The sequence below is a fragment of the Pocillopora damicornis genome, chromosome 8, assembly GCF_964200805.1.
Source record: "Pocillopora damicornis chromosome 8, jaPocDami1.2, whole genome shotgun sequence".
Lineage (NCBI taxonomy): Eukaryota > Metazoa > Cnidaria > Anthozoa > Scleractinia > Pocilloporidae > Pocillopora > Pocillopora damicornis.
Window position 1 is genome coordinate 2,355,442 of NC_142677.1, and position 139,502 is coordinate 2,494,943.

General features: G+C 38.1%; 14 protein-coding genes, 1 non-coding gene and 1 pseudogene across 33 annotated transcripts; 5 read left to right on the forward strand and 11 right to left on the reverse strand.

The window, feature by feature from the left end:
• Positions 1–1,704: 1,704 nt before the first annotated feature.
• Positions 1,705–6,823, reverse strand: LOC149040927 (uncharacterized; annotated as a pseudogene). Its single transcript, XR_016179050.1, has 5 exons — positions 6,649–6,823; positions 5,823–6,073; positions 5,379–5,493; positions 4,809–5,066; positions 1,705–2,906 (listed from the first exon to the last, which is right to left on the reverse strand). The product of XR_016179050.1 is annotated as an uncharacterized LOC149040927 (transcript).
• A 1,498-nt stretch (positions 6,824–8,321) lies between these two features.
• On the reverse strand, positions 8,322–13,007 carry LOC113680460 (uncharacterized). Its single transcript, XM_089179985.1, has 4 exons — positions 12,823–13,007; positions 11,964–12,214; positions 11,522–11,636; positions 8,322–10,111 (listed from the first exon to the last, which is right to left on the reverse strand). Exons 1-4 carry the CDS (start codon positions 12,884–12,886, stop codon positions 8,967–8,969), a joined length of 1,575 nt encoding a protein of 524 aa, XP_089036111.1. The 5' UTR covers positions 12,887–13,007; the 3' UTR covers positions 8,322–8,966.
• A 2,080-nt stretch (positions 13,008–15,087) lies between these two features.
• On the forward strand, positions 15,088–18,820 carry LOC113680530 (uncharacterized). The gene is made up of 2 exons (XM_027197559.2): positions 15,088–15,565; positions 17,227–18,820. Exon 2 carries the CDS (start codon positions 17,245–17,247, stop codon positions 18,178–18,180), a length of 936 nt encoding a protein of 311 aa, XP_027053360.2. The 5' UTR covers positions 15,088–15,565; positions 17,227–17,244; the 3' UTR covers positions 18,181–18,820.
• A 1,077-nt stretch (positions 18,821–19,897) lies between these two features.
• LOC149040928 (uncharacterized) lies at positions 19,898–20,895 on the reverse strand. The gene is made up of 2 exons (XM_089214666.1): positions 20,831–20,895; positions 19,898–20,480 (listed from the first exon to the last, which is right to left on the reverse strand). The coding sequence occupies exons 1-2, from the start codon at positions 20,893–20,895 to the stop codon at positions 20,036–20,038; spliced, it is 510 nt and encodes a 169-aa protein (XP_089070792.1). The 3' UTR covers positions 19,898–20,035.
• A 599-nt stretch (positions 20,896–21,494) lies between these two features.
• Positions 21,495–33,224, reverse strand: LOC113680519 (DNA ligase 3). The gene is made up of 26 exons (XM_027197550.2): positions 32,684–33,224; positions 31,990–32,283; positions 31,787–31,893; positions 30,817–30,861; positions 30,490–30,576; positions 30,312–30,391; positions 30,096–30,173; positions 27,886–28,057; positions 27,451–27,540; positions 27,183–27,248; positions 27,010–27,078; positions 26,839–26,901; positions 26,592–26,671; positions 26,288–26,375; positions 25,988–26,065; positions 25,550–25,585; positions 24,949–25,179; positions 24,596–24,670; positions 24,331–24,477; positions 24,208–24,238; positions 23,793–23,992; positions 23,402–23,479; positions 23,127–23,165; positions 22,698–22,783; positions 22,391–22,457; positions 21,495–21,897 (listed from the first exon to the last, which is right to left on the reverse strand). Exons 1-26 carry the CDS (start codon positions 33,066–33,068, stop codon positions 21,793–21,795), a joined length of 2,877 nt encoding a protein of 958 aa, XP_027053351.2. The 5' UTR covers positions 33,069–33,224; the 3' UTR covers positions 21,495–21,792.
• On the forward strand, positions 33,166–40,566 carry LOC113680505 (integrin-linked kinase-associated serine/threonine phosphatase 2C). The gene is made up of 12 exons (XM_027197536.2): positions 33,166–33,313; positions 33,396–33,533; positions 33,874–33,997; positions 35,329–35,435; positions 35,553–35,646; positions 36,220–36,307; positions 37,112–37,186; positions 37,785–37,828; positions 38,160–38,279; positions 38,443–38,524; positions 39,099–39,144; positions 39,304–40,566. Exons 1-12 carry the CDS (start codon positions 33,223–33,225, stop codon positions 39,435–39,437), a joined length of 1,143 nt encoding a protein of 380 aa, XP_027053337.2. The 5' UTR covers positions 33,166–33,222; the 3' UTR covers positions 39,438–40,566.
• LOC113680504 (uncharacterized) lies at positions 39,718–50,744 on the reverse strand. The gene is made up of 17 exons (XM_027197535.2): positions 50,588–50,744; positions 50,151–50,271; positions 49,473–49,536; positions 48,889–49,015; positions 47,386–47,529; positions 46,491–46,548; positions 46,152–46,250; positions 45,805–46,043; positions 45,146–45,318; positions 43,781–43,944; positions 43,023–43,115; positions 42,674–42,745; positions 42,176–42,238; positions 41,661–41,777; positions 41,131–41,234; positions 40,906–40,983; positions 39,718–40,279 (listed from the first exon to the last, which is right to left on the reverse strand). The coding sequence occupies exons 1-17, from the start codon at positions 50,632–50,634 to the stop codon at positions 40,147–40,149; spliced, it is 1,896 nt and encodes a 631-aa protein (XP_027053336.2). The 5' UTR covers positions 50,635–50,744; the 3' UTR covers positions 39,718–40,146.
• Positions 50,745–51,603: 859 nt separating this feature from the next.
• Positions 51,604–54,538, forward strand: LOC113680550 (uncharacterized). The gene is made up of 4 exons (XM_027197586.2): positions 51,604–51,722; positions 52,315–52,523; positions 52,665–52,953; positions 53,602–54,538. Exons 2-4 carry the CDS (start codon positions 52,327–52,329, stop codon positions 54,307–54,309), a joined length of 1,194 nt encoding a protein of 397 aa, XP_027053387.2. The 5' UTR covers positions 51,604–51,722; positions 52,315–52,326; the 3' UTR covers positions 54,310–54,538.
• Positions 54,311–57,489, reverse strand: LOC113680548 (uncharacterized). The gene is made up of 4 exons (XM_027197585.2): positions 57,368–57,489; positions 56,674–56,900; positions 55,958–56,222; positions 54,311–55,573 (listed from the first exon to the last, which is right to left on the reverse strand). Exons 2-4 carry the CDS (start codon positions 56,880–56,882, stop codon positions 55,181–55,183), a joined length of 867 nt encoding a protein of 288 aa, XP_027053386.2. The 5' UTR covers positions 56,883–56,900; positions 57,368–57,489; the 3' UTR covers positions 54,311–55,180.
• Positions 57,490–59,243: 1,754 nt separating this feature from the next.
• On the reverse strand, positions 59,244–66,090 carry LOC113680532 (uncharacterized). Of its 2 annotated transcripts, none has more exons than XM_089214605.1 (4): positions 66,024–66,090; positions 61,219–61,419; positions 60,599–60,872; positions 59,244–60,151 (listed from the first exon to the last, which is right to left on the reverse strand). In XM_089214605.1, exons 1-4 carry the CDS (start codon positions 66,077–66,079, stop codon positions 59,759–59,761), a joined length of 924 nt encoding a protein of 307 aa, XP_089070731.1. In that variant the 5' UTR covers positions 66,080–66,090; the 3' UTR covers positions 59,244–59,758. The 2 variants fall into 2 exon arrangements, with proteins under 2 accessions (XP_089070731.1, XP_027053368.2); XM_027197567.2 differs by lacking the exon at positions 66,024–66,090 and adding an exon at positions 62,758–62,867.
• A 9,778-nt stretch (positions 66,091–75,868) lies between these two features.
• LOC113680556 (uncharacterized) lies at positions 75,869–87,788 on the forward strand. Of its 2 annotated transcripts, none has more exons than XM_027197593.2 (6): positions 75,869–76,141; positions 85,494–85,636; positions 85,774–85,847; positions 86,107–86,250; positions 86,612–86,806; positions 86,943–87,788. In XM_027197593.2, exons 1-6 carry the CDS (start codon positions 76,080–76,082, stop codon positions 87,162–87,164), a joined length of 840 nt encoding a protein of 279 aa, XP_027053394.2. In that variant the 5' UTR covers positions 75,869–76,079; the 3' UTR covers positions 87,165–87,788. The 2 variants fall into 2 exon arrangements, with proteins under 2 accessions (XP_027053394.2, XP_027053395.2); XM_027197594.2 differs by lacking the exon at positions 75,869–76,141 and adding an exon at positions 80,453–80,581.
• Positions 87,789–89,642: 1,854 nt separating this feature from the next.
• On the forward strand, positions 89,643–89,777 carry LOC113680570 (U8 small nucleolar RNA). The gene has a single exon (XR_003447088.2). It is a non-coding gene; the product is annotated as a U8 small nucleolar RNA (small nucleolar RNA).
• Positions 89,778–90,271: 494 nt separating this feature from the next.
• LOC113680538 (uncharacterized) lies at positions 90,272–94,707 on the reverse strand. The gene is made up of 8 exons (XM_027197573.2): positions 94,444–94,707; positions 94,220–94,346; positions 93,646–93,739; positions 93,057–93,226; positions 92,542–92,684; positions 92,379–92,424; positions 91,525–91,676; positions 90,272–90,938 (listed from the first exon to the last, which is right to left on the reverse strand). The coding sequence occupies exons 1-8, from the start codon at positions 94,467–94,469 to the stop codon at positions 90,833–90,835; spliced, it is 864 nt and encodes a 287-aa protein (XP_027053374.2). The 5' UTR covers positions 94,470–94,707; the 3' UTR covers positions 90,272–90,832.
• A 2,693-nt stretch (positions 94,708–97,400) lies between these two features.
• Positions 97,401–108,772, reverse strand: LOC113680500 (cellular tumor antigen p53). Of its 6 annotated transcripts, none has more exons than XM_027197531.2 (13): positions 108,643–108,772; positions 106,680–106,803; positions 106,113–106,174; positions 105,428–105,474; positions 104,837–105,140; positions 103,945–104,061; positions 103,500–103,610; positions 102,578–102,683; positions 101,861–102,159; positions 101,412–101,518; positions 100,136–100,236; positions 99,926–100,046; positions 97,401–97,640 (listed from the first exon to the last, which is right to left on the reverse strand). In XM_027197531.2, exons 2-13 carry the CDS (start codon positions 106,799–106,801, stop codon positions 97,467–97,469), a joined length of 1,671 nt encoding a protein of 556 aa, XP_027053332.2. In that variant the 5' UTR covers positions 106,802–106,803; positions 108,643–108,772; the 3' UTR covers positions 97,401–97,466. The 6 variants fall into 6 exon arrangements, with proteins under 6 accessions (XP_027053332.2, XP_027053331.2, XP_089036115.1 ...); XM_027197530.2 differs by having other exon boundaries at positions 101,828–102,159; XM_089179989.1 differs by having other exon boundaries at positions 108,647–108,757.
• Positions 108,773–111,085: 2,313 nt separating this feature from the next.
• On the reverse strand, positions 111,086–127,376 carry LOC113680531 (E3 ubiquitin-protein ligase MARCHF2). Of its 11 annotated transcripts, XM_089179994.1 has the most exons (5): positions 127,242–127,376; positions 126,291–126,456; positions 121,165–121,274; positions 116,356–116,866; positions 111,086–112,807 (listed from the first exon to the last, which is right to left on the reverse strand). In XM_089179994.1, exons 4-5 carry the CDS (start codon positions 116,824–116,826, stop codon positions 112,484–112,486), a joined length of 795 nt encoding a protein of 264 aa, XP_089036120.1. In that variant the 5' UTR covers positions 116,827–116,866; positions 121,165–121,274; positions 126,291–126,456; positions 127,242–127,376; the 3' UTR covers positions 111,086–112,483. The 11 variants fall into 11 exon arrangements, with proteins under 11 accessions (XP_089036120.1, XP_027053363.2, XP_089036121.1 ...); XM_027197562.2 differs by lacking the exon at positions 121,165–121,274 and having other exon boundaries at positions 127,242–127,373; XM_089179995.1 differs by lacking the exon at positions 121,165–121,274 and having other exon boundaries at positions 126,291–126,421; positions 127,242–127,319.
• Positions 127,377–127,934: 558 nt separating this feature from the next.
• On the reverse strand, positions 127,935–138,132 carry LOC113680513 (von Willebrand factor A domain-containing protein 5B1). The gene is made up of 6 exons (XM_027197545.2): positions 136,553–138,132; positions 133,291–133,405; positions 131,162–132,498; positions 130,849–131,027; positions 130,135–130,764; positions 127,935–128,257 (listed from the first exon to the last, which is right to left on the reverse strand). Exons 1-6 carry the CDS (start codon positions 137,791–137,793, stop codon positions 128,205–128,207), a joined length of 3,555 nt encoding a protein of 1,184 aa, XP_027053346.2. The 5' UTR covers positions 137,794–138,132; the 3' UTR covers positions 127,935–128,204.
• Between the last annotated feature and the right edge of the window lie 1,370 nt (positions 138,133–139,502).

The window sequence follows — 139,502 nt, forward strand, 5'->3', positions numbered from 1 at the left end:
GAAAGAATTTGCATATCGATTTACATAGATTTTTCTATTTCTCGAAACTGCAGACCGTTTTCCCTCTTGGTCGTTATGGAGATGTTATCTCTAATAATCTCTGCAATTGTAATTGTTTCCCTTTTTTATTTCGAGAAAATACTTGTAAGTTGTGTTGCTTCGCACATAGCAGGTGTCACATTGGTTACAATTTGAATACGGGAAGTAACTTTAACTTCAGTTCCTCTGCAGTCAAGTGCTATGTGAGGGTTTCCGTTTATAAACGTTATATAGTTTCTTAAGGTAACAGAAGAAAATTATATGTCCAATTTAAAAGGAATTTTTTTCTGGAAAAGAAAAGGATTTTAAGTATAATGAAAGTTGCGCAACTGAGGCTTCAACAAGACTGGAAATGATTAATTACGTCAAACTGTTTGCAAAGAGAAGCTGATTATCATATTTTGCGTGTTTCAGGCCTTAATTGCTATTAATGAGCAGAATTCCAATGAACTTTGGTGCTTATCAAATGCATTGGGTGCTGATATTTTCATCACGCCGGAGTTACCTTTGAGGAAAAAGCTAGACACTTGACTCTAAAGGAATCAAATTTGGTTATCTGTTCCTCTCAACGGGGCTTTAGTGCCTGTGGTCAGCCTTATTAAGATACAAGATAAAGATAAATACACCCTCCCTACTCTGAAAAGGAGAAAATACGAAGTATGTGTTGATGCCTCCATTACAAACAGGTAGACTATCTTTTGGGTGATTCTAAATTATGTAATATGGTGTTCCTGCTTAAGAAAGTCAACAAGTTTGTCCTGTTGAAGTACAATATTGGTCAGTTCACATATAATAATATTGGTGACGAAATGAAGTTAAATATTTTATTTAAACCACACGTATCCGCGCAGTGCCTCTTTAATAATTATAATAATTATCACACATCATAGAATAAGATGACAGGTTTATTATTGGTCGTCATTGTCTGCAGGTTCACCTTCATTTCGGCGATGCATCGTCATCGTTACCAGAATGCTTTACATCTATTGGAGCTTTATAGCGATCACAACACAACAGCCTTCAAACGTTTTTTCATGACTGAATTGCGTCGAGTTTGGCATTCTTAAATGACCAAAAAAACTTTTCTTGAATTTTTTGTTTTTGTTCCGAGTAATTTTCTCTAAAATAATAAAAAGCTTTGAAAAAAAGAGTTGTTGAACATGATTATAATTCAGCTGTCTATAAAAATGCTTCGTGTGGCAAATATATGAAGATACGTAAAGTTTACAATATCGGTCTGGCGGTGGTGATTTCTTTCGCAACATGATCAGTCCGTGTGGTTGTTCCCCCGATAATTTTGTCGTTTGAAAACTTTCATGTCGTGTGAAAGCCACACAATTGACAGGCGCTACATTGACTTATAAATGAGTGATGTATTGTTTTTATTTTTAAAAATGCGTTCCTCAAAAAAATCAATTAATTAAAAGCAAAGAAAGAGCTAAGCACGACGTTAACATATTTACAAAAAAAAGCTTATGAGTTTGGACCCTAAAGGCCGATTTGTGATTTTTGACTATAATGGCCGATTTGTGATTTTGGAGACTGGTGGCCGATCTGTGATTTTGGACCCTAGTGGCCGATCTGTGATTTTGGACACTAGTGGCCGATTTGTGATATCACGTTCCAGGTTACAAGAGAAACAAGCTAATTGTATATGTGTTTAATACATACTGACTCCATCGCTGAATAAAGTTTCCCGATGTACAGCTTAATTATTGAGGGAATCATTTAATGCGGGGGACACTAGATTAGAGAGCTCTTCTATTGAGTGTCGCGTAACCAAAAATCAAATGAATCAATAATCAAACAGAAAAAAAGTGTAAAACATAATGAGAAAAATAATGAGTACTGTGTATAACCAAGCAAAAAACCTCAAGCGCAGAATTATGTCAAGCGACCCAGTAGAGATTGGTTATAGTTTTACATATGATTTGTTGGTCCGAGTTTTCATGTTTACAATTTTGTATGCACCTAGGTCAGGCCATAGCACTCTAGTTTTCCTAAGGTGTGGTATCTTTCTTCCTTGAGATTTGCATCTCCCGTGTCACCAAATCTTAGCTGTTTGACGGGAAGGTGGGACTTGATGGTAAGGAAACCGCTGTCTTCCCGCCACTTTTCATCATTTTTATCACAGTTACACTTCAGTGATTCGTCACCGGCGCACGATCCAGTTAAACCACATGCGCAGCCATCAGTTTTTAAGTTTGCTCCCCCCCAGTATGTCATGTTCTGGCCGTCACGTGAAACCCACCATGAAAATCCACCTAATCTGGCGTGGAAACACTCGTATTTGATGAACTGTTGACAGTTACCAGAGGCTTCCGTCAGAGCTTTTAATTGAGACATGTTGGCAGATCTGTAATGAACATCAAGGGAATATTCACCATGCCCATTGTATCCTATCACCTGCGTTCTATTTTCACTGTTGTGACTGACGACTGTCACTCCAACGCCTCCTTTGTCAGTCATGTTACAGTAAACAGGAAATGGATCCTCGCCAAGGACACCGTCAGGATCGATAAGGTAATCACCACTGACGTCGCTGATGTTTGCCTTCAGTTTGGAGCATGTTTCAGGGTATTTGACATGAACAGTGACACTTGTTTGAATTGAGCTGAATGCATCGGTCGCATTGCAAGTGTAGGTACCAGAATGAGATATGTTAGCAGATAAAATTATCAAAGCATTCAAGGAGTCAACAGCTGCCCCTGAAGGTAAGGAAAAAGTTTCATTATACGTCTATAGGATGGTTGGCTTCAGGTCGCTTGAAGCAGAGCAACGCAGAATGACAGCTTTATAAGCCATCAATGTCACATTCGATGGAGGCTTGATGACAAATTTGAGAGCTGAATAGACACGAAGGAGAACTGACGATGATTTGGTATTGCAGGGGTTTGTCGCAGTACACACGTAAGAGCCGTTGTCTTGTGTAGTGACATTCAGTATGGTGATGTTTCCTTCTCGAACAAAGGTCCTCGCGCTGGAAGGAATCCCATCAGACCTTTTCCATATGATCCTGTCTGGTTTAGGATTAGCTGTCACGTTACACATTATAATAACGTTCCTACCCTCCAAAATGATATTAAGGCATGGGAGTAACGTAAAAAGTCTCGTTAAAGCATCGATTATGGCCACATCTCGTTCTATAAGAGAGTTAATAAAAAACGCCATCTCAAGGTAAAAATGATTTAACAGTAAACTCCAGTTACCAATCGACTCATTTAAAGACTATCCTCGTCAACAGGTCTGGCGTAAACATGAGGTTGCAAGAGGTCCTTCTTGGGAATTCACTTTTTATCCCATCAAAGAAAGTCATGTTTGCAGGTTCCTTAGCTCCTTCCTCTCTCCCTTCTTATTAATTTAAGTTGATTCCTCAGCAATGAACTGCGCATCCTGTATTGGGCATAAATATCATGTAATCAGGAGAATAAGCGCGCGCATTCTGAGAACGTGTTATTGTCCTTAAACGAGCACGATGGGTAACCTATATTTTTTATCGAATAACTTTGGTATACAAGTTATCCCATTAAAAATTGGAGAAATTAAAAAAAATTCATCAAAAGGAAAAAAATATAGTTAAAACAATGCACTAAGCCCGTTACTCAATGATGCAATCATGACCTTGAAAACAACGACTCGAGGTACGTTTTGAGTCGATCTTGTTTAAAACTGGATGTTTTTCCTCAGGCTATATGTCAAACTTTTCCATGCGCTCGAGAGACTTTATACCTATCAAGTTTTTTTTCTTTGGTGTTACTTTAAAACCCTTGCTTTTAGCCACCACGAAATGTACCGTGAACCGATGAAATACCGCGCGTGACCAGTGCTAGCATAAATCGGGTATGTTCTTCCTGTCGTATCTCTTAAACGAGCACGGTGACCTATCTTTTCCATGTACTTTTTGAAGCAGACAATGGCAGGGAGTATTTAAAAAGAAATTTTTAAAAAAAGTCGTAATAACACTTTTTCTGAGGAATCACCTTAAAGTTTGCATAATCTCTAATCCTAAAGGAATAATGCTAAGAAAAGAGCGCTGCATGAGTCATGTCAATGACAACGACAATGTTCACATAAAGCTCGACTAGCAAAGTACTTCCGGACATTGTAACATGCATGCGTATACACAAGAGATGGGGGGGGGGGGAGGGGAGGGGAGAGAGCGAAGAGGGCTTCTGGTCTAAGCCATGTCTGACTAATTAGTGAAAATTAGGTTTAGATACTAGTGACAGTTACATAGATAAAGCAAAGGATAGCAAAATTTTCAGACACACTAAACATAAGGAATCATTTTTTCCTGTACAAACCTTCATGAAATAAAAGCAGTTGTAACAAAATAATTTTATGTGCTGCTAAACGACAGTTACGTTTCGCTAAATCCCGATTGAATGTTACGTAATTGTTTACGTGCACTTGTCACCCTTGTTTTTCCTTACGTATATGTCATTTTGCTCTCGGAAAATGACCAAAAATGAAAGACATCCGTACTCCTTCAGTGAGCATTGATCGCCTATGATTAAGATTGATTATTGGAGAACAACGATGAGATTTGTTCTTTTAATACCAAACTGCCCCATGCAAAAGAAATTACGCTAGGAAACTTCAATGCTTTCCACCCCAAGCTAAACATAACTTAACTGATATCAAGATATCAGGTCAATGCCCTGATTTTTCCTGTCTGCCCGCTCATGATCTTTAATTGTACGCCAATAATAGTAAAATCGATCAACTCAACATACCTTCGGTGCAGAGTTTGAGAGCTGAATAGACACGAAGGTGAACTGACGATGATTTGGTACCCCAGGGGTTTGTGGCAGTACACACGTAGGAGCCGTCGTCTTGAAAAGTGATATTGAGTATGGTCAGATTTCCTTCACTAACAATGGTCCTCGCGCTGGAGAGAATTCCATCAGACCTTGTCCATATGATCCTGTCTGGTTTAGGATTAGCTGTTACGTTACACATTATAGTAACGTTCCTACCCTCCACAGTTTCAATTATGTCGGGAACAACTTGCACCAAAGGCGGTCCTAGAACACCAAAATGATATTAAGCCATGGGAATAACGTAAATAGTCTCATTAAAGTGTCGATCAAGACCATTGTTTACTTTCTTCAAGATCTGATGATAACCGCCGTTCTGAGGCGACGACTTTTATGCAGTCAGCTCCATTTTACGTCAGACCTATTACCAGTCGATCATTATGGGCAAGAGGCCAAGAGAGGTCCTCTGCAGGAATTTCTTGCCATTTAAACCTCGTACATAACCATGTGGCAAAGCTGTCTCCCTCAAACCTCCATTGTCCTCCTGATGCCTTAAAATTTCTTATTTACTCAACATACCTTCAGTGCAGTTTTCTCCCAGTAGTCCATTTGCGCAAACACAACGATAACCCTTCCTGGTGAAGCCAGTTTGGCATCGCTTTGTTGATGGACAAAGCATACTGGAACAGCGGTTCTGCGAAGATATAAAAATATTTATATAATCTATCGTTCCGGTACCCAGATTCCTCCCTTCTTCCAGCTAATCCATTCATACTGATGCACCCATTTATTTATTAATACATTTCAAGATGCACGTATTCATCTATCAGTTCATAGATGTGCGAATGCAGCAAAAAATACAGGAAAAAAAAGTTTGAACGTATGGTTTCCTTCACCAGACAACATGACAGGTGAAAAAAAATTACCATATTTCTTTCATTTTGTTTTGTTTTGGTTTTCTCTGTTCGTGCATTTAAAATATATGACCGTTTTATCGACAAAAACTTAACGGATTCAACTCACCTTAAATGATTTATAAACAGTCCCTTCTCTGTATCTTAGATCCTGTTGATTATTTGCGTGATCTGAATCACTCAATTCGCACAAAAGTTTTCCATTCTGTTGCGGTTTTAGATTGTAGGAAACACAGTCAGCTTCCATGAAGCAGTTCACTTCACATGCGCTGGCTGTCTCAATCTCCACCGTTTTGAAAACGTGTTTCTCGAGGATGAAGTCCTGCTTTGCGGGGTTCATCTCTACTTTCCGACAGTTTTCTAAACATTAAGCAAATTGAAACTTTAGTTTATGTATCTAGAAGAGCAACCTATTCCTAAAATGAACCAGTTTATGGAACTTTCTTTTTTTTTCTATAATAATCGAGACTGAAAAAATTAATTTCCATAAAGTTTTTACCGTTACTTTCGTCTTGATATTGTGATAATGGATGAACACCTGTTTTAACAATTCATCAATTCAGAAAGACACTATGTTCTTTGCGATTTTGATCAATGATCTTTAATCCCGCAAAATCGCAGAGGTTACCCAATTGAAGCCAGCACTAACGTGAGTGAGTATTTAAAATAAAGTGTTTGAAAGAAAAGAGAAGAAAGGTTTTGAAAATTTCATGTGATAAAATGTACGCCCAAGAATATGCAAGCGATCTTCGCGGTAACGAGTACTACTTCCCATGCAGGCCTGAATTATTTTAAGGTCCTATTTTTCACGACTACTTAAGTAGTTTTCATAACTGCGAAGATCGCTTCCATATTCCTTTCTTTATCCGCAGTTTGCATACATGATTTTCATATATTTATTGTCAAAAGTTACACCAGTTAGCTTTAAAACTCACCTTGCTCTTCACCGTTGCAAATACCAACCAGGAAAAAAAATAGTAAGAATCCTGACGATCTCATCGCTAACTTGTCTGTTTTCTTTGTTACTTTACGAGCGAGATGGCGAATGAAAGAGTAACGTCTACTTTCCGTTTAGAATACGGCTGCTTACCTCAGTGTGTGTTTTGCGACAAATAGCTAAGTTTAAATTTTTAATGGAACAGTATTGGAGAAACAAAAGAGGATGACAGAGCGGCTTTATTAAATTTAATACTCCACAAACGGTGAGGCCGGATGAAAGAATTTGCATATCGATTTACATAGATTTTTCTATTTCTCGAAACTGCAGACCGTTTTCCCTCTTGGTCGTTATGGTGATATTATCTTTATTAATCTCTGCAATTGAAATTGTTTCCCTTTTTTTATTTCGAGAAAAAATACTTGTAAGTTGTGTTGCTTCGCACATAGCAGGTGTCACATTGGTTACAATTTGAATACAGTAAGTAACTTTAAGTTCCTCTGCAGTCAAGTGCTAGGTGAGGGTTTCCGTTTATAAACGTTATATAGTTTCTTAAGGTAAGAGAAGGAAATTATCTGTCCAATTTAAAAGCAATTTTTTCTGGAAAAGAAAAGGATTTTAAGTATAATGAAAGTTGCGTAACCGAGGCATCAACAAGACCAGAAATGATTAATTGCGTCAAACTGTTTGCAAAGAGAAGCTAATTATCATATTTTGCATGTTTCAGGCCTTAATTGCTATTTATGAGCAGAATTTCAATAAACTTTGATGCTTATCAAATGCATTGGGTGTTGATATTTTCATCACGCCGGAGTTACCTGACACTTGACTCTAAGGGAATCAAATTTGGTTACCTGTTCCTCTCAACGAGGCTTTATGCTTGTGGTCAGCCTTATTAAGATACAAGATAAAAATAAATACACCCCCCCTACTCTGAAAAGGAGAAAATACGAAGTATGTGTTGATGCCTCCATTAAAAACAGGTAGACCATCTTTTGGGTGATTCTAAATTATGTAATATGGTGTTCCTGCTTAAGAAAGTCAACAAGTTTGTCCTGTTGAAGTACAATATTGGTCAGTTCACATAAAATAATATTGGTGACGAAATGAGGTTAAATATTTTATTTAAACCACACGTATTCGCATAGCGCCTCTTTAATAATTATAATAATTATCACAGATCGTAGATTAAGATGACAGGTTTATTATTGGTCGTCATTGTCTGCAGGTTCACCTTCATTTCGGCGATGCATCGTCATCGTTACCAGAATGCTTTACATCTATTGGAGCTTTATAGCGATCACAACACAACAGCCTTCAAACGTTTTTTCATGACTGAATTGCGACGAGTTTGGCATTCTTAAATGACCAAAAAAACTTTTCTTGAATTTTTTGTTTTTGTTCCTAGTAATTTTCTCTAAAATAATAAAAAGCTTTAAAAAAAAAAAAAAGTGTTGTTGAACATGATTATAATTCAGCTGTCTATAAAAATGCTTCGTGTGGCAAATATATGAAGATACGTAAAGTTTACAATATCAGTCTAGCGGTGGTGATTTCTTTCGCAACATGATCAGTCCGTGTGGTTGTTCCCCCGATAATTTTGTCGTTTGAAAACTTTCATGTCGTGTGAAAGCCACACAATTGACAGGCGCTACATTGACTTATAAATGAGTGATGTATTGTTTTTATTTTTAAAAATACGTTCCTCAAAAAAATTAATTAATTAAAAGCAAAGAAAGAGCTAAGCACGACGTTAACATATTTACAAAAAAAAGCTTATGATTTTGGACCCTAGAGGCCGATTCGTGATTTTTGACAATAATGGCTGATTTGTGATTTTGGACCCTGCTGGCCGATTTTGATTTTGACCCATTTGTGATTTTGGACCCTAGAGGCTGATTTGTGATTTTGGACACTAGTGGCCGATCTGTGATTTTGGACCCTAGTGGCCGATCTGTGATTTTGGACCCTAGTGGCCGATTGTGATATCACGTTCCAGGTTAAAATAGAAACAAGCTAACTGTATATGTGTTTAATAACATACTGACTCTATTGCTGAATTAAGTTTCTCGATGTACAGCTTAATTATTAAGGGAATCATTTAATGCGGGATGTACAGCTTAATTATTAAGGGAATCATTTAATGCGGGATGTACAGCTTAATTATTAAGGGAATCATTTAATGCGGGGGACACCAGACTAGAGAGCTCTTTTAATGAGTGTCGCGTAACCAAAAATTAAATGAAGTAGAGATTGATTATAGTCTTACATATGATTTGTTGGTCCGAGTTTTCATGTTTACAATTTTGTATGCACCTAGGTCATGCCATAGCACTCTAGTTTTCCTAAGGTGTGGTATCCTTCTTCATTGAGATCTGCATCTCCCGTGTCACCAAACCTTAGCTGTTTGACGGGAAGGTGGGACTTATTGGTAAGAAATCCTCTGTCTTCCCGCCAATTCTTATCATTTTTATCACAGTTACACTTCAGTGATTCGTCATCGGCGCACGATCCAGTTAAACCACATGCGCAGCCATCAGTTTTTAAGTTTGCTCCCCCCCAGTATGTCATTTTCTGGCCGTCACGTGAAACCCACCATGAAAATCCACCTAATCTGGCGTGGAAACACTCGTATTTGATGAACTGTTGACAGTTACCAGAGGCTTCCGTCAGAGCTTTTAATTGAGACATGTTGGCAGATCTGTAATGAACATCAAGGGAATATTCACCATGCCCATTGTATCCTATCACCTGCGTTCTATTTTCACTGTTGTGACTGACGACTGTCACTCCAACGCCTCCTTTGTCAGTCATGTTACAGTAAACAGGAAATGGATCCTCGCCAAGGTCACCGTCAGGATCGATAAGGTAATCACCACTGACGTCGCTGATGTTTGCCTTCAGTTTGGAGCATGTTTCAGGGTATTTGACATGAACAGTGACACTTGTTTGAATTGAGCTGAATGCATTAGTCGCATTGCAAGTGTAGGTACCAGAATGAGATATATCAGCAGATAAAATCATCAAAGCATTCGAGGAGTCAACAGCCGCCCCTGAAGGTAAGGAAAAAGTTTCATTATACGTCCATAGGATGGTTGGCTTCAGGTCGCTTGAAGCAGAGCAACGCAGAATGACAGCTTCATACGCTATCAATGTGACATTCGACGGAGGCTTGATGACAAATTTGAGAGCTGAATAGACACGAAGGAGAACTGACGATGATTTGGTACCCCTGGGGTTTGTCGCAGTACATACGTAGGAGCCGTTGTGTTTTGTAGTGATATTCAGTATGGTGAGATTTCCTTCACTAACAATAGTCCTCGCGCTGAAAAGAATCCCATAAGACCTTTTCCATATGATCCTGTCTGGTTTAGGATTAGCTGTCACGTTGCACATTACAGTAACATTCCTACCCTCCACAGTTTCAATAATGTCGGGAACAACTCGCACCAAAGGCGGTCCTAGAATACCAAAATGATATTAGTCCATAGGAATAACGTAAATAATCACATTAAAGCATCGATTATGGCCACATCTCATCTTATAAGAGAGTTGATAAAAAACGCCACCCTAAGGTAGAAATAATTAAACAGTAAACTCCAGTTGCCAATCGACTTATTTAAAGACTATCTTCATCAACAGGTCTGGCGTAAACATGAGGTTGCAAAGGGTCCGCCTCGTGAATTTATCCCATCAAAGAAACTTTTGCAGGTTCCCCAGCTCCCTCCCTCCCTCCCTTCTAATTGATTTAAGGTGATTCCTCAGTATTGAACTGCGCATCCTGTACTGAACATAAATATCACGTAATCGGGAGAATATTATCCCATTTAAATTGGAAAAATTTTAAAAAATTCATAAAAAGGAAAAAATATAGCTTAAACCATGCACTAAGCCCGTTACTCGATGATGCAAATCATGACCATGAAAAAAACTGACTCAAGGAACGTTTTTTGTCGATGTTGTTTAAAACTGCGTGTTTTTCTCCTCAGACTATATGTCAAACTTTTCCATGCGCTCGAGAGACTCTCTTCCTATCAAGCCTTTTTTTTCAAGTTTTACTTTAAAAATAACCTTGCTTTTAGGCAGTACGAAATGTACCTTGAACCAATGAAATGCCGTGCATGACCAGTGCTAGCATAAATCGGGTATGTTTTTCCTATCGTGTCTCTAAACAGGCAGGGTGACCTATCTTTTCCATGTAGTTCTTGAAACAGACAATGGTAAGGAGTATTTAAAAAGAAATTTTAAAAAAAATTGCGTTGACTTTTTTTTTGAGGAATCACCTTAAATTTTGCACACGCAAAAAAAAACGCTGCATGAGTCATGTCAATGAGAAAGTTCACACAAAGCTCGACCAGTAAAGTACTTCCGGACATTGTGACATGCATGCACAAGAGATCATGGGGGGGGGGGGGGGGGCGAAGAAGGCTTCTGGTCAAAGCCACGTAATACTAATTAGTGAAAATTAGGTTTAGATAATAATGACAGTAACATAAATAAAGCAAAGGATAGCAAAATTTTCAGCCACACCAAGCATTAAGAATCATTTTTTCTTGTACAAACCTTCAAAAAATAAAAGAAGTTGTAACAAAATAACTTTATGTGCTGCTAAACGAGAGACGCATTTCACTAAATTCCTAGCGAATGTTACGTAATTTTTTATTATTTATTTTACGTCAGACCTATAACCAGTCGATCACTATGGGGAAGAGACCAAGAGAGGTCCTCTGTAAGAATTACTAGTCCATCCCAGCAATTTAAGACCACAAAAGCCATTTAAGACCTCATACATGATCATGCGGTAAAGCTGTCTCCCTCACACCTCCATTGTCCTCCTGGTACCTTAAAAAGTTCTTCGTTCCTCGACATACCTTCAGTACAGTTTTCTCCCAGTAGTCCATTTGCGCAAACACAACGATAACCCTTCCGAGTGAAGCCAGTTTGGCATCGCTTTGTTGATGGACAAAGCATACTGGAACAGCGGTTCTGCGAAGATATAAAATTATTAATAGAATCTATCGCGCTGGTACCCAGTTTCCCCCCTTCTTCCAGCCAATTCATCCCTACCGATACACTCATTTCTTTATTGATTAATTTCAAGTGCACGCATACATCCATCAATTCAGACATGTGTGAATGCATGATTGCATTTACGCATTCATGCGTTCATGTATCCATCCATCCTTTGAGCGTATGGTTTCCTTCCCCAGACAACATGGAAAATGAAAAGAATTTCAAATCTTTCTTTTATTTTGTTTTGTTTTGGTTTTCTCTTTTTATGCATTCAAAATATATGAGAATAATTAAACTCACCTTAAATGATTTGTAAACAGTCCCTTCTTTGTATCTTAGATCCTGCTGATTGTTTGCGTGATCCGAATCACTCAATTCACACAAAATTGTTCCATTCTGTTGCGGTTTTAGATTGTAGGAAACACAGTCAGCTTCCATGAAGCAGTTCACTTCACATGCGCTGGCTGTCTCAATTTCCATCCTTTTGAAAACGTGGTTCTCGAGGACAAAGTCCTGCTGTGCGGGGTTCATCTCTACTTGCCGGCAGTTTTCTAAAAATTAAGCAAAGTGAAATAAGTTTATATATCTAGAAGAGCAACCTCTTCCTAGCCGAACCTGTTTCTAGCAAGCACGCTTCAAAATCGTTCGTTTTATGAAACTTTCTTCTTATCTAAGAATAATTGAGACTTAAAAAATTAATTTCCATAAAGTTTAACCATCACTTTCGTCTTGATATTATGATAATGGATGAACACTTGTTCAGAAAAAAATCGTTGTAGCAATGCAACAAGGTGAACGATAGAAACTATGTTCTTAGCGATTTTGATAGATGGTTTTTAATCTAGCCAAATTAAATCGCAGAAGTTACCCTATTGAAGCCAGTACTAACGTGAGTGGGTATTAAAAATAAATTGTTAAAGTGTTTGAAAAATTGATTTAACGAAATTTATGCCAATGAATATGGAAGTGATCTACACGGTTACACGGACTACTTCCCGTACAGGTCTGAATTTTTTTCAGGCCTTATTTTTCACAATTACCTAAGAAGTTTTCATTACTACGAAGATCGCTTTCATACTCATTTTTTTATCCACAGTTCACATAAATGATGTTCACATATTTACAGTCATAAGTTACGCCACGTGGCTTTAATACTCACCTTTCTCTTTACCGCTGCCAATAGCAACCAGAATTGAAAAGAGTAACAATCCTGACCATTTCATCGCTAACTTGTCTGTTTTCTTTGTTTCTTTACGACCGAGATGGCTGATGAAAGAGTGACATCAACTTTCCGTTTAGAATACGGCTGTTTACCCCAGTGTGTTTTGCGACAAAATATTAAAGTTTAAATTTTTAATGGAGCAGTATTGGACAAACAGAAGGGGATGACACGGCGGTTATATTAAATTTGATACTGCAAAAACGTTAAAGCCGGATGAAAGAATTTACATATCGATTTACAGATTTTTTTCTATTTCTCGAAACTACAGACCGTTTTCCTGGTGGTCATTGTAGTGATGTTATCTTTATTAACCTCTGCAGATGAAATTGTTTCCCTCAATTTTTTTTTAAGTTAAAAAAAAAACTATTAAGTGGTATTGGCTCTGAGTGCTTAGCGGGTTTCACATTGGTTGCAATTTGAAAACAAGAAGCACCTTCAACTTCAAGTGTTATGTGAGGATTTCCGTTTGCAAAAGTTATACAGGTTCTAAAGATTAGAGAAGAAAATTATGTACCTCCACTTTTCAGGATTTTTTTTTTTGGAAAGGAAAGGATTTAAGTTCAGAGGAAGTTGCGCAACTGAGGTATCAATAACACTGGAAAGAATTAATTACGTCAAACCGTTTGCAAAGAGAAGCTGATTATCATATTTTACGTGCTTCAGACCTTAATTGATATTTTTGATCTAAAATTCAATGAACGTTGGTGCTTAATAAATGCATAGCGTGTTGATATTTTCATCAAGTATACGCTACCTCTGAATTAAAAGGAAAACTAAACTCGTTGGAAACTAAACTCTAAGGAAATTAAATTTGGTTACCGGTTTCTGTTAACAGGGCTCCAGCACCTGTACTTGGACTAATTAAGACTAATTAGGACAAGACAAATAGATACAAGATAAAGATAAACAAACCCTCCCTACGATGAAAAGGAGAAAATACGAAGATATGTGTTGATACCCCTATTACAAACAGGTAATGTCGTATTCCTGCTTAAGAAAGTCAAGACGTCTGTCTTGTTGAAGTACAATATTGGAATTTCTCAGTTAAAGTTTACTTGTAATTATGTTGGTGACGAGATTAGGTAGAATATTTTATTTTAAACCGCACGCATCCATGCAGCGCCTCTTTAATGATTATAATAGATCGTATAACTCGCTGACAGGTTGATTACTGGTCGTCATTGTCTGTAGGTTCTCTTTCATTTCGGCGATGCATCGTCATCGTTAACAGAATGCTTCACATCTGTTGGAGCTTGTGTTACAGCGATCGAAGAAAAAACATTGCGCAACAGCTATCTAACCATTTTCATGAGAAACTGCGAGTTTGGCATTCTAGACCGACAAAAAAATTTGTTTAATTTTTATTTTTGTTTCTGGTAGTTTTCTTTAAAACAGTAAAATACTGAAAAAAAAAGTTCTCGAACATGGTTATAATTCTGTTGTCTACAAAAATGTTTCTGTGCCAAATACATAAAGATTCGTATATTTTACGATATCGGTCTAGCGACGGTGATTTCTTTCGCAACATGAACAGTCCTTGTGGTTGTTTCCCCGCTATTTTCGTCGCTGGAAAACTTTCATGTAGTGTTTGAGCCAAAAAATTGGCAGGCACTATGTTGACTTTCAAATGAGTGATGTATTGAAATGCGTTTCCCATTGAAAAAAAAAAAGTAAAAAAAAACTGTAATTTGAACTCTAGAGGCTGATTTGTGATTTTGGACTCTTGTAGCCGATTTGTGATTTTGGACCTGGTGGCCGATTTGTGATTTTGGACCCTAGTGGCCCATGTGCGATTTTGGACTCTAGCAGCCGATTTGTGATTTTGGACCCTGGTTCCTTTTTTTTAAAGTGGCGTATATTTCAACTTGGCCACCATTGACCTCTTTTCTCAATTTTGACGCTAGTAGCTAATTTGTAATTTCGGACACTAGAACCCGATTTTTGATAAAGGATCTTAGTGTCCAACTGTTGATTTTGGAGCTTAGGGTCCGCTTTTATTTTATCTTAAAAAAAAAAAAAAAAAAGGAAGAGGGAAATGTCCTTGATACCTGTCAGCCACATAATAACAACAGTGGACACGGATAGCTTCATAAAGGGATAGAGGGAAGACCCAAACATCTTGAGGACGAAATTGATGTGAAAATATTTGATAGCTCCCATTTTCTTTTACCAGTACAGTTTTACTTTATGTTGTATCCTAAGCAACCGTTTTTCCACTTACCGTGGATGGGAGGGAGGAGGGTTGATGTCACACAACGCCGCTTGCCAATGGAAGACTGGAGTCAAAAAAGGAATAGCAGGTGAGTGCGTTACGTGACATGCCACGACAACCGACAACAAAGGCTTTATGAAGCTCGTACAGTGCATGCAGGAAATATTCCATTATCATTTCGCTGCTCTTTATTAAGATATTTGACCACGCTGCCGGTGGCGATTTTTCATGTTGGGAAGAGATTATTTTGCCCGTACGTGAAATGTCAGTCTAATCGCTCGGAGCTGAAACATGAGACCTGACTCGGCAATGTCAAAAATACATTGAGTTTCAGCTGAACAAGGAAGCCGAGATCTAGTTACCGAAATGGGGAATATAAATTGCCTTGCGAAATGCTATTATTTCAGTTACCAGAAAAGCAATCACACGAGCCAGTTGGAACACATTTTGGCGCTTTAATTTGATAAGGTAAGTTTGGAGAGAATTATTTATGGAAGTCTGCTTGCGATGGCAAATTAGGATCGTACAAGTATATTGCTTTTATCGACCCTTTTTCGGAAAGAGATTTCAATAGGTGCATTTTGAAACCTTTTTCAAGGTCCGTGCGCTAAGATCAGGTAAAAATTTAAGGCCAATAGTTTTCTGTCCTCACCATACCAATTAATTACAATTAATGAAATTGCTTGAATTGTGAAAGAAGAATTTACATTCATTTATTTCAAATTGAAGCCCGATGCTCTTTTTCGTTGGACTACCTTTGTGACAACAACAGCAACTAAAACAACAAAAAAATTAAATCATAGGCGAAAAATGATTGAAAAATGTTTAGTGCAGTAGTCAGCATAGGTAGAAATTCCCTCGGCAATGTCAGTCCCAGGTGGAGAAACTTGTAGTTTGCTTTGAATATGTTTTTAGCGATCGCTCGACAAATGTAACTGAGATAAAGGAATGCTTGAATTCTAGGAAGTGAGTTTTATTAGGATAAGTGCCACTTCCTTATCGCAGGGAAAATACATGAGTTGCCTTTTTGCTGAAGCGGAACTTAGAAGCTCATCGAATTGTCTGTAAATTAATCTCCGTGATCTCAAAATCTTTCATTATGTCACGCTCTGTATACGTAATGATCATTCGAACTATCGTCTGTTTGATGCATTCTCACAACTTTTCTGACATGAGAAATTTACAATTTTATTTCGGACATAAGCTGTTATATAGCACTGTGAGCAATGAAACTCCGCTGTACGTCCGTTCATCCAGTCTTTAGAGTGATGGACAAACACCAATGGTACAAACATTCATGTCACATTTATGCAGCACGTACACTTATCATGCTATTGAAAACGTCACCCAACATCGTTCTTGTATCGTCCATCACTATTCAAGCGTCACATAGCATGGTTAGAATGAATGGGGATTAGACCATGTTCAGACAGGCGATAGTGCATTGGATTAAACCAGTGACGAAATTTTATTCAGTTGTTAAAGAACAGAAAAATGTGTAGGATACTGGTAAGCTCTTATTAGAAAATTTCTACGCCGAATGATCAAATTATTGTCAAGGCGGCCCTGTTATGCGACCACTTGGGTCAGAAGAATTATGCCGGAAAATTAAAGCATTATACCTTTGAGCATCACCCTGAAAATACTTCATTACACCAAAAAATATGGTGAAATTTAATCATTCAAAATAATAGCTTTTAAGAGCTCCTCAACCTCAAACCCCCTCCCCTCCCCACCCCCACCCCCATTTCTATTCCTATCACTAACAGGTAAAACTTGCTAAGAAAATAAAGGGTCTTATCGAAGTTCAGAACACAATATCTTATTGGCTTAAATTCTTAAAACGCAAGCCAGCAAAGCAGGCTCACTATTGACAGCTCTTACGCAAGAGGACTATCTCTTGTTAAACTGTAAAATCAAGGGGATTTTAAAGAAGTTTTGTCATTATAGCATCATTATCCTCGATGCCTTAATTATAGCATTATACTCAGAATTATAGTGGCATGATTTAGCTGACCTAGCGACCAAACCGTGTTTTATTATGGCTATCAACCGAATTGTTAAAATCATTTCCTTCAGGTGGAAAACGTGACCACTTGCTGTTTCTCTCTAAAATATTTTCTTTTCAGTTCGGTGTTGACATCAGCATGAAATATTTTGTCCTGTTCCTGGTCGTGATCCACCAAATGAAAAATGCTGAGGCCCTCAAAAAAGGTTGTGATGAGACAGAGAACTTAACATCGCGTGCTAACGGAGTCTCTGGCCTGATGCGCGTCGAGGAACAGACTAAACGCTTTATCCGTGTATCGCAGTTGGCTGTCGATGACGTGATACGCGGCATCACCGGGATAGATAAGAACCCTGCGTGGTGCAAGGTATTGGCCGTATTTCCAGTGGCACATGGTCAGACACAGACTACGTATGACGGGTTCACTGCAGGTCAGATGGTCGTAGAGCGTACAGTCCACCCGTATGGCGCATATGGAACGTTACGTACAGGTTCTGTGTTCACACTAGCGACAGAGTGTGATGCTGTGGTAAACTCAGCCGGAAAAACGTTCACGCCCTTAAGTACAGCATTCTGTCCATTCCAGTTGAGTTGGAAACAGTATCTTCAGTTGATCAGTTCGATACGCCGCCTAATCGGCCTCACTGGAAATTTCTGGTTTAACCTGAATGTGTACCACGACAACGAGACAGCACCTGTACCGCACTGGGTCGACCGGCTTCCTCAGCTATGCCAGGAGCTCCTGCAATGCTCGCGACAGGACCTTTCGCAGTGCTTAAAACTTCGGAAGGTTATGGTAGAATTTGCGCAGACGTACCTTAGCAAGGAATACGCTGAGGTCGTGGAAAAAGCTCTTACGAAGATTTACGGCGATACAGAGCAAAATGACGAGGCTGAGAGCACAACAGTGGAACATTTTTCACAAGGAAGTAGGCGCGTGTTTCTGATGATGGTTGTAGGTGCCACTGTGCTGCTTGTAGCACTGATACTAGTTGTAGCTGTGTTCATTGATTTCTACCGCCAAAGAAAGGTCAGAAGGGTAACTCGTTATTCTCCGGTGAAGGTTCAGCTTTAAGATAGGATATAAGAGTGGGCCGAAAACAATTTAATAATACCACATATTCCAGAGACGCTGATTTTTGATAAATTATTCAGACACTAAAAATCTTCTTGAAATAGATACTCTAAACAGTCCACGATTCTCTGAAGATTTATCTCGTTTATTACATTTTGGCCGAATTTAACTTTCAGTATTTAGTATATTTGATCGCGAAAATTGAATTAATATTTCGCGGGCAAATTATTAGTTAGCTTAATCTAGTCGTAATGTCAGTTGCACTACTTTTTGATAACTTACAAAAGACGAATTTCATTTTTGTCATCAAGCAACGGCCGCGAAGGAGTCTGTCTCCTAATAGGCTGTAACAGTCAGTTGAGTCTGGCCGAAATAATGAGAGGATCTGGGAACAATCGTGCACAAGATGATTTTACTGAGCTGAGATTCCTCATTTAACCACAAAACTATGCCTTACTTTTCAACTTTCGTGGTATCTATAATAGTGATACTGATAATTTCAAAATGTCTGTAAGCGTTAGGCTTGTTTGGTGTAAATTTCTACTAAGAAACTATTGCATAAAGTTTCATTATGTTCAGCCCGTTTGATCAAAATGAAGCCTACAGTGACAAAATAAAACTTACAGTTTTCGGAAGCTAACATCGTTTAGTTTTGTAATTAATGATGTTTAACAGTTTGACATTTCGCGGTTTTGAGTTATTTGTTTGCACACAGCTCGTTTCACAACAATTAATTGTGCTAAAATCGTATATGAACAAATAAATCACGGTCTTGACCGAAAATCAAAAGTCAGTTAAGAGACAGAAGAATGATTATAATCGTCCAAACATATACATAAGTTTCCTCCGTCATACTTTAGCTCTTTAGGTCATTCAGAATTCTACAAAATAAATAAACAAGTTACACAGACACTGTTACCTCCACTCCCAACATATATTGCGCGACAAAGATTGCCTTCATTTAAAATTCTGAACAAGTTCTTGGCTGGAAAGTTTTCCATACTTTTCCAAAACATCCAAGAACGAACAGGTAGTCCGCAAACACTTCATCTTCCACCATCAACAATACTCTATTTTTCCAAACATTTAATTAGATAACAAAACATGTTTTCGCGCCAGAAAGTTATGCCCAATTGCGCCTTAAAAAAAACAAGCTAACTGGTCGTTGTTCTCCAAGAAATTGTTCAATATTGCGAAGACCCTGCGCTTTTAGTTAAGTACTACGCCAGTCTTTGTCAGTCTTAAATATTATTCTTCGAAACGCATGCGCAGCTTTGGTCTGGAAAAGGGAAATTTCTGTTTGAGTGAGCCCTAACATACGCAAAAAGCTCAAACATGCCGTTTTTCGTTCCAATATCATTTAGATTAGCATGAAAACTTTGAGGTTAATACGTCGTTGTCGGTATATATGAGACTTGGCTGCGAGAGGTACGTGCCCCTGTGGTTTTTAGGCGGGAAATGTCTGCTGGGATGCTAACCGGAGAAACAGGAAAAAACAAACATGACTTTGTTTGTTCCAAAATGATGAAGATAACTGTAAAGACTTTACGATTTCAGCCAAGCGATCAGTCGGCTCGTTGAATTTCGGTCAGGAAACGTAAGAGCAACTTGGGTCTTGAAACAGGAAACTTGCACTCATACATACATTCTCTTAAACTTTTTTTTTTCTTTTACAATTAGTTTCGTTTGTTTTGCTTTCCTCTTTGCCGCGCGCCCTGTGCGATCGATGCGACTGGAGGTATTTTTGATAGCTTGAATTCAGAAACTGCAAAATAAATAACGAACCTCTTATCCACTACGTCTAACATATGGGAGAACGGATTTTTCTCGGATTCGTCAAAACACGAGCAACTCGCTAAATAATATGTACTTGGATATCCCATGCGGGGATATGGCTGGTAATCTTGGGTTCCGGCTTGGTTACTGCCACCTTCTTCATCTTTCGTCTGCGGTACATCAAGATCGCGGCCACGATGATCACAAATGCCACCATGGCGCCGCCCACGGCAACAAGTAATTCTCCTTTTTTTTCTGGACGGGCCACCTCTGTAATGATTCCACTTTGCTCCTTGTTTACATTACCACTCATGTTGGGAAAAACGCGTTTAACCATCTCCAAGTATTCTTTGTTAAGATATTCGTGCACGAACCGCTTCATGATGATCTCAAACTCTTGGCACTGGTCCTCAAGAGCACATCGCAGAAAACCGCGGCATATTGCAGGTAGCTGCCTTCCCCAGTACAGCACTATGGCGCTGTCATTGTTGTGGTAGGCGCTCAGGTCAAACCAGAAGACGTTTCTTGCGCGTAGTAGATGTTTCGAAAGTATCGTCAAACACGAGTAAATGAATGTTTACAAATAAAATGTGCTTCTGATCAAATAAATGTAGCTTCTCCATGACTGAATCGAGTTGGCCGACAATCAATCAAGAGCATGATCTTCGTATCTTAGCCATAACTCTTTCCGGGTTAGAAATCAGGTTTTTGTGAAACTATTTTGTTAACGATTAGTTGATACGAAAATAGAGCCCCCACGCCATCTGAAAGCTCTTGAAATTAAACATGCAAACACTAGACATGACCACACGTTCAGAAGGTTTTGGCGGGACCAGTTTGACAGTGATTCGTTGTTACCAAATGAAAGTCTTACAAATCCGGATTCTTTTGAAAATTCAGAAGCCAAACAACGCAGTTTATGCCCACAAGCGAACCCATGAAACTGCCTTTACCTTTCAGAGTCTACTTCAGCTCAGTCGTACAACGCCTCACACTTTTTAACCAGGCAGGAAGTGAATGACGACAAATAAAAAAAGGAAGGGGTTTTTATAAGCTCAATTCTAAAGCCCAGGTTCTACTCATGCGTGGAAGATGATAACCTCCTGGGCACGAGATATCCGTTGTAATGTCCAATCAAACTGTGTTCTTGACTGTCGATCCGTGAACAATAATTCCACCTATTGCTAATCTCTTTCTGGATTTCAGTGCTCGTGGTTTGTCGTCATTGCGATTTTTCGATGTTGTTTAAACAATAGACGCTTCGAAAATTCGCCTAAATTCAGCTAGTGTAACACCCCTACCGAGATATGAGGAATTTCCGCCGAAAACATCCGAAAAGTCATTCAATTCGCTTAAATCATCTTGGTGCAGTTTCGTACTTTAAACGAGGAATATTCATTTAGGCAGTGAGATTATTTTAAGTTTTGTGATCTATAACTCATCTTGAATACATGTAACTGATAAATCGCTGCATTGCTGAACTAGAAACAAGTACGAAAACAAGACTTTATAAAACTTTGTACACATGGCTCGTTTCATTCTCTGTTTAGCTGACAATTTATTGAAACAGGGATCAATGAAATGGCAAATATGATAACCTTAGTAAACAGCCATCCCGCTACCCATACTTGACGACTGTCACCAAACAGTCCTACGCAATGTGCCTTTTGTGCATTTACATAACGACCTAAAAACTCCTTGCATTACGTAGCATTTTGTGATAAAGTATTTACACTTTGACATTCGAGATGAGGAGACCATTGAATAACACACATAGGCCTTGTGGTTGCACAGCACGTTGTATAAATACACATTTCACTTTCAATATCTTACAATTTAGAGTGCAAATTTATTTTCAGGCACAAGGTGTCCCTTCTTGATGCATTTCCAAATCCAGGATGGTGAAACCAGTTTGACTGGTCGATCCATCGTATGAACACCCTGAAGAACAAACCATAAAAAGAAACCACAGTAAGTCCAACAGCGTCCTATTTTCAATTCCATCTTAAATTTTCACCATCTGCTTTCTAATTCTATACGCTAATTGCTCTGGAGTTACAACTGGAGTTATAGAAAAAAATTTCTTCATGCTGCTGAACATCTCGGTTGATAGTGTCTGTGCCATTTAAGATGTGAGTACCAATGCTGAGAATGAAATTCATATTGGTTTGTTTTTGAGACAAAAACATTGTGCGACAAATACTGGATGAGGCATGGAAATAAGCTGAGATCATGACAAGAATAATCGTCCGTTTCACCTTAGGGGAGAGGGTACGGCTACACGTAGGCTATTCTTACGTGAAGTGTAAAGTAAGAAATTGGAATATTATCGTGAAGTGTTCAGTGTGAAATTTCAATTTTAACGTAAAGGGATACAGTGACATACGAGTATTTGCATGTATTGAATAGTGTGAATTTTGGAAAGCACACTCACCTTAGTGTTGCTCACAATATGGCTTGCAGTCGTCTTTTCGAACTCACCGACTACATCTCCGTCGTAACTACAATGTATCACTTAATTAAGGGGATTCAACCATATACAACAAAATCACGAAAATATCTAACAGCGTAATCAGGAAATGAGCTAACTTAGCTCATAGGTAATGCTATTAGCTTTAGAACGCCACGGAAGAAACCGAATGTCCTAGCTTGACTTGGCTTTGTTTATTTGATTGTTTGAACGTATAATTGAAGATTGTGGTTGCTTGACATTGTCACACTTCGAAGGCATTAAAGGATACGCAATGATGTATCTTCTGAGTTTCACAGAATCTTCAAGATCGTTTGCGAGAAATATGGTCAGCCCTTGAAAGATGTCTTTCAGAGTCTAGAAACATAAAACTACAAATCAGGAAAAATTAACAACAAAAAAACTGCAAAATGAAAGAAAAAAGAGAACCAGTGTCAGAAGAACTATTTCTTGTGTGGCGATGAAGGGGATAAGTCTGACAATAAATGAAGCATGAAATAAGGCTACTCAACTTTACTAAACAACACAATCGTCTCTTTCCGCAGAAAAAAAAATTGTCGATTTTCATCCAAGTTGGACTTTCGTCTGAAGGAGTGAAGAATTTACTAAGTTGGGGGACCCTTGGTCATTGATCCCGACTTCTGACGATCGCTCTGGCAAAACATTAGGAGCAAAAAAAGCGAAAAATTGTTCAAGGTACCTTATTCTTGCTTGGACTTGATTCATCGCCATTGCCATTCTGCACAACAGAAAAGGGTTAACAGCACATGAGAGAAATATCAGCGATAAAAAAAGTTCCCTTTGAACTGCCTTGGATCTCTCAGCAAAGAACTTCTCTCCCTTTTTGTTTTTTCTTGAATACTTACTCAGTGACCTTGAGGAGGTGGAAGATATCATCAGGTTTTCACACTCATCCTCAAAAACGAAGGTGTGGTTCAACGAAGAATTTCTACGCAAAATGTTTTGTTTACAAACCTGCGGATGGCTGAATTTCTGCAAATGATCTTCACTCTTCTGATAACATTTCGATCCGTACTTGCAGGCTGACTTGGCCTAAGGAGGATACGAAAAAGGTCCTTATTAGGAATCGCAACCCAAACCATCAAATTCAAAAGTGAAGAATTTGCAAATTCCACCACAAAATTGCTACGAACATCATCAATTTTTCATTCTCTTACATGACCTGAAGTCTCTACGGTGATGAAAAAGTTATAGTAAGGTCTCTAAATGGCTAAGAGTTGTGCGCAAAAATTTCAAAACGGAAACACAACCAAACAAAAATGTTGTAAGTCCTTCTTCAAAGTTAAGTCCTAAGAGTGAAACTTTCTGAATCGCGTCTTGACGATAGACACATGCGCACACTAACCCGTTTACTAGGAGAACTATTTTCTTGATAGTCAGGTGCTTTTCTCTTCCTTGTTATTTTTTCAGTCTCGTTTGATTCCTTGGAAGGGCTTTCGTTTTTAATCTCCTTGTCCTTAGATGGAGGATCGCGATCATCGTCAGTTGCATCATCATCATCATCAGCATTATCATCATCGTCATTGTCCACAAGGTCAGCCACATCTGTAAAAGATAGGTAAAAATTATCACTGTGTGAGCGAGTAACGATGTCTTTCTTTTCCCTAAAAAATAACTTACACCAACAACAACCATACAGAGATGACATATAAACAAACAAAGAAATAAACGCAAACTTCTTTATTCCAAAATTGAAATACACCTCAGAAGAGACACTGTCTTTAAAATAACTGCTTAGGGACCACTATTTTATTACTTACTGGTTGAAGCTCTCGAGTTCTTGAACAAAACCTGCGGGAGACAATGACTCCAAGTGAGACCTTGAAATCAAAAGGCAACTACAAAAACACAAAGATCGAACAAACAAACAAATCTTTAGATACCTTCAGATGAGGTAGATCGTTTGCAGTTTGCCAATCCTTGTCGTCTCTGATCCGTGTAACTCGTGGAAATCTGATCGATATACCATCAGCAGTGTGCGTCGTTGATTTGCTGAATTCTGCCCCCGTTATCTCCCACACTGGGGATTTCTGAAGAAAACAGACACATCAATTGTGTGCTTAATTCGTCGAGTAAATGAGGTGAGAATGGCATTATATATAACTATAGCAAAAATCATTCATACGCGGTTAAAGAATAAAACTTTACCTTTGGATCTTCGACGACAAAGTCAGGAACTAAAGTTCGGTGTATGTTCAACCATAGAGGAACTTTAGAAGGGTCCTGCATCAAATCACATCACCTTATTAATTCACATAACTGTTTAAGATTTCCGTAACTGCTAATATCAAAACAAATAAAGAAAAAACAAGATCAAAAACAAAAACCAAAAAAAGAAAAAAAATGAAAATACTTAACAAGCAAAAAAAAACGGGAAGAGAGTGAACACTTAAAGATTTCGACCATAATCTTTTGTATAAGGGATCTCGGCATAGTCCTAATGTTTTGGTACCCTATAAGTTTAAGCATTACTGAGGTATCTGTTGTTCCACGTCACGAACCTTGCTGATTTTCTTCATTTTCAGTTCCCTATTAAGCCGCTCTAAGGTTTTATCATCATGACCATTGCCACACCTAGCCACAGTACACCATTGCTTTGTGGCTGGATCCCAGACTCCCATAAGAAAGATCGACATCAATCCACCTTTGTTGCCTGTTCCATAGTAGGCCCCTAGTACAACCAGGTCAGCAGTATCTGCCATGGCACCTTCCTCGAGATAATCCCTTTTCATCTTGTAAACAAACATCAGACGGAAAAAAAATTAGTCACGACCTTAAGTCTAATACGTTTCCGTCAGGCCCTTTCACTCAGTAAATAAGTACAATTTCTGCAAAATGAAGCAACCAGGAGTATTACAATTCCTTCTGGGCGAGATGCTAGTGCATAGAAAGTTACCGCCCGCTTCGCTACTCACAGTGAAGCTTCGCTATTAGCTTTCCATTTTGGTAAGAACTGCTATGAAGAAACACGACTTTGTAGCCTAGCTGATAAGTAATTCTCTTTAGGTATGAAAAAAACTAATACTATTGTAAAAGAAAATATATCTTGCAAGAACCGCAGCTACAACAAATTTTAAATCTGGGTCTTTTGGCCTCATTTACCTTGAGCCAATGCCTTTTTCCTGGTTCATAAATACCCTGAAAAAAGGAAGACAAACATATGGTTGAATGTTTGGCGATCAAATGTTAGATCTTTAGCTTCCAGAGGCGCATGAAAAAGATTAATGTTACTTTCTATGGAAGACTACGTTTTAGAGGCAGCTATCTGCATAAAAGAAACAGGAGGAAATGTATTTCTGAAATATTTGCGCAATTCATAGTCACCTCATCTCGTGTCCAACTTCGCTTAGCTCGCATTTACGCGACGTGTATTTTAGCGCGTACTTTTGCTCGACATATTCTTTATAGCATAGAGCGGTCATTTTAACGGGGCGCGTAATTTGACACGGACTGTATTAGCTTCAAGCGCTCTGATGAACTCCAATTTATTACACAAATCAAACTTCATAATTATAATAACCAATAGCATTGCCGCCTTACATTGATATCCTTCAGTACTAGTCCCTCGAGGCCTTCTTTGATGGCACGCGTCATCAACTTTGAGAGTTCTTTTTCTGTCTAAAAAGGGTGACATTGCAGTTCAAGTCTCATAGAAAAGTTTACCTGATCAGCAACAGTATGTACTCATCTTGTACTTGAATCAAGACAGAATTCATATTGCTAAAACGGCAACGAGTAAGCTGAAAATCTTATACCTTCTTATATGTTGTAGATTAATATTTGAAAGTGTATAAACATCTACATGCACGTGCACAAGGAAACTATTTATAATAACATTACCTTTAGGAAATTCATTTCTGATAACATTATTTTGTTTGGGATGACCGTGACATTTTGTTCCAAGACTTTCCGTCTTTCTGTCATGCTCCTTAAAAACATGGAGTGTGTCAGGGAACAGTAATGTTAGTAAACCAAAACCAGAACAAACAAAAATAAAACAATAAAGCAAACATAAAAACAAGGGAAAGGAAAGAAAACAATAAGCTGTCAAATGAACTTCAAGCTACATGTACAAATTGCTCTGTGAAAGATACATTGTCGTTACAAGACACACGTGGTTCCATTAAGTGACTACAGAACTTACTTTTTCATCATGTTCTCATCATTAAACTGCAGGCAATCAAAGATAAACAAACAAACACTGGCATCTTTGAAAGCCGATTTCTGCAAACACAAATACAAGAGAGAGAAGGCATTTTAATAATTTCTCACAGCGGCATTTTCTTGTATCACCAAACTCATCTATAAACTGTGATTATCCATTTCATTATACCGTAGTATTAATTAATAAACGAGGAATGTACTAACACAAACACTTAGTCTGCAATTACCTTGTGAATGCCTAGAGTTCCAAAAGGGAGAGGTTTGCTTGTTTTGTTGTCAACAAGTAACACCTTAAAAGAGAAAAAAATTGAAAAAATGATCAGAGACTTATGTCAATAACTACAAGGAAAAACACAAATCTGAGGAAAAAATTAACCCAAAATGTAAGAACAAAGTACCTCACTATCCAATATGAGACTGTTGCCATGAGGACAAGCTTTTGGAAGATGATCTTTTATGGGTGCTACCTAGTGTGATAAAGACAAAAAAGTAATGATGCTGCATGTTACGTGCATGTCAAAAAAGCAAAACATAGTTGTACCACAAGACAGTGAAGCTCTAAACAGCTTACCTTATGTGCAAGGACAGGTTTGAGGCTGCGGCTGAAAAACTGAAACTCATTACCACTCTTGTGAACCTTAAAAAGTAAATGTAAATATAAATTAATTGTCAGTATTAATTGTAAAGCAACCACAGGTTACTAGAGCATTTTTAATCTTTAGCATGATAACTTTCTTTGTTCTTTCAACCTTTTTGACTAAAAATTTGTCGAGAACATTAAGAGAGATTCATTCTTTGTCACTTCTGGGAGTTAAAGTATTAAATGCAAAGCAGATTACTTGGACTCTCTCTCCATCATATTTAATCTCCGCATACATTCCCTTGGGACATTTCTTCAATGCCTGTGAAAAACTCTTACAAGCTTCTGCCTGTGAAATACAAAAATTAAAATAAGTACCTGGTCACTAAGCCTATGAGTACTCCCTTGTTGTAAGATGCACATTTCTCCCCTGGAGGGAGGATTTGAGACAAGTCCGGGAGAGGTTTGCCTGGGGAAGTGCAAGACCCCTTACAAACCTCTTAGGAGATTGCATTGCTCAAAACATAGTACTTAAGCATGGGCAAAGAAACACCTGTGCTGATAATGAGGGAGTCACTTCAACTCAGATATATGTACACTCTCTGTACAGTAGGTACTCACGCAAAGGAAACAATTCAAAACAGTATTCATTTGACGTAAACAGTGTAAGTAACAAAGTAAACAAACATCATACCAGCATAGGTTTGACAGGTGTCATCAAAGAAGCTTTAATACTCAGTTTTTTACTCATTCCTGGCAAAACACCTGCATTTGATTCCTTTTTCTGCAGGCATCGCTGTACAACATCTGTGAGGTTGTTTGATGCCTGAAACGCCTCATATGCATTTGGGTCGATTGCATCTAAGCTATGTGCAAAGAACAAATAAAGTTCCACATCATAAGCACATAATTTTCCTCATGCTATCAGAAAAAAAAAAAACCTCATTAACTTTTTTACTGCCAGATGTGATTACCATGTAATTTCTCATTATAATATCCATACATTATCCAGCAAACAGGAAACAAGAATGCTAAAATGTATCAGGTCATGTAGCAGTTGTTAGCTTGATCTAACACCAAATTTTCATGATTCATTTACAAGCAGCTAGAGGGGACAATTACCAATCAGATTTTGGGAGTGAAAAGGCTACAAGTGCCACCACAGTGAACAATCTACTCATTCTCTCTCAGCTGGGTAAGTGGGTAAGCACTAAGTGGGTAAGCACTAAATGAAATCTACTACTTTTAACATCCTAAAACATAAACATCTTGAGGTGCATAGAAAATAAGCTGAGTTTACACACTGAAAATATAAATTGGTAAGTTGCAGGTAAATAATTTCACTTTCCCTCTTTATCCAGCATTCCCAATGCTGGATAAAGCCAACTAAACTAAAAAACTCCCAACTAAAACGTGACCAGTAATGGCAGATGGTTTAGCCATTTAACCCTTGGGGAAATTAGCATGTCTTTTCCCACCAAGGTATCACTAGGCTCATAGCAATAAAGGAAATGATCTGAAACTTCAAAGCCTCTTGGATTTAAATATTATTGTAAGTACAGGTTATGAAGAATATCACTTGCTGATGTTAGGGTGTTAAGGGTGATCAAAATAGTATATATATATATATATATATATATATATCATGCTATGAAAAACAAAACATTTTAAAATCAAGGTTTAATAATTTCCTTCACATATTATGATATTGGTGTACATCTTCAAGAAACACACAGTTTAGCAATGTGTCATTTGTGTTATCATAATGGTAACACACCACTAATGATTGCATATTAAATACGCCAACATTAGTGGTGTGCACCTTCAAGACACACACAGTTTAGCAATGCATGATTTGTGTTATCTTAATGGTACACTGATGAACCACACTACTAATGCTTGCACGCTCAATAAGCCAAGCCTTGTCACTGTGCATTTTTAAGACACACACAAGTTTATATGATGCAAAACATGATTTGTGTTATCTTAATGGAGACACACCACTAATGCTTGCATATTAAATACGCCAAGCCCTATTGGTGTGCATCTTCAAGACACACACAGTTAAGCAATACCAATATAAAAAGATCACAATAATTGGAACCCTGTGGATGGCAGAGTGCACAGCAATCTTACAATCATTATTGGTGTGCACCTTTAAGACCCACACAGTTTGGCAATACATAGTTTGTACTATCTCAGTGGTAACACACCATTAACGCTCTTATATTAAATACACCAAGATTTAGTGTGCAACCTTTAGGACACACACAGTTCGTCAATACATATGCAGAGAGACCGCAATAATTGGTTTCTTTTGGATGACGCAGCAGACACCCTTTTAGGGGCATCTTGCCCCATTGCAGGGTCTCTCCAATTGGGCTGAGTATTTACATTCACAATGTATGTTGCGACAATTTATGAGGCCCTGTCCACACTGGCCAAATTTGACATTGAACATCATCATAATGTGAATTGTTCACACTAGTCCCAACTGAAGACAGAAGTTTTAGAAAATAATGAAGTTGTTGTTTTTGATCATTTTTAGGCAGGATATCATGACCCAAGGATGTTATTGGTGGAACAGTCAAAATGAACCCTCTAACTCCTAAGAGTGATCAACATCTCATTTCTACTTGCAGTATCACAGCTTAATCACACATTAAGGTGATGAGAACAAAAGTTTTGATCACCAGTAAAAGACCCCCTTGATTGCCACACAAATTCTCCTGGTCAGTACCATAGTAAATGTATGGAAAACAGTATGAAGAATATATGTATGTATACAGATGCTGGGGTGTAAAGAGTCTATTATTCTTGAACAAACATGTTATACAGATTTACAATAAGTTTTTTTCAGTTGAAAAATTTGGTTCTGGAAAACATGTTTTAATTAATTCTTACACATGTTTTGCTCCTGTGTTCATTCGCAGGTCATGCTTGATAAGACGAATGATGAACTTCAAGTCATTTGCAGAGCATCTAAAGACAAAAATAAAAAGAATTTACATTTGTATATGTCAAAGACTAGAGATGCATCAGTTAAAAAAAAATTAGGTTATTTTAACAAGATGTCAAAATCAATTGAGCAAAATATCAAAAATTAAGGTGGCACTGTACCTTCTTGTCATCTTAGTGAGTTCCCTCTGTTGATCATCTTCCTTTGTCAGAGTTTTCAATTTGTCAAGAAACGCATCAACCTTGTATCAAAAGAACTAGTTAATTTTTAACAATTCAATTTCGCTTATGAGATTTAATGAAAAGGTACCTACATGTGTTACCTAGCAAAGTAACTTACCTCTTGTAATGAAATCAAACTCTTCTTTAGAGGTTTTAGCAGTGAGCTGCTCTGGAAAAATGTGCTCAAAGTCTCTGATACATCACCCTGTGGAAGTGAAATAGGGTTTAATAAGATAAGTCTTATCTTTGAAAAAGAAAAACATCTTCACATTCTGTTGAAGTAACCCAAGTCTTCTGAAAAACTCTCCTATCAGAGGAATTAACACTAGCCCAGGTTCTAGGCACAGCAAAGCTTGAAAGAATAGATATGCTATTCTTTAAATATTATTTGAACAAAACAAGACAATTGGTGAAGTCAGTTTCCTTACTCAAAATATTACTGTACCTGTTCTAAGTCTGTTATCATGTCATCTTGGCTACATCCAAAAATCTAAAAAAAGTTCAAAGAGGCATAATAACTATTAATCATTACAATGCATTTAAAAATATTTTACATCTATCAGAGATCTCTTGGTGTGACAAAACCTGGGATTCAATATAACATACATAATCAAGCAATTGTAAAAAATGGACAACTTTAGTCTTGTACTTATAGGGGTTATACTAGGTACAGAATCATACAGCTGTTTCAAGAAAGGTTGTCAGAAACAAAAAGACAACAGTACATGCAACAAATTCTCAAAAGGTAACCTGGGTATCCAGTAATCAATGAATTTTGACAAGTCATATAAACAAATAAATTAATCAAACCCACTATGCCTTATTATCCTCTCTGATTTCCTTGAAATCCTGAGGTCAAAGAACAATGATCTGAAAATTACCAACAATACCTTTTGGAGTTGATGCATGCACTTTTAAGCTTTATTTAACACAACCTTTCTTAAAACAGCTGTATACAAGACAGGACATGAAATTAACTTTTTTTCTGATAGCCACTTGGCTCCTAATTCAAAAGAAGTTGGTCACCATTTTCAAAGACGAAAAAAACCTTTTTTATGCTTCAGCGTTGCAGATAAAGATCTTTTACGTGCTGCAAAGTGGACACTAGGATGGATGATATACAACGTTCAAGCTCACCTAACTCCAAGATGGTGTCTAGTTATCAATCGAGATGCATGTGCTGCATTTTGGAAACAACTTAACGAGAAATTTTACCACAGATTTATCTTTGCAACTCTTTTTAATTCACTATATCTCTTGGTAAGGTTACAATGAAACATTCTAGTTGCCAATTTGGTGACTAATTTTCAGGATTTGGTCACCAAAGTGAAAAATTTAGTCACATTGGCGCCTGTATCAGGTGCAATTTCATGCCCCGCAAGATTGTTCATGAACTGCAATATTGTCACAGCTACCTGACTGTATAATTTAACGAGTTGTTTGCTTTGCAAGTTGTACACTCTCTTGTTGACTGCAGGCAGTAGTGTTTTCACCCACAGTGTCAAGTCTCCTGTAAATCCATCTGGGGGAAAATAAAGCTGATCTTAGCAAACACAAAAGCAGTAAACAACAGTTTACTACAAGTAGCTGTTTCTTGTAATAACTGAATCTGATGTACCTCCAGAGCTCCCCTTTGCAAAGAATTCAGACAAGATCTTGCTCTTGTTATTATAGCTTGGTTCTTCAGCCAGGTTTATGCAGATTCTCCGGAATTCGCGAAAACTGTTGTCTTTACTGTGTTCATCAGTGTCCCCCTTGAGAGGTGATGAGCTGTGACTTTCACTGCCAGAGCTTGAAGACTTTTTACCACCTGCTGGACCAACCTTTGATGGAGTTGAGGGTTTTAGTTTTCCATATGGAAGAGTTGACTGTACAGCTTTCTTTTTAGGTGAAGACATTTTGGTAGCTAGATCTTTAAAAAAAATGAGACCATATTAAGGAGAATTATTTCAAACATTAGCCAAGCAGAAATATGCTCTCATTCGTGCCCACCATTAACCCTTTACTTGCTAACATTAATATGCATATTCTTCATACTGTTCTCTACACATTTCCTGAGGTGCTGACTAAGGAGAATTTGTCTATAATCACAAGCTTCTTTAATATTAGTTGATGATCATTTTCTTTATTCTCATAACCTTAATGTTAGACTCAGTGATGCTACTGTAAGGAGAATTACTGTCACTTTTAGGGACTAGGCTTAATTAAGGTGGCATAAAAGTGTACCCAAGAAATTGTAACTATTACAGTAACTAAAGCGTTTGGATCCACGTTGAAACGGGATTGAAACCCTCTTAGAAGACATTACAAACCTTTAATGAGGCTTAAAATTTTCGCCTGATCATCATCCTTGAGGTTCTCAAATCCGCCCAAATCATCAGTGCTGTCAATTTTCTTCGTTGTGGCACGGGCCCGGGACAGAGTATCGAAAATGCAAGGAACGTGGTACCATTGTTTCATCATCCCACCGTCCTCGCCGAATGGATTCGAAACCAGCTTTCCTATTCGAGTCACACTCTTCTCTATCTGTTGCTTGCAAGTTTTGCATTTAGCTCTTCCCTGTGCAGCATACTCCACCAAAAATGGCTTGTCTTCCGCGCCGTCCGCCATGATGTTCAGAGCTAAGACAATCCGTCGATGGTACAAGGTTGAGTTTTCCTTGACAAGCTGTATGCTACGTCTTGAAATCCCAAACATTTAAAATGAGTGGTAAAGGCATAATCATGACTTATTTATCGTTACTAAAGTTTGCTGACTTGCAAAACAAGAAGGCAAGTTCGTACTTGCATCTTTAATTCCTCCACATGTAACCCACAGACTCGCCCCCTTCTCCATCAATATTTTCTCTTATATGAAGGGAAAGCTCATTCTCTTGATCACCGCTGGTAATTGGCTTTGGCGATTCAAAATGGACGACTTATTTGGCGATCTCCCTCCACCTTGTAATACTTAGAAAACTTTTCTGCTTGTCTTGATTTGTATTTATTTGTGTAATAGAGTGTGGAATTTTTTATTTTATTTCAGCAAGGGGAAATAACGAGTCGAGCTCAGCTGGAAATTTGTATGATGACCTTCCTTCATCGGAGAAAATTGAAGACAAGAAAAGGAAACTCGAAGCTATGGAAGAAGATGCTTGTACCCCAGCGAAAATACCACTAAAACGTGAGCTTTTTGTGATAAGAACTGAGACGGTGTTACTTTAAGAGTAGAACACATGACTTTTACCGTACACGCCCTCTCGTGTCCTCCATTTAAGTCGATGATAATGAAAATGACAAAATTACACAATGTGCCACTATAAAACTATGCAATTCCCTCCAACTGTATTTAACTTTTCGATACGACTGATATAGGTCTTAAAACCATTTGATGTTTAAAAGCCTCCTCGCTTTAATGACACAAGTAGTTACATGCAACTGATGAAAGACACACTTCGAATTCTTTGTGATGCAACTATTGGAGACAATAAACTCAAACAAGTTTCTGCATCTTTCTTTATTAGAATCTAAATACAAGCTAAGGGGCTTTGTTGCTGAGAGGAAAGGAGAAAGAAATGACATGCAAGATGCTCATGTTATTTACAATGATTTCCTGGAAGAGTTCGATGCTGACAAACCTCTTGGATTGTAAGTCTAAACAAGCAGGGTTTCTTTCAGATAAGTCATGGCAAGAGAAAACTGTAAAATTACAGGACAACTCTCTCCCCCCTTCAAAATGTGACCATAGAACTCTGCTTATTAGCCAATGGGGGAGGCCCCAATATAAGGGCTGCAAGAAGTGTGTTTCTCTACCTGTGGGAAGATTTGAGATGAGTTGGGAAGGAGTGTGTGGGAGGTCTGCTACTAAAAGTTGTTCTCAATGCTAGACCACTGGCAGAATTTTCGTTGACTTGCATAGCTCAATACCTCATAACTTTCTGTGGGCAAAGAAATATCCTTTTTTCAGAAGCACTACTAATATAATTATCTATCTATAGCTATCAAAGTTACTAGCAACAGAGGTTAACTGAATAAAATCTTGGTTATAAGAGATTCTGCCTCTTATCTAATGAATTCTGAAATTGTGATTCTTGTCATAAGATCTGCAATTAAATATTCTTTCCAGAAGAACCTTCTACTACTTTGCCTGCCAGAAAGAATCCTCGTTCTTAAGAAAAAGAATTTCAGATTCTTGTGGCAAGTTTCTGGATTTACGATTCTGTTCATAAGATTTCTGATTAAATATTCTTTCCAGAAGAACTCTCTGCTTCATTACCTACTGAAAAGAATTCTCATTCTTGAGAAAAGAATTCCCAACTCTTGCAGCAAGAGTTTCTAAAATTGCAACTCTATCCATGAGATTTGCAATTAAACATTCTTTCCAAAGAACTCTCTACTTTGTTACCTGCTGAAAAGAATTCTTGTTCTTGAGAAAAGAATTCCAGTTCTTGGGGCAAGAGTTTCTGAAATAGAGATTCTTCTCAGATGTAATGCATTCTTACCACAAGAATTCTCTTCTATAGTCAATCTTGTTTCAAGAACCTCGATTCTCCTTGAAAGAATCACCATTAAAATGATTATTCTGATAAGAATTTTAGTTCTTAAGAGGAGAATATGCTATTTGGGGAATTTAGAGTGAATGAGGATCCAATCCTACTAACAAGTGGCCAGTATGGAGAATATGCATACTGATGTAAGGTTGCAAAGGCCTAACCTGCAGAACAGGCACAATTTTGGGTGAGCAAGTGCCCAGTATTTTGTTGGTGAAATTTCTAGCTGCCATCCTTGAATTTTACAATGGAGGAGGGCTGGAGAGAGGCAAAAAAATGTAAGAAGGGGGTGAGTGACAGTCAAAAGGAAGGAGAGGGGAGGGAATGAAGCAAGGTAACTGACCCTAATGAGACAGTGGCACTGCAGGCTAACAAAGGGTCAAACAAGCTTGAGTTAATGTTTCTTTATTGTTTGTCTCGTACTTGTAGCTCTCGAATGTGTTACTATGGAGTGTTTGATGGACATGCTGGCCCCAAAGCTGCTCAGTTTGCAGCTGAATACCTGCACAAGAACATTGTGCTCAAGTTTCCAAAAGGTTGATGGTAAATTGATGGCAAACTTTAGTTTACTCATCGACTTACTGTTAGTAATTTTTGACTTCCTGTGAGTTTTACGTTGACTTCCTCTTTGATACTTTTCTTTCCATGTACAGGAGAAGCTGCTAACAAAGACAAAGAGATAAAAAGATGTGTAACAGATGCATATAAAAAGACTGATGAAGAGTTTCTGCTAGAAGCATCGAAGGCGTAAGTCTCTAGTTATCACTGGTAATTGCAGTTGATTTCTCAGTGATGCGGAAGTCAACACTCAGTTTTGATAAAAAAAAATTAAAGGGTGCAGTCTGTACAAAAGCGTAGCTGCTCATTCAGCCAGAGCTCATTTCAGTTTCTGTGGCGTGAAACTATTCAGATTATTGCTACTCCTCCCCTCAACTCCTGGATGAGATGCTAGTCCATGGGAGGTTAAACCCAGCATTTTGTCTGAGTTCTAGAACAGTTCACAAGTATCATTTATACTCCTGGGCCCAGTTGTTTGAAGATGAAATTTTAACTTGGGTTTCTATATTCCTCTGTTCAAAATCCTTTTTGGGGTGATTTTCTGTAATAATCATATTCCAGACAAAAAGAATTCAACTGAATTTTCTCTTAAAGTGTTCAGATCTGAAATCAGATTTCACACTAACCCTGGGTTATCTTGACCCAGCTTTGTACAATGCTACACTGGATGAAGTAAGGCACTGTGAGTCAGGGTAAAACATGTTGCCCTAATTTCTCCATACTTAAAAATGATTAACAAGGTTCACTTTTAACATTGCATAGGTCACCAGTTTGGAAAGATGGATCAACTGCTGTCACTGCCCTTGTTATGGATGATGTTTTGTATGTCGCAAACCTTGGTGATAGTAGGGTACTGTTGAATTATCACTTACATTTACCTTTGATTTATTTTTAAATAAATGATCAGCTGAATTATACCTGCATTTTGATTGGCTATTACTTTTTGTATGTTTTATTGGAGGAAAGATGCATTGTGAAATAAAATAAAGAAAGTTATGCTTTTTTATCATATAATACAATACTTTATTTCAAAATAACAAGTACTTTTTACAACAAGCCCTGTTAATGAGAAAAAGGAAATCCAGAGGTTAACCCTATATTAAGGGTCTCCAAAAAAAGTAAAAATATATTAAAAAAAAAAAATGAATAAAAAGTTTACATCATAAAAAAGCACATTAATAAAAATATATGAGAATCGCAAAAATGTCATAGAAAAGTATAGAATGTTCATTTAATAAATATTCATGTGATTCTTCAATCTTAGTTTAAACTTGTTGATGTTTGGACTATCATGGCAATTTATTACGTTACATGGAAGATTGTTCCAAAACAAATAGGTTCCATGTCACTGTGTGTCCATACAGTTATAGATCACAGAAGACATCAAAAATGTGGTAAGAGAATCAGTCACACACTCAGTTGTACCTCCTGTGCCACTTTTTTGTTCTTACCACATTTTGACCTCATCTGTGATCTATTACTGGACACAGACACATGGCAACATGGAATCTATTTGTTGAATTTACCACTTTTTCTGAAGAATTTTTTTTAAGGTGGCTATGATGAAAGTGGTCAATGCATTCAACAATTTCTGTTAGGATTCTTAAAGTAAATGACTAACAACAAAGTATGAATGTTTGCTCGTGACTTACAGGCACTTCTTTGTCGTTGTGGTGAAAATGGAGAGACATCAGTGGTTTCTCTTTCCAAGGATCATTCTCCATCTCAGGTAAGGGTTATGTTCATGTACACGTACTTTTTGACTGAGCTTGGTCGGGTTGGACGGGGAAATATTTGGCTCGAGGTCCTGATGTACGGACCAAGCGCTACGCGGTTTGATCTTCACGGCTGAGAGAAAAATATTTTCTTATCCGACCAAACTCAGTCAATAGGCATTTTATCATGTGACCGCTTCGAAAAATTTTGTTTCAACCTAATAAAAACGCGATAGAAGGGCGCATGCGGGACAACCACTAAAAAGATTTTACAAAAAGTAACTTTTCCATTGTTTTTTCGAGTCAGAACAAGAAAATCACCATTCATTAAAACACTTTTCCTTTTTTTTTTTTTTTTTTTTGCTATTTTCGTTTTTCCTTGGAGTTTTTACAACAAAGCTGTGTTCGTGCAGGGCTGCACAGCTCTTTCTGGACCGGTTCTCGTCAACCCGTGCGGCCTTGCGCATGTCAGCTTTTGGTATGGTTTTCCATGGGACTACGCGCGCGGTGCCGTACGGGTCTTTTGATAAATATGCTGAATGATGACAAAACCACTTATTTTTATCACCAACAAAAACTTTAGTTGATCACTTGAATGTTATTTTTTTGCAGTATGAGGAAAGGATGAGGATTCAAAAGGCTGGAGGAACTGTCAGGTAGAAAGGAAAAGTGGCCTCGTTCATAAAAATGATAAACGACTTAAGGAAAATAAAAAGAATAGGAAAAAGTCAGAGTTGGGTATCTTCACTGATGATCCTGAAGGAAGGTAACTTCGGCATAAGTTATCGAAACCTTAGTTATTCTCACCGACCGCAGTTTTATTTATTTATTTATTTTTCGAAGGGGTACTCTCACATAGACAATCTGCTAACGAGATCGTCAATATCTTCTTTGTCAAATTGTCAAAAAAGAAGACGGCCCGGCAACGGGAAGAAACCAGTAAAAACGAACTTTGTTTTTACCAGACTATGTTCTAATATTTTTCAGAGAAGGTCGAGTTCTTGGCGTCTTAGAAGTGTCGCGTTCAATCGGAGATGGTAGATTTAAGAGATGTGGAGTCAGCTGTATCCCGGACGTCATGAGGTGCACTCTAACAGACAACGACAGGTATGTTTCTGGTCAGAGCAGGGCCTGGAGACGAATTTATAATTGCCCAGTGATCCTCGCCTAAATCAAAACCTTGGCGAGAGTTGTTACCCTATGTTTATTTCTCTGTGAAGTTTCAAGTTTACTGAAGCAGATTTTGTGATCATTACATTTTTACCCGTAGATATTTACTTCTAGCTTGCGATGGTCTATGGAAGGGATTTTCAGTAGATTCTGCCTTAAAGTTCATTAACAACATTTTGGAGGTAAGTTGTACTGTTAAGGTAGTCCTCGAGTTGTTTTAAACCCTGATCATACGATTGGACACCAAAGCTTATTTCAAAATGTTTCTTAAATCACCGACTAAAGTTACTTTTAATCGTTCAGGTATATGTGATATAGAAACATGTGGAAAGTGCGAGGACCTCGCTGTTTTGCATAAATGAAATCGTGACGATTACCGCCAAATTGTACCGCATATGCCCTTTTTTCACTTATAATCTTAGCTTAAATGCTGCATGATTTCTCTGGTGTAAAGTTTATCCGAGGCCGGCGCTTATTGGAAAGTAATACGGGATTTCATTGGTTCTGTTTTGCAGCGCTCAATTGTTGGTATAGAAAACTGACGCCATCTTTCCAAGCAATCGGTTGCAAAACTGAAACCTCTCTCCTCACTCTCACTCTCGTTTTCCCACGCTTGCAGCTGATGACGTGTGGCTTTTTTGTAATTTAGCAGTTTGTTCTGATTGGACTTTAGGGTGATTTTTGGGTTTTTATGACAAAGTTGAAAAAGTTCTCTCGCTAAAATGATTTCTTTGCTCACCTTTTTTATTTCCACAGACAGAAAATAGCGAAGAAACTTCCCAAAAGACCGAGAACAACACAGGTGTGTAATTTATCCGTTGCGTACCATTCGTTTACTTTTTAATTTGGCAACACTGCCAAGCTCGTTCCCTAATGTCTCTCAAGAGCGAAAACAAGAGAGAGCCTGGCTACAAGTAAGGCATAGTGAAAGTTGTAATGGCCCACCCTGAAACTTTTGCAGGTCTGGAAGATGTACAACTCGACCCAGTTTCCGCGCGCTTCCAGGACGCGTGTAACAAAATTGCTAGTGAAGCCATCAGGAATGGAAGTTCTGATAACGTCACCGTGATGCTGGTATCAATTACAAAGCAGTAGAGAGTTTTGCCATCTGCCTCCCCACCTCCTTCGTCGTAGGATCTGTATTTCGCCAATGAGAGTTACCTTTATCAAGATAAATTGGCAATTAGCAGCATGCCATGATAGCACGAAACTGTCAATATTTGCGTGGTATGTGTTGTGCAAGTAAGAAGTCAGAAGTCCATTTTACTTTATACATAACGTATGGAGATTTTCCATGAATATCAAGTAGAACGACTTGTAACTATGATCAAAACAAACTGGAAAACTGATGGAAAGTCAAGAGGCTCCTTGGTTGTACATTCTGGACTGACGAGTAACTTTATTTCCAACTTGGAAATCTACACTTTACATCTGTAAGCTACATGTAATGTGTCTGTAAATAGATAGTTCAAAGTTGAATCCAAATTCCAATGTACTCTGCCCGTAGATTATTTTGCATTGTTTCGTTCGCCTTCCATTGTCCGTCTGCAAAATTCTCTTTTATTTTACTAAAGACCTAGCGACTTTATAACAGACCAATTACAAGGCGGTTCGAGTTCTCAGAAATCTTCACTTGCAACTGACGTCACGTTTCCTGGAAACCTTTTTGAACGCTTCAAACCGCAGGTCATTAAGTATTATGGTGTGCTGGCGCTACGATAGGAAACACAACGTGATCATAACAGAAAGGAAAAAATAACTTGAATGCTTTCCTGCCCTCGCTCTTCTTCGCCGCTGTCTAATTTTATTTCATGGCCAGTGCTCTCAACCTGTTGATGGCAGCGGCGATCTCGTGAAGTCTGGGACGAGAAAAGCAGCCAAGAGGAAGTCTGGGACTGAGTACGTCTAGACCTTTGGTGTTAAAGTCTTGCTCCACCCTTAACAAGAAAGATTCAGATAGAAACAAGTTTTATAGTTATATAAGTTGAGAACAAGAAAGAGAGAGGGACTTATTTCCTAACATAATTTGAATAAATTGCGGTGTTTTAAAATTACCATTTACAATTAGCTGTAACTGCACACGTGTCACATTACAATCAATATTCCTTTTTTTAACTGTCAGCTGCTGACACGTCACTCGCCTTTCGCCCCACTTAGTCTGGTTCAATGCAAAGCGTTCACCATTCTCATTAATTAATAAAGACGACGTTTTTTTGTCAGTAAAGCCCTTTGGTGTTTGTATAATAAAGGAAATAAAGATCAATATCAGTATCCGGGCAACTGCCCACCTACCCCTCCCCAACCTGTTGTTGGGTTAGGGGAGGGGTAGGTGGGCAGTTGCCCAGATACTGATATTGATCCGAAAATAATATATGATTGCCTGTAGATAAGGAATTTCTCTTCTAGTGTTCGACTAGATATTTTATGAGTGATGGCGCAGAAACACGAGAGGAGGAGTTCTATATCTACGCGCGCCCACCTATTATTCACTACAGAAAGAAGATTTGCACGAAAGACGTTGGTAAATTTTCTTAAAATATGTATCATACCATGGTGTACTTACCTTTGCAACACTTTCAGAAGCGATGTCTTTCCGTCCATATAATTATTCCTTGCGTACAGAATAGTATCTCCTATAGCCCTTGATCAGACAGTGGGAAAAAAGAAAGTAAATCTACGCTTAAATGGTTTATTATCTACCTACATTTAATAATCTTACATGAAAGTAAAGAAAAGCATCACGTCTACAGAAGCCTGGTTCAACGGAAGCGAGAAGAAGAGGTTATACCTCGTTTGACTGAACTCTCCCAGCTGCTCAATAAACGAGAGATCGATTTCTTCGTTACCAAACTGAACCTGGAAACCAAACTGTGTCTTTCCCCTCACTTTGACCTGAAAGTCAAACGATTACAACAATTCCCTTAAAAAAAAGCAAGGATGGGCAGAGAAAAGAATAACAGCTTAAGCTACTTTTCTTACCCGTTGATACCAGGAAGCCAATATGAACTATTAATTCAGGGTTGGTACACATAATAAAAAAAAAAAACCTCAAGACTGATTTAAAACCACTAAATCCATTTTTCAGCCTCAAGATTAGGACTCGCACTACAAGCCCAGAGCATGATAGCGGTTGTATTAGGTGTGACCCGACAGAGAAAAAAAAAATTCAAAAAAATAGGAAGACTTTCGCTAATAAACTCGCGGGAATTCTGCTTCATTGAAAATTCTCCTCTCAGTAATTCAACACTTCTTTTAAAAAATCCACAACTATACGAACTAAGATATTGTTAACATCAGATACATTAATTTTAACCAAACCTTCTCTCTGTCTCCGATTGTAGCGTCAAAACTTTCAGCTATGGGAATCCGAGGCGCAGGCATAACAAACGGACTGCGAGACTGAGGACTGATCTCCTTATGCTCCATAGCAATGGCCTAAACAACGGCAAGGAACAACAATGGGAAAGAGTTTTGTTAGTTGAAACATCATGTACCTGGTAAAATACGGGAAAAAGTAGAAAGGGCGGGAAAACAATCCGCAACAGGAAAACAGCGCGGGAAAATGTGACATTCGCGAAAAGGCGCGGGAAAGTGACTTCAGAGAAAAAGCGCGGAAAAACGTGACCTTGGTGAAAAGTGCGGCAAAAGGTGACTGCTACGCTTCCATAAGTGCACACATATCGGGCTTGTCTCTTCCAACGTTTCCTGCAGGTTTTTAGAACAGATTCGATGTTTCCCTCGCACTTAAACTTGTTGCATTCCTCGCTCTCACGTTCACCTCAGATTGTTTTGTTCAGCTCTTTCTTCTATCAACATCGAATCTGCGCACTAACCTTTGCTTGATCTGTGACGTCACGCGAAGAGTAACAGTCCATCATGATCACGTGATCAGCAACCTTTGAGACAAAAGGGATACAAAGAAAGAGAAACAGAGAGCTCATATTTTGCTTAGAGTTAAATCAGTGTTAAGCGAGATTCAAAGAAGTACCCCTGTCATATGAGGTTTGTCAAGCCAAGAAATTTGGTCTTTGTATTGTTATGTTCATTTGAAGTATCGAAGTTGTAAACTAAGACAATGGAAAATCGTAGGACCTTGCTCCTTCACTGAATAAGGTACTTTTTAATTGAGTGTTGAATAACCAAAACAAAAGAAATCAAAGAACAGAAGTTTACATTATGTTATCTTTAGCCAACGACATGTTAAGTTCATTTTATTTTTGCATCTGATTGGTTGAGAAGATAGTGTGAACAAAAATTAGGGAAAATCAAAGTAATTTCCGGGTCGCTTTCGACCCCTAGTTGAAAATCATTCTATCATAAATACTGTTTACCTGAAAATAATCTCCTGAGCCTCCTATAACGAGGATCGACGAGACCCCAAAGTCGTCGAACAAGCTACGAACCTGAGAGCACAAACAAGATCATAGAGGTGTTAAACGTTAAAGTTTTAGATGTAATTTTCACACAATTAAGTTATTAAATGCGTTCTCCTTGAAACAAGCTTGTATCTCCTAGTCCCAATCTCCTTGGCTTGCATACAGACGTCAAGTATGCCATTCTTCTTTGTCTTCGCTGTCATCAAAAATCAACGTGAGCCCTGTTGGTTCTTGAACATCACTTCTTGCCCTTTATCCCCGCGCGTACGTTCGCGTTTCCACTTAACAAAAATCAAGAACTCACCTTCGATATAAAAGGAGTGATTGGTTCCTTTTCAGCAGCAACCAGCTTCTGCATGCGGGCATCTCGAATCATAAAATTCGTTGCGCTTGTATCCTGAGTAAGGAGAAGCGGAAGTTCAGATTGCATTTCATCTAATTGTCGAAAAACCAAAACCCAAGTAATCACAAAGGCGTTGAGTTGAAAATTTTGCAAGTTGTCAGATTCAGAACAAAATGTTCTGTTGCACAATACTTCAAGGACATATCAACATTTAAAAATTAACTTTAGCGGGTCAAAAAATTGTCCGAAAACGGCAAAGCCCTCCTGAAATCAGAAGTTTTCATTTTCCCGCCATAAATTGAATCGCGTTTGGGAATCGTAATATTGTTCACTTGAAAGCCCTATTTTTTTTTTTCCCTTTTAAGGCATAAGTGTCCACTTCTTTCCAAATCCAGTATCCTTCCGCAAATGTTCTCTTTGTTTTAAGCAACTTAAGGTCTATCTGAATCGATATGAAACGGAAAAACCATCTTGAAAGTCTCCAAACTCGCAGCCACACCAGACGGGAACTTTACTGTCAATCATTTCTTTGCTGACGTCAAAGGCGTGCACAATAAAACTATGAGGCACGCTCGCGCAGTTGAACTTTATTACACAAATGTTGCTATCTTTGTTTTATAATCACCTTGCGGTGGACTTAAGATTTTATCGATAACTTTTACCCTACAACCCGCTAATGCAACCAACTACTCGTGAATATTAACTATCAAAATAATCACCTCATCAATTAGCAAGCACTTGCTCCCAGTTTCCAAAGCCTCGACAATATTTGCAGCTTGTGTAGTCGAGCCGCTGCCGTCCTGGGTACAAAACTTGCTCGTGTCTCGACCAAAAGGTAAGTTGTTTATGAATGGCCGTATGTCTACTTTCTCTATACTTCTACCTAAACGCAGTAAACATAAAAGTGAAAACGTTCATAGATTCACAGTACAGTGTCCTAAAAAATAAGGCAAAGAGCTAACAACCAGAGGTGCGCACACGTTCTGTGCGCCGAACGAGCAAAGAGATTACGAAAGATGGAGCGAACGAGCGCACAAGCGTACGGGCGAGCCAGGGAACAGTGCTTGAGTACACAAGCAAGCGAGCGCACGAGCAGGCGAGCGCACGAGCAGGCGAGCGCACGAGCAGGCGAGCGCACGAGCAGGCGAGCGCACGAGCAGGCGAGCGCACGAGCAGGCGAGCGCACGAGCAGGCGAGCGCACGAGCAGGCGAGCGCACGAGCAGGCGAGCGCACGAGCAGGCGAGCGCACGAGCAGGCGAGCGCACGAGCAGGCGAGCGCACGAGCAGGCGAGCGCACGAGCAGGCGAGCGCACGAGCAGGCGAGCGCACGAGCAGGCGAGCGCACGAGCAGGCGAGCGCACGAGCAGGCGAGCGCACGAGCAGGCGAGCGCACGAGCAGGCGAGCGCACGAGCAGGCGAGCGCACGAGCAGGCGAGCGCACGAGCAGGCGAGCGCACGAGCAGGCGAGCGCACGAGCAGGCGAGCGCACGAGCAGGCGAGCGCACGAGCAGGCGAGCGCACGAGCAGGCGAGCGCACGAGCAGGCGAGCGCACGAGCAGGCGAGCGCACGAGCAGGCGAGCGCACGAGCAGGCGAGCGCACGAGCAGGCGAGCGCACGAGCAGGCGAGCGCACGAGCAGGCGAGCGCACGAGCAGGCGAGCGCACGAGCAGGCGAGCGCACGAGCAGGCGAGCGCACGAGCAGGCGAGCGCACGAGCAGGCGAGCGCACGAGCAGGCGAGCGCACGAGCAGGCGAGCGCACGAGCAGGCGAGCGCACGAGCAGGCGAGCGCACGAGCAGGCGAGCGCACGAGCTGGCGAGCGCACGAGCTGGCGAGCGCACGAGCTGGCGAGCGCACGAGCTGGCGAGTGCACGAGCAGGCAAACAAGGAAGCAAACAAGGAAGAGAACGAGAAAAGGGATGAACAAATGAGCAAACGAGTGTTAGAATGAACAAGCGAGCCCGTGACGTAACGAACACACAAACCAACGGGTAAATATAAAGCATGATATGCGAAACATTTTCGCAGCAAGGAGGCACAATGACAAGGATTAAAACACTTTATAAAAAAAATCACTTCTTACCATCCTCAGCCCGTATTGAAACCGCTGTCGGATCGGTGCAGACAAACTCCCGTCCGTCCCCAGGGATGTGGTTATACACTCCAAACTGGATGGCATTTAGCAGCGTGGACTTGCCGTGAAAACCACCGCCCACAATAAGAGATACCCCTTTAGGAATACCCATGCCTGTCACCCTAACAAATGAAGAATTACATCTTATTTTTTTTTCCTCACTCCGCTTAGTGATGACGGTGATGGCTTTTAAGGCTAACGGTTAATATTTTCGCCAATTAACGGCTAACAGTTAATATTTCCACTTTCGTCACAAAAATTTTTTTTACGGTTAACTTTGTTAACGACTGAGTTGAAATTTTTCAATCCTTTTAACACCTAACGGCTAAACTTTTTGGTCATTTTACGGGCTGACGGTTAATTGAGACCTTCTGTGATAGATCCAGAGAAAAATCGCTTATTTAAGCAATCTTAGTCAATCATGTTGTTATTGTTGTTTTTTTGTTGGTTTCATGTGATTTTTTTCCTTTCCCCTGATGCCTGTTGTGATTACTTTTGTTTTATGACATTCAGTCGAGATGCGCCCAACAGGAATTTCTCTTTTCAGAGACTCCAATTATCGTGCAGAGCTCCTTCAACATACAGCGCATCACGAAATTTGTTCTTACTTTCCAGCGTGTGGCATATTAAACTCCACTCTCAAACTGTCCGGACTTTTGAACAAAGTGACACCAGACCTTTCCATTGGCCTGTCATCTGCTCCACTTGCACGCGGTAGAACAGCTTCATCTCTGACAAATGCCACAAGGTTGGCTGCAGAGAGCTGGGAGCGAATGTACTCCTGATCTTCAACACACTCCACATGTTTCTTAAGCGCTGCTTGATCCTGACTTTTGTATGGAAGAGCCTGGAAAAAAAAAGTAACACACGAGGAAGATAACATGAAGACAAGCTTGACCAGACATCATTCTGGGAAACATTAGTTTCAGAGGTTTGCGAAATTCTCAAGTTTCACCTTATTAATAATTTGCGGAAGGTTCTCGGTGAGAATTCTCTTGCAGGCATGTCCTTCGATGGTTCGGCCTCTTGCTGGAAGGGATACTGTGAACCTCAACTAAAAAAAAAATGATATGGTTATTGAGCTTGATACTTTCTCTTCGGTCGTTTCGCCAACACGTCAGTACGCTAACCACCATTTCGTCGACGTGTATAAAGTCATTTTCGTTTTAGATTAATTCCCTGCAGTCTTGTTTTTTTTAGTTCTTCGAGAGCTCATATCAGTCAAACCTTTCAAATAGTTGAGATGTCTAGAAGGTAAAGTTCTGATAAAAATTTTACAGGCAAATGTATGTACCTCAACAGTTTCAGGTGTCACAATACAAGAAGTCCTCTCAAGAACATGTTGACATGGTCTGCAAAAAACCAAAACTAAATTAAACTTTAAAAAAATATGAGAAACAATACTGAACAACATTTGGTGACAAGCAAATAACTTCCTTTTTTCTCTAAACCTTTTCAGACCCCTTCTAGTGACTAGAACCTAATTTCTCCTTACAATATAACCCATAAATCGCACATTTAGGTCATGAAATTAGAGGAAATGATCACCAACAATAAAAGTTCTTAATTGTCAAATAAATTCTCCTTGTCAGCATCTTAGGAAATGTATAAGAAACAGTATGGAGAATATGTATGCTGATGTTATGATAGATAAATAATGGCTGATGTCACTTCATTCATACATTTCAGGGTGGTTTTAAGGTTAGTCCAGAGCAATTCAGACAGTTCTCAATTGAATATAGTTCCTTCACATTTTTTCTTTAGACAAGAGAGAAAGTAGAAGATATAAAAACTCCCTAAATTGCAGTGAAATGACTTCAAAACCTCACATTGAACATTTGAACCTTAAGAGTGACCAGCATTTAATTTCTCCTCACAATAATAGTGCTGAATCATTCATTAACATCCTGAGAATCAAGGAAATGATCACCAACCTAAGAAGCTTCGATTGTTAAACATATTCTCCTTATGAGTATCAAAGGGAATGTACAGAGAAGAGTGAGGAGAATATTGATTCTGATTTTAGGGTGTAGTGGGTCAAAACCAACCAATTTCAGAGCAAATAATAGCTGAGAGAAAAACTTTAAAAATGATAAACAAGGTAATCTATGATCGTGAGTTAGCTTCACAGTATTTTACACATCCCAGCCCAATAGAATAAAATATCCCAGAATGGTACAGTTACATACGTTTCAATATTCATGCTCCCTCCTTTCTTTCCATGCCATCCTTCGCCACCACCACTCAGCTGTCTATCATGGCCTTCAAACCGCACAAGATTGGAAAATATTCTTGTCAGGTAGTCACCTGTTGCTATTTGCTGAAGACGAGTGCTGTGAAAATAAACAAATATTATTTTCAGTTTTGTAAATCAGAGACCAAGAGTTAAATCTTCAGCTCTATCTTTTGGTTGCCAAAAACACAAAAACATCTGATTTGTAACATCTTTACCCATCTGCATAATTTGAAAACAAAGTTTTAAAAACATTTCTTTGCTTAACCCTTAAACTCCTAATGGAGACTAGCATCTAATTTCTCTTTAGGGAATCACTGCTGAATCAATCAATAGAATAATAAAAATGATTGCAAACTTGAAAAGCTCTTGATTTTTAGTCCTTCACATCCTAATATCAGTATGCATATTCTCCATACTGTTCTCTATACATTTCCTTAGGTCCTGACAAGGAGAATTTGTTTAACAATCTAGAGCTTCTTCCATAGGTAATCATTGCAGTGTTCTCTCTTATTTTAAGCATGACTGGTAAATTAAATTTTCAAACCAGTAAAGCATCCTTTTACCAGACAGTTGAATTTTCAAGAATTCCAAGCAATTTTAAACGATGATAAGAGGTACTACAGGCAGTAAATGTTACCAGTTACTGCCTGAAAAGGAGAACACTGCGTTGTTTTTATTCTTATGACTTTAATGTTTGATTCAGGGATGATATTGTAAGGAGAATTTAGATACTTATCATTCTTAGGGATCAAAGGGTTGGTGAAATTCTCCTATAAGAAATGTATAGAGTGCAGTTTGGAGAATATAAAATGTTTTCCTTCTTTTGAATGATCACCAGTTGAATGTCTAAAGAGAGCAACCACAAAAAATGGCAAATGTATTGTTTCCTGGGCACTGGTCTACATGAAGAACAACACAGACAAGACTAGATTGCTTACTGGTGAATGGGTCTTAAATTCTGGTAATCAAGAATCAATTTTTCTATCAAATCCTGTTATGATAGGACCTGATTATCTGTAATTCAAGGTACGGCTTAATTGACCAGGGGTGTACTCTTAGGGAGGAGCTAAAATACCAGATCTTGGTCAGGTTGTTCAAAGCTGGGTTAAGATAACCCACGGTTAGTGTGAGATCTGATTTCAGATCTGAAAGCTTTAAAAGAAAATTCAGTCAAATTTCTTTCATCTAGAATATAACTATTTAAAGAACATAGCAATAAAGAACACAGAAAATTATCCCAAAAAGGCTTTTGAATAAAGGAATAAAGAAACCCAGATTAAAATTGAACCTTGGGCTAGAGCTAATCGGCCTTCAAACAACTGGGCCCTTATGTTAAGCCATATGCATTATTTTATTGGTTGTTTTGAAACTAAAACCTTTGCTCATCTGTATCTACCACACAAATGAAACAAATCCCACACAAATGTTTTGGTTATTTCAAGATGCAAAGCATTACCTGCTGGTAAATGCTGGGTATCCTGCAACATCTTGATCCATGACAACTCTGAACAGTGATGCAGGAGCAAAAGGGTCACTCTGTATTTTGTCAGCATAAAGTTTAAAGTTTGGAAAAATCCAGCATCCTAAAGTACAACAGAAATAACAAAAAAGCAATGAAAATAACAATCCTGAAGCATTGCCACTGTTACAAGCTTCTGTATTTAAACCAAGTTAATAAATTGATCATTAATGCAAGCTACAAATCCCTAAAAAGAGGGAATTGAAATTACAGGGTTTTACTGTAACAGAATAATTTACCTTCTCAATAAAATAATATAAATATCAATTCTCTGCACTGCTTACCATACATCCTCAACTAAACATTTTTTTTCCTGCTTAAGAATCTTCATATAAAATCTATTCATTTTGAAGTCACAAGGAAAATGAGCAGAACAAATTCGAAAGCTGATGGTTTGAATGTTAGCTCTTTGTCAAGGTGCAGGGCTAACTCTCTGACATACAGCTGACAAGCTTACACTCGCCTGTAATGCCAGGGATAGGATAGTTGCACGAACATATGATCAAACAAGAGAACTTTACCTGATATATCATGGTAAGCTTTGTAGCTTTTCCCCTCTAAGTCTGCCAGAGTATGAGCCAGATCCTATCCAAGAATACATGACAAATAAATCACTTTACATTCATTCTACCAAAAGAGAGCATTTTGACTTGGAAACACACAAAGTGAGTAATTTTACAAAAAATTCAATTTAACCCTTTGACTACTAGGAGTGACTTGAGCATATCAATATCCATCCTTAATCAAACATGAAGGTCACAAGGATAAGGGAAATGATCACCAACTAAAAAAGCTCTTGATTGCTAAACAAGTTCTCCTTTCCGGCATCTCAAGAAAAGTATAAAGGACAGTATGGAGAATATGCATACTGCTGTTAGATAGATAATGTGCTATCCATTGAGTAATGGTTCATAAAATTTCCACATATTTTACAGCCTCAGGTTCTGTAGTGTCTTTTTTTCTCAGACTTTTTTTTTCATCGCAAATTTTCATTTTTCTATACTTACAACTGATGCTTTGAACATAATTCACTGTTCAGTCTCTCTGCTGAATGGCTTTTCCCAAGAAAGCACTTTAACTCAGATTAAAACAAGACATTTGATGTCAGAGCCTTGTTGTTTAATATGTTTCTAGAGAGAATACGGAGACTCAGACTGCCCAAAAATGAAATGATCACTCCCCACAATTTTTATTCCTACCTCCCAGTTTCTTGAGCCTCCATAGCTGGACCCCCTGCCATCGTTTGAGGCAGAATCTGGTCTTTGCTGACCGTAACTGTTTGGGTTTTGATAATTACCTCTCCATCCACCTCTAGATCCCCTAAAAATATATGACCAAAAAAAATTCAGTCTGGATCGATGACGTATATCTTGATCTTTGAAAACAGAACAGGGAGATAACATTCATTTCGAAATATAAACAGAGCAAACACACAGTTAAATCTCACAACTTAACATGTCGATAAAAAAGTGACTTTTTACCCTTAGTAATGCACACGTGTAAATCTACAATTGATTATCAACCAACTCATTAACATATTTCATGTTCCTTTATCGCATTTCTACACTTTGATCGAATTCTCCTTGTGTCATATTTCCTCATCAATAGCATTTCAATACAAATCAAAGTCCCTTACCGTCTTCCTCCATATCGATTCTTGTAGTAAGCTCCTCGATTCGACATTTTACGACAGGCGGGCTTAGGTTGTGACGATGGCTTCTTTGGGACACTGGTGACTAATAATGAGTCCGCTGACTAGAGAAGAGCATAGCCATATGGGCTCGTGTTTTGTCCAGAATGTTTTCTGTGTGTTTTTAGAGACACGATTTTTCAGTCTGTGCAAATGTTTGGTTGATCCAGTGGTGAATTGGTTTTTAGAAAGTTGCAAAATTTTTTTTTCTTTTATTATTATTATTTCCCTGCAATTTGATTGGTTTCTTTAAATAAGCAATTGGTTGTTGCATTTCAGTAAAGCTATCGCAATGGCTGGGAAAAATATGCGATTTAGAGCAAAAAAAAAAAGGGTGAGATTTGTGAATTAATTGCACCAATGAGATCCAATCAGATTACAGGGATCACCCGTAATGATTCCAACGTGGATGTAATATATATTGTAGATAGATGTTCGACTAGGTAGCTGTATAATCTGTTTAACCTGACTCGTTGGTCTGATTTAATCTGACTCATGGTCTAGACCATAATATACAAAGCTAACCCAGTGACGCGCGTGTAGGGCAAAACCAAATATTCACAGAAATTTCAATTTCATGGGACAATTTCTTTATTTTCACGTTTCTACTTCCCGTCCCTGAATAAATTTCTGTGACGTGCTTCAACTCACGCTTAGAAATAAACTTTTATATGCGCCAAGTTCAATTAAGCAATGTTGATCACGGGATCTGTCATAACTGACTAATCAGACTGTCCTGACTGATCAGACAGTATTCAGTCAATTCTAAAAATGAGAAACCATTCTCAGGCTAGGTCTGATAGTCTAGATACAACAGTCACGAATTCTGGGGGGTTTTTTAGATGGCTCTGATCATCCTAGCTTATTCTTCCTTACCTGGTGCAGCCCTAACTCCACCCATCTCGACTGGTAACTGTCACTTTGGTAGAAACCATTACTCAAACTCACCATTCATTCCCGGTATTCATTTTTCATTTAAGTCTATTAGGTAAGAGTTTTCGTCGTTCTCCAACCACAAAATTTTTAAGGTTTAAATAGGTAAGAAACAAATAAGGGAAAAAAGACTGCTGTAAGTCTCCAGGTATGTGGTTTAAAACACTTTATCAGCCCAAAGGGAAATCAACCAACTACCGTTTACAAAACCGGTGTCTTACACGACTCAGTTGGTGAGCTTATTTCTTGATTGACAAAAAGCTTTGGCGTTAAAACTTTTTTCATATTGGACTCGAAATCATTATAGTAGAGTGTAAAAGTGATGCTCTAGCGAATCTCAGAATAAACTTCCGAAATCTGCATGGTTAATTTTGAAAATTTAAGTTTCATGCAAAGTCACGTTTTGTGCGACAAAATATTACTTGACAGGCTGGGCCTAGCCAAAAAGACGGCAAGGGTTGGTTTTATTTTGGAAAGAAAATGTTTCTTTAGTGAATTTTAGACAGCTTGATATCTGCTTGTAGCACGATCAACATTGTTTAAGAACATAGGCCAAATCAATCATCCGAAAAATGACAATAAAAACTTAAATTGTTTTGAAGACCTTAATAATTAACATGTCAACAGGAATTGCTATCCATAAAATCTCTTCATAAATTCTCCTCCATTATTTGCTGATCCAGTGCTGCAGGTCCTCCGAATCCCTTATTTATTTTTATTTATTTCTCTTTTTCGGACAGACCTGAAGCACTATGAGAGTAGTTATGCTTCTGATGTTTCAACTCTCCATTTTCTGTTTCCCATCATCCCTCGCGGAGGAATACAAGTTCTGTGATGCCAAACCACTTGGCAAATACTGCTTGGCTGACTACACAGGATGGCGGGAGTGTTTGATTGATGCTTTGGATGAGCCCGCTGAAGAGCTACATCATTGTCCAGCTGGCTCCAAGTAATGTTTGCTCTCTCTTGCTACTGTAACTGCCATCGATAGGCAGACATATTGAGAGAAGAGTCCCACTTCTTCTTCTCGTCCAATAAGTATAAATAAGGTTAAAACTGCTTATTCTATTTGAAAAATTCTGTTTTAAAGATGTGTATGCAATGGCAAGCGGGAACGAGGCTCCTGTGTGACGCATGCGCGAAACCCATGCGTCCGTTCTGCGTACGAACGCGTTCGGCCTGAGTTTCCCCAGTCGTACTTTGGCGTAATATTTGTAACAGACGCGTTCTGTGACAAGGATGGCTGCGAAGGACGCATTGTAGTGAGTGAAAAATACCGAGACAACAAGAAAGGTGGCAGATCACGTGAAGATCTCGTGATGGGGCTGACACAGCACATGACAGTGATAATTGTGCGCGAAGGGGACGGGTGGTCTCAGGTGAATAATACATTGTAGTCTTCAGACTCCGAGGAATACGGATTCAAAAAATTAAGTATCCATTTCGGCCCACTGGGTATGGATAATGGTGTGCTCTGGGGAGAAGATTGACCCAAAATGTTATTCTCGTCACCAGGGTCTCTCTCACCTTCATAGAAGCAGAAAACTAAACATTCTGAAAAAGTACTTTAGAAACAATTCAACTACAAAAACAAACAAAGTACAAAAAAAGCGAACAAAAACGAAGGAACAGCTCGATAGTCAAATTTTTTAGTCGATTCTGAGAGTTTTTGTGAAGCTCTGCAGAGACATGAGCAGTGTTAAGGCCAAGAAGGGGAAACACCTTTTAGTTCCAACTTATTAAACATTAGTTCTTGATCCTTAAACTTCCACGAGTGATCAAGATAGAATTTCTCCTTAAAATATGACAAGTGATGAGAATAAAGAAAAATATCAACAAGGAGAATTTTAGTTGATCCAATACCAAATTCTCAGTAGCTAACATCATAAGAATTAATAATAATTAATTGACTAATTAATCTTGGGAGTGAAAGGGTTAAACATTCTCGTCCACAATTAGTAACATCTTTTACAATGCCATCCTCATAAGTAGCAATTCCTCTAATTTTTTGCTTGTTCTCTACCTAGTACGCCATAGACTTGAGGGAGGGCACACCTTTGTGTAACAAAACCATGCTTCCGGAATTCCGAGGCCTCATGAAGGTTCCTGACAATTTCCAATACAACGGCACAGTAGAAATCCTGGGCGTCGAATGTGAAGACTGGATTTACGAAGCCAACAGTCAGGGAAACTTTAGTGCCGTGAAGGATAAAGCCAAAAACGTTGGATTCAGCCAAACAGTTCGCAACAAAATTCTCACTCGCCTCACAGATAATTTAGAGACGAATACTCTTGGTGGTGGAGGTCAAATTGTTGAAGTGCATCACATCTATGTGGCTAAAATCAATGGTACTAATGTACCCCTGAAGGTAGAATTCGCCATTGCTATTCCTAAACAAAAAATTTTCACTCACTATAAGGAATTCATGGTCGCCTATTACCCAAATAAGTCCATCAGCATCAGCAGCGAGTCTCGGATGTTTGATCTCCCGGATGTATGCACGAGTAAGGATGAGGGGGAGGGTGGGGCGATTGATGACGTACCACTGGATATTCAAACTGTCAAACGCCATCATCGAAAGGAGGGAATGAATGCTGGAGACGATGAGTTTCCAACAATGAAGCGATTTGTAATGCCTTCGGTCACGCACGAAATGGGTGACGCCTCCGACATTTTGGAGCACTATAGAGTGGCAGATCAAGTAATGCATGCAATACAGAAAAAAAGAAAATGAGTGTTTTAACTTTCAACTTTTAATGCTCAACAATCAAACTTTCTCGGAAATTGAAAACAAACCGCCTGATACTCCATATCGTCCAGCAAAAGATTACTTTTGGCTCAAAGCTTTGAAATTCAGGTATTTTGTGTAATAAATGATAAATGAATGACTTACGATCAGTATCAATGTTGTTGTCTAATTAAAAAGCAAAGACACAATTAAAGCAAGCCAATTTTCGCAGATATTGAAATCGTTATTTTATGCATGTCCGACTTGGTTCAAATGATCTCTAAACATTATGAAGCCGTATCAATTTTTAAGATTAATGATTTTCTTCCTTAAAGATGTTTGTTATGCCAATCAACCGATAAAAACAGAAACTATTAAATTTACTCATCGTAACAGAGTCAAGATGCATCTGCGTCGTTAACTGATCGCGTCAAAATATTACTTTTCTAACTTTCTGCCAGAAACTACCGTCAAACATGAAAATTTTACGTGTTCATCTGATTTTGGCGAGTTTTCGGGGTTGTTTTCAATCCGTAATGTAAGCTCCCGACGAAAACAAACCAACCAAAAGCGCAATTTATATGCCTGAAAAATTTTCTTGAGCTTTCGTCAAATATTATAATGCCCTTGTACGAAGTCAACTGACGGTTTCGAGCTTGGATTCAAACGGAAGATCCACTGAGACAAAACTCAGCAGGTTAGCAACAATGCAATTTGAAAATGTTTAGTTCCTTTCCCTTTCAAAGTGTTCTGTTACTTGAAACAGAATTGAAACTCGCCAATATTTCATTCCCGTAAACGAAAGACAGACAAAAGAACGCAAATCTACAAACAGAACACTCCCGCAAAAATTTCATGTTTAACGGTAGATTTCAGTTTATACCACAGCTATTGATGGACGATTCAAACAAAAAGTGGGAAGTTCAAAAGAGTCTTCATCGACACCTATCGCGAAGGAAGTTACATTTAGCACCATATGGGAACTTGTTTTTCCCAAAGGCCCCGAATTGTAAGTAGACTCTATCATGACTGGCGCAATCGAGGCTTTGTCGAGATCGCTCGCTGCATTCGTTTGGTTCGTTATGTAATAAGCTTGAAAGGATGTTGGCTGCCCTGGATTGTGGCCCCCAGTCTTCCATATCCACTTATCACAGAGTAGGTAGCCAACTTTGACTGTGCCGTTGAAACTGAAGAAGGGAGGGACTTGCGATACAGGAAAAGTTTTTATTTCCTGCGTTACGCACTGCTCCTTATCCCATCCAAACTCAGTCTGTGAATAATATAGCGATATATAAGACAATGTGATGGAGACAATGGGTATATCTCTTTCTGATGCATCATTGTGAATCCGTCGGTACTCATGCCCAGCGGAAGAAGATGTGACACCACCCAACCCCCCCCCCCCCACCCCATAAAAAAATGTAAAAATTGCTCAAATATGCTCGAGTAAAATTCGAAGTGGAAGAAGGTCTTTTAAGTTACCCGACATATATAATATAATAAGCCCTTTCCAAAATGGAGTGGCGCTGGAAAGCCGCACGGGCATCAATTATTTAGAAGCCATGATGCTGATGGAGTATAAAAAAAAGCTCCACTCCCAACGTTCCTTGTGACCCGTGAAGCTTTCTCTGAGTGAGAACAAAGACCTTCTTACCTGATTAAAACCACCGCCAGGTCTTGGTAAAACGAACGTAGACGACCAGTATATTGATCCATAATCGTCTCTCTTTTTAAGATCAGTCAGAGACTGCAATTCCCTCCCAGAACTGTAAGTGGTCTTGCATCCCATGGGCGAGCACACTGTTAGTTTGGAGTTGTAGTACATGGTGAATTTATCAGGAGTCGGCGGTGGAGGTATGAAAGTCTGGCAAGGATCTTCGATGTAGTCTGGACATGGAGGGCCATCAAAACAAACACATCTAATCGAAAAAAAATTCATGACAATAATGATGAACTTCAATACAAATAACATCAACTAAAAAATTAAAAATACTTTTTCATAACGAGCGCGGGACAAAAATCTGATTTTCTCGCCTTTGGAAATGAAGACAAACCAAAAACTGAGCGAGTTAAAATATTTTGAACCATTCACTTTGGTAATGTCCCCCCCCCCCCCCCCCGATGCTCTGTAGTATTCTTCTGCTCTCCTTATTGGCGGGCAATTTTTTACGGTTCCCCCTTTATATTTTGTTGACGACGACTGTTGCCCCTCCCCACCTCAATTCCCCCCCGATAACCATGTGACCCTCCCCCAAAAATCCTCTGAACCCCTACCTCCCCACCCCCCCCCCCCACCCCGCGTTAGATAAACGACGACCGGTCCTTCATGATCCTTGACATTTCGACTCGGTAAATCAGAAGGTGACACACCTTGTGTTTGGAGGACATGTAGTGATTTTGTCCACCATCTGGCCAGTCTTTCGGTCAACATAACAGTTATGCCAGCCTGTGAGATCCGGGAGACAATAATTTCCTGGGGGACCCTCATCACAAAACTCGTCTGGTCCATCAGCCACTTTCGCAAAGGAACAATGGTACACGAAGTACACGAACAAAGTTACGAACAACTGCAGTTTCATTTTGAAGAAAGCGATTCTCTAAGAGACAATGAAATAAGGTATTTAAATAAAGAAACTTTAAGTTAATACACATAAAAATAGAATAAAGCATGAAACAGAGCAGTTTCGTGTCTTGTATTCATTCAAATCACTCAATTCGAAGAACGGATCGAGAGTGCTGCATGACAATGTGACGTTATGAAATGCGTAGTCATATTTCGCGAATAAGTAATGAATTGACGACCAATTAATGCGAGAGACCTACATTCGGGCATTTTCATTGAAAAACGGCAACATTGAGGTCTGAATCGCTCTCCTGAAAAGGGACAAGCGACCTTCACTTCCGCAACATAAGTCAATATGCATGGTCAAAGATTGCAAGTTTGTTTCGTGGAAAATTAGCTTGTGAAGTACTCTCTTTTCGAAACCATGACAGCTAGTTGCAAACAGGACACCTCTTAGCGGAAGGAAATCGATTCTATCCAAAAAAACATTAATTTGCTCACCTCAGAACGATCTTCACTTCGATGATTCCAATGTCGTGAATGTTCAAGCTGTGCAATATCACTTTCGAAACGCCCACCAATCAGCTGATCTTTGTTGCGAATCACATTTCATTGCGAAATTATTTGTTCAATAATCAAGTCACACAATCGCTGGGTTAGGTTAACGCTAGGTGCTCCCTCTTATTCTTCCTAGTTGATTTTGGAAATTGTCGAATCACGACAGTTTACACGAATCTTTCCTCAATCTTTCAGTAATTAATTTACGGTGGTTTAACTGTCATGCAATCTTTCGAAAGCTAAAGAAAGAAAACACCCTTCAGCGGCGACGACGAACTTTCAATCGAGCAAAAAGTGCGTGACACTACTGTTATTCTGAGGCATTACAAAGTGCGGATTACCTGATACAAACAAAGAAATAAAAGCAGGAAACAAGCTCTTGATAATTCAACAAGGAGAAAGCTATCAACTACAAATCTGATTTAATAAAGGTTATATTGGAGGAAAACATAACTTGAACGAGATGACTTAAGTCCAAAACTAGGAGTTTCGAAAGTCTGTCGTAAGCATCCAAAATCAAATTAAAACCTCTCCTGAGTGTTTGATATTTCTGTCGTTATTGCTCATGATATAAATTCTTTCCGTCAGGAAACAGAATAATTTAGATAATTTGTTGTAAAACATTTCCAAATTTTCTTAACACTTACCACCATGATGGTTTCGGTTTTGAACGTTTGAATAGCACACTGCTTCTGATTAAAGCGCTTTTCGGTGTAGAGGAAAATTTCTGCTGATCACCTGTTATACGTATTCCTTATTTGTTGTTGTTGGACTTTGCGACGAGATTAACATCAAAGACCCTCTAGTTTATCCCACGAATTCAATTTATTAAGTTATTATACGAAAAATCCTTGGTTCCCATAATAAATTTTTTTTGTATGGTTAACTCAGCGACTGGGCCATATAAAGCGAGTCCAAAATAGAATAAAAAAGTGATAGTAGCTAGTATTGTTCGGGAATCTTCCTACTGTTACAAAACCTTTGTTTTGCTTGTAACAGTAAGCTGCTTTGGCAGCCAGAAAATCACCGACAAGTTCTTAGACAATCAAGACGAATTTGACACTCTTTAGTATGACCTTGTAGTAATTCACAGATCCTTTGCTATCAGTGATCAGAATCAAGCTTTGCATGGAAACAGTACTAGAGATGGTCTTTTTTCTGTTCACTCCTTCTAATTAGACTTAACTTATACTACTTTTCGTCAATGCCATCCTCACTCACAGTTTATAAAAATTGTTCGCAAGAGGCTGACAATTTCAGGGAACAATCTATCTTCTTGTGGGACATCTTGAGGTTTTCGTAAAAAAAAAGAAAACAATTGACGGGTCACGAAAATTTCAGGAGGCAAAACATGCCTTACACTGATGCATAAATTCGTGAACACGCTCGCCTTTCTATAAATTCACATGTCGATCTTGGTCTTAATTATGCGTCGCGAATAAACTCTTGGCCACCCTAGTGAGAGCCTACTCGAGTGTCCCGCGAAATTTTACTTTTAAAGAGGTAATATCTGAACAGACCTTCTTTTTCCTCAGATTTTAACCTCTTTATTCACTTGAAGGCTTCCACCATTGAGTGTACAACAGAAAGGGGGAAAAAATATTTGAAAAACCGAGAAAGAGGGGGGAGGAAAAAGACAAAATTTGAACATGGGGGAGGGGATGCCAAATTCATACTTGTGTGTCGTATAAGGCCTAAGCACAAGACTACGGAAAGGCGGCGCATGACATATCTACCCTTTTCACTGAGCGGGTTTAAAATTCGTTCTACTTCTCGCAAAAGCTCACATGCGGGCGAACCTTAACAAGTAGAGGAAAAATTTAAAAACCTCAAGCTGAAATTTTATTGTCAAAGTGAGAAGCAAATTAACCTCTATTTACTTCAAAAAACTCAAGATAGTATAATTTTGTATTATGTGATAAATTTTGTTAGCGACTTTTTATCAAAGAAGATTTGTGTTTTTAAATCTTCGTCAAAAGTCAATAGGGAATCCCTCAATAATTCTTACAGTCTACATCATGAACAGATCTCTTGTTTTTACCTGCTAATAACTATCGAATCTCTTTTGCCAAAAGTCTTCACAGACACGAGCGTGCAAAAAAGTAGAGCACTTTTCAAGTAAGTGTCGAAAAAAAAAAACTCAAAGCAAGAACATGAGCCAATAAAAAAAAAACCGTTTGCTTTTCAGTTTGGATCTGATTCGATGCGAAGGAGCACGGGATTTTTAAACCAATCACCGAATGGAATATAACAAATAAAATGCAATTTCAAATTAGTTTCAACACTCAATTGATAAATGCCCTGTCAGCACTTCTGTCTATGTGTCTCTTGATCTTAAACCTCGGTTTTGTAGAAAGCCGCGACCCCCTGAGCGCAGAACGTAGGCATCGTCAGCTGGCTTGGATCCAAGAAATCCGTGAAAAACGAGTAGTACATGGTATCAGTGTATTCAGTGTTATTGCTGCTGGGAGTCGGTCGTGATATGGACTGGTACATATACGGCTTGTATCGACCATCAGGGAGGCTCTCCAGGAACCATCTCTCTAAGGAAACCATCTCGGTCTTACTGCGGCCCCCAGACTCCCAGGAACACATTTTCAATGTAGCGTTGTACTTTTCAATGAACTTCTCCGACAGATCACAGGTGAAATAATATGGAACTCCAAAGCGCGGGAAAATGGAGCGGGTTTTAAGGATGCAGCTCTTCTTAAACCAAGCTGTGTCGAACTAAAATATGTAAAATGATCAGGAAAAAAATATTGACAGTGTTGGGAGTTCTTAGATTGCAGGGAGGGGAAAAGGGTGCATTCGCAGAATGAAACTTATCAGAAACATACTCCTTGAACGCGTTCACTTCGTTGCTATTTCTAACAATAAGTGACTTTTGGGTGACATTTATCCCCTCTCTGAACTTTTCTTGGTGCCTTAGAGGAAGTATAGCTGTGATCATGTGTGTAAAAAAAAAAACATGACAATCTCGCGCATGAAGAAGCTACCACCTGCGCTTGAAAAAGAAAGCTTGTCCACCAAAGACCAGATTGTGTCATCCGGTGCAAATTAGTGGGCGCTTCGTTCATTGGATAAAAGCACGGGCTTAAAAAAACTCCATATTAATTGCCAAAGTTAAAGAGTACAGGCTTTCCTAGATTCGAATTTAACAACCAGAGTGTGTACCTGGATATAGTCGTCGTTTTCAATGTATTGGAAAGGAAAAATAAACCGCGTGGTCCAGCTTATTCCAATTTCATCTATTCGCTGCTCTCCAGCGGTGGCGTTCTGCAGCATTTCGCCGATGTTCGTCACAGTAGTACAGGCTTTGTTCTTACAATTTGTGACTGTTGTGGTGTAAAACGTGGAAAACACCTTTGGCAGGGGAGGGGGAAGTTGATATATTGCGCAAGGATCTGTTATGTTCGATGAACAGCTTGGACCGTAGAAACACTGACACCTAGATGGAATCACACAATAAAATAATTGTGAGTTATTTGTGTAAAAAAAATGGTTTTTAGTCGACATGACGCGGCGTTCCGATTCGGCCAAAAGACTTATAAGATACCTCTCAGAACTTTAACTCTTTACACCCTACAGTCAGTATGTACATTCTCCATACTGTTCTCTATACGTTTACTAAGGTGCCGATAAGGAGAATTTGTTAAGCAATCAACAGCTTCTTTAGTTGGTGATCATTTTCTTCAATGTGTGATTGACGAGTGATATTGAAGGCGGGAAAAATCACCCTTAAGGGTCAAAGGGTTACTCCCCCCCCCCCCCCCCTACATCTGAAATCTCCTCACCTTTTGTTGGGTGGACAATTGTGTTTCGTCTCTGTCATCTTTTGGGTCTTAGCATCAATTTTGCAATCATACCAGCCGGTAAGGTCCTTGTAACAGTAGCGTCCCGGGGGGCCCTGGTCGCAGAAGTTCCCAGACGAGAAGTCCACTACGAGAAGCAATAGCAGATGAACGGCCACGATTACGAGCTTCAGGGACATTTTTCTAAAGGAGTAATTTATAGAATAATGAAGTAAATTTTACGAAATATCTGTGTCAATGTTTGGTTGAAAAACTGAAAAGTGTTTGAATATATAGAGCAGCTCTAAAACAATTTAGCGCAACAACTAATGAGCGAACGAGCGGACGAAAGGCGAACTAAAATATTTTATTTCATGTAGTTGCGAATTCGCCATTTTATCAGTCATTTCTCGGGTTATGTTAAGTGAGTTTTCCTTAACACAACACTCCTATGTATCAAAATGCCTTGGCTTTTTGCTCAAAGGAAGATGATGGATAGGGCAATAAATTAAATTGTTTACTTTGAGTCTATAGTTGAGATGAAATGACAGCGCTATCGTTGCTAATGGAGAGACTAATGTAACTTTGTTTATTTGTTTGCGATAACTGTTTATTTTTCTATAAAAGCAAGGTAGACAAACAGTTCCGAAACTTTTCGCTTAACTAATTGAGGAATTTCTCTTTATACGAGTTCCGTCCGACGAAAATCTCAAGGGCTTTCTTAAGTCTTTCCTTGGTACACCAGAAACCTCCTCATCGAGAGACGAGTTTATCTTCATTACGAAAACAACGTAGTTACGATTCTTAGGAAAGGTGACATGAAAAAGCTTGTAAACGGATTAAAGATTAATTTCGTTATGGATTACAGGCAATGGTAAGGTTTACTAGTTGAGTTGAACAAGGAAAAAACTGATTGGGAGAACTATAGTATGTTTCAAAAGTGATGTTTACGGAGAACCATATGAACATTTTGTCACAATTGAATTCCTACGTGCTACGCCCACAAAAAAAATAAGCAACGAAAAAGAGCAAGTAGTAAATTGTTGAAGATTCCAGGTAAATCCAATCGTAGCGACAAAAGAAGTTATTTCCAATTGCGAACTCTTCCGATCGCTCGAGAGAGCATCATGAAAGAATGTGACATTACCCCCTGTGGAGGACGTTCCACCCCGACTTCATGTTTAATTTGCAGCTATAGCTCACACATGGTTTGCATCGCGTTCAGTGCGTACAAAGCTTTTTGATCGCTCAAAAAGAACACATTTAAAGATTTGAATCGGTAAAAACAGTTTCTCCGTGAGGTTACTATAAGTAACAATTTACAGGCATTTTCTTTATCAAAGGCGATGGACTATCACCAATTTGCTGAAGTCCAGTCCTTGGTTCAGTAAATACATAAGGTTTTAATTTGAAGAACGAGAATTAGTTGTTCGATATATGTCAAGTCGAACTCTGCCAAAATCATACTCTAACTAATTAATTTTTAAGGAAAGATAAAACTATTAAAGGAACCAAGAAATTAATATAAAGTGGATCACTTACATTTGCTTTGTCTCCTCTTCTAGTGCAATTTTACAAGAGTTGCGTTTGATTCCTGGTACAAAGGGAACACCTTTTTATACCGACAGCTAGGCCATAGAGTGGCTAATAATAGATCTAACATTAAAACCCATGGGAAAATTACGGAACCGTTTGTTTGAAATATTCAACTGATTATAGGCACAAAGAAAAATACACTTAGGCCCCTGATCAAAGAGATATTATTGGGAAAGCGACGATGAATGCAAACTGGCTTTCGAGATAGTTTGACAGAAACAGGAAATTTTTGCCAAAAACGGTTTAATTCAATGAATGACACCCTTTCCTAGTTGAAATAAGAAGGAAATATTATGGTTATGTTTGATAGAATAAAGCTAAACTTCGTCTTTTACATGAAACATTGTCAGCTAAAGCTGAGCGCAGATCGGCGCAAGATTATAACTTAGCTTTGATGCTCAAACAGCTTTGTGCAAATAAGTTCACAGTTTACCTACCAAAGAACTGATGACATCTCCACTACTAAATATGCTGGGTTTTATTCAAAGTCAATTATTCAGTCTTTTAAAAAGTTCTGGCAGAGTTTTCATCTAAACGACTACAAAGTGGCCAGTACTAACATTGCCAAACATGGAAATCCAAACGACTTTCAAAGACAATCGTGGATTCGTTCATAGCGCACAATTTTGTCACATTGTTAAAAAAATTCTGTCAACTCTCGGCATATTTTAATAAGTTTTTGTACTTGAACGATACGTAATGCAAAATGAATGTCTCCCTCTTTATTGCTCTCAAACACTCGTCCAAGGTCGTTTGTTTGACAGTTTTTATTTGTATCATGCAATACCGTTTTCAATTTACACCCGAAATGATTAATCACATTAGTTAGAAAAACAGTTCCACTAATCAGAAAACAAACTGAAATTAATTGATTCGACCTCCCGGATGAAAGAAAACTATTCACTAAATGACCGGTAAGATTCCTCCAGAAACCAGACCCTAAAACTTCTGAACAAATAAAGCGCTAATTGTCTAAAATAGGCTAAATGAATTAACCCCATTTACAGGCGGAAGACTTACGAAATCTTTCGTTAATTAAGCTTGGTCTGGGGTGAAAAAGAAGAAGTTACATATTGGACTTTTACGAACCGTTTCCGTCTGATGCACTCGTTTTTAATTTTGGGGCTAAGGTCGAAAGTTTTCTCTTTTTGCGATTTGAGCCTGAAAACGTTCTAAACTTATTCTTAAAGTTGTGTGGTATAGTATTTCAATAAATCATTTTGGACGTTACCAGTGTATCAATAGAGACCTTAAGCAGTCAGGACGGTAACGCCAAGGAAGACTTCGATTAAAAAATTGATTTCTGCCTTTAATTAGAATTTAAAAAATGGCTGTATGCGTTTACCGTCTCCTACGGCGCCACACCTCAACTTCAGCATAACGTATAAAAGAAGTCTTGAGTTCCAAATGGAAATTAAAATAATTTGCCGTCGCGGTTTCGGTTCGCAGACGACACAAATTGTGGTGATTTCACGTTGTTGTTTTGAATAGGATGGCTAAGAAATGTACAAAGTTTTAAAACGCACGTGCTGAGCTATTGTTCTGCCAATAAGATCTCATGTTTTTCCATGTCCTCGTTGCCGTCGCTGTCGTGGTTTGCTTAAGGTCCCTAATGCAACAAGAAAACCGCATTGCTAATGTTGAAAATATCTCTAGGTATTTCAGTTTATTGTCCTGCAAGACCATAGTTTTACATTTCTTTTACTTTGATTTTTACTTCTCACAAAAAAAGAGGGTGAGTCACTTATTCCGCTTTTAGTTGCCTCATTTAAATTCCATCCTCATAATTGAGTGAATTTCCGATGTTATTATCAATGGCACGTGTTTTGAGACTAATGAATTTAGTGTTGAGACTTCTGACTTCGTTTCAGACACTGTAATATTCACAAATGAGGGCAAAGTCGTTGCATGTGTCCATACCATTATGCTAGAATAATGCAGACCACCCGCATGTGGAAAAACTTTCCGGCTATGAAAGATCCTTGTGAATTTTATGGATCTGACTGGGACTACAACTAGTTAGGGTGAGGGGGAGGGTTGGAGTTCTAGGAAGGGGCATGTCGCGCCTTGTCCATATCCTGACCCTAGTTCAGACCAAACCAGGCCATTTTCTATACGCGGTTTCAGAGCTTTTATACAAAGTGCATACCCCATAAAAATACTCATGCATTCAGTTATAGTCTCGCTGGATTTGCCATTCAGAACGAAAACCGAAAAAAAACTTTGTAACCATACTCTTTGGGATGGCACCTACTCTAAGAAATAGCTTATGCAGGTGAGTATCATCCCGACCCCTCCCCCTCACCGCCCAAACCCTTTTTCACTAAGATATGTACGCTCACGGAAAAGGTTTGTAAATGGAAGTTCCTTGAAACGATCTTTATTATCAACGGTGTCATTTCAGACTCTCTTAATTACAAGCAGAAGTTCCCTGCTCAGTCGTTTTGCTCAATTTTTTAACAAAATAGCCAAGGACATTCCTTTCGTGACGTGTTATGTTTGTGCGAAGGCGTCTCCAGTAAAGCTTTACACTACCTGTTCCGGTTTTGGACCATTTGCAGTTGGTTTATTTGTAAGAGTTTCTCATTTCAAAGTGCGTCAGTTCCGGTCACAAGCATTGTGCACGCAGACATTGGTTATTCAATAACTCGTTAGCAGGCCCCCTTTGCTTACGTTCCTTGCCCGCGAGTAAGTTTGAGGCGAGTGAGGAATGGGTCGGCCAGTGATCTGGCAAACGTCTCATGCAAAATCCCTTGTTGAAGTTGAGTTTTCGAAGGTTTAGGGGCTAACGCACGAAATGTCAGATTGAGAAACCCTCTGCTGTGGCAAAATTATATTATCCACTCAGTTGATACAACCAAATTATCCTGTATAACCCCCCACTGACGCAACATGCACCACAGTGTCACAAGAAAATTACCCCATCCTAGTTATTCAATGGTTAACAACTGCAGTCAAAAAATGGTGCGCAACTTGGCCAATTAGGACTCGCATCTGAACCGGAAGCCTTTTTACAACTTGTAAACTCCCGATATACGGGAGCAAGGCACCGAGATACGTTTGACTTACTACTCACCACTGAGTGTTTACCCTTAACTATAAAAATTGAGTTTACGCAATTTGTGGGAGTAACTTTCAAGGTGAAGCGTCAGTCAAATTCAAGCGTTTCCTAGGGACATCAATAAAAGTTATCTAAAAATGTATTGACTTACCTTTTACCGATCCTGAGAAATTGTTCCTGCTTTGAATTCAAAGTGAAGCAATGCATACCACTGTTATCGGTGTGAAAAAACCGGAAAACGAACTTGTCTCATGTTTCACGGTCGGGGTTATTCATTAACTCTCGTGTTTTTTAGCCTACGTGTAGCAGTACCCTCCCCTTACGTTACTCCTTGGGGGGAGGGTGCAGCTACTCATAAGCGACGTGTTATGTTCTCAAAAATGAATAACGAACAAGAAATGTTAAAATTAAAGTGAAGCAAAACTGACCTACTCTGATGCGCATAAGGGTCCAATTTGATTGGTATTAAAATGCCGAGAAGTCATTTTCCAGACTGTTAAGGTGAAGGGACAAAGGCACTCTACTGGACAAGGTTACCCACAACTCTACGTACAGCATATAGAATTAAAAAATTGCGCAGCATCTCCTTAACAGAAGGATTAGAAAAATTATTTATTTCATTTCTTTGCGAGAACGAATGAAGTCTCATAACAGCTGCTGATTAAAAATGTCACACAACGCCTCTCCGCGTGACCAGAGGTGTTGCACGGATGACTTTGAAAAAATCGATCCTGATACAATGCAAACTTTCTAGTGATCAAGAAATATTACGCAAAGGTGTGAAAACTTTCTAGAGGGACGTGGTTTTCTGACAGTGCGCGTCAAAAGGGCTCTAATTTTCACCTTTTTTTCATCATAATAATTACTATCACGAAACTCGTTAATTACTTCCACAAAGCTTTCGGTAACAGGAAGGAAGCTTTCATTTAGTAGTCGAGCGCGTCGACTGCTTTGTCATTCAATTTCAATAAGGAACTTCGATATCACTTTCCTCTCTCCTCTCCGAAGTTTGTATTTGTATGTTGTTCCATTCGAGCTCAGACGCGAGGGAAATATTGAATACAACATGAAATACATGTAAAGCTGGAATAGTAGAGATTGGGTTTTCGCGCACGCATTTGATGTCAACTTTTTCGAGGAAATTTCTCACCGTTTTACGGGAAAAACGTATCGAACTCTGTCCAAGTACTTACCTCAGTTTTAAAATTGTCAAGATCTTTCGAGGCAACTGAGAACAACTTAACATTAATGTAGTTTGAGAGGATCGTAAACAATAGAGGAATTCGTTCTGTATTCGCATGTTTTTCATCAAATAGGCAGCTGGTCCGATCAACGATTTCTTTCAAGTCAGCGTAACAAAAAGGCTGCTATTGTAAATTGCTTGACCTGTGAGATGCTTCCTACATCAGCTTAAGATAACGATTGTCTCCGTTAGCTGTAGTTTTAGAGCTTTAATCTGACATTTTCGCTCTCAAACTAAATAATTTGATATCAGGAAGGTGATTTGAAAGGTTGCTAAATGGGTCGTGCAGCTGTTCGAGTTCACTGCTTTTGCCTGGAAAATCGTTTCAACAAGCCTTGTTGTAATTAAAATGACATATGGTAATTTCTTTCGTTACATTTGAAAGGAACGTCATTGAAAAAATAGTGTCCCCAAATAAAAAGATCGTACCTACAAATACGAACATACGAAGAAAAACGAACTTTCAAGGTCTTTTCGATAAGGGACCTTTCATAATACAATCTTATCGTAGGTGACTAAACTATTTTTCAACAATAAACATTGCGGAAAATTGCTCGGTAAGAGGTGGCACGTATTTACTACCAATAAAACTCTCTCATTTTTCCTCTAAACCAAGAAATACTAGAAGAGTTACAACACCAGAAACAGTGCAATAAAAAGCAAGGCAATGATCTCATTACGGTCGACCTCAGACTTAGATAGATATTTTGTTTATTCTCTATAAACTTGCTTTTATTCTATCTATCATCTGTCACAAAATACAAACACTAAAATTCACCTCTCTGAAAGATTTCAATTATTAGTTACTGCAGCTTTTGAGCGACCCGAATCGTATCAATCTTTAAGTTAATCATTCGAAAAAAGGTTTCCAAGACTCTTGTCACCAGAATCAACCGATGCTCGCCCAATAGTCACTTTGGGGTGGAGATTGACGACACTCTCGAATTTGGACTAATGCAAAAGACTCAAGACATTCATAATTTTTCGATGTCAGTTTGTATTGTTCGATCGGACTAGTTAGTGCTGTGCGTGGAACGTTAGATCTCTTAGGGCCATATAAAACTGGTTTGATTTTTAAACCAACCCCTTAAAGGAAAACAGCCCATTCGCAGACGTCAGCTGATTGAAAGCTTTGGTAACCCGAGAACTGAAGAAAATGACGGTGGATTCGTTAAACACAACGGCGAACGAAACACAATCAGCGAACTGCATCATCTTGAGCAGCTTCACACCAAGAAACCTTGGAATAACCCTTGCTTACAGCCTACTCCTTGTCACTTCGTTTAGTGGAAATATCCTAATTGTAAGAGTTATCCACAAGATGAAAACCATGCGAACAACAATTAACTTCTTTATTGTCAATATGGCCATGTCAGATCTACTGTTCCCAGTTTTTGTGTTTCCGTTGCTTCTCACAGAGATTTATACCAGCGGCTTCGGTCCACTAGGAAGAACCATTTGCCTGGTGCTCTTTCAGTTACTGTACATTTCCAGTTGGGTATCTATTCAAAGCCTTATTTTGATCGCTCTGGATCGATTTGTGGCTGTGGTTTTTCCTCTACACTCCCCGATCATCAATTCAAAACTGTGTCCATTTGTCATCCTGACGACGTGGATAGTTGCGACTGCTTCTTCATTTCCAATGTTGGTCTTTTATAACTCCATGGAATTCAGCGAGAAACTGACCTGCGAGCGTATATGGTTTAAAAGATATTTTAGAGAAAAATATTACTCTCATGTTATGCCTTTGAATGTAGTCTTCAAGACAATTCCTTTCGTGGTATTAATTATTCTATACTCTGTCATTGTTTTCAAGCTGAAAATCCACACAATTCCGGGCGAACGATCGATTAACGCTGAAGAAAAACGTTTACAAAGAAACAGAAAAGTTCTCAAGATGGCCATCGCTATCTTACTGGGATTTGCCATATGTTGGATGCCTTGGAGTATCATAGGCTTTTTAGGTGTCTCTTTAGGAAACAGTGAAGTTTGTATCATTCCGCCATTTGCGCTTGTTGCTGTCTTTCTGAATTTTGCCAATTGTGCTGTTAATCCTTGCATATGTTTTACGTTTTGTAGAAATTTTCGTCAAGCTCTGAAGGGCCTCCTTCATCAAAATGCTCCATGGCAGGTGTAAATCGCATCTTGTCTGTATAATTGTTTGCATTGATGCTACCTCAGACCATGGGTGCCAACGGGCAAGCCAAAGAACCTATGTTTGCTGCTCTCTTCACCTCGTTTTATTTACTAGGAATTCTTTGACCGTAGTCATTATCAGAAAATGAATGCCGCATAAAGATTACTGACTCTTAACTGGGCAAATCCGTCTTCCTATTTTTTTGATTCCCAATGATCTTTCAAAGAGATGAATGCAGTTGACTTCATTGTCATGATGTAGCTTGTTGATCGCAACCTCAAAGAAGGTCATCGAAAAAATATAATTTAGCTAAAAAAGAGATGGATTCTGTCGCTCTGTTTTTTCATACTTGACCGTGAGCCTGAATTAGAGAAATTGGCGAAGGTAAAAAATCTGCAATGACAGCAACTTTTCTCCTCTAATCATACAGTGCATTATGAATTTGATAGGCTCCTGTAACTCGGATTGTAATTGCGGTTTCGTTTAATGCACAAAAAGGCCATGAACAAAATAAATGGATATTTTTCTCTCCACCCCCAAAACCGCAGACCGCTAGCAACGCAGGCTATTCTTTACCTCCTCCATCTCTGTACAATTTAGCGAAACACAGGGATAGGACTGCCTGCAAATATGGTATAAACATTTTTATATGAAACAGTATCATTCGATCGTAAGGAAGGAAACTGCAAATCATTTTAAGCACAATGCCTTTCTCCACGCTGACCATTCTCTACTCTGTAATACGTTTGAAGCTCAAACTCCAAAAGACGCTGGGAGAACGATTGATGAACACTGAGGTTCAACGCGTAAAAAGGCAGAAAAAAATTTTGGAAATGGCCATCGCCATTGTATTAGGATTTGCAGTTTGCTGGCTACCCCTCAAAATTCTGGGCTGTTTCGGTAAAGATCTCGGTTCAGAGCAGTTTGTAGTATTCCAGTCCTCACTCATATAACCATCTTTCTACTTTTGGAAATTGTGCCATTAATCCCTGTGTCTGTTTTTACATTCCGTGAAAATTTTCGTCAAGGTCTGGAAAATATTCTTAAACGAGGTCAGGTTGGAATACAGTCGTTATAATGTTGCAGCAATTTTGCCTGAGAAGAAAACAGTATGCGTAAATAATAAAAATATCTGATACCAGCAAAGCGCATTTTTTTAAAGGGCTGAGTAATCCATCTTCTTTTTGAAATCTCATAGAGCGAGACGACATCGGGGGCCATAAAATGGAAAAAAAATAAAAATAACGTGTCTAATATTTAATTATCTTGACCGAGAAAGTTTAATCAGCACAAGATTTGTAAATTTCAAGGATTCTCGGTCAAGATAATTAAATATTAGACACGTTATTTTTATTCTTTTTCCATTTTATAAGGTCTAAAGAATTGCAAAATAAAACACGTCACAAAACTTGTCATTGTGCGTGTGTTTTAATTCGCTAAGAACGTGTTTTCGTAGTTTTCTGGCAGCCAAAAAGGCCTGGTAATCTTTTTTGCTTGAAACATTAGGAAAATTTCCACAAAATACGAATTTCAATTAATCACTTATTTGTTTCAATTTGCGAGTCACTGAGAAGCGCCAGTCAGAACACGTAGCATTCGCCCTATCTTGCTTACGTTATCCATATGATAAACATTTTTGGAGCCGAGAATTTCTCACATAATAGTCTAATTTTTTGATTTCATGGTATAAATTAAAGCTCTTTGATATTAATTTTGACGCAAAATCCAACACAAGTAAACAAATTATAGAAACAGATTTATGTGGTGATCATAAGCACTTTGATCAGAAGCAGTGTGCTGATCAAAATTCATCTGAAACAACAGAACCGAATTCGGCATGGTGGCAAGTTAAGTGTTCAGAAAGTTTGGGAATATTTGACATCAAGCTTAATTACATGCTACTGTCAGAAATCATGAAAACCAATTACGACATATATAAACACTCAGGAGCGATTTTAATTTAATTTTGGGTGCAACTAACAGCCTGCTGAATCTTCTTAGTTTGACTGAAGTTAGCTCGTTTGATGTGTCATTATTATTATTATTATTATTATTATTATTATTATTATTATTATTATTATTATTATTATTATCACTATTATTATTATCATATTATTAATTTATTTTAGAACATTGTTCGTCGTCATCGGCAGACACTACTTAAAAAATAGATTTATAAAATAAAAAAAAGTCATGTTCAGATACAGCACAGGTTTAACGCAGATAATTCAGTCGTTTCTAAGAAAATAATGGGGAGTTTAAGAAAACCACTAAGGCAACGGCAATGAGAACGTCATTAAATAACACGTTTTCAAAGCAGAACAATGGCTGTGTACGTGCGTTATAGATCTTTGTAAATTTCTTTGCGTCCTCGGCAAAACAACAACGTAACATGACGAAACTTTGCGTTGTCTAGAGAACGTGAACGACGACGGCTAATTTTTTAACGCTGTGTTCCATATTTAATTTCGAGATAGTTTTGACAGTAAGAAACACACCAATTGACTTTAGAGTATTGAAAGATTCGTCGGTAAAACATTAACGTTGTCCTCGGTGTTGCCATATTCGTTTTTATCTCCCGAATATCCTCCATTTTGCAAACTTCCAACCCCTTTCTAATATCCCTCTTTGATATAACCTGACAGACACCTCCGCTGTTCTAAAGAAACAAATAATATGAGCTAACGTCAGGTATATCACTTAGTAAAAGCTAGGAGATCAAAGCTGTCTTAAGCAAGCGAATGCAGACTGAATGTCTGGTGAAATCTTCAACGAAGCTATGAATAGAACTCCACCATCAAACTGCACCAACCGAAGAGACCACACAGCAGAAATGTTAGCTTTCTGTAGGATTCTAGTCGTTTCGCTGACTGGGAATGTCTTAATCAGAATGATTGTCTTCGAGACGAAGGCATGGTGAACGGCAACCAATTGTTTGATTGTAAACATGTCGGTGTCCAACCTGTTGTACCCAATTTTTGTTTCCATCACTTCTTGCAGTGATACGCGCCGGTGGCTTCGGTCAACGGGGACAGAACATCTGCATGGTCCTTCTTCTATTACGGTTCGTCTCCACTTTTGTTTCCATCAAGAGCCTTGTTTAATTTGACAGCTGTTGATCGATTTGTTGCTGTGGTTTTTCCTCTCCATTCCCCGTTCTTCAGTTCTAATATGTGTGTAGTGGTTATCTTCTTCATCTAGATAATGGCAACAGTCTCGTCCTTCCCAATATTATTGCCCACCTTCGACACCGTGAAATTCAGTGAGAAGCAAAACAATATTGATTCTCTCCTTAGGCACCTGCAAATAGTTACCATTACAATTCCTTTAAGATTTTGAGCATTCTTTATTTTGGCAGACTTTTTGAAGTCAAACTCCAAAAGATTCATGACAAACGATCACTTAACACTGTAAGGCAACCCAAAAGAAACTCTCCATTGTTGGACAAATTCTCCTTGTCACCACCTTAGGAAATGTACAGAGAACAGTACAGAGAATATGATTATTGATGTTAGGGGGTAAATGGTTAAAGTAATTCAGTAACCATCTTGTATTGTCCATCGTTTTTTGCGAATTACATTAAGATTCACCTCCATCTTGACTTTGATCGTTTTTATTACTCTGTGATCATTTTTTGGCCACGGGCACACGGGATTGCATTTGTGACTGCATGAAAATGTTTGCCTTCAATTGCTATAATATGCCCAGTAAATATATATATATATATATATAGCCCACACCAATCAATAAAACATACAATAGGAAAGAGGGGGTTTTTTACGTTCGCTGAGAGAGGCTCGCCATTTCCCAAATAGTAAACTCCCTACGGGAAGATATAGAATAAGGTATTCAAAAAAGAGGAATGACTTCTGTAAAACGAAGTCTTCATATTCTAGCTTCCACTGAAATTGCTTTGTTTTTTTCTCCAACCAAACATGACCGCCATTAGTGTTCAAAATCAGATTTCGTTGTAGTATTTCAAATCGGACAGAACTGTCCGAATATCAGACACTAGTGTCAAAAATCGGACACTTCCACCAAATATAGAATAGTAATGTCCGAAATCAAACAATAGCGCTTAAAATGGGACACTGGTGTCTCAAAGCAGACACTATCGTCGAAGTTCAAACACGAGAACCTAAAGTATAAAAACAGCGTCCGAAATCAAACAATAACTGATGTTAACCTGACGGGCAGTAGTGCCAGATTTGGACACTGGAGATTCAAATCGGACACTATCGTCTAAAATCGAACACTAGTATTTGAAATTGGACGCTTGTGTTTATAACCGGACGCTTGTGTCCAAAGTCGAACAATTGTACCTAAAATCGGATACTTGGGTCCAAAATCAAATACTTCTGTCCAAAATCGGACACTATTGTCCAAAATTGGTTCGCAGAGTCTAAAATCGGACAATGGTGTCAAAAAATGCTGATACTGTTGATCCACTTCAAGAAGCTCAAATCTGTGTTTTTCTCGACTAACGAAACCATATTTCATATTCATATTTCTGCCATTGCATAACTTTGAGCAAATCTTAGAACAGATTTTTTCACACGAAAACATTATCCATTTTCAGGAAATTTTGTATTGATAGTATCAAAGATTCTAAACATATCTAGTATCTATTTATGAACACGATTTCCATGTTGTACGGTAAGATTTTCTATATTTTAGAGTGAAAAAATTCATAATTCGATTACTTTCCAGCGAAAATAAAATTGATATTTCCACGATAAGCGGATTTTAAACAATTTATGACAACCTCAAGTTGTGGCTGCGCCTGAAGTGCTGATAACAATTTTTTTTCTTCCTTGCTTTTTATATCAATAATAAGCCGATTTACGGAAAACAAATTGATGTTCGACCATTGTGTAGGGCAGTGTCCAAGCCCTCGTCAGAAAATCATGTTTGTTACTTTGGTTAATTTGCAACTCTGCACTCTTGTCAGAGAAGACAAAAATAACGTCAGTCTGACGAATCTCAATTTTTTTTACAAGAAATTTATAGGAAACTCAAATAGTGCACTTTATTCCTGCCAGCTTAATTTGCTACTTATCTTTTCCTATTCCAAAATATTTTTGCCTCGAGGCGTTGAAACTATCAAAAGTAAAGTGATAATTACCATAATCTTAGCGCTGTTCTCAAACTGCAGTAAATGTTTCCGGCTAATCCAGTGAAAAGCATATCTTTTCATTGTCGCCTCAAATACGCAATTATTGGACAATGGTGCATGATAGTGTCGTCAACCTTTGTTTGCATTTTGCGCACTCTTTGCATTCAATTGACGTTCGCTCTAACGGAGGGCCAAAGCTCGAAAACTTCGGTTATAGAAACTCTCTACGGCGGCTAACTTACATTATCAACTCTATTAACAATGCCAAATAAGCCTGATGTTCGGATGGTTTTGTATGGAGCTCATTTGATATTTTTCTCTGTGTTTAACTATTTTCGAGACTGTGCTGGAAAATAACCATATGTGTTTATGTCGCAAATATACATAACATCAGTAAATATCATTACGCAAATCATATTTCTTGTACGTTATCAGTCTACTTTCGTCTAAATGTAGTTCGTTTCACAAATCATGGAAAATTTACAAATCCTGCCGCGATTACATGATTTCTGAAGAGGGAAGTGACAGATTCTCTTGAGTTTGATCGTAGGAGAGATCATTCTCGAAAGACGAGCTTTTTCATATTTTTTTTCTGTATGGTTTTCCATTACGAATTGCAACCATAGACCATATTTACATAAAAAAAATATCAGTTTGAAAGAAGAGGACATGCGTACAAAAATACCGAGATAAATTTACTTGTCATAAATTTTAATTCAAATTTGTACTGCTTTCATGTGTTTTTGTATATATGATGCATCTTTATGAAAGAGGATTCGGTAACCTAGAGTTCTCGTCAATATTCTAAGCTTAAAAATTTATTTAAAATATTCCCTTATAACGATTAGTTCAAAAAATCACAGTAACTGAACGGAATGTATTCAGAATTGGTTCTTTGTCTGCCAGATTGGTTCAATGTGATTATTTCACTCGACAACACTGAACAATCATTTTGTCATGAGAAACTTGAATATTTAAGTATGCCAAAAAATTTTTGAAATATTTAGAGGCTACTGGACAATTAAGAGATTTTTTTCAAGCAATGCTTTTTAACCTCTCCATCTGTAGAATTTTTTTACAGCAGCAAACTTTTATAACAGAAGATAAGCCATGATTACTAAAATGCACAAAATGGTTTTCTGTACTTTAGATCGACTGCAAATATTAAAGATTCATAGAACACAGAAATAACTATTTAAAACCCAGCTTGAATTCTTGATTTTATCATTCTGACGATTGCCGAAGGTGAATTCATATTGTTTGGCATGTTATTAAGATTTTAGACTCAGACAGCGCTCTAAGATTAAAATTCATTTTCGCTACAAGACGCCGATTTTGCGTGACCCAGTTGAGAACTATTGGTAATTAGTAAAACCCCATGTGAATCATTATAGCATTTTAAGTGTCCGTGAAAGCTTATCGTTTGTCGATCTATGATGGAAAAGCCACAATTTCGGCTTTTTAGAATCTATTGAATCATCAAGGGAGTCGTGATATGTAAATTATCACGCCTCACGGGGATACTTATAAATAGATATTATTTACCAGAAGTTCAAGAATAAGTGGGATTGATTTGAGGACTTACACAACGTATAGGCTATCTCAAAGGCTGGACGACAGACTACGTTGATGTTGATGAACGATCGTGAGGGAAAATGATAAATCTTATGCTTTCGGCAAACTGATCTCAGTTCTCTGCTCGATTAATAAGATGGATTACAGTCCCAGAAGAGCATTGTGTCCGAATCAAACACAGCTATTTCCCTGTATCGGGTAAGAAATTCAATTTAGCTGTCATCTTAGCGTCTAATTTTAATTTTCTTTCGTAACTGTTTTTCACTGGAATAGAACGTTGTTCTAAGTGTTGTATCAATTTTTAAAATTTCAACATCTAAAGGCTGGAGAAAGAGGACTCTTCCAGCGCAATCAGTCTCGTATCTTGGCCAGTTCATATTTTTTGCGATAGAAAAATAGTTTTACTTTGAGGTAGACTACGCCTCAAGTATCTGCCAAAAACATCGAAAACATCTGGCGAAATGAATCTCAGCCGACATTGTAACTTTTCTGTTATATTCATCAAAATGTTATAGTATTTCTCCGGTCACTAAGATAAAACAAGTGAACTGCAAATAACCAAGAATTTTCGAAATCATAACAACCGGATTCTCGTATTTCTGGTGATTAACAGAAACGTGATTGCAAATCTTTTAAGTAATTGATTCATTTCTTTACAATTAGTTTTATTTGAGCCTATTTCTCAACGGATGATGCAAACTAATTAATTGCTGTATCCTCCACATTCTGACAAGGCTTAAGATTGCTTTTGCATTCAATGCCAAGCTTGAGATTTTCATTTTCAGCTCATCGATGCAGTTAGGTATGCGCGTGATTAAAAACACAATACATTTACATCATAAGGGTTTTTTTGTTTTGTTCGAGGCGACTCCGTGACTCGACGTTTATCGATATGTGACTCGACTGTTTTATTAAAACATATTCCTGATCACAGAAACGAAGACATAATAACGGTTGTCGAAACGCAGATTATGTCAAAACTGTTGAAAAAGGCTTCCCTCTTACAGTTGTTTATTAATCGCGTTTTATCTTCTCTTGTTTTCATTTTTATTTTGTACACTTCATTTATTTACTTATCAGTTTAATTATCTTTTTATTCATCCTTTTCTTTATCTATTTTTAAGGAGTAGTTGATGGTTGAAAAGAAAAAAATAATAATAGGCCTTACTACATATTTCAGCCGGGATCGTCAAAATATTTTTTCCGAAAATTTTCAAAAAATGTTTAGGATTTTCTCACTTGAAGGTTGATCTGTTGGAAAGATGCTTAAGACCCAGGCAAATAGTTAATTATTAAGACTGATATCACAGAAAACTCTCACGCGTGACTTGTTCGAAAAGCCATGAATATCTCTAAATATCCTCAGATCTTATATATGTCGTGATATTTTCTAACTTTAAGGGGAACCCTCGTTAGAGTATGCAAAAAAAAATTCGGATTGTTGTAGAAAGGACAGATGAACATCGTACCTCATTGAGCATCTGCAGTGTCTCCGATTGGCTGGAACTTTCCCGCCAAAATCATTTCTAAGTAAAAGTTCAGAAGTTGACACTTAGGGACCGATGGGTAATTGTCGCCTGGTTAAGGGGGGGGGGGGGGTTGAGGAGGGCGAGGGGAAAAGGTTAGAGGATTTTGGTTGCGTCACGATGAAATGAATCTGTTCCATCATTTATCGATAAAAAGGAATTGATATACACCGACCATATACCCATGAATTCTTTTCCTTGAGAATTCTACTGCTATCCATAAGTGTTATCTAAAACAATCCGTCTAACGAGCGATTTTTAATTAGTCAGATTAAAGACTTTTCATTTATTTTTAATCAAGTTTCGGAAGTAATCTTGCAATCCATTGGCTTTCCCTTGGTTAGCTCTATGATTGTTGCAAAGCTCGTGCCTATGTCTCAACCAATCAGACGCAAACGTGAAAACAATTACTAAGGGCTCCCTCCTATTTTCCCGCGCTTTTGCGACTTGGCTAATTTTTACTACGGGTTTTCATCGCTGTAAAAGCCCTCATATTAGCATTACGTACCAGTTTCTCTCGGATCATATGATTCAGCTGAAATTAATGACTATGCCCGGCTTCGTGGGGTCTAGTCCGAAAAAAAAAAGAGCGTATTCCCAGAGATTCTTACGTACTACAGCCGAATAAACGGACTGAGGGCTCCTTTCCAAAACCTTCTATGGACGGATAATATAACTTCTTCCACTGATAAATGCAGAGGGATGAACAGGAAAAATATAAGCCGTTAGAAAAGTTTTATCAATGTTTCTGTCTTCTCCGGCACTTCCAAAGGTTGACGTCACTCAGTGAAGCCGAAACTTAGATGATTCAAAACTATTGACAAGAATGGACCCTTCATTGACAAGAAAAATTTATTTTGAAATCTGCAAAATCATTGTTATCTAGCCATGTGAGAAATTTTTGTTTTGAAACTTACTCCTTCACCAAGTAACGTTAGGTATCACAAATTTATATCGTGTTCTTGAGTGAAATCACCTCGGGCCAGCTTTTGCCTATATCCCACGTAAAATGGTCAATCTTAAAAAAATATTGTTCAATTAATCAAAGCGGTATCTTATTGAAAAGTTTTTAAGAGCAAATTAACGGGAACATGCTCTCAAGTTGTAATGTAAGCTTGCTAATTTTTGCAAAAAAACTGCAGTTTGGCTCTTAAAATTAAAAGTCAGTGTAGGCTCTTTAAGTGTTCAGCTTAAAATTATAAACCAAAACGAAATAAAAACAATACAACACAAACGAACTAAATTAGAAAAGATGAGAAAACCGATATGTCTTAATTAATTTCTAGTCGAATTTCGTGGTATTAAAAGGTAGTCACCGCTTTAGGACAAAGGACACCAAACAGTTGAGTGGTTAAAACTGCTACAGGAGGGAAATTAAGTCCTTTACCTGATTTTCGTCATAACATTCGTTTTAAAGATCTTTTTCTTCTATCAACTTGCTTCGGTAGCTGTCTTTCACCTTTACGTGGAAGTGACTAGTAAAGTTATGACCTTTCTATTCGTAGAAGTTTGGCACAAGAACCATGACATTGAGTTATTCATAACATCTGTCTTTGGTCCTAAAAAATCTAGAAAGCATCTCAACTAATCTACAGAATATAGGTAATCATTTTTGATGTTTCGTGCGCTCAACGGGTTGATGGCAGAAAAATTATTCATGAAAGCCTTGAATGTTTTGCGAAAACAAGGAAAGTTTAATATGTTTTTCTTCATTTTCAATATCTAATCTAAGGAAGTCTGTTATTGTAATCAATTAATTTACTAATGTAAAGGAAATTTTTTTTTTATTTTCAGTAAAGAACAATTGAGATCCTCGTTAATATCCCCAAAGAATGGATAGGATAATTTTTCTGCAAATCTCAAAATGATAGCTAGTTACTACATTTGCTTGAAATACAGTGTTTCCATATTGGGAATAGATTTTTTGCTTTTTTTTTCGATCCTAATTGGGCTGGCTTGTGAAATGTGTAGGGAAGAAGATCACATTTTTGTCATTTACGGGTGAATACGGTTCTCCAGATAAACCTGAGAAGTTTGATTCTTGGTCGAAATGTTGCGTAACATCGGAATAAAATTAATGCACCATAGCTTTGGCAGACAAAGCTGATTAATTCCATGAAATTTGAATATCGTCACAGATCATAAGGCAATGATTGTAATGTTTACAGATAAAATCATCATTCCTTTTTTTATCGGCATGCTCATCGTACGCGTTTTAACGGTAAACATACACATCTGAGCAAAGCCGCCTCGCGAAAGGATTCCTTGTATGAGTGAAGTTGAATAATTTATTTCATAATTCGAGCCACGAGCAGGATTCCATCTAAGCTTACGCTAGTGAGGAACAAGTGAGCGCCATTTCGGCGTCTGTGATAAAAGAATCGATTTAGAATGCCATTTTAAGTTAACGAAATGCATCAGAAAGAGTATTTCAGTGGGCAAACTTTTGATATATTCGTGCTTCGGGTCCGATTTCTACTCACGTCGAGTTCATTCTTGTTTTTTCATGTGTACCACTAAAAAACGGAAAAGACTTCAGTCATATCATTCTTTAGTGACCTTATATGGTCAACTAAACTGAGGGAAGAAGACTTTGATCACCAGCGGTGTAAAAACAACGGGGTTTAACGCAAACAATGTTAATATTCATCCATCCCTACTGCACATTTTGACAAGTATTGTATACATTTTGGCTTTTATGTTTTTCTCATTACTCTTCCGGTTATAAATTTAGCGAAGCAAAAGTACGAAAATCCATGTAAAATGCACGGACATGAATTAAAGTGGCACTGCATGCTCCAATACATAACTGAGGAAAAATATAGAACAGAATTAAGACAAAAATTGAAATATTTGTTGAAGCAGACATTTCCGTCTTAGGTGTTTGCCAAATGCAAAATAAGTGAAGAACAAAGCCATGAGCCTTACGCGCTAAATTTAGCACTGGATTGACGTCAGAGAATCGTCAAAATATTATTCATTGGACAGGTTTAAATTGAGCTGCCAAAGAATACAGCTCAAATGAAACTACCTCTTCTGGTAAACGGAGGTACAGTATTGTCCTCTCCAGTTAAAATAGAAAGAAGATGGTTCTTCGCTTCAGGTCGCTCGGGTAAGATTTCTAAAATTCAAAATTGCTCTTTACTTTAATTTTCATGCACTTACGTAACACGATGAGCCACTGGAAACGTTTATGACAACCGAAGCTTTGCAAAAAAAAAAAACATCCTCGTGTTTAGAATTTGATTTGCCTTAGAAATATTAAGATCTACTCGCAAGGCGATTACTATACTGCTTTGTTTACCTCAAAGAACAAAAATCTTCGATGATATATTTTGTAGATTTTGAAGAGATTTTGAGATCGTTATATTGAAAACCGCTAAGAGCATTCAAGTCCATAGCTCGTGAATTTCAGAGAAATTGAAAAGTCGCTCCAGATTTAACAGACACTAAAAGTTATGGAATAAAAATTGAAAAAGGTACACGGATGAATTCGTAAATAGTAAAATTTTGCCGTAAATAATGGAAAATCTATGTAAAGAGATCGTCATTCATTAAAGCTGAAATCGAGTCACGTTCATCGAAATGTTGACTGCCATCTCATTTCAGCGAAAAATAGATTTTTTTTCCTCATTTCGTTGAAAGTCCCCATTCAGTTGTTTTCGAAATTGGTGTTTTTCATTTTTTTTTCCTGCGCAAGTATTAATTCCACTGAAATTCTGAATCGCACACGGAAATATAACCTTCTTAATCTACTAACTGGCAAAACTGAACGAAGCAGACCAGCTTGATGTAAGCGGGTGACATATTTTCTGAAAATGTCTTTTAAAATCGTAAAACGTCAAAATATCAAGTCTGTAAGCCCGCGTACAAGTGCGTCAATGTTCCTACGCGTTTTTATGAAATAATAAATTGCAATATGTATTTCAAGGAAGTAACTTTGTAAATTAAAAAAAAAATGTTGTGTGACTAAACTATCGACAGGAATGCATTTTAATAAACAAGGAATTTAAATTATTTGTTCGGAATAGTTTTTACGCATTAAATCGTGCTCAGAAACATCAACCAAAATGAACATCTACGCTTAAGCGATGTTTGTGAGATTGCAAATCGATCGAAATTTTGCGGGAAAATTTCTTAATGAAAAACACATCGATTACAAGAAGGTGTTGTCTTCATTTGCCGTTTTTACGCTACTGTGACGTCATTCGGTTCGATATTATTCATTGTATTTTAGCTACGTGCAAACTGATCGTGTATTTAACGCTATTTATCAATATAATCAATAATGCCTTGGTTTACGGTTGATATTTAGACAAAGCGTAAGTAGTTGCCGACAGTGTGTTTAGATATTAGGATGAAAGCTTTTTTCCGTAGGACTGTTTAAATGACCTGACAGGTTTGTGCTTCCTTACAATATCCTGTGATATTTATCAACAATTCTGCGCAATTCAAACCGGAAAATTTCACCGGAAGAGTTTTGGGTCCGTTTCAGCGCCTTTTATTTGCTCTTAAGACTGAGGAAGCGAGGTGCCACTCTATGATCGTTAAATTGATCTGATTCCAAGTTCGAACAGCACGTATGTTTTATATTTATCTTAAAATCTCGAATTTTTCGTTTCTGCTAATAAAAAATTTTATAGAAGGGTTTGCTTGACATAAATTTGCGTTGAAGCAAGGCGCTTAAATTAGCCATCACCTCGCGATCATTAGGAAGGACATGTCAAAAGAAAAACTTATTTTTAATTTCGAGACGTTTTTGGAAGAATCTCGATCTATTTTTCGTGTTGAAGTAAATGTCCGCTTATCATTTAGAGTTTACTTTCCTCGGATAATTCAACAAATGCATCCGCCTTGGAGATATATGTTAAATCGAATTGATGAAAAATTTATTTATTAACGAGACAACATTTCAATGTTCACGTAAATTAACGGCGAAACGCCGAGAGCAGCGCGTCATTTCTTTAATTCGTAAAAAATTGACTCTACATAATCAAATTTCTTGTGGTGTTCCACTGATGATTTTATCATTCCGTTAATAGCCCAGGAACACATTGAACATAATTCATTAATGTTTTCTAACGCACAAACGCGTACAAAAAAACATTACCCTCTCTCATTTAAACCGCATTACAGCAATTTTGTCGCTTATCTCAGGCAAGCTGATATGACTCGGATTTCCATTCATATCGTTGTGAAATCCTTAGATGGCGAATTCCGCAAATCTCGATCTTTCCGTAATCTTGAACTTGCGAGATCTCTATGTTTTATGAACGTGCCTCAGTTAATGACATAGTGCAAATGGCACCCTGTTCATCTCGAGTACCTGAAATATCCAAGACTCCGTTATTGGCCGACACAAAATTCAAATCCCTTTCGAGCTTCTAGAAATCGTACACCTGTTATTTGGTACTTAACCAATATCAACGAGAGGGAAATCTTGTGTGAATGAGCCTTTGTGACGAATTTGTAAGCATCCACAAAGTTTTCATCTTATTGTTCTTGGCTACTTGGTTGCATTGTATTAAATCACATTACTGATTCAGTCATGTCCACAAAAAACGTACTTCTATCATTTATTTTAAGGTGGTACGATACAAAAAAAACGCAATTTTTGTTGAAAATGAGTCCATTTTTTTCTCATTTGATTTCACCTCTAAAGGCTTTTGTTTAATCGTCCCAAATGTCTTTTTGCGAATAATTTGTAATAAAATAGTAATAAAATGCAATTTCTAAGGCACTGTTGTTCCGTTGCCATGGAAACGTATTTTTAAATGCGTCCTTTTAGGGCCTAAAAGTGCGATTTCCACCCAGGCCAAAGCAAACTGATTGCATCTTGAGTAATCTATTGGGAGACTGGGGCCCAACAATGACTTTCAGCCTCGTTTTGATATGTTTCGGTGAACGGCCGTTATTATCAATCATTTAGTTAGGAATTTTCGCAAGTGAGAGAGCTTCAATCATCAAAATGGCGAAATTTTTGTCTCAGAGACGTAAGAAGCGTAAATTTTATGGAAATCGCTTTACAAATAGTTCAAGAATTAACGAAGAAGAGTCGATTGCTGTCGAAAGCACTTCGAGTGGGATACGTGAATCCACAGATGGCATTTCACATGATCAAAGCGAAGCGAAGGAATCTTCGGCTTCGTATCGAAAGCTTCAATCAACTATATCAAAGGTCTGTTGAGCTGCACAATCTCAGGTACACTGAATTTTATGGGGATGGGGACAGCAAGAGTTTTTCCAGGATAAAGAATATTTATCAAGATGCTGGAATTTTAGTGGAAAAGAAAGAATGCATCAGTCACGTGCAGAAGAGGGTTGGAACTGCACTTCGCAAATTAAAGCGTGACAATCCAGGCCTTGGAGGCAAAGGGAAACTCACAGACAATCAAATCGATAAACTGCAGAACTATTATGGCATTGCCATAAGGTCCAATGTTGGAAATTTGGCTGGAATGAAGAAAGCTATCCATGCTAGCCTCATGCATTGTGCCTCAAGTGAGGCATGCCCACTTCATGACCACTGCCCAACAGGTAATGCAAGTTGGTGCAAGTATCAAAAGGACAAAGCCAACCATAAAAATCTCTTTAAGCATGGACCTGGCCTTTCTTTACCTGTTATTGCCAAGCTAAAGCCTGAATATATTCGACTTAGTGAGAACAACTTGCTGCAGAAGTGCTTACATGGCAAGATGCTTACATGGCAAAGGATTCCAAAAGAAATTTATGTTGGAAGAGAGACATTGGAATTAGGACTTTATGATGCTGTTTCTTATTTTAATATTGGTTCAATTAGTATAATTAAGCTTTTCCAAGCCCTTGGTATTCCTCCTGGAAAATATACCAAGGATGGGTTTCAGACTCCAAGACCAGCTTAGAGTTAATATTGCACAACATAAAAGCAAAGCTACTACCAAGAAGCGATACAAAGTGATTAGGGACCTTAAAAAACGAAAAGATGATCATAATAAGCAAACTGAAGGTGTCAGCTATGGCCTTGGTCAGTTTTGAACAGTTTAATTCATGGAAACTGTGTTTAAGTCTTGAAAAAATCAGTTTAGAAACTTTAAACCAGTTTTCTCTCAATTTTGAATTTTGTGAAACTACCGACACTCTAACAAAGATAACTTTCCAGGGTTTTATTCAATTCTTCTCATTTTTGGAGTGAGAGATCTCTGTATATTTTTGCATGCAATGAACTAGAAACATGTACTTAGGTGCATCTTTTGTTGTTAAATGACCAAAATGAGATTGCTTATCTTATCAATTCCTGAAAGTTGTTGTGTTTTCTTTAATATTTTCCATTCTATATGACTGAGAGGTGTTTTGGTAGTTCATTGCATGCAGGTGCATGTGAAGATCATTGTCTAAAAATTTTGTGAATTTTTAATCTAATGTTTAAGAGATATGACTGTTCTTGTTCAGGTGCCTACTGGGAGGCATCATTTGCTAATTCTCAGCAGCAATAATAAAATATCAAGTCAAAAACTGCAAAAATATAGTTGTCTCCATGTGTCATCTCAGGTGACATAGATAACTTTTTGTAAAACAACATATGAAAAAATGTTGATTTTTTGAGGGTTGTACCACCTTAAGAGAAGAAGGGAAATCTTGTTCATCAACCACTTAAAGGAATTTATAATTTAGAGTCGGTAGAGATCTGGGATTTCGTTAGTTCTACTTCACTCCCCGATTAGTCCAGAGAAAACGCGTGCCACCCTTTCGACCAATCAGGCTTAACCTAAAGACGATCGCCACTTGTACACTCACGTTTTTCCGCCCTTATGGCAAGTCACATGTATTTTTTTTGGATTCTCATCTGTTCCCAGCGATACTTCTTTTTTTCAACAACCCATCAATCTTTGGCTTTGGTTTCACAACATTTCTCTTTCTCCATTTATGTGAGATTAATTTTTGTTCAAAATTATAAAGTTAAAATATTGATATCCCGGGAGAGCGCCCTGTAAAGGTACGACTTTTAAGACTTTAATTCAATCTATTTTCCTCCATTTTATTCAAAGATTTCCAAGCTGGTCGTTTGAAGACTGGGCCCAGTTTGAGCTTGATACTTTGGAAGACATTTTCAAGAGATCAGACTGGCAAGAGAGAGCCCTGAAACCTGCTCTATCCTCCATTCTCGCCCCAGCCCTCTGCGCTGTTTACGGTAAGCATGTAATGGGGAGATAAGCAGGGAATAGAGACTAGGAATCAGTTCTTTATAAACGATTATTTAAAGTATCGTATTCATTGAGTATATCATCAAATAGAATTTTTTTTGCAACACTTTATTTGTTCTTTCAGCGACATATGGGGATAACGAAATCTCGAATCTCGATGATGACCGAGTCGTTTGGGATCGACAATACACACTTAAGGTTGGTTAAGTCAGTTCTCGTAAACTGTTGAATAATCACCAAATCAAAAGAATCATAGATAAAAAAATAAAAAATAAAAAACAAAAAAAGAGGAGAACTATGAGGGAACGAGAATGTATCGATTATTTATTGATTTGTCACTAAGCCCTATTAGAGGTCGTGGAACCAGCATGCAATCATGCATTCTTCCTAAATTGAAGCAGATCGATAAGACATGACTCGACTATAAAATGATTTACCACGATCTTTTTTTCCACAGGATTTATCCAGCATTAAAGTTAAGATACAGAGAGCGGATAGTCCCAGCTCCCCGAGCGATAGCTTTTTCTTTCCAATTACGGATGACCGCGAGAGGTCTCGGTCACTGGAATTACTCTACCCGCCGATTGCAAACATAGTTGAGGTAAAGCACACACTAGCGACGTAGCTTTCATAATTGGTCTAGATCAATCGAGTTAAACTCACAAAAATGTAAGGCAGAGACATTGGGAAGATTACCAATCATGTTTTTAGGTAAGAAATCAAGATATGAAAGAGTTCCCTTTCCTTGAAATGGCTTTGAAGTGACATGGTAGGAGACACGTTACCATGTAACGCGCGTGCAAAAAAAAAACACGCATGTAAGAGCGCTTTTCCTTTTGGGAAAATCAAATGACCTTTTCAAGCAGAGGGCTTCGAGCTTTATTGAAAAAAAAAAAAGAGAGAAAAACTGACTCGAATAGCAAGCCATGAACTTATCTGTTCCTTTTGTCTTCTCTTGGTAGACCAAAGAAAAACTGCATCCTCCCTGTGATTCCGGAAGGTCCTCGCCAATATTTGTTTCTGGGTACGAAGCAGAACGACAAAGAAACGACATCAAGCAGTTCGGACGAGAAGTGGCGTCTAAGCTTGCTGAGAGAAGAGCTGAATACGCGAAACGAAGAGCGAGTCAGATTCATGAAGAAAGGGAAATAATCGAGGTAATACTCTCTCGTTTTAACACCAAATTCTCCTCACTGATCTATGGAAAAAATGTATAACAGTTGGAGGAGAGAATTCAGTTTTAATCTATAGATCTTGGCTAGTTAATCAGTATGACCTGTTTTTTTCCGACAGCGTAACATAGAAGAAGCAGTCAGAAACAAAGCGAAGCAGTTGCAAGAGGCGGACCACTTAGAGAAGGACGGTTCGTTCCTAAAAGAAAGGCGAGCCAAACTATGGAGAAGATGTGCCAACATGGCGGAAATTTTAGCGAAAGAAGAAACAGAGGCCACGCTTTGGCAGAACAAATATAAAGAAGCTATTTCAGTCGCATCCGGGTGTTTCATGTTTTTTTAAGCAGACCAGTTTGCAGAGGATTAACTGTAGCCTCAGCGAAGGACGCCACGGTTCACGGAGAGATGACAACGAGTCTTCCTGCCTCGACGGGGCGGTCCGGCTCAAGAGCGATGCTAATCCAAGAGGGAAGGTACTCGCGAGACTGAGGCTGCTCACGAGAGTGAGGTTGCTTGCGAGAACGAAGGATGTCAAGAGGAGAGCCGACCGCGCGAACTGAGCCGATCTCAAAATTGTGCACGAGTACGAGGCCAGTCACGAGAACGAGGCTTTCACGTAAAAGAAATAGCCGATTGGCCGGCACATCTTTACACATACGTGTAAATTCAAAAATTTTTAATGACTTTTTGATAATTTTTAAACGGCCGTTGACAAATACAAACATTAATGAGGAAAAACTTACTTTTTGAGGCCAGCTTTTTAAATTGAATTTCCTGGATCTGATTCCAAGAGTGACGATGCCTACATGGCTTTTTCTTTTTATAAATTCCTGGTCAGAAGTTTTGCCTTTTATTCAGTCTAATGATGGAAATATTTCTAGTTATAGTATTAAATTACCATGCTTCTATCTTTTCACGATGAATGTAAAAACAAAAACCACCGGAATAAAAAGAATATGTAAATGAACCTTCCTGTAATGTCTCAGCGGACCCGACGCGTTGGAAGCAATTTGATATTCTTATCTACATGTCTTAACGAAATGATTATAGATTTAACAATCTACAGGAAAGGGAATGAGGTCTTCATTACCCGAAATTAGTCAAAAATTGCGCTAATGTTATCCTGGGCTCCATATCAGCGTGAGGGGACTATTTACTTAATACGCTTGGCGATGATGTTCAATTTGTGTCACGAGTACATCAAATTTCAAATTTCTGATCAGAATTTCCGTATTCTTGAATGCCTGTGATGATGAAATAAATCCACAACTATCAAGCTGTCGGAAGTTGGAAAAAGACGATACGTACATAGGCCTACAAATGAAATTAATCGTTTCAGTTCGTTCTTACCAGTCACATAATCATATAGGCGACCCGTAGATCAATTACAATTACCTATTACCTACAAATTTATCTCAAAGGAGGTTTTATCTATTTTTACTTTTTCTTTTCGTCTTCCCCCAAAATTTCTAAAGTTTAAATATCATTGTACACGAGGGTGTTTATAATTGTTTCAGGAATAGCGCAACTTGTGCTAAAAATAGTCCCACAGGAAGCGATAAAAGACAGCTGACTCTTTTAAAATTTCTGCTTGGCATACAGTGCAAATTAAAAACCTTTCCGTCTGCGTCAAGCCGTTTTATTTTTAAAATATAGCGCTTTTTTTATTTTGCATAAGTAGAGAACAAGGAATTTTTGCTATTTTTTAAAAGGGTTTTACCTTGGTCTATGGGAAAAGCAAACGAAATTAGTATTCATGGATGCCTTTTCCATTAACACAAATTTTATCGTTGAAAAAAAAACGGAAAAAAATCGAGCGTAGAAAGTGACAAGAGGCGTGGGGATAGTGGACAAGGGCTACACACTCGTCAATCCTCCCTCCTCGATTGCTCGGCTCTTTAAATCCGGGTTTAAACTAAACACTCGTTAGACGCTGAAGCAAGGCCAACGATAGGATGTGGATTTAAACGTGATTATATCCCTCAGTGTAGCCTTTATTTCGCCGTGGAAGGGATTCAAATGATTAATGTTGGCAAGTTTGAAAGATGAAGTCCTAAATACTTGACGCACTGAAAAATAAATGGCCATCGTAGTACCTTTTCGTGTTATCCGCTTTTTACGTCATTTAGTCCTTCACTAAAAATTCTCTTGCGACGGCTTTCATAGGGGTGGACTTTTTGCAGATGAACGATGGTGTTACGCGGTGGATCCTAAGGGATTCACGCGCGTTAGTTTGGTCGCGCGTGAAAGAAGGAAAAGGTAATTGTGCACACAAACGAAGCAAAGAACCACAGCACTTACGACTAAGGTTTTTCTTACTAGGAGTATAAGTCAAAGAATAGCGACGCTGATATTTCATGGTGGGCGGGAAACGCTACGTTTTGCAAACCAATATAAGTTGCGCTAAATGTGTTCTACGCCCACACGGTAGGCGTTGAGGGCGAAATGAAATGAAATTAATTCATTAATGCCTTAGCTTTTACCCTTGTAGTCTTTTTTTTTTTTTTTTGCTCATCATGTAAAAAAAGGAATATTTATTATTCTGATTAGGACAGAGAGAGGGAGAGAGAGTGGGAGAGAGAAAGAGAAGGATTTATCTGCGCATGCGTATTGTAAAAATCTCTTAACATCACTGCGTGTTCAATAATATCGCGTCTTTCGGAAATTCTCGCGATTTCTATTTGCTAATAACGTAACCCAGAGCTGATAGTGTGAATTTGACAAACAAAATACATTTTTATTTATTTCGCTAGATTTATGCACCCCACAAGTGGCAGTTTGGCTGGGCAATAAAATATCTTGAGAGCACGAGACTTCTTTATCATCAGTTAGGGTGATCCTTACCTGTAGTCCTTCGGGACACAGTGAGGAACGTGATGAGAGAGAGGGAATGATTCTTCGTGAGTTAAACCTCTCGGCCCTGATGGCTGCAACACCATCAGAGGCTACCTCTGACCCCTACTGATGTCTCTCCAACACGATAATATAAGAGTAAATCAGTAAAAAAGAAACTTCATGCGACTCGACGATCGAGCTCACAAGTTCTCCATCGTTCTTGCTAAACTGACTCAAACGACAGTGCTGTACCTCGCAGTATATAGGGCGCCTGTCACGTATGAACTTAATAACCGCCTTGCTTATCACAGTAAAGTCCGAATGTCTAATGTACGATTCCTCGGGGAAGAAAACATTTTTATTCGTTCCGCGCCCGTGAAAAAAGAAAACGAAAAACATCTTTGTTTAGTATTAGCTTAACAGATACCATCCCTTTTAATCCTCTCAATTCCCGTCGATCTTTTTTCCTTCTTAGTTCATTGTAGTCCGTTTAGTGTTGTATAATCCAACGGCGCCAATATTTCGTTTTGTCATTCAAGGTTAAGGAGTTTTCCAAGCTACAATTTAAAAAACTCCTTTGAGCTACGATATAATGCTACGCAGATCAAGCTAACATTGTTCATATCATCTAGATTTTATTTAACATTTCTAAAGAGAAGTAAAAATAAATACTTTACAAAATTTTCTTTGTTCACTAATAATATACATAAGAATATATATTAAATATATTCACAAATGTTTCGCATATTTGTAAAATTTGATTCACTAGATCAATATTTACATTAGTGACCTATTCAAATCAACTGAGAAACCGTACAATAAACCTTTAATAAGAATGTGTTTGCTACATCAGTATTTGTTTGCATCTAAAATACCTCAACGAATACAGAGAAATTGCTAAATTTTTGTGAAGATAGAATAGTGTCTCATTAGCTCAGCTCAATAATAATTTGAGTGATCTGTTGTAGGGTGGGAATCTTCTCCCACTGGAAGTGAATTATCCCATCTTGTCAAAATCACCAGAAAGTACAACGCTCATCACTCTCTGTCTGAGTGTCCAGTCTTGGATCTCCTTACTGCAGTTCCATGTCTCCTTACAGCAGTTCCATGTCTGATCCACTCTTAGCCTAGGGATTAGTCCACAAGATGACTGTAGAACACACTAGGTGATTTTTACTATGACACAATACATGTCTTTGAATCAACTACTGCGTCTGCATCATCACTGTCTAACCTTGGGATTCCATCCAGAAGCTGTAGGTGAGGCAAAATTCTAAATACCCTGAAAAAAGGAAAGAGCGTTTTCATATTAGCTTCCTAGATTCATGATATCTTTAGAAACACCTTCACAATCTTATATAAAAACTCAAAACAGATCAATGCAAAATTACTTCTTGTTTCATGTGTTAATTCTGTGAATAATTTTCATAGCATTTTTTGACAGATCAAGGGCATTAAAACTGCACCTTAATGCTTGATGCATTAAATTACAGGTGATCAGCAAGAATCCTAGTACCAGAGGAAATTTGTCTGCAGGAATATGGCTCATCAAGGGGAAAGAACTGAGAGAACTGAGCCAACACAAGATAAATAGCGAGTCTCTTCACAAAAAGAGACCAGTCATGAGAATGAGGTTTTTACGTAATTGAATTAGATGGTGTGATCTTGGCCAGGACATGGTTGAGAAAAAAAAACCTGACCACTTTGCAGGTCAAAACACTAAACCAAAATGATGAAACAATAAAAAGACTTGAGCAAGTAAAAAGGAAAGAATTTGAATGAAATTTCTTCAGTATTCAGATTGGCCAAGTCTGTGTAGGTGACAAAGAAACAGAAATTACACTTAAAAAGGTTAAAAAATAACTTACTGCTGTCTGTAGTTTGGCTCCAACTCCACAGGATTCCCTTTAAGGACTAATGATTGAATTGTGGTTTTTCTCAATAGATCCAGACCCTTTAAACTTTCCACATTATTTTGTTGCAGCGATAAGTGAAGCAGCATGGGAGCCCTGGGAAGTTTCTAGGAAACAACAATAATTGTGTCAGAAATACAGATAAAGAGTTAAAGAATCTGCAAGTTGCACCTATAACTTAACCCTTTACAGGGCTCGAAATTAGTACTCACAAACTCGCGAAATGCGAGTGGTTTTTCGAAGTTGCAAGTCTAAAAAATATCCTCTAGCAAACATTTGCAAGTACTGGTATTTTTCCAGTAGAATTTCAATTAAAAAATTAACGCTGAAAATGGCTGCATTGAAAAGTTGCTAGTTAGGTTCCTTCTTTTGCTAGTAAAAAAAAATCTTACTAGCAAAACTTTGCTAGTAGACAAAAAAGTTAAGTTCGAGCCCTGCTTTACAACCTAACATCAGTATGCATTCTCTCTATAATGTTCTCTATAAATTTCACAAGGCACTGACAAGGAGAATTAGTATGATGATCAAGAACTTCAAAGAATTTTTTTTTTGTCCCATGCTTGTGACAAGACAAAAACCATCTTTCTCTAAGAACTTCTCTGTTGCTAACCATCTCCTTTATTCTTGTGACCATGGTGTTTCACCTGGGTGGTATTATAGGGAGATACCAGATGCTAGTGAAAGGGTTGATCGCTTGTGGATATTTCACTCATAAAAGTGAAGGAGAGTGGGGCAATTTGGATGTACATCAAAATAATGAATAAATTATCTAAAATACATTAAGAGGAATAAACATTCTCAAGACCTACCCTTAAATCAGTAATGAAATTTCTCTGCAGGTAAAGATGTGAACATCTGAAAAAAAAAATTGTGATAACTTTAGACAACATCAATCTAAAATTTATGTTGAAATACTATAACCCAGGTTCAGTCTACCAGGAAGAACAATAAAGAATGTCCAACTTGACCCACCTCGGAAGGAGAACACTGCTCAAATCTTGTATAGAATTTTCCATAAGCTGCAAATTTTCACATCTTAAAAGCCTTCTAAGGACCCGCAGAAATTCTTTCTTTTGATAAGGATGCCCTAAATCTTGATATGATAAATTTACAGACTGAAAAAACAAAAACAAAAAAATTTCATTACAACAAATAGAGGGTGTAAGTTTTAAAGGAAACTGGGGTTTTGCATCAGTGGAGATTATTGCAAGGTAATTTGATTTTATTAACTGGGTTGATAACCTAAATAATTTGGCTACTTTAAAGAGTTTCTAAAGCTAACATTTCAGTTGAATGACAAAGGCCTAACACCTAACATGTCAGCTTCAGAAACTCTTTCTAGTGGCCAATTTACATGATCAACTCTTCAGTTGACAAAACTAAATTAAAATTCTTTACAGGCATCCAAATACTACAACAGGTTGAGATGTTCCACAACAGAAAATGTACGTATAAGTTAAGTGAGCATATATTGGACACAAATTTACCTCAGCATTTTCCCAGTTTTCCATCTTGTTCTTGTAGTTTCGTATTCTTTTTGGTTTGCTCTTTCTGAGGGGTACAGCAATTCTGAATTCTTCATTATCAGATTCCTCTAATTCTTCTTTTTCTTGCTCATGCACTTTACGAATATTCTCTACTTTGAATCCTTGAGGTGCTGGAGAAGATCAAAGGGTTTTAGATTAAGCTTGTGTATTGGAACAAGCAAAATTGAAAATCACACCAGTTTGCATAAATTTTCAGGGGCTGGAGATAATGGAAATGTTATATGTTGAAGGAGGTGGGTTAAGTAGGGGGCAGGGATGATAAAATTAGAAGGAATTCATTTTATTTCACATGCTTTTATTCAATCCTGTGAACTGACTTTGGTCAGGATATCATTCCCCAGTCATGCGGAAAAAAAACCCAATGGGGAAGGGAACAATAAATCAATTAAGACCAAAATATTTCAGAACTATCTTCTTGCATATGGTGTAAAGATCCGCTGTCTCGGACCTCCTTGAAACTGTTTCAAATGTATTAGGAAAATCGAGTTATCTTCGTTTAAAACATGACATGGCAGTTTGAATTACTTACTCCTTCTGACTCTCGGAGACCTTAGCATGTTTCCTTTAACATCCATGTCTTCCAGTTCATGCCATTTGCTGTATCTGTATTTGGACGAAGGCAACTGGTGAAAAGAAAAAACAAACACATTAAAATCCAACTAACGGGAAATAAACGACTCTTTCGTAGCGGACTAATAATTCATCGGCAGTGCGCCCCAAGTCACAAAGTCTGAGCTGTTTCTATGAGTGCACTTGAGGCGTTTCAATACAACAAAAGGTTCCGAAGGCAGCTCAATGACCGGAAAATTTCGCTACACAATACTACGTCGCTTCAGATGAAGGTTAATACAGTACGCAAGTTTAAAAGATAATTCGAGATCTATCCAGAAGTACGTCTTAAGGATTTTTATGTTCGCGGGAGCCATCGTTTTGCCGCGAGTTTGTATACAAACAGGCAGTTCTTCTCTACTTTCTCCAAAACTACCCATTTGTATGCATGATTCTCGTCGAATAAGTCATCTGAAGGGCTTGAAAATGCAGTGAAATGTTCCTTTAAACTAAATGTGAAAAAAAGATAATTTATTGAGATAAATTTCACCCACCGGCAAAGCATCCTCAGCTTCGTAGCTGAAATGTGATCGCTTTACATGAGTTTCTTCTTGTGCTTCATGAACTGTTAGGACCACAACCGGCACAGAGGTATAAACTTCTCCCTCATCTCGGGACGATCTGTGGTATAAAGAAGGAGAAGTGGTTAAATCGAGGTTTTTCCTGCTCACACAGCATACCAAATACCAAAGAAAATAAAAATAACACAATCACTCACTCGTCTGCCATTATCGGGACGGTCATCTTGGAAACAAGTAGAAGCTTCGAGGGTTATCAATAGTAAGTACACATAATTTCACAGCATCATCGGGCTTATCTTCAGCTAATAATGAACTCGTAGGAATCTGAAGTCAGCAAAGATCTACTCGATGTAAAAAGGACAGGAAATTTGAGCTTGTAGTCATTCGTGGAGATCAAAATTGCGTTTGATCACTGGAGCGAGAGCTTTGTCGTAATCCTTCACTGTATGAGCCTTTGTGACGTAAATTACCTAGCAACACGGTAAATAAACAAGTACTTCGTGGCTTTGTTCGTCGTTAGAGGTCAGCCTAATCTCCCGTTTATTGGCGTATGAATCTATTGTTTTGTGGGTGTCTGGGATTTTGTTTGTATCGCTGCTCGGCTACACAGGAAGGTTTGCGTAACTAGGCATAGCAATGAAATAATTTAAAACTTTTAGATCGGACGGTGGCGACAGCAGAAAGTTTCGCTTGAAACCGCAACGCGCTAACGTTTTTTATTTCTCTTGATATTTAGCTGACTTCAAATGCAATATCTTCGTAAGATTTTTGTTTGCAGCCTCTTGAAATCAAAGTAATTCACAACGCTGCACAGTTATGTAAAGTATGGCGTGACGAGGAAATAATATTGGCGAGTCACACTTGATCAAGCTGTGACCTATTTCGTCGTTTTTCATCGCTTTCGTTTTTCTCCGTACCATGCGTGTTTGCGCTAATCAACGAACTTTCTTAAGTCTTTTTAATTCCTTTTCCTCTTACTTTCTTTTTTTCTCTTCGTTTGGAGAGAAAGATCTCTGACGCCAAGTTTTAGTGATACAATGAAAGTAGTCTCTCTTGCTAGAGACTTAACAAGTTACAACCTCATCAACTTAAAATTTTCAAGTATGATGGACAAGAAATTTAGCATTTATTTTTCTCTTTTACGCTTTTTATCACTCTCCCTTTTTTTTTTTAGAACCTGTACATTTTGATGCAGGGAAAGGGGGAGGGAAGGCAGACGCACATATAACATTTACAAAACAAAAACTGAGTTCTTTTTTTTTCTATTTATTTTTGTTTTTGTTTTTTTTACTTATAAACAAAACGAAAAATTAAAATCTAACGATAACATTTTATGCTATTGGGTTCTTTCAGAAGTCTACATATGCTCCTGGCACTTTTTAATATTTAAAAACTACTCAATAGTACAATTAAAGCGTTTTTCTAAAATACAGCCCCTGGAAGAATCCATACTCTAAAAAAAATTCCAGTGGTGCCATATTCAGTATACCAACGAAGAAAAAAAATATGGAAAAAAAGTTCCAATGCCGAGCTCGTGTCTCACATGGTTCCTTAGCTGTACAGTAATCTATTCTAATGAGTATGGTTCTACAAGTGATACTTCGTGCTCGCATCGAACCAAACTTCAAAACGTAACAACCTTCCATTCAGAAAACAGCAACCTTGCACTGTACTTGACGTTAACTATTAACAAACAACAATAACAAAACCCATTGTACTATACAATATCATACACTTCTAATATACTTTGACCTGAAACAGGTTTAACTGGAAACAAATTAAAAAAAGAGAAATAACAATGACCTCTCCAACTTCTAACAGAAAAACACAATTATGAGGCAAACTTCAAGCAATTTGTAAATGAAGTAAACTGAGTGAAATTTGCGCAACACTTATATTGTAATTTATCAATTTTTTACGCTTTATTATAAAATTATTTATCATTTACAACTACTTTCAATCATCTAAAGTTTGCAAAGTAAGCCTGTGTATATTAATCTTTATACATGCTGAATTGATAAAAATAAGTTCCCAAGACTTTTAAACATAGAGGCCAAATCACAAACTGAAGACATTGCTTACATGGAGCTGACTTGTCACGGTGCATATAAAATTAATCGAGAGCTCTTGCAAAAATACTCATTTGTATGTTGGCTTTACTCCATTTTGGTTGCATTGTCCCCTTCATTAAAGTCACATTTAACAGGCAACAGTGTATGAAATGAGGCTAATATCTAAAATGACATCAGAGTTTATCATAAATTGTAACATTTAACAAAATAAAGATAACCAAACCTACCCAAGCAGGGAAAAAAGTTTACCACTCCTTCATGAACCACACTTTGGTTAATAAATATATTGTATCTGGCAAGCTTGCAGGCTAAGTCGAAATACAAACAACTAATACTAAGCAATACTACAAATGTCTTATAAGTTACTTATTATCAAACTGCTTTTTTTTACTGCCAAGTGTTTCTGTTCATTCTCATAAGGAGGGAAAAGCAAAACAGACAAAGAAGCAGAACAAATAGAGTAAACCTGTGAAACAAGTTTTTCTACTGTACAAAATAACCACCTGTAAAATATCCCAGGATATTTGCAATCTATTTGTTCATTGTTTGTGCTGTTGAACGATAGATGTGACACATATCATTAAGTATTTACAACAACAAACCCGTGTTTTAAAATTGCAGTAGCACCTATTAAGGTGCTGTGCAATAAAATGTACATGATACAGTATATATCACTATTCAAGTTACAAACCTCTAATCAAAATAATGATCTCAAGTAAAATGCAACTGAGGTGAAAAATACTCTCAGAGCAAAGTACATGTTTCACATAGATGATGATAACGATTTCATGTCCCACTGCATATCAACTCAAAGTTTCCAATATGACAGTTTGAATTTGATAACATTTATGCATTACTTATAAGTGGAGGTTCAGTATTTGTCATCCCCTGATCAAACAATTATCTACAATCTTTCTATAATCTTTTTTTCTTATTTTCAATTGTAAATTGCATCAATATTTGGAAGCTAAAATGACTCCTAAGTAACAAATTTAGTTTTTTCTTAAAGATCTTAAAATAACCAATGCTACTTAGGTGTTGTTATATGTTTTCTGTGTAGTTTCCAGATTTTAATTTTCACCCACTACTTGGAACATTGGAACATTGGTCCATTTATCCTTTGTAATTGGATCCAACTGTGCATGAATTCATGGCTGAAAGCCTTTCTTGTCCAAGGACACTGTTCGTCTGAGGGTAAACCTCACTGCATTGAAGCCTGTCCCTCCTCCAGAACTCTGCTGTGACGAAGAAGGAGAGTGATTTGAAGATCCTGAATCTGATCGTGACATCGGCATAAGTGGTGGCGTGCCCTCAATGTCATCCTGCCAAAATATGTTTCTTGCCATCATGACATTGAATTTATTTAACAAATGTAATTATCAGCCTGGCCGATATGAACATAAACATTCCACTCAAATCAACAACTTGGGAAAATGCAGTCATCTCAGACTAAATTTGTTTTACCCTTTTAACTCACAGAAGTGATGAAAATGTAACTTCTCCCTTTAATATCCATACTTAATAATAATAATAATAATAATAACTTTATTTAAGTGTCAGTGTATTGTAGCACAAAAGGAAACAAATATCGTAAATGAACAGAAACTCGTTAAAAACCCCAACTGGTAGGAGGCAGACCAGTTGGCTATTTACAAAGCGTGCAGGAGTTGAATTCGGGGCCACCGAAGACAAATCCATCCAGTGGCAGGGAGGAGGACTTGAACCCGGGACCTCCAGCTTACAAGTGCAGTGCCCTAACCACTAGGCCACGCTCGCCTCCTTTTGAGGGAGGGGTGATGAAAATACTCAAACTCAGGATAAAGATTGTGATCTTGACCTAACATCATATTCTTGTCACTAATTTATGAGGAAATGTGTAGTACAGCAGCAAGAGGGAAGAGTTAACAATCAAATCTTAGGGGTTTACAGTTTAAAATGCATCAAAAAGCACAGTTATATGTAATAATAATAATTTTACAGTGAGATTTTTTTTAAATTGATATAAATTGTATTTCAAAAAGAGTAATTCTCATTTATAGACAAGGTGGTACATTGCATAACTGATTTGACCATCAATTGTTGGTCAATAAGCATTTAAAAGGTCATTCAGTAAGTCTTTCAACCAATCGGTTATTTAGTGACGGACTGGTTGAAAGACAGACTGATGAACAGTTTATATGGACCCTTCTAAGAAATAGCAGCTTCATGGCAAGGGGGGTAATGTGTTTAACTATATTAGTTTGTATGATGAAGTTCAGTAACAGTCTTTCTGTTCATTGATAGGTCAATCAGTCAGTTGGTCAATTATTCCGTCAGCCATTTAGTTAGTTACTAACTGGTTGGTTGATTGAAAAATTGACTGACAGTTTTAATCAATCTCCCAAACATATCATCAAACACAAAAAGCTTTCACTCTTTTGCCTGGTGCTTATCATATTGTTAACCTTTCTACACTATTTGTTACAAAATTCTTAAACAGGCCACCATGTGTGCTTTAAAGGAGCAAGTGCTTCAATGCTTTTGTCAGGTCAGTGAGCAATTGTGTGATTAACTTGCATGATGTAACTCAGCAGCTAGTGCCCTCTTTCAATTGATCAGTCAGTCAGTCAGTTGGTCAGTTTTCCATTCAACCATTCAGTCAGTCAGTAACTGGCTAGTTGAATAAAAAATTGACTGACAGTTTTAGTCAATCCTAAAAACATATCATGCTCAAAAGTTTTTTCTTTTTTTTGGAATAGGAACAGCTAGAACTCTATTGCCTGGTGCTTAATTAACACATTGTTTTTCTTTCTACACTATTTAGTCAAAAATGCTTTAAAAAGCCTCCATAAGTGCTTAACTTTCTCATTGGGGCAGTTAATCTTTGACATCCTAACATCAGTATGCATATTTTCCATAATGTTCTCTATACATTTCCTGAGGTGCTGACAAGGAGAATTTGTTTACCCATCAAAATCTTCTTAAGTTGGTGATCATTTCATTATTCTCATAAACCCCAATGTGTGATCTGGGGTGATCTTGTAAGGAGAAATTAGTTGCGCGTCATTTTTAGGAGTCAAAGGGTTGATTTGCGCTAAGAAATGAAGTAACAGTCCTTCTGTGGAATGATCACTTGGTCAGTCACTTGTTCGGTCAACCATTCAGTCAGTCAGTAACTGGTTGGTTGAGCGAAAAATTGACTGAAAGTTCAAGTCAATCCTAAAGGCACAATATAATTGTCATGCACTAAGTTTTTTTTGTTGTTTGCAACACAAACAGCTGCCATTCTTTTCCCTGGTACTTTTAATATTAACTTAATTCTTATTAAAATTTCATTAAAAAATGCTTAAACAAGCCAAAGATGCAAGAACCTTAACTTATGTGTCAAATGAGTCTTATTTGAGATTTATTGACTAAAAGCAACAACTAAAAATTGTAGTTTTGACATGGAGCTGTCTTACAGGCCATCAGCCAAATTGTGCCACATAGCCTGCCCTTTAGTTGGTGACCGACTGTCTGGCTGTATGAGAATGACTGATGAATGTTGTGTGTACTAGCTTATAATGGTGCAATAAAAACACACAAAAACAAACAAACAATCTAAAGAAGATCTGGTTGACAAACTTACTGGAAGTGACTCTGTGGAGTTTTGAGAGTCTGAATTTGAACTCTGAGTATTCTGTGAGTCAGGCAGATGGTGTGAATTCTGCAACATTCTTGAGGTTTTCAGTCTCCCACAGGGTGGACAGCTGTGAATTCCAAACAGCATACATTAAACATAAAACAGGAATAAGCTAAATAATACACAAGTTTTGATTGGTTCTTACTGATGACGCACCTTGCTCTATAGGTATCTATCTGCGCCTGTGGTACCATGTCCATCATATCCAAACCTTCTTTCACCTTCAGCAGGAGCTCGTACTTCTCCCTGCCCCTTACCTAAAGAAACAAACCCCAGAGCTAGTTCAGTAATTTCAAAACACAATTTGAACAAAATAATATATAGATTTAGCCAAGCCTAAGTGCGGAGCTAGTGTTTTTTTTTTTCCTCGCACGTCTCAAGGGTACAACACCTTGCCCTAGCCAGGACTAGAACCCAGGTTGTCCGATTCGGAGCCCAGTGCACTGACCACTGGACTACTGTACAAAGCCGTGGCATTGATGTGCCCACAGTACAGTTGAACGGTTGTACAGTCATACATTTCGGCTTGATGGGTTACTACTATTTTGTATAATTATGGGGCTACGCTCTGCAAGCTCCACTATAACCACATAAAGTACTTCTATTAACTAATATGTGAAGATGTTTCCCAGAAAATTCTGATTTACCCCTTTAATGCCTTAGAGTGACTAGCCTCTAATTTCTCCTAACAATGTCACCTCTAAATTGTACATTAAGGTCATGAGAATTAAGGAAATGATCACCAACCTAAGAAGCTCTTGATTGAACAAATTCTCCTTGTTAGAACTTTAAGAAATGTATGGTGAACAGTATGGAGAATATGCATGATGATATTTAAGTGTAAAAGGTTATGGCAGGAACACAAAAATTGCCAACTTGAAACCTTAATTTTTATTTTATCTTCATTCTTGCAACAGTTTTTTCATTAAGGCAACAAGTTTTACAATTCCAAACTGGCTTAAACTGGTGTGATAGCTGCAGCAATAAAATGAGACGCTGCAACTTGTGCACACATTATGCAGTTTGTGATACAGCCGCTTAATCGTCTTTACTGTTTTGCCCTGCTCTTATGTCTGAAACAGTTCAGGGCCCAGTTGTTCAAAGGGTGATTGGTGCTGACCCAAGGTAAGATTTTAATCTGGGTTTACTTATTCCTTTGTTCAAACGGCTTTCAGCAGTTAGTCTTCCCCATTCTTTTTAGAGCATCCAATCATGAATTGTACACAAAATCAACAAAATGTACTCAAAAAGAATTGTAATTAATTTTCTTTTAAAACGTTCAGATCTGAAATCAGATTTCACACTAATCCTGGGTTATCCTGACCCCCTCTTAAAAAGCCTGACCCTGTTGAACTTTCATTAATTTTCTTATCTCATACACAAAATCAGAAGAGTGGAGAAGGAGATATTTCCCAACTAAATTTCCACCAACCTGGAGAGTAAAGATCTCATCATCTTCCTCCTTCCTAAGACGTTTCATCACATTTCTGTCAACAGACACTGAGCGTACCTCAAATCCAGAAGACATGGTGGTATGAGCTGTAATCAAAGGAGAGGCAAAGGTTTTACAAAAATAATTTAATCATGCAAGGTAATGGAGCATTCTCTCATTCTTTTTTGATCACAAGGAATAAAACAATTTGCTTAAAATCAAAGTGTTTGCTACAGGATTGACGATGGAAACACTGATCGAAAAACATTTTTTTTAACTTGTTTTTGAGATCAAATTGAAAAATAAAACCAGGCAAGAGGGATGTAACCCACAGTGGACTAGCACCTGTTCCAGGGGGAGTAACAAAACTGTAAACCATTGCTCCGCATCAACTTCTTGTATCAAAAAAAATTTACCTTTTGGAATTGTACATGGAACTCCAAACTTACATCTCTTTTTAGTTAGTTTAGGTACTTGACCATTTTGACTGGTGTCATCTGTACCAGTGGAAGTGGAAGGTTCTTGCGGCGGAGTCTGAGGAGCTGTAGATGTTTGAGGTGTTGTAGGCGGAGTCTCGGTTAGGGAAGAAGTGCTTACTGGTTGAGTCTGGTGGTCTATCACAGGCATCACAGGCACAACTGTGTTCCTTGATTGCTTTTTTGCCTCGGCAATCTCTTCATTGGTCCTGTCTCTTCCAGGACATGCACATATGCGTATATTTTGAGCTTTTCTTCCAACTACAGTATTACTGTTAATGAAAATTAAGGAAAAACTTTAAAATATATACATGTACATGTTGAATGAACAAAACTAATGGCACTAATCCAAGTTCTGCTTAAATGAAAGCTGCCATTTTGCAACTGTAACTCATAGTACAGTTGCCAGAGACAACATTTTTATGATCCAGGAAAAACACTCAAAACTTTTCACTTTGTAATATTTATGCAACAAATAAAGGCTAAATATCTAGACAAACAATGAGTAAGTGGCAAGTTATAATAAAAAAACAAACAAACTAACTAACTAACAATCAAAGAATACATAAATTTCAGACAAATGTTAACCTTTCAGTATTTTTGCCACACCATTGAGCACTGAATTTCCATAGTTTCATGAAAGCTTCTACAAAGATTGATCATCTTGACAACAATGAAGCACCCACTTACTTTTGCTCCAATGTGAAAATCACAAGGATAGGACGCCTGTTCAAACCCCCGGGACATGAACTGAAGCACATAAACTGGAACATGTTGGTTACAAAGTCACTTCCAGCTGCAAAATGTAAATCAAGAGAGGATGGAATGGGAATCAAAATGTGAGGAACTGTTCATGAAAATCATAACCATAGATTTTGTGTTTAACAAATACATTCCAAGTTGTCGTGCGTCTGTTCAGTAAAAGATCACAGATGATGTCAAAATGTGGTAAGAACAAAAAAGTGGCATACAAGGCGCAGCCGAGTGTGTCACTGATGTTCTAACCACATTTTGACATCATCTGTGATCTATTACTGAACAGACACACAGCAACTTGGAATCTATTTGTGTTAAATAGTAAAGAATTGAAAAAAGTTTTAATGATGACATCATCTATACGTCTGTCATCAAATGGATCATAAGTGAGAACCAATCAGAATGCGTGCATAACTGAGCTTATTATATAACATATACCATAAAATAGACTTCAATCTGATTGGGCTTTAAAGAGTAATAAAACATAAAAAATGAAACTCTTTGGCCTTAAGAATGACCTATGTCTAATTTCTCCTTACAAGTACACCCTGGAATCAAACATTAAGGTCGCAAGAAAGAGGAAATTATCACCAACTAAAGCAGCTCTTGATTGCAAAAGAGATTCTCCTCGTTAGCACTTTGCAAAAAGTATAGAGAAGAGTATGGAGATTATGCATTCTGATGGAGGGCACAAAGGGTTTACCAAGAGTATGATTACAGAACAAATAAGACAAAAAGCTTTGAATCACACAGATGTCATCAAAGATTAGAGCTTCAGAGTTGACTTCACATTTTCTGAAGGCCACAACTTCACCTATGATTCAAGCAGTGTAACTACACTTTATTGTTAAAGTACCTTGAGGTGCATCCAGAGGTATTTTCAAACTGTGTCTGCCAGTCTCAGGACATGTGACGTAAAATGTGTTGGGATTTTCACATCTCAACAAGTGTTTTGGAGCATGATGGCCTAAAAAAAAAAAACAACAATTTTACTCAACATCAGCACATGTATAATTACTAAAAGAGATACTGTTAATAAGACAAATGACTAGTGTTTCAAGCTCTGATCATTTTTGGTCACCATGGCATGGCAAGTGGAAAAAGATTTTTGTAAGAATTTGCACAATAATGTAGCAAGTTGTTCGTGATCTTGTACAAAGTTGAAAAGTTTTAATCTGTGTGTGTGTGTGTTTATAGTCGTCAATTAACATTTAATCTAAACAAAATCTACAGTGTGGAGCTTGGACTTGATTACTTATGCCCCATACACATCCAGCAAACCATTCATTCGAAAAGTTTACCATCTTTGTGTTTAGTGATATGATTAGGACATCGCTCAACAATTTCTCGATAATGATCAGGTTGCCTGTAAATCACCACCACTCTGATGTAAAACCCTGCATGGGCTGGAGGGAAAACTAAAACAAATAGAAAACAAAGAAACAAGTTGGTACAAGGAAGCATACACATTAGTTTGAACAGAAACTTATTCCACAAGACTTCACTATCATGAAAAGCTCAAGTCATAAGGAAGTCATGAAGTTCAAAGTTGTATCTGCCTCATTAAACTGATGCTGGAAAAACCACAATCTGATGTAATCCACCTTGCAAGCTCTGTTTATTCAAGAGTAAGGTTCAACAGTGGCCACAAAACTACCAGAAATTCTACATGTAAATAACTCTTACCGAAAGCTAAGACCTTCAAAGACTGTACTTTTTTTTAAAACAACCATCTTGTCTTTTGACCCATTTGGCTCCATATGGGGATACAGGTGTGTAGGTGAGGCTGGTCCCATATTGTATTGATGGCATCACAATAAATATGATTGGATACAAGTAGCTGTAGCCAAATGTCTATCAGACTGAACTCTTGTTCAAGAGATCTTGACTCAAATTCTACCACTATAACAGTATCACAACCATCTTTTTAGTTTTGTTAAACACCCTGCTCCACACTCAGTGATGCGGTTGTTTTTTTGTTTGTTTTTTTTTTTTTCAGGTGATCCAATTTTCCTACCAACAACAATTCTGACAAGGATTGTAGCTCACAATCTTGTTCTCTTGGTGACCACAAAACTGCACTCCAATCAGAGAAGTATCATGGCGTGCCACAAAACCAGGTTATTTATAACTTCATAAAACTGGACAGGTCAAGCCAACAGACTCATGATAAATAAAACACAGAACACTAACCATTTAGCTTTACTCTGATTGGTACAATACACCTCATCTTTACAAACAGTTTTTCTAAGGTAGGAGAGTAGGTCCACTGAGCTGATTTGGTGGGAGGGCCTTTCTCCTCTTCAAATCCCAAACTGAATCCGTACAGACCAGGGAAGTCAGTGTTACACACGATCAGCGGCTGTGGGCTGGGCTGTTCAGGTGGAGGTGTAGCTAAAGTGGATGGTAAAGTAAGAGAGTGGTCCAGAGGTTCCTGCTTGAAGCCCGATTGTTGTTGTGGATTTGGAAAATTTTGTTCTTGTAAAAGTTGAAGCATCTGAATGAAGAAAAGCAGAATTTCATCTATTGTGTTGTGAGAGGTCAATCTGTAGCTTGAGACCCACAGACCCAACTCTTCTCCTGGTCTCCTTACTATTAAGCAAGTGAGGGTACTGTGGCTTCTGGATAGAATGCTAACTGCCATTTTTCAGGTTTCTCTTACAATTTGCCAAACGAATTACTGGAATTGAGCATTTTTTTAACTCCAAATTGAAATTTGTACTATTTATTTCACATCTCAATAACTGTTTAACAATCATGCAGAAACTTTCATGAAAGTAGTACCTCAGGTCTCAGAACAGCAACACTTTCTAAATTCATCTCAACACTCTCTGGAATTGCAAAGGAAAAGTAACAGATCATATGCAAACCTGCTGGCTTTGAAAGTCAGGAAAAAGCACAACTAAACATTTGCACAAAGGCATGAAAGAAACCTTTAAAGAGTTCCAGTTAGCTAATATAACAACATGTTTCTGTACAGTACATAAATTTGTCTGTTTTTTTCAGAAATTTTTCAGTGGGGGAAGAAAAAGTGTAACAAAATTTTTAGTCACCAGGCCAACAGAAGTCCCAGACACAGCTAGTTACAGTATTCCTTATTAACTTAATTCTAATAAATACCTCATAATAACTGAGTTCAAGGTCTATATTGTAAGTTATAGACCAAGTTTTTTTGATGTTTGAGTTTATGTCCCAATGGAAAAGCAGGCCGTACTGTGAAATACTAAATTGACCAATCCTAAATCTAAAGCTATTTAAGAGATATAACAATTCTTCAAATTAAAGGAGTTCATGGAAAAAGCCAGAAATTAATCCTGATAGAATACTCAAATCTCCTTTCAAAGTATCTTGTATTTCCTTGTAAAGCAGAGGGAGAAGTGGATGTTGCATCAAAATTCATGTTAGGACTTTAATTCATTTACCCATCAAATAGAATTTGAAGACTGACTTTGCAGCTACAACAACATACCATGTATATTTTCATCTGACACATTTATAACTGTAGGCGCCACATGAACTTGAGTTTGCATGCTGAAAACAAAACCCAAAATTGTCAATTATAGTTACAAAATGTAATTACAAATCAAACATACTGTTTCCAACAAGTAATCAGAGTGCAAGTTCTCATAACAATTTTCCCACATAGTAAAACAGAGAGCCTGTGAGATTCAAGACAGAGCAGAGCCTGCTTAACAATAGTAAAAAAAAAAAACACAAGCTCAAGCACAACACATCCTGTTTCATCATGAAAATCACCTTAGATGCTAGCAAAGGGCAAGCACAAGTGAAAGGAAATATTCTGATCCTGCTATGCTTGTGCTTGTAATAATGCACTTGTGTTCATGCTTTCTTCAAGGCTGTTTTGACAGTGAACTAAGAGCTATTATGCTTATGTTTGTGCTTTATGCTAGCTTGTGCCTGCATCACTAGTGAAAACCAGGCTTAAATCCTGGGTAGACCTTTACCAGTTAAATATTAAAGAAGTAAAAGATCTACTTCAACAACAAAAGCAAAATAAATAAGCAAACATTTGTACCTCTGCAAATCTCCTTGATTCTGAAACATACTATGGACACTTGAAAACACTTGGTCTAGTGTTTCTTGAGACAGGAAAGGCTCTAAAGAGCAGTTAGAGCCCTGGGAAGATGGCTGCGACATGGCTGAAATCAATGAGCACACAATGATCACAATGTTGCTGAAGCCTTTAGTGTCAGCCTTAAAAGCAATTACAAAGAGATCCATTCTGGTTACTATCATGAATTCTCACCTGCAGAAATAGCTGAAAGTACCCTCAATTCTTTTACTACCAAGTGAGATTTAACCCTTCTCCACCCTAATATCAGAATGCATATTTTCCATACTGTTCCCTAAACATTTCCTAAGATGCTGACATGGAGAATTTATGTAAGAATCAAGAGCTTCTTTAGTCTGTAATCAGCTCCTTTATTCTCCTGACCTTAATGTTTGATTCAGGGTTGATACAGTAGAGAGAAATTAGATGCCAGTCACTCTAAGGGGTTTAAAAGGGTGAAAAGTAACTTCTCCTGAACATTTTTACAACCTTATACACATGTAAAGCAAACAGAACTTACTTAACCATACCCATTCACTGGGGATTGTTCCTTTGATTTAACCTAAATTTCCAAAACTGAGTAGTTACAAAAAAAATATAGTAGCAAGAGGGGAGAATTAAACATCACATCTTAGGAGTTGAAGAGTTCGACCAAATATATGGACATGGCTCACAGCTATATAGTTAACATTACTATTACAAATGATACTACACTGAAATTATAAGTCTGACTGGGTGACAGTGGAATTTTCCATGTTCTTCCTCATGAACAATTCACTTTTCATTTATATGCAAGAGACCCACCTATAAGTCATGTAAAAGGTCATCAGTGGTAATTTTAAAAACCACAAAAAAAAACATCTAAGACAACAGTGTTCTGCTGTATAGCAATCTCTTAAAAACTTTGTAATTTCCAATGCAATGGAGTGAGATTCTATGTAAGAAGTGTCTACAGCTAGGTTTCATATATATATTTTTGAGGATGTTATATAAACACTAATAATAAATACTTGGAGCAATTTGAAAATTTGGTCACATAACTGAGTTATCTGATCTCCCATTCATAGGGTAATGTACACTTGTTTTGATCACAGGTGTTTCTTACACTTCTTCTACGTTTTGCAATATATCCAAGGTTAATGTCAATTGTAAAGTAGTTTGGAAATTAGCCCCAGTCATGACAAAACTGACCATCTATTTTAAAATAGTTCGATTGTTGATTCACATGGAAAGTGAAATATCACAATCCATAATTAACACCTTAAAATATGCATTCAAATGAAAAAAAAACCCTTGAAACCCCAGCTCAAGTACTGGAGATGAAATATTCGTTGCTTGAGATCTGGATACTATCACAGATCTATTACAATGATAAGCTTAGATCGTATCCTAACAGATGTCTAGTTTTGTAAATTCGATTTTTCCTCTAAAAGATAATGGTCGAATTCCACACATTAGACGATAAACAATTCAATTAACACAAGCAGGCTTGAAAATAAACCACAGAATTGAAAACAATGTGAAGTTTCAGTTCCAAACACGACCTCAACTTCCGATGTAAACAAAGAAACACAATCAACCACAACGAAGAGGGACCAAATATAGTTCGACTTGGTGCTGGATTCGTTTACACTAAACCCCAGTATCTTTTCCGGTGCGAGGAGTTTCCTAATAACGTTGATTAGTTATGAATTACTGCTACTTGCACCTTAAGCTGATACACTGAATAGAACCATCTCTAATGAGAGATACAAATTCTGAAAATTTTCCATTCATGTGAAATCAATTCCAAACGATCTCTTGTTCGAAATCGTCTGAGTTGAGGTATCCATTCGTTTTTGCAACTCCACAGCGAAATCTCGATGAAAACTTCGATGTCTTGGACGAAGATGGATTAGTACTTACAGCAATAACAGATTATACCAACCTACTTTCAGGATAAGACTTCAAAACTTCACAGCAATCTACAAGAACCAAATCTCTACCATCCTAGATGGCAAACCACGCGCGCTGATTCAACATGCATGCTCAGCATCGAAATGTCAGGCGAGTAAACTGGAGCGAACCAATCAATGAAACGTTTATATCGTACTACTAGAACAAAGCCAATAGAGGCACTCTTTATATCTGAGAAAGATAAGCACGTGGTCTATTACTTCCGGTTGATTACCACCGTATTTCACACAGATAAATAGTCAGAAACTGTGTTTTGACAAGATATGAGAGATATAAACCAGATTTTTGCACTCGAATTCAAGGATAATCTCTCAAAACAATCACGATTTCTTTCCAAGCCCTCGCGCTAATCATGATAAGAACTGCACCCTATTGTGACAGCAGAGAATTGTTTTCTGCAAGTCGAAAACGCATCGCTGAGTTTTCTGCTTTGTGGATTTTTCGCAGCAATTTAAAGATGGCGCCGTAAATCCGACGGAACGCGTGTAAAATTTTATTGTCCGATTTGGCGGGAAAAATGGCTGGCCCAGACTTGCCCGATACAAAGGTGCTAATTTATGCCAAATATTCCTGAAATAATAACCTGCTTCCAAAGATATTTCCTGCGTAAACAACAGGACTGCACCTCCCCGCCGTGTAAAATGGACAGTACGAGACAACCTGTCGCTATTTTGACATGAGAAGCCCAGCACGTTACGTTAAAGGAGAAAGCAATGAAGGAGATGCTTTATTTGGAACCCCTTCTCCTATATACAGTTGAACCCTGGCGACTCGAATTGCCAAGGGAAATTGAAATTACTTCGAATTATCAGGGTTTCGAGTTATAGGAGTTTAGAACAGAAAGACCAGAAACACTAGATTAAACTGGTTTTATGATTATACATGTTTTTTCGGAGGCCGATAAGCAAAACTCCTGCGCTGCACTAGTTACTGGAAAGGCTGTGAACCGGGGTGGCAAGTGCCTCGCACACTGAATTTTGAGGAGAAGAAGAAACATGTTATTGCTCTCAAGAATGAACTGGGCACTATTGACAAGTAATGACAAACAACAGACCGACTCCAGTTTACGCGCAATTATTTCTCTTAGCCGGGAAGAACTTTTAAAACTGTTTGTTTACAGACATACAAACTTTTGATATCGGCAAAGATCAATTTGTCATAATATATATATATGAGATTAAATGTAATCTTCCGGTGCAAAATGTTATGGTTCATTGGTCCGCAAAAGTGAAAATCGACTTCGAGTTATCGAGGGTAAAATTATAAAGAAAAATACCTGCAGGTAAGTAAATAGCGCTACGAGTTAGCGGGGTTTCGAAATATAGGGGTGAAAATTACAGTAAATGTATGAGGCAAATCAAAAGGAAATTAGTTTTGCTTCGGGTTAGCGAGGAATTCGAGTTACCAAGGGTTCGAGTTATCGGGGTTTAGCTGTGGGTAAATTTCTATTACATACATTTTTCGGAAGAAACGAGTGTTGAGGACAGTCACACTGTATTTTTTTGGAGGTTAGAGTAACACATTTTAGAGGGTGATTGATTGATTTAAAACCTCCTCGTTTACTGGTGACACTGGGCTCCCTACTCCCCGGCTGTCGACTAGATTATGATGGTGGGTGGTGAGAGCGCCCGCCTCCCGCCACTCGCTGGCGAAAGTTCGATTCCCGGACCTGTCATCACACGTATGTGGTTGTCGTCCTTACCCCTAGGGTTTTTCTTCGGGGGTTTTTCTCCGAGGGTTTTTCTCAGGGTTTCCAGGTTTGATCCTTCCACTAAAAGCAACATTCCACTTTCCAATTCGATCTAGAAACAGTGGACAAGAAGAGCCACTAACGGAATATCCATTCTTAAATTCCCATTTATTTCTTTACATTTTAAAAAAGCCTTTTGCGTTTTAATGATTTAAAATTAATAGTGACGAGAAAACAGGGAAAATTAGAGAACTTATACAGCGACCGTCGTTTTGCAGACACAGACAACAACCGAAAGAAGCCTGATGGAAATAATTGTAGGGCGCTTCAACGCCAGTAGATCATCTAGAAGATTTTCTTTTATACAGCATTTTAAACCAAACTGTGCTAACCAAAAAGGAGTAGCAAGAGATTATAAACTGTCTCTTGAGGTTAGCGTGAGCACCAGGTCCCTTGTTAAGGGAAGCGAGATCAGTTAAGGTCATCAACCCCTCACCTCCAGGGGGAGGGAGCATGGGACGGGGCTGCCAGTGGGAGAGTAGGTTTTAGTCAGAACTGTTACGAGACAGGGATAAATTTCATATTTCTTTGCAGTTAGGAAAAGCGTACGCATGCGCAAATAGGAAAATGTAACTGGCCGTGGCTCAAGCTCCAGTGAGTACCCGATGAAAGCCTGTGACGTTTTGTATTGCATGGAGGAATTACAGACGAGTTACCTCAAAACTGAACTGAAACTGAATTTTTAATTCGTTTCATAATAAAATTTGTCATGACGTGAATCTCTATCAAACTTAAGCTGCTTGGTAGCAAAAAATTATTTTTTTAAAATTTCGTCGAATAAATTCTTAATTCGCCTACGATATAATATCCCGAATAGTTTGCATCGTATTTACAAGTAAAGTTGGTAAGATGGGACGATTGTTGCTACAACGATGGTTGACCTGTCCCGATAGTGCTCGTAAAATACTGGAAAGTTCCTCGCCGTAATACCAAAAAGTTGCTAAAAAATTGCCAAAAACCTAAAAAGTTGTTACCTAAATTTCAAAATTTGCTACCTAAATTTCTTGATATCCTTAAATGAACGTTGATTACAAGCTTTCTTTTTCGTTATTCACAATAATTGCTGAAAATTGGACAAGATAAATAGCTTGAAACTTGGCTTTAAAGAGTTGCTCGCAAATATGGGCGAAATGTAACGATACTTCGGTCAAACGGAAGAAAACAAAAAGCTCATTTGAAGTCCTGCCAACGTCATTTCAACCAGTTATGTCATAAGATTCGATAAAGATCGCTGTTGTTGGTTTTTCTTGAAATCGGTTACCTTTTCACGCTTGATAAGTACTTTAATCCTATATTTTGCTCAAGAATTGCTCAGAAAAGCAAAAATTGCTCGAAGTTGCTAAAACCGCAAGAGGTTGCTCCAAACACCAAAAGTTTAAATTTCTCAAAAGTTGCCAAGCACAATCGGGACGGGCCCAACGATGGTCACAAAATAGAAAATAATGGATCACGTAAATCGGAACTTGTCTTCCTCAACCGACAGAAAGACAAAGAAGGGATATAATTCATTTTATAATCTCGCAAAAATAAGCAGGTAACACTCTAATCGGCCTCGTTTATATTTTTCTCAAGAACTCGAATAACGAGACCAAACAAGCAGCACCCTCAAGCAGTGTTTGAGGAAAGAAAACTGCAAAAGACCAGGTAGGATCTTTTTCCTATTTGAACCAACAAAATTTAGGCTGAGTGAATGAAGCAGCAATTTCATCGACTGATCCGCTTAGTCATTTCTACCTTATTGTAAGCGCCCTAAAAGGAACCTTCTCCCTTAACAGCTTTGAGCGATTTCTCTCTTTAAATTGAAGCGAACAATTTTCTTTTTTTTTTCTTCCAAATATCATTGGAATCATCAAAATTTTAACATGAATTAACAACGATTTTCTCGGAAAATATGTAAACCTAAGACAAAAAACTGTCAGCTTGATCAGTATCTAAAGAAATTGAGGTTCCAAAATACATTGAGGTAAGATTGGTTTGTGACATCTTTGTGTCCATGTGTTCCGCAACCAAGAGTTTTGCGGACGTTATAAGAAAATCACACGATCTAAAAGAACTAGAACTCTCATACAATTGTACCCTCTTCGTTGTACTTCAGAACTGTTCCAGGAGAGGCCACAGTCCAGACTCGATTCTCAGTTTTCCACTTTCGCCAAAATTTGCTTCGTCGAGTGAACCACACGTAGAAGTAGTGAATTCTCAAGAGGATCATTATTCCACAAAGAGCATAAATAGCGGCAAACACTGCAGTTGTTTCCGGCTCCTTGGACTTGACTAACATTTGAAAAATACCAAATCCTAAAATGGTGCAAATACTAAATATTGTGACAAACAAGTACCAGAGATCCAAGCGACTGCAAGGTCCCAGTCCATCGCGGGGTATGCGCCACTGTCAGAAAGATAAAAATAGAAAAATTTGCATATTCATCCGAAACAAGAGATTATTTTGTAATCTCTCGCCCGAAACCCTTGCTCCTGAACCATTGTTTTAAATAAGATCTGGCTTATTCTACCAAACGCAAGTCTTAACAAAGCATATTTGACCGCAAATCTTTGATGCGTCCTTTCCTACAATTTTACACCATTGAAGAAGCCCATCAAATTCTGGTGAAATTGAGGAGCTCGAAGGGTGGTGGTGGGGGGGGGGGGGTTGGGTTGTAATTGGTCGATAGTCGGAAACGCATCAAACCTTACGCGTTTTTAAATGAAAACGAGTTATTGTAGAAATTTGAAAACGAAAACGCTACTGGAAGTGATAGAGATTATTCCATGGAAAGTTCGCACAAACGATTTTTATTCACGATCGATTTGCGATGCATCAAAAAAAATTACAAGTGAGCACAGTAAACGAGTGTTTTTTTTTCTCGCTGCATTGCAACGAGTGAATAAAAATCGTTGAAGCAATTTTCATGGTGCGATGTTTTTATTTCATGCATACTAATTTAATTTCATATTTCAATGCTAACAAACGACTGTGGATGTACATCTTTCGTCCAATCAGAGACACAAACAAGAGTACTTCAAGGAGTAATTCTCAGTATGTATGAGATAAATATTATTACGCATATATTTTTTTTCCGTGAACAAAACAGATACATTTGGTCGGAGCCACAGTAGAATGTTCGGTTACAAATTGCATTCAAGCCTCCCAAGAGGGTTTCCTTGGTTTCAGGCGACACACTTACAAACCCCTGTCCTTACGCGTGACTAAACAGACGCTATTTATATGTAAATGTTGCCTGGCGAAGCTAGAAGCTCAAATGCCCAGAGCCACTTTACTTGAGCATTGCACTTCTTCTGTATCAAATAGATAGTGAACATTGACTATCGGCTCTAGCAGTTAGAACCGTCAGAGTACTTCTGAATACTTTAATACAAAAATTACGCCTATCTCTTTTTTTCCCCGCAAATAGTCGCCCGCTTTGACCTTGAACTAGAATCTCCAAGCAATTTACAACTCACGGTAGTAGTCTACAGCGCGTGATCAGTAAGAGACAAACACGTGTTACTCCACCAACACTTCTTGGAAACCTTAACATTACATTTAATATCGAGTCTTTTCAAGTTCGATGCGCAACATAATAGTTACACTCGTTCAAATCTCACAAGCAGGTCCAGGAAAAATAAAAGTTTTAAAATTGTAATTTAATAGCGGAGCTCGCAAAGCGTAGCCCCATAATTATACAAAATAGTAGTAACCCATCAAGCCGAAAAAATTTGGATGTACGACCGTACGACCGTACAAGGTGCTACTTTTAGCATACGCGGCCAACTGTACCACGGGCACCATCTTATAATCAGTCCTCTACACGGACACGGAGAAGTTGCGAATGATTAATATACCACGCACTTTATCCATAGCAGGGGTTTAGTTTTGTCGAAGAGCCATGTGGAGAAAAAAAATGCGAGCTCCGCTTTTAGGCTTGCCTAAATCTATATATTAGATAGGTAATGAAAGATGGCGAAATTTGTACTCGGTCTTCGAGGGATGTTCGTTATTCATTTTTCTCAAGCACGGGAGAAAGAGGTCAACCTCTCGAGGACTAAAGCATCACACCTATGGTCTCGCGGCGCGAAGCTCTACTATTGTACGTCAAAGGGCGGAACAAGGAAAAAAACTTGGCGCCCCGCGAGAAATCGAACTTTAGACCTTGGGATTTCGCGCTTCAAAGAGACAAAGAGTACTCTGTATCTCCCTCGTGGAATCGAACCTCTCACCATCGGTTTCTTTAGTTACCATTTGAGCTTCAGAATACCCCTAGATTAGTAAGGCCATATTAACATGAAAATACAATTTGGGGACCCTCTACAATTTCGCGAAAAAAATTCAATGCAAACAAACATCTGAAGAGGAAAAATTATGATTAAAAGCATTTCTAGTGAAAATTGACATTTAAAACCTATTTCACCAAAAAAAAAAAAAAAATTATATGGAGAATTTAGTGAATGTAAATGAAGGGATTATAGTGAGTTCAGGGATTTTTTCCTCGCGCTTCTTAGGGGCTGCCAATTCGAAACGTCTAAAGTTGAATCCGCGCCAAAGACTGCACTAGAGTGTTTTTTTTTCTGGCACTACGCGGCTAGAAAAATAAAAGAAAAAAAACCACGGTGCAGCAAGTTTCTCTATTGAATTCCTTTTTTCTCTTTGAAGTGAAGGTTTAATTTAATTCAATTCGAAGTCGAGATCTGGGTTGGCTTCGTCACGGTATGGTAAAAAAGTTATAGGTTCGAATTCGAACAAATGGTTTTCCGAAATTACAGAAGATTTCTTGAAGGGTTGTTTCATCAGTGAACCGCAGGATTCAACGCTTAAGGGTCAAATAAGTATTTTAACTGCACTTAAACAAACATCTATTATTGGACTTATCTGATATTATATTCAGTCCGACTAATCACTACAATTTGGACAAATTCCAAACAAACAAATATTTCAAGGGTGGAAGAAATAATTTTGAGCGTTTCTGGCACAAAATAAAAGTTAAAATTTATTTTCGGACAGGTGAAAAGAAAAAGATTTTTTTTAGATGCAAAGAAACTGATTAATATTTGAACTTTTTAAATCATTGTAATTCTATTTGTTCTTTTTTTTTTTCTTTTCTTGAAGGTTGCAAAAACTACAGTCACAACTGCCAAATTTCTCACTTTTTTTTTCTAGTTTTCAATTATTTAGCTTCTCGTTTAATTGCAATCTTTCTATTTGAAACAACAATCGCACCTCTTTCCAACAGTAAAAACTGTTTAAAATGCTCATCAATAAATCCGTGGGCAAGATTTTAGACGTCGTTTATAGCCTTCCCTGTCGAAAGCTTCTTTCTGAATAATCTTTCATAGACTAAACTGCAAGCTTTCTATAAAATTTAAATTTACTTAAACTGCAAATATGACGCAGTTTACGATAGCAATATTCGACTTTCACATCGTTGCTTTATACTCAAAGAGTTACCCAATCAAATTTACGTTGTATCAACAAAAAATTACAATACTGGTACGCTATGCCCACTTAGCTATGAGAAATGGATGCCAGCCAGTTTTCCGAAAAAAGAAAAAAAACCATTTCGGGTAATTATTCAACGGGTTCGACCCAGTGGTTTTGAAGTTTCTTTTGCATTCTCCGCGACTTGCCATTAGAAAATTTCCGGTGGCAAAGTCAAATTAGTATTTTGATAATCACTACAGGACAAACAGTATTTATACTCACTAATGTATGACAATACAGAAATTGGATGATCCGCGAGGTTTGTGATGATAGAAAACCAGTCGGGCGTGGGAATATAAACAAAGAAACCGGCATAAATAATATTCAAACGATGTTAATGTTTTAGTTGGCCTCTTGCATATAACAAAGTCTATCAAAAGTTAACAAAACGTGGGAATCATGTGTCGGGATTCAAATAGATATTATTTGTTTCTTAATAAAAAAAAAAATGCATCGCTTACCTGCTGAAACGGTTTTGTCCGCTTCCTGATAACCACAAATCGTGAACACAGCTCACACGAGGTCGTTTGGGAAATTTGGAACCACTTTACCAGACAACTCTCGTGAACCCATTTCGCAGACCCAGCGCATTTGCACGGGCTGATTAAAACTTCTTCTCCTCTACTTTGACAAATTCTACACTCATCCTCTTCAGTCAAGTCGGCACACCCGCCCTTTGAGGGCTCGACAGCCGACAAGGAGAGAAGTAGGTCTTCGCTGGATGTGCTCTTTTTGTCAGCGAACGAATGATCGCTACAGTCAGCGCTTCCGATTGCACCTTGAATCTCGCTGTTTTTCGATGATCCCACTACGTGGTCGTTCTCTTTCGAGGAATTTATCACTGTCATGTCACGCCGCGTGGTAACAGCATCCATTGTGGTACGGTTATCCAAAATACTTTCCTCTTCGAGTTTTATACAGGTACCATCCATGTCTTCGACCGTCAAATTTCTGTTAAATTGCCACTAACATCTATGAAAACAAAAAAAGCGAATTTTTTTCGCTGTCACCGAAACTTCCCTATCGCGTGATGGGCGAAATTAAGTCAATTTTCCAGACTTGCCGTCGCTAGTTGTGACAATATCTTTTTAAATATATTTTACCTTACTTTAACTGACGCACTGAAGTCATTCTCAGGCCCCTCAGCAACAATCTTATTAGTGATAGGCGTCAAATTATTGCGGTGTACTTATCTATTTGATGACTTGTACTGTCTGATGGAGAGAGACACCTCTTGGCGCACTAATAAATATTTGTATGGACAAAACACACAAAAAAATCGTGATTTTTGTCGCCTGTCAAAGAGCTTTGTGGTAGGTAAGTGTGATTGGTTTACAAAGCCTTTTGTTCACACGCTTAGGTGAAACTTCTCGCGAAGATTCTATTCTTATTGGTTCGTGACCGATAACTAAGTGAACCGGAAGTGAATTCAACACTTTCTTATGGTTTGTGTGACAGAAAGGAAGTGAGAAATTGGTATCAGTTCCTATATTCCTAAAGACAGGGATTTATGATACACCGAGAATTTCATCCAATAGATTGTCTACCGCCTCAACAGAAAGCACTTCACGTGCCGTGATTTTACAACCTGCTGTACGCGCGTGCTAATCTGCATTTTTGCCCTGAAGCGCAAAATCATTGTTTAGACTTCGTGAACTTTATCAATTTCCGGCTCGTGCACGCGAATTACAGACTCGAAGAGCCATTAATTCGTTAAGGCACGAGTTGTTAAGACTTGTTTTTAGATATTAAGGCGTCATAACGGTTATTTGCTAAGTCTTATAAATTACCTGTGTCTATTTATGTCACTTAAAGTGGTTTGAGAATCCATTAACTCAAGGCTCTCACAAAATTTCCCGACCACTATAGACCGCAGAAAAGTTTAAACGAGATTTTATTACCTTTTCCTACACCACAAACTTGCAGTATTAGCAGAAAGCAAGGCAATATCTTATTAGAACCTCACGCGAGCGGTTTGCTTTCAGTCTCAAGCGAAACAAATTTCTTTTGTGTATACGATTGGTATATGCGTCTTTCTTAATTAACAGAATACAAATTATGACAGAATTATGCCCAATTTCCGGCGAATGTCAGTGAAACTTTCTTTAGCTTAGGAGCAAAATAGTAATCAGAGGAACAGTTCATCTTATTTTATCAAATCGTTGATACAAATAATTTGCAATTAAAAGTAATATTGTTAAAAGCCATTGACAGACTTTTATGGCAACCAGGTCTAGAATGGTCGTCAACCGGAATGAATTTTATGAAAACTTTCTCGTATTCCTGTCCGGTGAAATTTCCTGATCATGAGTACTTACGAGGAACTGGTCTTTAGCTGCACCATCCTGTAGAAGACTGAGATGATTAGACACCAAAAGAGTCTTTTTTACTTAAAGGCGCGATGTCCGTATTTGGGTACCGGTGTGTTATGTAACTAAACTGAACAAAAGCAAAAATTTGACAATGTCTTATCTAAGGTTGATCTTACGGCCCTTCTGAAGATAAGTGGCTGTAACATATCAAATCTACTAGAAAAAAGAAGCAACCACGAAAGTCAGTCCAAGTAAAGCAGTCCGATTGAAACATCGCCGAAAACTTCCTGGAAAGATTACCTGTTTCGTTATTCGCGCCGTATCAGCAACAAATTCTAAACTTATCTCAAAGAAATTACCTAGATGAAATGAACCTCGTCATCTCCACCTCTGATTTACTGTCTTTGTGATCGCTGAAATGTGTGTGATATTTGGAGCAATATCAATAATTAAGTCTCAGCGAGAATAATAACATTTCTTTGGGAAAATAGTCGAACAGTTCTTCCCTTGCGGCCGGTTTGGCCTCAGTTAACCTATCTCATTCCACCACGTACGGAACACATGATCAAACGTTCTATCACGAAAAGAACACGTCGAAAAAAGCGTCTGAAATTTTTGGATAATCTGGACAAGTTTGAGTTGACTAAGTTGTGCCAGTAGTTTATAGTTTGAAGAAAAAAATGACTTTTACGTACCTAACTACTCCAAGCCTGTCCACATCCTTATAAAAATGCAATTCTCACTGACACAACTGAGACAATATTGTGACTGGCCAATCGAATTGAATTATCTTTGTAGTCAAAACATTCTTTGAACAGAGCAAACTACTTTTGTTACAGATGCAAAAATGCAAGTAGTTGAACGAAACAATTGATTTCCAGAAAAAATATTGACTTGAGGCACATACACTGTACAAGAGGGTTACAAGGTTAGAGATTTGATGATTGGAAATATAAAAACTAAATTTAGCTCCCGTATTAATATACCTAAAACATTAAACAGAGTGATCTGTAGAACACAACTTAGAAAAATTCCTATAAAAATTCTATCCTCGTTTTTAAGTATGCATAATCGAGAAGACAGATATTCACAAAGCTCCATTGACAATTTGGACTTTAGCACACCTTCACGAGGCAATTGAATGAAACAGACGCACTTTTGTGCCATTGAGCAGAATTAATCGTGCTTTCATCCAACGCACGTGATTGTATGTGTCCTCAGCCAACGAAGCGCTTCAACCAAATTAAAGAGTATTTCAAAGGCAGCACCCTACATATTAAATTCTGCTTCATCTACAGAGTGTAAAAAACAAGATAAAATAAGATGACTTTTCTTATCATGATCTATGTTCGTAACGTTATAGAGAGTGTCTGAGACGCTTAGACAAGGATTAAGTTCGTGCGCACACGAACAAGCCTGTCGCCTTAGCGGTACGTAAGTGAATGATTTCAAAAGCAGAATGTTAGTGCAAGTGTTGGGAGCCTTGAGGAACAATTCTGTATCTGCGTGCGTGGAAAAGCTCATTCAGTTTTTATATCGTGCCGGTTGTTATGCAAAATAAAATTCTCATAGGCGACACAGAAATTAGCCCTAACCTCTTGGAGGACACAGTAGTGTTGTGTTTTCATTGCACACAACTTGAACTCCTGGTTTTAGCACGCCAACGAACTGCCAAAGCGAACACTTGATGCCGCCCTATATGTTTCCAAGCTTGGTGTCAAGACCAAACTACGGGCATTTCAGCACAGTTTGATAAGCTCCAAAGGTCTTAACTTACTTTTTTATATTAAAAAAAAAAGGTTATCTAGACAAGATTAAGTGGGTGAATTTGTAACAAATTGAACAAAGAAATTATTTCTCGTAATTTTTTTAAGTTCGCAGATTAACGAAGCACTCGAATTTTCAAATCTGCCATAAAATTTATCAGATGGTGTGAACTTGAATTCGTACAGAGGACAAGTTTATAGATGAAAGATATTTGTGGAAGGGTTTTGTTTATTCTAATTAATGAGTATATAGGTCACATACAGTATTTTGTTTTATTTCATACAATTCTTAAGTGGTGAAAAGCCATTAGTGATTATAATTGAGTCAGACACTCAGAAACTTGAACTGGCTTTACCAGTGAGCGGATATCAACCCAGTAATTGCTTTGTTCTACTGTTTATGCCTAAAACTTGCTTCAATCCAAGCTACTCTGACTTCTTATCCTTATGATTTCAAAGCCTCTGTATTGAGTTTGAAAATCATCGAAAAATATGGAAAGAAACAAGTGCATGCTGCATAGTCTTTCTCAGTAATGACGAAAAGATGACCTTTCACTTTTGAACAGAGCACTATTGCAAACTGTCTCTAGAACATTCGACTGTCCAGTGTTACTAAAACTTGAAAGATTTAATATAGGAGAGTCAGTTAGATCACAGCTCTTCAATAGTCTGATATCATTGCGACTTCCGTGCTATATATATATATATATATATTTATCTTGTTTAATGTTCGACGAGCCTGTGGTCACAAGTGGTAAGAAATTCTTTCTTTAAGAGATTCCAGCCACTATATAACCAATCACTCGCTGACTGTACTTGAGCAACCATTCAGTTAAACACATTTAAAACAACATTAAAATTAACAGGGTAATTTAGTATTATCAACTGAGTTGATAACCTAAATTGGCCGACGCAAAGAGTTCAAAAGCTGAAATTACTTGTGAACGGTACTCTTTCTGAGAAAGGCATTTTGCTTCGTTGTACGGGAAAAGACTTTTCCAAGCACGGCGTAAAGTAAAGTAAATAAATTAAATAACGAAGATGGAAATACTTTACAGGATCAGGAATGAAGTGTGCTTAGTATGTAACATTGCTCTCGGTGTTAACCTGCATGGGAAACCTTTTGTTACCAATCAGTATTAATTAAAAACCATTCGTTCCATGAGGTTCATAGACTTTGCATATTTCATACCTATACAAGCGGAAATATCAGCTGTTAGTGTTTGGCTGCTCCCTCTGTTTTAGTCTTCTACAAACCTCTCTTGAAGCCACTTTGGTAATTATGCAGTGCGACACCGTACCCTAAAGTTTTAACATTTACAGAAATAAGAGAGGTTACTATGAAACCATAATCGTACCTCACATCCAGGGGTCTGATGCCGCGATCTTGACTTTGATCATAAATTCGTACCTTATATCCAAGAGTCATAAATCCATACTCTATATCCTGGGGTTCTAAAACCGTTCCTTATATAAAGTACATTTGCAAAAAAGCCGATTCGTGAACGTTTTTCTGTTTGTTTGTTTCTCTGGAATTTTCACGGCAGTGTTACTTATAGGGCCGTGCCTAAATTGCGATATTGGACACACTCAAAGCATATCGTTGCGAACGAACATAGAACTGACTTGATAAAAGCTTGCTCAGAGATCATCTCACTTTACTCACAAATCGGCAACACAGTTAACACAACAATTATACAAAAAGCCTCATAAATTATCGATATAACCCAGTCTGGTCATAAGTGTCACTTGGGTGGCGAAATTAGTTAGATTGACAGGTATCTTATGAAATCTTTTGTTCCAACTTCTTTTGCTCGCCTTTCCGAGTCGGCAGCTAACTGGATACAACTGAACGCACCCTTGCAAATCTACGGCTTTAGCAGTCTTCTTTGAAACTAAATTACTGAAAGCGACTTTGTTCTAAGCTGGTTTCAAAAGCACGTGGGCTCTTCATGAGATACTCCCAATAGCAACAGAAGACAAAGGATGCCTTATCTCATGTTTGATCTCATTAACCTTATTATCAGACTTACTGGCTGTGCGATAACAGCTGGAATCTGCTATAAATACACACGCGAAAATTAAACCAAAGTAAGACAATCCTTTCCAAAGAGTTTGCCCAACTGCATGGAAAATGCGGCTAGCTATGAGCGAAATAACACAACCAGCCTTTGAGTCGAAAATTGTAGCAAAGAATAAATTATCCCAGCGAAATGAACCTAAACGCTTTCACTTTGGTTTATGGACTTTTTGACTGTTCATAGGATCAATATTGATAACAAGGTCTCTACAAGAACAATGCTTTATGAAGTTAGTTCTTTGAAAAAGGGTTATTTAGGTCCCGCCTTCGTGCGCCTAATTAGCTGTAAACCCTGGTTAATTCCTTCACGTAGCGAGATGCTGAACTGATCACGTGAAAAGTCAAAATTCTCTTTTAAGACAGAAATACACCAAATGCACTGCGTTAAATCATCACTAGAAGAAATCAAACAATTTTGTTGGATTTTGTCTTAAAGACAAAATTGTAGACAATTTTGTAACAGTCGTAGATTTTTCGAGAAAGGCTAAGGTTTTTCAAAGACGGAACTAATTGTTCAATGGAAAATCGTGAAGTCATGCTTAATCATTCATATGGTAATTTAAATATTATCTTATTGAAGCTCTTGAAGATCGCAGCTGATGGTTACAGTCATCTTTTACACACAGTATTCAGAAGGCAACCTTTTCAATGATCTTAAACTCGACATTTTTATTTGCTTTTGCCGATAGTTATAATAAAAAAAAAGTCTATCAAACTTGATTTTGATAGAGCCGCACACGTATATCTAAAGAATAGAAAAATCATAGCTTTAGATTTGAAGCCTAATCGAGAAACTGACACCAAGACTGTCTTGGGAAAGGAAATAAAAAGTTAACAGTTGCAGGAAATCTGAGAAATGATTTTCAACTCTTCAGTGGTGAAATATGCACTCAATCGGGAAGAAAGGCACAAAGGCCCATTTATAGCTTGGACTTTGCTCGTTCAAACGTAGAGAGGCTGCCTATTTTTGAAAAATGGCTGCCACAGACACCTCTGTTCAGCACACCTTGCAAATGGCGCTCTCCCAGTTACCACAGCTAATGTAACAAACTTGGCAAAAGATGAGATTACGTTTTCATTAGCGTTCATCGTCACGATTTTCCTCCACTGATGTCATTAGGCTCAAGTTGAAACTCGCATGCATGTGAAGAAGCCTGTTGCTTCAACACGATACGTAAGTTGCTTCAAGAGAGATTCCTGTGTCGATGAGTAATTCTAAAATATACGATTCATATGTCATAATATAAATTATGTTTTAACCCAATATAAAAAATGCTTAGACATTTTTTTTAGGAAATGCACTGAACGTAATCACATGTAGTTTAATTTCTAACGCTTGAGTGAATGGGTACGAACTGCATCATTTACAGAACAACCTGGAACTTCCCAACGTCTTTTCATGCGAATTTTCACTGAAGCCAAAGTTTCAAATTGGTAGCATTACAGAATATCAACTGGAGTGTCACTCAGATTGTTAATAAACGGCAAACAATAGCGCCAGTGTTCAACATTTTAACTACGAGAGTTCTCTTTCTTCGTATATTCAAGTGAACGAAATAAAAACAGTTTGGTTGATCATGAAGGACAATTTGGCTTGTATCACGGTTCTTATACTGAACCTAACTTCACTGAATTTGACTTAGCCTCTTCGCAAAACGAAGATGTCAGCTCCACAAGGAGACCTGCAGCCTAAACTCAGCATGTCACAAGCACCAGTTAAACTCGCTTTGGTGAAATTTTAGTTATACAGAGATCAAACTAAGGGAAAAGTTGGTTGTAAATGTGTAGCGGATAGTAACTTGCAAAAGCCCAACTTTCACAAAGTGTTTTGATCGATCTCCAAATGTCATGAGCCTTTGTGATGTATCTCGAAGTTTCATGTCTTTTTCAAAGCTCACCATGTCTTGGATTTCTTCATTTAGTGGAGGATCTTTAGCAAAGGTAGCTAAGTGGGGCGGCAACAGTGTTCGTTTGATCGAATCTACGCTTGAAAATCAATGATTACGTAGAAGGTGATCTACCGCATGTAAAAGAACACAAAAAAGCTTATCCCAACTTAACCATAATTAAGAGTACCTTGCCCCTTTTCTAGCACTGCTTAAAATTACTAGAGTTAGGTAAAAGTAATAATGATGAATTCCAACGCCTCAGTTTTTTACTTAATCTCTGTCTCGCATTTTCAAAATTAAATATCTCACCGTTTCGCGAGTCTCAGATGTTATCATTCGTCTTCCTCGTTGAATAATCATGGTATTCCAAGGTCTCTTAGAAATTTCTTTCTCTTGACAATTAATGTTGTAGGTCAAAGGAGCGAGCTACGCACTTTGATATACATATATATTCCAATACTGTATAGCGCTCAAAGACAATTTCAATACCGCTAAGCTACATAGCTACTTGTCTATGAAAGTGCTTGGTTTTCTCTATCAACAATCCTATTAATATATTCGGCACATACCATATTCCATTTTCGTCCTATACTATCTCCAAGTGTTTCAATTCAAGGCAATTAGGCATGAAAAACCTTTTCTTAAGTTCCGGTTAGAAACTCATTTATGTTTAGTTCTCGATAGCAGGAAAAATCACAGGATCCAAAGACTTCCAGTGGATCTTGCAGTTTGGGTCTATACCATTTTTATTTCCAATTGTTGCTATATTGAGCTCATGAGAAATAATAAACACATCAATGATATTGTTGCTGTTGACAGTGATATATATATCTACCAACCTCGTTCCCAAGGTCTCCTCTCTTTCTCAACTTTCTTGAGGGAAGAAGAGAGAAGACCCTGGAAACGAGGTTTTAAACATAACAGCGTGCTATCGCAAGTGCTGCAGTCTGTTTCCGCCGCTGTTCGCCATCACTGTGATAGACAGTTATGAGTTTGTTCCCGTAATGAAATAAAAACAGTAGCATTTCCTTTTCAGTTTTTGAACGACCAGTAGAATTATTTTAAAACAACTAGATTATTTTCTATCGGTTTCTAAGCGATCAATCAGGGCGAATTATGTATCACTCGGTAGAAATCTCGATCTCACAGCCTAATACTCACGAAGTACTAGAAACCCTTTACTTAGCATTCAACAGAATTCAGTTAATGCAATTTCTTAATTAAATTGTTCCGAGTTTGAAGCGTAAATGAATGGAAGCATCGCTATCATAAACAGTTTTCAACAAATCCTGTAGTTTAATACGTTATCGGCTCAGACAACTTCCCTCACCCACTGAGAACAATAAAGAAAACGGAGGAGCTACTGACCAATGGAAAACCGTTAAGTGCTTACCAGAATTAGGAACTTAGAGGCTTATTCGAAACTGATGATAACACATTAACGCAAATTTTCATTGTATGTGTAAATAGAATGGTGACTTTTCAGTTTGATTAACCTTAAAAAAGAAAAAGAAAAACGCAGGAGTTCGTGATCGGAACTGGTAGAACAACCGTAGAATACGGAGGAAGGAAAGTCAAAGAAAACGCGAGGGTTTGACTAAGGTCGAGTTAAACCGCGACAAGGTTACGTGTCAGTAGGATTAAATTACGATAAAAAAAGATACTGAGGTACAATCCTAATGATGTGATTATAACTTAACCCTTCCTTGACGTATTTCCTCTAAAAAAAGTAAACCTCTGTATGTAACTGCCCGTCTGTGAGAGCCACATGAACAAAGGTAAACAAACTGCACGTGAGTGCACGCTAGCGATTTATGTTCTTGGAGTACTTTGTTTTGAGGATTGAACCAAAGCGGAGAGTGACATGATATGGGATCACATACCATGTTTTGTTTTCATTTTTTATCTTTTTAATATTGTTCCTAAGTAGTAAATAAGTAAATTATACATGAGACTTGGGCAACCCTTAATGGTAGTAGTATATAGCTAAAATTAGCCCGCACACAGAGATAAAGAAACCGCGTATGACACATCTTGGATCTTGGAAAATGTATCTCAAATATTCCAAATTTGTTATTTAAAATCCGCGTCAATCTTTTCAATCCTTTCGGTTCATGCCTTCAAATTTTGCGTTTGTCTCCTTAAAAAAAAGTATCATGTGAAAGTTTCAAACCAAACTTTCACGATGCGCATTTGTATCCAATTAACTTGCAAAGCGAACGTTGCTCCTCAATTTCTCGCTGAAAAGGATGAAGCTTTTCTCGAAAACGACAACTAAATTTACTCGTGTCTAAAACCTTCTGAATTTGGCAAATTGCATGTCCCAAAATTGAAATTTCCAATACTTACTTGCTGCCTTGATCTCCTGATGAAATATTCACTGTTTTATTTTTCTCGAGCCGCTGCAGCCGTCAGTCAAGATGCGTCGTTATCGAAAGTGTTAACTGAACGAAGCACAACTCGAGTACCGCTATGAATATCTGAAACGGATATTGGAGGCTATGATCTTTTTGACCTGCAGTTCAAGATAAGACAGACGTGCTCATGAAAATGTGCTTTACCAAAAATTTTCCTTGGTATAATAGTCCTCATTTTATGAAATCGGAGTGAAAACGAAGGAAAAAGACTCTCCTTAAAGAAGGAAAACTCAGTGAAGAATCTGATTCAATCAGAATGTAGCCATGTGTTGAAGGATTTTCGCTTCAGAGGCATTTTCTCTGAGCACATGGTAAGGGGTTTTAAACATATGATGTAAAAGTCACGAACTCTATTTCGTCGGACACGCATAGTGCTGCATTGTGCTGTGTCTGGCTTAAATTTAAGGACCTTAAGCAGTCGAACGGCAACGTTGAAGAACACGTCACCTAAAAATGAATTTGTAATTTTATTTAGAATTTCGCGATTTGCTGGACCTGTTTACCGTCTCAAACGGCGCCACCCGTCTACTTCAACTTAACGTACGTAAGCAGTGTTGAGTCAGTTCCGAATGGAAACTTCCGTAATTTTCCGTCGGGTTTCCGTCGGGTTTACATGCAAATTCTGGTGATTTCACGTTCTTGTTTTGCAGAGGAAGGCAATGAAATACACACATTTTTTAAAGAAAGCGCACGCGCTGAACTACAGTTCTTTCGTTTTGCCACTTACTCATTGCAGTCGCCGTCATGATTTGTTTAAGGTCCCTAAAATTTGACAGTCCTTCATTTCCTTCGATTTAGACCACATGGAGCCATCCTGGTCAAAATTTTGCCAATTTCGAAATCCCGACAGTTTTTATCGGCTAATCCCAATTCCGGTACTTACCGAATGAAACGCCTTCTCTGTTCGAAAATTCAAAATCAGTCCTTGCTGTCTGAGAACGAAATCATGTCATCTCCTTTCATTTTCTCACTAAAGAAGAGGAACGCCTGAGGCGTTACATTTACGATTTTCTTCAGCAAGGACTAATTGAAAACGAAGGTTAGAAGGATGATGTATCAAAACCGCACAACCTTATAAGGAAGTTTGGAAAATGACATGGCCGGTAAAAAAAACTAGAAACTTCGTAAAAGTAGCGGTCATTTTCGGCTTTTCCAGATGGCCGTTCGATTTTTTTGTAAATTTTGTCATCAGATTGCCACGCCTCTTTTCCCGATTTCTGTCCAAGTAAAATTTCATGAAAAATGGCTTTCGAGTTTACTTTAGGCAGAGAGAACAGTCAGGGAGTGAAGTTAAACTATATCTTGTTATATTGTGTACAACACCAAGTTTTCTGGCTCAGTATTTGCGGTTTTTTCTAACCAGTCTGACCAGTTGACGAATCCCGCTGAAAACGTCGCAAAATCTTACATCCTAAGTGGAATGCCCTGACCTCTTCACACTCGGCAAATCAAGCGTCAATATTCGACATCCGTCACATTTTAAGGCAAGGCAGTATATAATAACACTCAACGAAGCTAGCTAAACATATGCATGTACTAACCGGAAAAAAAAGGCTCAGATAGTACTGAAACATCGTAAATGAATTAGTTGTGTTTTATTTACTTACAAAAAATAAAAGTAATCGAGCATGAAAACAAAAATCGAGATGTTCTGTTAAAATTTCCCTGTCGAAATTTACCTAAATGCGTGATAAAATGATTTGTTATTTTACTTGAGGGCAGAAATTAACAGGAAGAACCGGAATAATCCCGCGCAGCACACAGGCCGCAATTAAGAACGGAAAAACATTTCCGTTCTGCTAAATTACATGTAGCAATTTTCTGTGATAATTTATTTTTAACAAAGTCAAAAATCCCAGGTGTTTCTTCGACAATTTAGCCTTCCAGCGAATGAAGAGTCTGAAAATGAAATAAATAAAATAAAAATCAGGAACAAAAAAAAAAATATAAAAATTACCATATCTAATAAGAATTGAAAATCAATTATCTCCTTAAAAAAAATTCTGATCTGCCCGAAGTTACATAGTTGTTCGACTTCAGTAGTTGCGCGTGAAGTAGTCTTGGTGCTATGAAATAATGTTTACAATAACTTTAGACCTACGAAGTTTAATCAACGTGCAGAACAGCTGGCTCGGTAACAGTTAAATCCGACTCTTGGATAATTTACTATTTACACCCCCCCCCCCCTAAACTTGTGAACGCGTCAACCTCTTTACCAAGCTTTCTCTTTCTTAAGCCCTCCCCGTTTCTCCCAAAAAGGTCGGCGGAAGAAAGAACGAAGATATTTACAGTCTTATTCCTCGTGGATTTTCCGGAACACTTTCCAAGATGAAAAAAATGACCTAGAAAACCCCCTAAAGACGGGGCTGAGTTGTTTCCGCCCAGCTTAGTACAATATTGTTCAAGGATTGAGTAACGCTAATTATACTTTGAGCAAGTTGAAATATTCAACCACTCGTCAGCCATCTATCCTTGTCAGTCTTCTCCATCCTTTATCAAAACCGTTCCCATCCGGCTTGATCCTCTTGCTTTGAAGTTTTCCAGTTTCACACGAACTGAACTAACATTTTGTAGCTTTTGTCGCGTTCACATGATAGTTTGAAAAGTCGCGCTTTAGTGCTTTTCAATTGAATGTCGATAGAAACCAAAAAAAAAAAGGAAAATACCTCGAAGAGCTGATGAGAACTCAAAGTGAAAGCAACCAAACTGCCTAAAGCGCGGGAAAACGCGGGCGACTAAGTCGTGATTGGTTTTTTGGCGCAAGTTTTTTAGTCCAATCACAGTCCCGGATTACTTTCGGCGCTCAATTGAAAATTAATACCTAATAAGACTCAAATTTATGTTACGAATCCCCCAGCGTAATCATCACCCTGTTTGTCTAACTTACAACAGTATGTACAATAATTGCCTTAGGCTACAGTGCACTAAAAGGAAAAGGGCTCTTACTTGCTGTACAAGACACAGTATACGTCACAATGGAACTTCATTACAACCGGAAATAAGAAAACAATGAAAACAATAATGTGACGTATACTGTGTAAGAGCCAGAAAAAGCAAAATTTGCAAGACCGCCAGCAGTCTCTTGTCTTCCTATCAGTTCTGAATTAACAATTCATTGAATTGAAAATTTCCTCATTTGTCACCGTAAACGTTTCCTCGATAAAGCCAAAAGTATTAGAATCTGAAAGCGCTTAAGAAGTATACTTAAATTAGCAAATTGAGGCAACAACTCCTTAGACAGGCGAGTTACGTCACAGATCAGCGGCTAGGTTACTGAGTCAATTTCAAAGCTTATTTTGATATAAATAGCACATTAGGACAAGTGCGGAGGGTTAAGTTCTTTAAAAAGTCAAAATTGGTTAGTTTAATAATTTATCAATACTTTTTTTCAACGACGAAGATAAAAATGAGATGTTTTATGGAGCACACTTCTCTTTTAAGATCCATTTCGTCCAAAGGACCAGTCATAATCTTTCGCCGGGGGCAGGGGGGGGGGAGGATTTCGGTCGGGATCACATGGTCATCAGACGGAACGGAGAAGGAATTGGTCGTCGGCACTGAGAATATTTGGAGGATCACGGTAAATGGCCTACCAACTAACTGCCAATCAGGAAGGGGGGGGGGGACCAGTGAGAATATTGCAAAGCCTTATGAGGGCATCAGGTCAATTTTCTCGGGACGCAACCAAAATCTTCCAACCCCCCTCCCCCCCCCCAGAATAAATAATGACCGATCCCTTAGAGACCTGGTTTAGAATAGAGTTCATTCACAGGCACCTATTTTTCCTTGGGGTGCGTCACCCACTGATGTTTTCCGCGACTCTGTCTCGAGTAAGAGAAGCGCTTGATAGGCGAGGGCTTTCAAATCATCCCTCAAGAACCCGCGAGGACAAGGCGTCCCCTTCATCCACTGCTCAGCCTTTTTCGCTGCCAGACTCCACTCGGTCTCGAACTGGGGTCTCTTACGATGCAACCAGCTCAGTGCAAGTGAAGTAGCCCACAGCTGTGAACTGTTGTCGCACTTATCGGAATTCATCAGCTCTTGAAGATCTTCGGCGACAAAAACAGAGTTGTCGGCCAGCGGAGAGGCTTGTTGGAGGCCGGCGAGTGGCAGCCCCAGGACCTGCGCAAAGGCATAATCTAGGTTCCAGTTTCCCTGAGCAGACTGTAAACTGACCATGCGCACAAAAGACAGATGCTGTTTGACCCCAGAACACCAATAGGTGTCTAGGCTAGAGGACTTAAGGAGTTTGGGTTTGATGTTTGAAGGATTTTGCTGCCTTTCACCCAACACGCATCTCGTGGACAAAGGAGGGATTTGCTTGCGAGGACTTCTGCTAGGAGATGAAAGGGAACTGTCACATTCTTTTCGTGGTCCACATTCTTCGGGCTGACTTTCTGGAGTACCTTTAAAATGCAAAGTACTCCGCATAAGTACGATAAGCGTTTATGTGGTTTATTCTGCGATGGAAAACAAAATAAATTATTTACCCGTTCGCTCCAAGCGATAAAAATCCAAAGGCTCTTCCCCTGACTCGTAGACAGAGTTAGTTCTTCCTTCGGCAAAATATGGCGAGATATCGTGATCGCTGCCATCTGGACTGGGTAGACGTCGTCCCAGGCCCTCCGTGAACCCAGAGCTTCGCTCAAGTACTTTAACTTTGCGACTCCTTTAAATAACCAACAAAAATGAAATTATTTGCAATAACCATTCTTAAGGCGGTCTTCATAAATTACATATTTTGCTGTCAAAATGACCCATAACGCAAAAATGAATAGTTTGTCAAATTAGTTTTCCACTCACCCAAAGCCTGGTATATTTTCTTTCTGAGGGAACTGCAAAGCGCTTAAGACTTGATCATCATAGCAATATTGGTCACGTGCGACTAGCGCTGTATGCCTGGAATGAACGCTGGACAGCTCGCTAATCCTCTTCACAACATCAATGGTCTCCGTACTCCTCGACTCTACAGAAGACTGCAGTTCCCGAATGAGCGAACGCGCCAAAAGCTGGTGGATCGTGGGACGCTTCGAAGAGCCACCGCATCGGTTCACTGGAAATGGAATGACTTGTTCCATTTCTTCGTCGCCGACAAATCCCTTAATGTTTACTGCACCAAAATCGGCTGGCACGCCAAGCTGCGACAGGAATTCGCTGTTTTTGTAAATGTGGACGGCTGTTTTTCTTGAGCAGTCGAATTCCTCCATGGCAGGACTGCTACTATTCCGAAAACACGCGTTTGCTTCTTCGTCTCTTTCCTCCAATTCTCCGTCTAGCTCTGCTATGGTGTTCTTGCTTTCATCCGGACTTTTGTCACTGTCTTCCATACTGAAACCAACACCGCTGTCACGCTCGTAAGCGCGCGCAAGCTTTGGCGATCGTTGTTGCTCATGGGAATTATCAGCGGGCTCTTGGTTCTCAGGAATATCTTCTCGCCCCTGAACATCATTGAGAACCCCGTCCGACACGATGTCTTGTAATAACATGTTTGCTGGTCTGTGATTGATTGAGTGCAAAGCATTATTATTCCGTTCGCGTTGTTCCGGGTTGTTCGACGGCTGGCCTGTCGTGGGATCCCATTCTTTGGCGTCACAAGATCCGCACTGTTCGTTGCTTTGGAGTGCGTCTGAGGATTGTCCTTTCCCATCATCAGCTTCATCATCTTTTTCTTGGCTAAATTCCTTGTACATGCGCTTAAGAAGACCATCAGCGAGGGCTTCTATTGTATCTGGTTCCATCTCAGCATTGAAGCCGTCCTGCATCGGAAGCTCCCCTTCAACTCTGTAAATTTCGTCCTTTTCAAAGTCATCTCCGCTCAAGTGAAGCGATTCCTCCGCCTCCAACAGCAGCTGGTCCTCCGCAAGGAGATCACATTCGTCTTCAAACCAAAAAACTTTGACAGAGCTGTTTGAAAACGACCTCATACTCCAGTCCATTTTCCGCTTGATGGGTGTTCTAGGAGATTCTTTTTCGTCCCCTGGGGGCCGATACAAGATGCCGTATATCACAAGGCGTTTATTATTCTGTACGAATGGCAGAAGTTGAGGGGTTTGAATGACGTCATAACCATCAGGAAGGTGCCAGCTGACCTCTAGGTCCGTAATCGCGGGCTGAAGTGCATCTGCCAGTGCTTGCATAACCTAAGAACAGAAAAAAAGTAGCTTTAAAAAAAGGCAGATTTCGTAGAATGCTATATCACACTTGTCACACTCCATGCATTGCACGCTTTCGATTTTTCAGAAAAGGTGTATTTAAATAAGCAACGCATCCTTAGAAAGACTTGGACTACGCACTACTAAACAAGAGGCATACCAAAAGAAACCACAGTCACAATTTCATCATCACCCGAAGTAGTACCTTACAATAGAGTATCCAATAAACCTGTCATTTCCTAACTTTGGTCTGCATATTCTCCCAACCCTTCTCTTTGTATTTCCAACGTTATTGATAAGGAGAATTCGTTCAGTGATCGAGAGCTTCGTAAGTTTTCGATCAGTTTCGTCATTCCCATGACTGTAATGTTTGGCTCCGGGTTAATATTGTTAGGAGAAGTGACTGATAGTCACTTTAGAGGAGAAAGGCTTAATAAGGGAAAAAAATTTTCATTAACTGTCAATAACGGTGAGCAAGTTACACTTCTGACCTGCGTGAAAGCGCAGGTCAATCGAATTCAGTAAAAATAAAATACATGCAATCACATCGCAATTTCAGACCCAGAGCTTTTCCTAAGAAAATTGGGAAAGGGCTGGAAATCAAGGGAAAAGTCTTAACAACGAGGTTGATCAAAACAGCCAATCAGAAAAAAAAAAAAAAAAGGAAAATTTTGCAAGGAACCAATCAGAACTCAAAGTAAACACACGTGACGGGCCAAAAGCGCGGGAAAACGCTGATGGCCAAATCAGGATTGGTTTAAATTTTAAATGTATATTTACTTTGACTGGCATCCGCTCATCATCCGCTATAAAGTATGCTTGCCCTCTTCCAGCACCGGCAACGCCCTGAACCAAATGGGGGCAAGCTTCCGGTCCAATCCCAAACGTGTAGAACCTGGAAGCACACATGACAAAAATTGAAAAAAAAAAACCTCCAGCTGAACGAAATAACGAATAGTTCTTTTCAGCTGTTTCAAGAGAATAGGAAAATTAGAATCAAAGTTTTTTTTTTATTTATAACTTTCCAGAGCTCTGAGCTCGCTAACGTTTCTTGCTAGTTAAAGATTTGCTAAGCTGCAGAGGTAAAACATTTCATTATCTTTCCAAGAAGGGGAAATTCTGTCGCGATCTACGTACGCTCAGTTTCAATTACATGTGCCGGGTTTGTCTTCCGCTGTGTATCTGGCCCACTTGGCAACGGCGAAAAATTTTCCTCTTAGTGTTCGGATAGGTCCATTACGACTTCAAAAGCACGCAGTGAATACTTGGATTGCAGTGATAGCAATTTTGTTAAAATATTTTATTGATTGTTATAACGCTTTCTCCATAGCTACTTTAGCCCTCTCTCAGAGACTGCGCGTTGCAAATTTTCAATTGATTTTCTAACAGGTCCATGACAGTCCACTTTAATAAGGGCGGGCATTATTAAACAAGCCTTCTTGGCCTTGTATCTGAGGGAGAATTCTACCTAAACACGTCGTTGTCGAGGCTAGAGCGGTTGAATTACATGAATGAGGGAGTCTCCGTTTATGAGAGGAGTCTAAAGTCAAGTGACGTTTTCTACTTTGCTTGGTTTGAAGGTGTTTTTAGTCCTCTCTTGTAGAAGACGTACGTATTCACTTTATGGAGGTGCGTGCCTTTCCGTCAAAGGAACAAGTAGCGGTACTTAGACACTCCTCAAAAATATGTATATGCCGTCGTTCTATTAGCACCTACAAATATCAAGTGTTCTTGAAACACGGTGTTACACAATAAATAGATTAACTTATTTTTGGTAAAATGGGGTTTTTTGAAATTCAAACAATTTTTGCAGCTGTAGCATTGACGTCAGTAATGTAACGAGCTAAACAGTAAGGTTGAATTTCGCTTTTACAAGAATAAGTAAATTAAATTCATTGTACAAACTGCCAAAAAAAACTTTTAATGAAGTGTCGGGCAGCTCTTGTCCAAGTGCTTTGAAAGAAGTCGTTAAAATCTCTCTTTTATCAGAGCGATAGATTAAAGTTCCCTCGCCGACGGACAAACGCTGACATCCGAAAAATCGGCTACTTTTTAAGAGCTAAAGATTTTGCTATCAGCAATAGCAAAAATTAAAAAATAACAATAATAATTACACTTCGACAAATTTGGCAGTTCAGGTTGGGGACTGAAGATCTTTTTTTCCTGTCTACGTTCGAAGAACATCCAAATCATCTTGAACTTTCTGCGACTAACAATTCCTTCTAATTCGCAAGAAAATTTCGTGCGAAAGGCAAATCTAATTATAATTATAAAAGGTAGTTCCCGGATAGTTAATGACCGAGTTCATTTTATCCTCCAAAAATGACTCATGGCGGATAAGCAATTGCGTCGGCAGGTCTTTCTTATCGAGATTAACCATCTCCGGTCCAATCTGCAGGTTAAAATTCACTACTTTCGCTCGATCTTTCAAATGGTACCACCTGTTCCAACTATCATCTTTTGTTCGAAATAATAATTCGTATGCAAACCACATTGTGGGCCTATCCGGTGACAACTTTCATGCTATGCGTTCAGAATTAGTCTTCACATGTTTAATTATTTTGCATTCATTTATTTGTATATATTTTTATTTTATGCGCAGTTTTCGTAAACGTGCAGATATCAGTTGCGAACGATTCATCGAAAATTATAAATTTAGATTTGATGAAAACTGTTCCTAATTCCAAGGTGTCATTTTCCCAGTCTGAGGCATTAATTCAAATTTACGAATATTTGTTTCGCCCTCTCCACCAAATTTTCTGATCACAAGATATCATGAAACTGATATATTTTGTATTTGTCTGTAAGCAAATAAAAATTAATTCTAAGTTTATTAAACGACATGAAAATATTCAAGGTGTTTACCACACTCTAGCCAGTCTAAATAATAAAAAAAAATTCGAACATGAGTAACCGCAAGTTTGTATTCTTCAATTTTCCCAGGAATCAGAGAAAAAGAGAAAACTTCATATTATCTTCAATGAGAATCTCGTTTTGTCCATATTTCCATGAACCTTCCGCTTCAGACTAAAATAAATTACTTTGCGTTGAAAACCCAAACTTCGAGCTATATTTTGACAGATGATAATTCTGATATTGTCTTCGTTCGTTTTCAAAACGTCAAAAATCATTTTTTATAACCCCGCCGTTCGTTAAGGCGATTTAATGAGTTTGAAATCTAAACTAAAATTTATGGATCTAAGCAAAATTCGACAGAAGAATTGAAACAGATCGCTCCCGGTTTCAAAACATTCATTACCCATAGTCAATGAACTTGTGTTTTAAATTCAAAATAAACATTTAGAGAACCATTGAAAGAAAGCAAAACCCGATCGCTCCACCAGATTTTATGAGTAAATATTGAGCATGCAAAAACCTACCGAACAATACACACTTCGAAAAGTCTTGAAAAAAAGGAGGCCTTGCGTAACAACTTTTCAAAACATTGGATACGTTTACATTGACATAATGTAACTACAAAACTGCCTAGAGGATCACAAGCTACTTAAAAAAACAACAACTAAAGAGGTTTACTCGATGGTTTTACACTATTGAAACATTGAATATGAACGAAATGTCGACGAAAGAGACGAAAAGGAGATTTGAAAATTAAGGCACCTTCTCGGTTAACAAGCTTTGTTCCAGTTAGTTAGAGCCGTAGCAACCAATTATTTGAGCGTATCGTTCGCTTAGATCGCTTGCCTTGCTAATTCCAAAATTTTTTACGGCAGAATTAAAACTTAAAAATAATGGATCATAGAAGATCGAAAAAATTCATGATCGAAGCGCGATTAATTATGTCAAAACAAAAAATGATGCATTTTCGCAAGATCTAAATTTAAAAAAGCCTGTAAGGTAACACCTTGGATCGACGTGTTCAAAAATAAAATATTCGGCTAGCATGAGGAAATTATCAGCAGTTTCACCTGTACTGAATATCAAATGTGCCAAGTTTTTCAAACCTTAGCCGGAACTTGATGAAATCGATTTTCAACAACAAAAAAATTATTTTAAGAATTCAAAATAAATTTTTGAAACTTACCGGGTTGTATAGGAATTTCGACGTACAAAATCTACCACCTCTACCGTATTGGATATACCTCCATCAGTAAGCATGAATACAGTTCTCCCCACACCGAGCTTTGTCGGCTTTTCAAAGATGAACTCCAAAGGAAGAAGGAGATTCGAGCCACCCAAATCGGCCCTCATTTTGTGCACGTAAGCGCAGGCTGTTCCTAGGGTCGCCTCGTTGTATTGCTGGCTGTCTTGAAAAAGACTTCTATAGTACGAGCCGAACCCAATGACATTGAAGTAACAGTTAGTTGGCAAACTCTTGAGAAACAAAATCAATGTTTCTTTGACGTGGAATATATGATCTCCGCTCATACTTCCACTTCGATCCACTAGAAATATGTACTCGCCAATGCCGCTTACAGAGGGCAGTCTTGGTGTGTAGTTGATCATTATAGCGGCATTTTTGTGAAAATCTTCCAGTGTTTCTGACTGGTTGGCACAGTTGTCCATTTTCATTTGAGTGTGCGCTGAGTTAAAACTTTTCTTTCCTTCCTCGATCAGAACATAGGGGTCAAACGGATGTGAAAGATGAAGAACAACTTCGAGTTCTCGATCGTAAGTGTGCGCTTCGGCGATCGTGATGTGAATTCGAGAAGCGTTCGTTGCCCGGCAATCGGCGTCAACCTGAATTGCGTGCGATCGCGAAGAGCAGCCAGCTAATAAACACGGCGCGGCTACTTCTAACTGAAGCTCAAAGCTGTACGGTTCTTGCGTCTTGCGAGGAATGTTGGTAATAAGCATTTGCGAGCCGTACAGATCCGTTTCTTCATTTTCGTCGTTCGCCAAGCGAGGGGTGAATACAGACGGCAAAATAAACAATGATCCGCCGGTTGCTTCATCTGTTCCCAGCTCTGTAATCAGAGTCACTTGAACAAACACGGAGCTAAGTGGAGGAATTCTCCCCAAACTCAACGAAAACAGATCATCATCTCGTTCTTCTAGAGCGAAGGCGTGTTTTTCGGAGTTGCGTGTGATTGTCTCCGAAATTTGTGTTGAAACATGTCTCTCCTCAATGGTCGCTTCGAATTCAACAACCGTAGCCCTTTCATCTTGCGGGAAAATAAAAAGCCCTTCCACGTCGTATTCGCAATCGTTGTAATACGTTAGTGTTGCTAAAACTCTCGCCGCAAATCCATTCACTTCAGCAAAAATACTCGATGCCTTCAGTTGAAGGCTAGAGTTTGTATGCCGGTTCACAAGTCCGCTCATGTTTTACTTTCTCAAATCGATTCTTTCCGCCGATCATCCGAATTACTTTTCAAATAAATTTATTGGCGCTTTCAGCAACTCCTCGAAAAAAAAAATTAAACACACCGTCAAAGCGAACGGAATTTTTCAACTTAAAAATTCCGGCCGCAAATATCAAACGAATTTCATATTCATTTCCATCAATTCCAGATGTGCCTCTATTATTGTAATTTGGTCCGAGTGCTTAGGTTTTTGACTTAAAAACAATTTACAGGAGAATCGTTTGTTAGTTGAAACATCCGTTTTGTGCTTACCAGCCAATAAATGAAGTAACCCACTACTAAATTTAGGCGGGAAGCCATTCGCATTGATAATCTTTCCATTACCCAAAGTGAGCGGACCGCGAGCTCACAAACTGGCCAATCAGCGCGCGAGGATTTACCGAAATTAACTCCTACTTTAAATCATGAACCAATCAGATTTCGCGTCATACATCTCATGGTGCGTTCTTTTTGGAACAGACAAAAACGCTTCTAGTCAACAAGTCTCTATTTTGATTTTGGCGTAAATCTCGTTATAACTTCGAATATTTCGCTTTTTTAAAGCAAATTTTTACGATCCTCGTTTTCTTTCAAAGAAAGGTTCATTTAAATTTGACGGAGTTTATGAAATAATTAATTTCACGGATGATACTTACATAATTGTCGGAGGTGACTTTTTGTTCGGAATCTTAAGTTTGCACACAATTATAAAAAGTAAATTGTAGAATTCTGTCGAAATGTCAAGCTTGCGATAGTACACCATGCATTATGCGGTGAAATATATAACTAAAAAAAAAATATTCAGGAAGGAAGAGAAATGGAGTTTTAATAATAAGCGATTTTAAAACACGAACCATCGCACCTTTTTTGAGAAGCTTTCAATTTCGTTATCGCGCAATTCGAAGATAGTGCTTATTTGCAGTTGTTTGCAATGAGTTATCTCTAGGGAAAGAATAGGTTTTAGAACGAATATCGCAAATACTTCGTGCAATCTAACACGGAATCGTCTGGCGAGCGCGCTGGCGTAGCCAAAGAAATGTTTATGCGTTTCGTTTATCTCATAATAAAAACTGACTCTGAGAAAAATCAATCTTACTGCAAATTACTTATCACATTCTGAAGATATTTGAAAAAAGGCCTGATACCTTTGATGTAGCGATAAGAAAGCTCTAACACCGAGCTTGATGTTAAGCGAACGAAGAAATTAAACAAAACAATTGCAAACAAAATTGGGCATGCATGCTTAACTTAACTTAAAATCAGCCAAATCTCTTTATTAAAACACGTTCTAAAATAAAATCGAAGCTTTGATGGCGTGAAACAGGCGAAAATCTTATTTTTTCTCATGAGCTTTAAAATTAAGCGTAGATGATATTGGACTGAGTTTTAGCTCAATAAACAAAAACTGAAAAATAACAAATAAATTAAGAAAAGGCAAATTTCTGAGCGACTGTGAGAGATTATTCAGCGTTAATTGATTTCCGGTTGTTATTTTGCGATAAGTGACGGATGATTGAACAATAGGATCATATTATATATTTAAATGAGAGAGACCAGAGCGTGGGACAGAGAACGGTGAGAGAGAGCGGGAGATTAAGTTGATTTTATAAAATAAAACGTGAAGTTTCGGAACATAGCAGATTCTTTAGTCTCATTTCCGACACGACTTCTCTCGCGTTACTTGAACGA

Bases quoted from the DNA above. Each gene is read 5' to 3' on its own strand.
- LOC113680531 (XM_089179994.1), bottom strand. From the start codon at position 116,826: ATGGATGGTACCTGTATAAAACTCGAAGAGGAAAGTATTTTGGATAAC. The intron at 112,808-116,355 runs GTAAGCGATGCA...TCTTTCTGACAG, and splicing joins GGACAAAACCGTTTCAGCAG to TGGCGCATACCCCGCGATGG.
- LOC113680532 (XM_089214605.1), bottom strand. From the start codon at position 66,079: ATGCATTGCTTCACTTTGAATTCAAAGCAGGAACAATTTCTCAGGATC. The intron at 61,420-66,023 runs GTAAGTCAATAC...TTACTCCTTTAG, and splicing joins TTTCTCAGGATCGGTAAAAG to AAAAATGTCCCTGAAGCTCG. The intron at 60,152-60,598 runs GTACACACTCTG...TACATATTTTAG, and splicing joins AAAACGACGACTATATCCAG to TTCGACACAGCTTGGTTTAA.
- LOC113680519 (XM_027197550.2), bottom strand. From the start codon at position 33,068: ATGTTTGGGATTTCAAGACGTAGCATACAGCTTGTCAAGGAAAACTCA. The intron at 23,993-24,207 runs GTAAGTAATAAA...TATCTTTTACAG, and splicing joins GAACTCGAGAGCTTCAACCA to ATGTGGCTGACCTTGTGGAC. The intron at 22,784-23,126 runs GTACCTTGAACA...TTATGTTTCTAG, and splicing joins CAAGTCCAAGCAAGAATAAG to ACTCTGAAAGACATCTTTCA.
- LOC113680504 (XM_027197535.2), bottom strand. From the start codon at position 50,634: ATGTCGAATCGAGGAGCTTACTACAAGAATCGATATGGAGGAAGACG. The intron at 41,235-41,660 runs GTTTGGTTAAAA...TTTGACTTTCAG, and splicing joins CAATCGGAGACAGAGAGAAG to GTCAAAGTGAGGGGAAAGAC. The intron at 40,280-40,905 runs GTAAGTACACCA...TTTCTTGTTAAG, and splicing joins CTTCTGAAAGTGTTGCAAAG to GGTGGAGCAAGACTTTAACA.
- LOC113680505 (XM_027197536.2), top strand. From the start codon at position 33,223: ATGAAGGGAAAGCTCATTCTCTTGATCACCGCTGGTAATTGGCTTTGG. The intron at 36,308-37,111 runs GTACTGTTGAAT...CGTGACTTACAG, and splicing joins CAAACCTTGGTGATAGTAGG to GCACTTCTTTGTCGTTGTGG. The intron at 39,145-39,303 runs GTGTGTAATTTA...AAACTTTTGCAG, and splicing joins AAAGACCGAGAACAACACAG to GTCTGGAAGATGTACAACTC.
- LOC113680460 (XM_089179985.1), bottom strand. From the start codon at position 12,886: ATGAAATGGTCAGGATTGTTACTCTTTTCAATTCTGGTTGCTATTGGC. The intron at 12,215-12,822 runs GTGAGTATTAAA...CTTAATTTTTAG, and splicing joins TGGCAGCGGTAAAGAGAAAG to AAAACTGCCGGCAAGTAGAG. The intron at 10,112-11,521 runs GTATGTCGAGGA...TTGGTATTCTAG, and splicing joins GGGAGAAAACTGTACTGAAG to GACCGCCTTTGGTGCGAGTT.
- LOC149040928 (XM_089214666.1), bottom strand. From the start codon at position 20,895: ATGGGTTCGCTTGTGGGCATAAACTGCGTTGTTTGGCTTCTGAATTTT. The intron at 20,481-20,830 runs GTAAGACTTTCA...ACTACGCGCAAG, and splicing joins TTTCAAAAGAATCCGGATTT to AAACGTCTTCTGGTTTGACC.
- LOC113680550 (XM_027197586.2), top strand. From the start codon at position 52,327: ATGAGAGTAGTTATGCTTCTGATGTTTCAACTCTCCATTTTCTGTTTC. The intron at 52,524-52,664 runs GTAATGTTTGCT...TCTGTTTTAAAG, and splicing joins CATTGTCCAGCTGGCTCCAA to ATGTGTATGCAATGGCAAGC. The intron at 52,954-53,601 runs GTGAATAATACA...TTCTCTACCTAG, and splicing joins AAGGGGACGGGTGGTCTCAG to TACGCCATAGACTTGAGGGA.
- LOC113680500 (XM_027197530.2), bottom strand. From the start codon at position 106,801: ATGTCGCAGCCATCTTCCCAGGGCTCTAACTGCTCTTTAGAGCCTTTC. The intron at 105,141-105,427 runs GTACTACTTTCA...TTCTTCATTCAG, and splicing joins TTGCTGTTCTGAGACCTGAG to ATGCTTCAACTTTTACAAGA. The intron at 104,062-104,836 runs GTTAGTGTTCTG...TATTTGTTTTAG, and splicing joins AATCAGAGTAAAGCTAAATG to TTTTCCCTCCAGCCCATGCA.
- LOC113680538 (XM_027197573.2), bottom strand. From the start codon at position 94,469: ATGACCGTCCCGATAATGGCAGACGA. The intron at 94,347-94,443 runs GTGAGTGATTGT...TTTATACCACAG, and splicing joins GTCCCGATAATGGCAGACGA to ATCGTCCCGAGATGAGGGAG. The intron at 92,685-93,056 runs GTAAATTTGTGT...TTGTTTTTTCAG, and splicing joins AAAACTGGGAAAATGCTGAG to TCTGTAAATTTATCATATCA.
- LOC113680530 (XM_027197559.2), top strand. From the start codon at position 17,245: ATGAAATATTTTGTCCTGTTCCTGGTCGTGATCCACCAAATGAAAAAT.
- LOC113680513 (XM_027197545.2), bottom strand. From the start codon at position 137,793: ATGAGCGGACTTGTGAACCGGCATACAAACTCTAGCCTTCAACTGAAG. The intron at 132,499-133,290 runs GTAAATATACAT...TTCTGTTCTTAG, and splicing joins ATGAGCGGATGCCAGTCAAA to GTTATGCAAGCACTGGCAGA. The intron at 128,258-130,134 runs GTGCCTGTGAAT...TTTCATTTTCAG, and splicing joins CGCACCCCAAGGAAAAATAG to ACTCTTCATTCGCTGGAAGG.
- LOC113680556 (XM_027197593.2), top strand. From the start codon at position 76,080: ATGGATTACAGTCCCAGAAGAGCATTGTGTCCGAATCAAACACAGCTA. The intron at 76,142-85,493 runs GTAAGAAATTCA...TTTTATTCAAAG, and splicing joins CAGCTATTTCCCTGTATCGG to ATTTCCAAGCTGGTCGTTTG. The intron at 85,848-86,106 runs GTTGGTTAAGTC...TTTTTTCCACAG, and splicing joins ATCGACAATACACACTTAAG to GATTTATCCAGCATTAAAGT.
- LOC113680548 (XM_027197585.2), bottom strand. From the start codon at position 56,882: ATGAAACTGCAGTTGTTCGTAACTTTGTTCGTGTACTTCGTGTACCAT. The intron at 56,223-56,673 runs GTGTGTCACCTT...TTTTTCGATTAG, and splicing joins ACATGTCCTCCAAACACAAG to ATGTGTTTGTTTTGATGGCC. The intron at 55,574-55,957 runs GTAAGAAGGTCT...TATTATTCACAG, and splicing joins CTGGCGGTGGTTTTAATCAG to ACTGAGTTTGGATGGGATAA.